Source organism: Argiope bruennichi, chromosome 2 (genome assembly GCF_947563725.1).
Source record: "Argiope bruennichi chromosome 2, qqArgBrue1.1, whole genome shotgun sequence".
In the NCBI taxonomy this organism is placed as follows: Eukaryota; Metazoa; Arthropoda; class Arachnida; order Araneae; family Araneidae; genus Argiope; species Argiope bruennichi.
In genome coordinates this window covers 123,531,588-123,636,643 of record NC_079152.1, presented here as the reverse complement: position 1 = coordinate 123,636,643, position 105,056 = coordinate 123,531,588, and the positions used below count along the sequence as shown (strand labels likewise).

Here is a 105,056-nt window from a genome sequence, read left to right as displayed (position 1 = left end):
ATTTTGTTTTGCTGAGCTAGTCTTGCCGCGCTGTGTATACTATCATGACTTTATACAGCAATCTAGAAACATCTAATTGCTGGATTGTTTCGGTCACAGTTGCTTTAACTCATCGGGTTCCTATAATTTGGAGCCTGAAAAATCAATGAAATCGATTTCCGCTTTTGACAAAAATAAAAGATTATATAACTTTAGCTTAACTATTTCATACTGCCATGATAGATATGATTTCTATTTTAAAAAAACTGGTAGCTAGAATTATATTTTAATACATACGGAGCACATTCTTATATGTCACTTTTATTCACAAGTATTTCCATTATTTTGATAACCACTTATGTATATATCCTATTTGGAAATTATAACTAAAAAATCATGACAAAATTTTAATATTTAGTGCATCAAAAATTTTGACTTTTAGTTCATTTTTAATGTTTTCTTATTTTTTCTTTCCCCTTGACAGCAATTTTGGAAATTTAGTTTTTTTTTTTTTTTTTCAGATCATTTCATTTTGTTTCCCAAAGCATCATATCATTCTTTCATGTAACATACATTCTTTGAAAAAGAAAAACCTTATCTAAATTAAGAAATCAGAATCACAAATTTTGGCAAATATAAGTATTTAGTTTAATTACTTTTTCTGTTAGTCATGATCATACTTCATAATTAATGATTAATTTCACAATTTTTTGAAAAAAAAATTATTTTTTAAAGCATTTTATAACAAAGTTTCTTCCCCAGAATAACTAGAAACATTTTTCCAACTCAAAAATTCCGAAATAATTTCACTAGAAAAAATTTGTCTAAAACTAGATCTAGGCTCAGAAAAATGAGACGAGCAGAGCACATGTCTTTTTAACAATCTACAATGCATTCAAATCACACACATATATTTTTGAAGTTTCGGAAAATGCAAAATTCTATTTTAACAAGCAATTCTATTTTAACAAGCAATATGTAGCTTCGTAAAATAAGAAAACTTCGCAGAAAAAAGCGTTCTCATTAATTTTTATCAATGTGAACAATAAGTTTGAATTTATTGAAAAAGTTTATTTCCTTCCCATTTATTTTGAAACAAGTAACTTTTAATTTAAAGCCTGATTTCATGTTTGCCATCAGTAATTTGTCTCATCAATTTATATTTAAATAAGCAAGAAATGTTTCTAATGTAAAATATCATACATATGTTTTTGAAGTGTCCAGAAAGTTTGAGCAGGACTTGCTTTAGCAAGTGTAGCATATAAAGGCGTTAGACACGAAATTTGCCAATATCCTATAGCAGGGATGGCGAACCAATGGCACGCGTGCATTGATGGCACGCGATACAATCCATCGATCAAAACGGTTTGCATTTTAGTTCAAAATAACAAAGCTCACTATAAAGTATTACGAAAAAACACGAGTGATTGGTCGCGATATTTTGAGAATTTAATCTATATCCACTATCTGCATCAGATCATCTATTTGATAGAAGTGTATCAGTTCCAAAATCTTCCAGGTAATCTTTTCAGATTACCTGGAATCATCACTGGGAGCCCACTCATTTGTTAACATCTCGGAAGCACTCAAGTTTATTATGTACACTGATGTAAATTCAAGCTGAACTTGTCCCAATTCGATTGGTTGGAAATTGAAGAATTTGAAATGTACCTGATTGATTTCCAGTTTAGTTCAGTATGGTTTCAAAAATTTATTGAAACAAGGAAAAAGTTGGAATTGATTGAAACAAAAAGATTAACAAGCAATATAAGTAAAAATGTCAGTAACAAAACTTTGGAAACATGGAATTCGATTTAATTGTTTGAAGAAGCTGGCTCATGCTATTTTAACCATATTTTCATCTACCTATGCCTGTGAATCATTATTTTCAGAGATGAATAACATTAAAGACTCGCTCAGAAACCGCTTGGTAGATGACTCCAATTCAGCATGCATTGTGCTAAAAGTAACACCTTACAACCCTAATATAAGTTATTCTCATCTAATCTGCAACAACAGAAGTCACACTAATGTTATTTTAGTTTGAATCACACATATAACTAAAATATTTACCACTATATAATGCAAAATGTTTTTTTTTTTTTTCAAATAAATAGATTTGAGTTGTTAGTACTTAGTTTTATTATTTTTCCACTATTCAAAAGTCAAAATTATTTGACAGTACGTCTATACCTCATTAAACATTTCTTTAGAAAAAATGGCGCATTGATCCATAAAGGTTCGCCAACTATAAGATAATGTCCTATAAGATAATGAAATCATTTTTGTAAGAATAATAAATTTTAAGCGAAACTTAAATTTTTTACTTTCTGTTTTACTATGCAGTCACATTTATGAGTTCAAGATGTCATATGTGGCTCACAAACTATTTTTTTTTTTTTTTTTATCAATTTAGTATATGACCCAGGTAGCACAGCCTGTTGCAAAATATTGTGCAATATTATAAGATATTAATCAATATTCCACAATATTGTGAATATTGATCAATGGCATACAATATTTGTGTGCTACTATGGAATAACAGAAAAAAATATCAATATTTAGCTTAATTTCATAATATCAATTTGCTTTCTGAATATTAGGAAAAAAATTAAAAATTTAAAAACTTCATTTAAAAAAAAATTATGTTCACTTGTTTAACAACAGCAAGATTATACTTTGAAATATTTTTCAATGCAAAGTAAATTGCATTGAAAATTTACCCTTTGTTATTAAGGGTGATTTTTATGCAATAAAAAGAATTGTTGTATCTGTTAGGATGATGTATTATATCAGTTATTCCCCCAATCCCAAGCACCATGAAGAATATAATGAAACTAAATATGAAATACAAATTATAAGAACAGTTGTAATCCACTCAGAAATTTTATTTTAAAAAGTTTAAAACACACATGGCATAAAAACAAAACAAATGCTTAAAGAAGTACATTTGACTATGATAACAGCTAAAACTTGCTATTTAAATAAATTATGTTGTAAACCAATCATAATTACTGTGAACCAAGACTCAGAAATCAGGGTAAAACATTAAGTTCTAAACATCATGCAAATAAATAGGAACAAAATATTTGATTATAAAAAAAATAATTTAGGCTATTTGAATGTATTTCCAATGATGGATAAAATCATCTTTTAAAATATTTCAAAAATCAGAAAGATTACAACACATTTTAAAATAACAAGTTATATATAAACAGTCACATGGAAAATAATGCCAAGAAGTAAACAAAACATAGAGATGATTTTCAAAATGATGGCTGTTTATATATAAAAGCTGTACAAATGCTTTTATAGAAGAATTAATGCCTACAACAAGAGCAGTACAGAAATATGAATAAACTTAGTAAAATGTAATCCACGGTCTTTTTCATTCAATAATATTCAAAAAATTTTTAATCATATTTGATTACATGTACATATATCTTATACCAAGATATAAAAATAAATGAAAAATGAGTACATTATATTTCAGCACATCAAAAAGCCCTAAGGTCTCTAATAAAATGCTTAGTTGGTTTTATGTACCACATTATCAAGTAAAGATTTTGAAGAGGTGGGAAGGGTGGGGAATCATAAAACATATCATCACAAATTCCAAGTGGTAATATTTATTATAATGACAAGGAACAAAACAGAACATGAATTAAGATATGCACCAACATCTAAAAAGATTGCAAAGAAAAATGTAAGACTTCCTTAATGATTTTACACATTTATCACAAAGTAATCCAACTTTTCACACAAAATACTTTGTGGCTAAAGAAATTTATAGAAATTGCACAATATTACCAGATTTATTCATAAATAAAACAGTAATGTCCAATTAATTGGAAATAGCAAAGAATCATTCAAATATCATTTCACAGCTTACAATTAAAGAAATTAAACATCTAATCATTATTTTTTTGCCAATAACAATAATTACTTTTAATTTGGTGCTAATATTTTTTTTTAATTGACTGGCACATTTTAATAGAATCTTATTTTAAATATTCACAATTAAAATTATATTAGAACAAAAATTACCACATGATAAAAGGACTGTTTAATTTCAATAGATATAGTTTTCTTTCTATAAGTATTTAGATGCATAAAACATGATGTCACTAATCAGTAATACAAATATTTGTAGTTATCAATATACTTCCAATTAATTTCAATTACAAAAGCATGCAATAATCTTGTTATTTATTTATTTGATAAAAAGAAGAATACCTTTCAAAATTTCATCTTCAAGTCATTTTTGAAATTCTTGACCACTTCCAAAAACCAAACATGTATAATACGTGAGGGGAAAAATATATATAACAGCAAATGATATGGCAAAAATTTTAAATATTCTTTTTCTAGATTGTTGATCCATAAATTAAATAGTTTTAATCAAACTTTTAAATGAAAAAGTATTGACAAAATGCTAAACTTATAAAATACAGAATTATATCATGCAGAAACAGAACATTTAGTAAATTCTAAACATAGCAATATAAGAAAAGCATGACACCAAATTTATATCAATAAACACAGTACACATTTTAAACATTCATAAAATAAAATAAAGGAAAATGATTTTGACAATGAATCAATAACAAAACATATAGTTTTAATATAAATGTGTAAATGTAAGTACAAGGAAAAGGAAAAAACAACACTGAGTATTATCCCAATTTTACTTACATAATTTATCTTTGGGTATGCATTATCAATAATATAATTTTATAAATATTCAGTAAATAATTATAGCAACAAATGCAAAATCATACATCATAATCTTTAAAAAAAATTAAGAATAATAATACACTTTCTAAGAAAATTTGACAATGATATCACATACTTTAGATAGAATATTTATATGGTTATCCAGAGCAGAGATGGAATGCCAAATTGTTCTCAAGATAACAAAAAAAGTATAATGCATTTTTCATCAAATACAATGTTAAATCAAACTAATACAACAGAAAAGAAATGATATTAAAATATTTATAAAAATAAAATTGGATATTACATTGTACAGTGATAATTTTAAGTAAATAGTCATAATGAATGAATATTCTGATACAAGAATACACAGCAAGATTTTTGGGCACTTTTCCACACAGCTAACAAATTCAATATGACAAAAACATACAAAAGACAGTCATAATATGTTCAATTATATACAAGAATAAAATGCAGTCAGTAGTCAACAAACACTGCAATTTTCGAGTTTACATGCCTCCACTCTGAATTTGTTTTTTGAAAGAAAAAAAAATTTCTAAAAACAATATAAAAGAGAAAATATTGCTTCAAATCTAAATGATTAAAATAGAATTTTAATATACATCACATAATGAAGTGAAAATAATTGATTTGCAACGTACAATCAGTAATTAATAAATATTTAAGTCAAAACAAAAACCTTAAAAAATAAAATAGAGAACATTTACAACATTATTTTCCTTTTTAAATAGTAAAATGATTTTTTGAAGCCCAGCAAAGTTCAGACAAGTTCAATAATCTTTTAAATGAAATGCACAGCGTTCCTTTCTTTACAGGAGAAACATTTCGATAAATAATAAATAAACAAAATATCGACAATAAAATGAAATTATTTCATAAATCTTCATCAAAACAGCTAAACTGATTCATCATCTAGTAAAATCAAAAGTTTGTTATGCAAAAAAAATTGTATTATTTTATATTACTATGTGCTTAATTTTCCTTCACATTGCTTTACTTTCTATATTATATTATTTATCCACCTATCTCATTAAACTGATTACATAAATCTTTTAAAGTATTATCAAATAATCAGTATACAATAAATAAAATAACAAGAAAAATCAATTTGTTTATTGCATAAAATTTTAAAGTTGCACAATTTTTTTTTTTTTTTTTTTTTTTTTTCAAAAATTACCAAAAAGATCTGGGAAAAAACGATAACATCTTAAAATCATGTAAATGAATTAATATTTAATTTCATCCAAACTTTGCCTTAAGATGCATATTATATATATATATATATATATATATATATATATATATATATATATATATATATATATATATATATATATATAATTCTACAAATAAATGATAAATATAAATTGTGAAAAATAAACGATTTGTTATAAAATTAAAAGAAAATTTGGATAAATTAACAAACTGAAAATTAATTTCAGCAAAAAAAGTGAAAAGTTTGTTAAAGCAGAATACTTTTTAGGAATTCATTACATTTTAAGCAAAATGGCAGAAAGGGAAATAACAGTTCTAAATTTATTAATCACTGATTTCTATGAAAAGAAAACCTCATAAATTTATTCACATTTCAGTTATTCACTCAGGATTTGATTCAGAATATTTATATTAAACAAAGTATCTTAAAACCTTTCTACCCTTCCAATTCCATTTGGGTTGGAAAGCAATCTGTAACCTCATTCATGATCCCCCCCCCCCAATTCAAATACAATAATACATCGAAAAAATGAAGCATTGATCAATCAGAATTATAAAGAAATTTGTTAATATGAAGTTACTTAGAAAATTTTTCATTTGAAGAAGACTTATTGAGTTATATTTGCTTTTACTATAGAATCTGCAGTTGCGTTAAGTACCAGCATTTTCGTGATCCTAAAATTAATGCAAATGGCTCTTTTTAGGCTTGGGTTTGAAGATGGAAATTGCTGGTGAAAAAAACTACTTTTAATTAAACAATGGCAAACAAATCATTATGTTTAGCCTTATTTTAAAATCCTGGTTAAGAACTTTTGGAGTTGGGACCCATATTTTAAGAAACCGCACTTTAAAAACATGGTTTATCAAACCTTTTTTATTTGATGTTCTTTATTTGAGAGGACTTTAGAATTTCATTTACGACAGAAAAAATATTCTGTGACTTTAAAGTGGAAAATAAAGAAGGTTTTTAAATCAAGATTAATTTTTAAAAAATGTATTAAAAAATTTTTTTAGGAAATTTTTAATAATATTTTTAAAATTAAGACGATTATTTAAAATCATTTTTGTATGCAAATGGCTAAGAAGGAGAGGCAAGAAACTACTCCAACAGTTTAAAGGGCCAAAATATAAAATTCTCAAATCCATTTACACAGCTAAAGGCACAAGTTGGACACATTTATATGAGTATCTCATGGTTTAGCTCTTGAACAATATATATATATAATGACATAATGACCATAGAACATTTATTGCAAAAACATTAAATTTACTAATTTTATGAAAATAAAATTTAATAAATTATTAAAATAAAAAGCCTTTAACTCCATATGCACATTCTGCTGAAATGTCAACAAATCTATGATGCATTCTATTCTACATTTGCAACTACATGATAATATAATCTAGGTAATAAAATCTCACTACAAGAAATCTATACAAAACAGTTGAAAATCTTGAGAAAACAAAAATTCAGTGAAAATGTACAAAAATGTGAAATACTCTAAACAGTTTTTCTAATGCTGAATGAAATGGTGTCAAAATAAATCTTTCTTTCATTCTTTTTCTTAAGGAGAGTCTTACATTTTATTCTCTTTTGTGACACAAATGGCATGAAATTTAAAATGTCTCACAGACAAGAGAAAATTTATGAACCACCAGTTTCTGCTGCAAAGTCATCTTCACCTAGACTCTGCATGTCTTGACTAAAGAAGACAATTTGAGCTTCTAATAGGCTTACATGTTTTATAAGAGATATAGCTTTTATAATGGCCTGAAAAATAAAAGTTCATATAAGATAATTATAGCAGGTTTTAGATATTGAAAAAAATATTTTTAATATTATTCAGCTATTATAAAAAATTGAAATATGTTTATTTATCTTTTCACTTGGCTGCTTTAAATTAATACTGAGAGAAATTCAAACTTAATACACTTTTAATATGATTAATTTCCATCCACCTATTCCAGATCCTTAGACCAATTTTATTACAATAAAGTAAAAATAATCTTTTCCTTAGAAGTCCATTATTTTGTAATAAACATTCTGAATTTACACACTCAATTTTAAAAGTACAAAAATGGCTATTATTTACATTTACTATGCCTACTGTTTTAATTCCTAGTAGTAGAATAATAAACTCCAAAATTGTGCAATTATGAAATAGACTAAACAATATCCAAGCCATAATTGAATAGTGTGGCTGCAACAAGTTGATGAATAATCTTCAACTTCAAAAAATGCATTTGATAAGTGGGAGATGGGCACATGGGAGATGACATTGTGTCACTAGAAATTCATCTCTAAAATGGTTTTGAATAGATAGCAAGAATTATTCTGAAAAATGATAATTACTTTTGCAGGATAGTGGTTGGAATGGCCTTTTATGGGGAAAGAATATTTTTAAGCTTGTGTTCAAATACAAATACAACAACAGATGGTGAAATTTGCTAAACTTGAAGATCATTATGAATAGTCAATTTGAATTACACACAGCAAAATTTGTTGGAAAATTGTATATATATAAGGTAGAAGTTTATTTATTTATTTCTCCAAACTTTCCTCAGAAACTGTGTGACATGCAGCAAAACTCACAAAATCAGGTAAGTAAGGTCTCAGCATTTTAAGTGCATCTCAAAAAGATGATTCCTCCTTAGATCTTCCTCTATATTTTGTTAACCTAGTCATATAATCTTTTTGCTGTTAAGTGTTCAGAATTAATAAAATTTGGTTAATGCAGCTTCCATACATTATTATATTCATCTATAATTAATTGCCTCATATTTAACATGTGATGAATAAAAGAAGAATATAATATCTTCTTTAAAGGATTAGTCAAAATAAATATCCTTCAAAAATGTAGTATTACCTCCGGAATCCAAACTTCATATATATATGAAGACACGTCTTTTTTTGGGCCAAATTTCGATTTGAACAAGTTAATAAAGTAATCATGTAACTTGATCTGCTGAAAAAAAAATGAGATGTAATAAGAATAAATAAATTTTAAATATATTTCTTAACAATGTCTATGATCTTTCAGATTCCTTTTATACAATTTCATAAGTTGATCAACATCTAATATAAGGTTTTATGAAAAGAAAAAAATATGCAATTCTTTAATATTATAAAGAGAATGCTAAAGACTGCATTAATTCTCATTGACCTATGCAAGAATATTTTAATAAAAAGTAATAAAGAAATTAAAAATTTAACAATCATATAATTAAAATAGCTAGATTTTTTTACTAAAAAGATCAATAATTTTTTTTTATTCCAATGCTTTAATAATAATATCGAGAAATTAATGACAAGCAAAAACAAATAACTACTACTGATAAAAATGAATGTCTACTTATTTGTCGGCTAATACTTAATAGAAGAGAACATTCGACCAACAGTTACCAAATTTGACACAAACAAACTTCGCAGAATAAAAATACTACTGGGAAATAATTTTTTAAAATTTTAATTATATAATTAAAATTTCAAAACAATTATTTCCCAATAGTATTTTTATATTATACATATATAATAACTTCAAATTATCCACATACTAAAAATAATTATATTCCAATCTTTTGCACTTTGACTTCACTTTAACATTTAAATTGCATAATTTGGGACATTGCATTCCTCAATCTGCATGTGCATAAAATAAATGCTGATTCTACTAGAATTCAAGGAAAATCTCTTCAGAAGCTATACAAGCTCTTCAGTACATTTCTATGCTCTTTCTTTTCTCTCCTCCCATCTTCTATAGATTGTGTGGAAAAAATAGGGAAGAGATCATAACTCATACAAAAAATTCTTAGTGATGGAAAAAAAAAAAAATTGTACTCCTTCTGTAACATCATGAAAAATAAAAAACATTATTAAAGAACTCAATGTCTGCTTTTCCTTCAATCAAAAACTGTTTTTACATATATACGAAAGAATATTAGTTTTAAACAAGTATAGAAATTAGTCACTAAAAATTATGAAAATGAAGTTTATTAATAGTTTAAGGTAATCATAATTTCTGCTGTTTGAATTTCACTGATATTTCCAAGTTTGTATTTTTTTAAAGAAATATCTCTCATTTTTTCAGATATACCTAATATCCTCAGAACAATGTTGCTTTATATTATTTTTATTAGTTACTGCACAATATGTTCTCAACTGTACTTGAAAATTTGTTCTATTATTTTTAACTAAATTTAATGTAAAATAAAATTTAATGCTCGGGGGGGGGGGGGGGGGACATTTTCACTACTTGAATTTCAATTTTAAAATACTACAATTATATAAAACCTTTCTTTCTTTTTTTTTTTTTTTTTTTTTTTTTGCAAATATATTAACCAACACTAGAAAATACATGCCCATCTTGATCAACTTTTAGCAAACCAGTCATATCTCAGAACTGTTTGTCAAATTTACTCATGAAAAATGCAGTACAAAAACATATGCACATTGGCAGAATGCTGAAGAATGAGATGATTTGTCTCCTTCAAGTGGGTTCTCCCCTATCCAGACTGTTTACCAACATGCAAATCAGAATGGAACAATAACTTAACTAACAGAAAAAAAAATTATTTACAAATATAACATTAAATCACTACATCAAAATTTACAAATACAAAAAGAAAAAAAATTAAATGACATAAAAATTGCATTTACTTTTAGCCCTCCAACTATAATTTTTAAAAAATCACCTGAATGCTAGCAAAATACTTAACCTATAAATAAGAAAGGGCGAAATTGATCCTTATCATTTTTTTTTTCTTTATTACAATAGAAGAAAAATATTTTAAAGGTATAAATTTCAAAAAAATATTTTTTTAAAAAATATTTTTGCAAAAATTACAATAGAAATGTATAATTACAATACCTCAAACAAATTGATTTCTTGCATTTAATATTATTTTTAAATTATAAAGCATTTTGTTGAATGTATGAGAAATTTTAAATGAACACAAAATAAAAGTTAAAATGTTAAAAGAAAATATAAGCAATAACGGCCATTTCATGTCATCCATAACATCCATTCATATGAAGAATGAAGTAAATCTGTATTCATGATGTTAAAAAAATTGTTTTACAGAAATATTAGCAATAAAGTCTGACACTTTATCATTTACAAAAAGATCTCTGACAAGAGGAAAGAAATTGTTATTGTAAAATACTTATTTAATTAAAATAGTTTTGCAATTATAATAATGGATTAATATTTTGCACCCAGTTCAAATAGTTTTGATTATATGTATTTTTATTTTCAGTTTCATAATAAATTTCCCTGATATATTATATATATATATATATATATTTCCGTATGGCAATGCTGAAGTTATTAATCTTAAGTTAGTCTACTGGCTATTTCCATACTATCTTATTATGCTAGTAACTTCAAATAACTACAAGCTTCCAGTAGCTTTTACCATATCGAGACAGGAATCCCTATATTTTGCAGGAAAAAAAATTAGCAGCACATTTTGATAAGCCGAAATAGCATCAAATTAAAACTTCAATAAAGCTTTCTAAAATAAATATATAAGTTTAAAATTTCCAGATTCAAATGACTTACCAAATTGGGGTTCTGTTTGAAAGGACCAAACCAAGATAATTGCTTCAGATTTTTTCCGTCTCTTGTACAATGAAATATATGCCTATCACTTTTTATTATTTCTTGGTAGACATCAACAACATGTTGCTGTTTGAAAGAAAATTCATTTCATTAATAAGGAAATTATAACAACCCATTAATGGATTTATCAAAAAATACACAATGAGATGATAAAAACACAAAATTTTAATGTGAATACACAAAATTTTAGTTTAATATTTCTTGTATTATAATTTTATCTACAATTATTTGATCTAAAGGTGACTTTCCTATACAACAGAATCCAAACAATTGTGAAAAAAATCATTAAAGATAATTTATTTTCTAATGATAAAAGATAAATTTTCTAAAGATGATTTATTTCTAAAACTTTCAGAGCATAAAAAGACATCATCTGTTAGAAATTGGTATACCATATGCTTATTTTCACATCTAGGTAGATATGGATAGAAGGAAATAAAATTATATTAATGTTAAAATTATTATAGGAAAAAGAGTCAAAAATGGCAATATGTTTAAGTTAAGAAAAATCCTTTTTAAATTATTTTTTTAACTGTAACCATTTTGAGTGAAATAGTATTAAATATATTACAGCATGCAAAAGCAAGAGTTAAGGAAATTAAAAGTAAAATTAATATTATTCTCATTATTCATAGACATTATTAAAAGCACATTTGAACAAGATTATACACTGTTGTAGCGATCGTTCTAATTCTCTCGGAGAAAGTGCACCAAAGTTTGATGTGCATTTCATCTCCATTAATCATAAAATGGCCTTGAATGTGCAGCATGACTCAGTTTCTCGCCTTTTGGCGAGCACAGAGAGATATAACCAGAGTAGCTCCGAGGGATAGGGCGTGATGTTGTTGTGTGTCTAATAAAGATATATTTTTGATATAACCGAAGAGTGATTGCTTCCAAACCCTTACATGGAGTCAGATCATGATAAATAACATTATGGATTAATCAATCCTCCTCACTGTATATAAATAGTAATGGTCGAAAAACATATATTAACATATTTTCTTCCAGTGTTGTCAAATTATATTGACTCCATTCTTCTATGTCGTCCTTTAAATGAGGATTCCATGTTTTTGGAAGTACTATAAATCTAATTACAAATAACTACAGTAATAATTAGCTATGTCTGAAAAATTTGAAATTTCATTACAATTGGAGTGATGCTTCTTTTTATCCATCAGTTCTATTTTAAAACGTTTTTACATTAGTGCTTTGCTTAATTAAACTCCTCCATTCTTACTGATAATGGATTTTTGTCATGGCTTCCATAATATGACCACTGGATAACAGGCAACCATAGTTCATCGACACTATTCGAACACTACTCAAGGTTCGGCACTATTCAAACTTTGGAAATAAATCAATATATTAAAGAGTGGAATCTTGAAGTTCTTGAAGAGATGGATTGATGAAGGATGATTAACAAACAAAGTTTCCAAGTCCAGATGTCCTTGTTGTACATACTGTTTTTTTGACAGGAATATCATACATCTTTCATATGCCAATGCCCACCTGACAGCTGTAGACATTGCACTTTGTGACCCCCAGAACACAAAACTCTTTACCCCTACTGTCAGGCATAGACTTCAAGAAGCAGGATGGAATAGGAGGCAACCCATCAAGAAACCGATGATCTTTACGGAAAAATTGCAAGGTGTATACGGAACGTATAAAGATGCAGACAGACTGGACCAAAAAAGAGTGGGAAGTTGTACTTTGGAGTGAAGTAAACAAATACATGCTATTCGGTTTGGATGGAACACAGTATTTTCATCATCCTCTTGACACACATTTTGAATCCTCTTAACACTCATTTTGATTTCAAACAATAAAGCAAGGGGGTGGAAATGTGATGGTTTGTAAATGTGTCCGTCATTCTTAGTATGAGTCCCCTGAATCGAATTCAAGGAATCATGGATAAGTTTCAGTTTCAAGACATCCATTAGAACACCACATGCCTGTATGTACAAATTCTCTTGGTCATGGCAGCATTTTCCAAAAAGACAATGATCTGAAACATCGATTCAATCCTGAACTGGTTCTCCCACCATTGTTTGACTCTCCTTGAATGGAGAAAACAATTCCCAGACCTTCATGAAGGAAGAATGTTTCTTCATGAAGGTGAGTTGAACTTGAGGAAGAATGGAAGATACCTCCTTCTTTCATCCAAACTCTATACCTCATAGGTGCCATGCTATTACTGATGGCAAGGGATTAACCACTAAGTATCAATATGCAATTGCATGCATTTTTATCAGTCCTGGCAATTTTGTGTATTTTCTATGAACTTCAACTTGTTATATTTTCCTTCTTTTGAATTAAATAATAAAACTGTTCATTTCAATAATTTTTTTACTGTTTGAATTATTAATGGCCCATATACTAAACAAATACCTAAAAATACACACTGTGTGAAAATTCAAGAAAAAAAAAAGTCCCTTTTAAATAAGTTAAAAAAAAAATGAACTTTACACTTTTATAAGAAAATCAAAAATATATGCATTATTAAATTTCAATATAAAATTAAAATCTATTTCTGAAAACAAACTAAAAAAATTAAAGATTATTCCTGAATAAAACTAAAAAAGACACAATTGTATTTAGAGAGTATTAATGCTGCTACTACTAAAACACAGAGAACTTAACCAAATTAGCAAAAATACCCAGTTAATATTAGCAAAAAGAATAAATATAAAATAGAAATAACATAGAAAGAATAAACAAAGTTTTCAGGCCGGATTCTTAATTTTCTTCCTTTTTGATTCTATATTTATTCTCTTTCCTAATATTAACTTGGTATTTTTACTAATTTAGTTTTATATATATATATCAAAAGCATTTTATTCAAAATGTTTGAATACAAATCTCTAACAGAAAAATAATTTTCTCAGTAAAACAGTACACATGCAAAATCAATAAATAAAATTGCATCCTAGAAATTGTTAACCATTATGATTCATATCATAATCATAATAAGGTATAATACTTATTCACAAAATCATGATAATGTATATTTAAGAAACAACATGATACTACAATCTAGAGACATAATACTTTAAAAGAGAGAGAGAGAGAGAAAGAAAACTGAATACAGTGACACAATGTAGAAAAAAATCAATCGGTTATTATGCTTATCTATTTGACAGCTTTTTTATATCCCTCTCGAAAATCAAAACATTTATATCTAAAGGACATTTTAATTTCACAAATTTCTATTAAATAAATACAAAATCTATAACCTTCAAAGGCACTTCTAATAGTTATGAATAAAAGGTACTTTATTCTATTGTTTATAACAGATTATTGTTCATCAAAAAGGAATATAATAAGATTACGATGGTAGCATTCTGCACGGTAAGTTTCAAATCTAATTATGCTATGCATTGTGATTACCAATTAGGGCACATAATTAAACAATTACAGGTAAGCAGAAGTAATCTTGGTAATGGCAGAAGAACTCAAAACGAAAAGTAATTAAATTTTTTTTAAACTTATAAAATTTATATGAAAAAAAGTCTGAAAGATTGTTTATGAAATAACTAAAAGGAAGGAGTACACCCAGCAGTTGATTGATGATTGCCTGTTCCTCATCCCCACCACTATCAATTATGTTACATGAATATTCCTGAGTAATATAAGATTTAATAAAAAGTGCCACCTACTATTTGTCCGCCCCCCTCCATCTTTTTCCATTTAGAGTTATCCAAAAAATTTGCATTTAAAAGGCAATTAAAAGCAAGCATGAAACAACTAATTCTTTTAGTGAGTAGAAATTAGCTAGCACTATAAACTTAAAGCAAAATTTCAATGTTCCTTTCACTTGTTTTACCACTGAATTAAATTCTACTACAAATGTCAAATAAAAAAAATTATTCCAAATGTTATAATAGCTTGTAAACTAATCTAATCTTTTCCACATTATCAATAAAAACTTTTTTTTTACACAAGTGAGTGCTACAGGGATATAAATATATAGAGACTAATTGAAGGACATGGAAATGAAAATTGAATTGGGAACCAATGCACTAAAGAATTGATACATTTCACTTTTTCATCTCAATAAACTTAGACAAGATAAATAAATTTCTTAAGTATAACACTTTTTAAAACTAAATTTAACTTGTGAAAATAATGCATAAATAAAATAATTTTTTTTACAAAATTCAACAAAAAAAATGAATAAAGAACAATTTAAAACATAATAATTACATCACAACGTCCTTGATATATGGCTTGCACCACTTCTTTCATGTCAATTATTGTTTCTTTATTTCTGCAAAAATAAAGTAAAATCATTTTTATTTTAACAAAAATAATAAAAATTTTACAAATGAATATTCTGATTTTAATTACACATAGCTATTTGACTACTAAATGATTTTACATATAACTATTTATAGATAAATGATGAACATTTTTGAATTCAAAAAGCAGTTCACTTATATCAAGACCTTTCCTCCCCCAGTACCACTTTCCCTCATCTGAATACAAATACTAGAAAATTGCACAAATTTTCATATTGCCTGTTGCATTTCTTAACTGGAATGATATATATAATATGTATAACAAGAAAGTCTGCTATAATTGCTTGTTATAGCAGATTATATAACAAGAAATAGTTATATTGGACATTGCTTGTTATAATATCATATAACAAGCAAATCCAATATAACTTACTTCTAATGTATGAAGAAATAATATGCGTATCAATTGATTTCAGCATCAGAAATAAATAAGTACAGCATCAGAAATAAATAACACAATATGTATGTATGTGTGTGTAAAATATGTATTTAAAATACAGTATTTAAAAAGTTACTAGAAAGTAATTCTCTCGTATGTGACCTTTTTTTTTTAATGCTTTTGTTTAATTTTGAAAAATAAAAAGAATACCAAACACTAAGAAACAAACAGCTCAAAATCTTGACTACACATTACAAAATAAATTTTGCAAATTTTAATTACTCCTAGTTATCAATAACACAAAAGGTCATCAATAGAAGATAATTTTTTTTTTTTTTAGCTTCAAGCAGAACTAGGGGATTATTCCTCTTAGCATATTCCACAAACAAAAAAAACCAAAAAAAAAAAAAAATAATAATAATAACTTCAAAGTCTTAAATCAAAAATTAAAGACCTAATTTCATAGCGCTAATAGAATAAAATACAATAATTACATTTCAACTAAAATGAAAAATAGGAAATGCTTTATTACATAAACATGTCCTAGATAATTTTGAAGTATCATTTTATAAATAATTGCTAATAAAGTGCTTTAAATTACTATTAATCTTTACTTAGTTTAACTTCCATAGTTATAATATGCAATCTCGTCCAAATTTTTTAAACAAATAACTTCAAATAATATTTAGCTTCAAGTTGATGTAGATGAATTTATAATGGATATATACTTATTAGTTTCCAGTTCAAGAGATTCTTTTAATCTTGTTATAAAAAGTAATAAAAAATATCTTTAGAGCACTGTTTAGTTCGAAAAGACATTTATAAAAGAATTATTGCAAACAAAGGTGAATTCCAATGGCAAAAGTTTAAATTCTATGTGAAAATGTTACTTGTTCACATGAAATAACCCTTAATAAGTATTTTTTTTTTTTTAAATCGGAAAGGAACTCCACAACAAATTCAAAAATTCATAGTGAAAATTGAAACAAATTAATGCTCAAAAGATAAAATTATCCATTTGTATAAAATGAGAACACAATAAAGGTTAAATAATTTTCACAATCTAGGTTAAATAATTTTTTTTTAATACATCAGAATTCAAGTTTTCTAAACGAGGCTTCAATTTAGTATTATTAAAAATATATACATTTTTGTTATATTTAATTTTATGAAATATTGCAAAAGTCAAGTGAATAGATATGGCTTTTCAGATTTATATCCCATTTAAAAACTACATAAGGAATTCAGAGAACAAAACTCTGAATATTGAACTGAGGTCAGATGACAAGAATGGTACATAAGCCAGCATTGTTATTTTCAATGTCATACTACATTAATATTATTGAGCTGGCTCATAACAATGGAAAGATATACAGAACAGCAATAAAGTCAATAAATCAAATAAAATAAAGGGTTGGCACAGTCAAAATCAACTGTTTAATCCATTATAAACTAAATGTGTTAATTTTAATAGTCTAACAAACCCTCCAAGATATAGGAAAATTATTTTACTGTTTGATATATTAAGTCAGAATCAGATTTTAGATTAAAATCTCTCTGAATTTTCAAATAGTCTAATTATAAAATTTATAACAGACAAAATATATATCATTTTTCTGCGCATTTTTAAACAGAAAATTCATAAGAAAATGATTAAACAATCCATTTATGAATATAAAAAAAAATAGTAAATGATTAATACTTTCGGGATAGTTATGCATGGAAAGAAGTACTCTAACAGGATAAGATCTGGCATGTGTCAATTGTCTGTATAGTATTTTCTCCTGCTGAGCCTAACATGCATTATATTTCATAAAAATGTGCATAGTCCATAAACAACTTTTAAATATGTGAGAATAGATATATCTTAAAGCACAATTTAACAAATTTAAATTCTTGATACTTATTACCAAAAAAAAAAAAATCTAGTGTATTTTACTATAATTGATAGTATTTAATGTAACACTAGACTACTGATGCAAAATATAAAAACATAAGAAAAAATATTTACATTTAACATTTTAAAATATTTCAAGAAAATTGAAACAATTAATGCTTCAAAGTCATATGAAAAATCACAAAATGCAAATAGTATAGAGAACTGAATTATTCAATTTACATTCAGAGACAGTATCTCATTCTTTTATTTTGCTTTGAGTAAATTACTTGTATGAATCTTCTAACCATGTATTTTACCAAAATTAATTTAATGCTTTGTGTTTATAGGAAAATCCATAGATTGATTATTCATAAATTTACATATCCCCTCCCTGAATAGCAGTTTTTTAGCCATGGCTGCACAAGTGAAATTAAAAAGAATACAATTTTAGCTAGAATAACATCCAATCTTAAATGAGAATATAAATTATAATAACCAAATCAAAATGATGATATGTTTCTCTTTACATAAGTAAACATAATCATATCATACATAAGTAAACAAATGTTTCATAAGTCATTACATAAGTAAACAAGTATTTCTGTTTGCATTTACAAAAGTCCACTGATTTAAAGGCACTTGCCTAATTCCAATCTGTTCTTGGAGAGAATTTGAGTTTGAACTTCATGGTAAAAGAGCCAGATTTGGCCATACTGCACCAATCATAAGATAAAAATTATACTGCAAATGTTAAAAATCGAATATAACATGTACAGAAGTTGCTGTAGTATAAATATCAAGTAACAAAGTAGTAAAAAATGAAAATCAGTCAACTTAAAAGAAATGAATGAACTAGATAAGATGCAAAAATCCAATTTCTTTTTAAAATCATCTTGAAGAGATATATACTAACATATAGAACCAATCTTTTGAAAGAAACATGGATTAGTAATGTCATATAATAGAAAACACTTTGCTCCATAAAGCCTTATGCACCCATGTATCAATATGCCCATTTGTGTTTCAGCAGTAACGCAAGGATGCAATATTTGACCTTCAGGAATATGAATAATTAAATATGAAATCTAAAGTATTAAAGAGGGCAATGGAATATAAAAAGAAATGGAGAATTTATAATGTTCTTTATATAGTTCCAAATGTGGCTTTAATAATTAAAATGAATACATTTTAAAATTGATTACATATACTATTTTATTTCCACTATTAAGACAAAATGTTTTGCGATTCCATTATCATATTTACAAATTACAGACATTACACATGTAAATGTCAGCAAATCAAATTTAATTCATTAGAAAGTTTAATGTTAAAAACAAGGACATATATATTTTTAAATAATGTTAGAAGAAATTTGATGAAGCAGATTTAAATCTATACATTTACATTAGCAAATCAAATAAATGTTTAAATTAGCAAAAAAAAATCTACTTCAAAAATACTAATACATACACATAAATATTTTCTTCAAGTACGTTGATATCTGCAATGTCTACTCCATCTGCATATTCAACTACAATAAAAAAATAAAAGTAATGAAAAGAAATTAAATATAACAAAATCAAATAATTTTCAATCGAACAAAATTAACATTTATGCAGTTTAAATGAACATGTGGATATTCTAAGGGGAACTGAAATCTGCATAATTATTTAATGTTTTAAAAAATTTTTAATAAACATGAAAAGGAGTACAATAATTGGAGAAGATTCTCCAGTTACTTTGCATATTTAGATGGTAAGTCAGTTTATCAACTAATATATATAGTTTAAGTTTCATTCTAGTAGAAAAACTTTTTTGTAGAAAATGAAATTTTCTTTAGAAATTCTATTAATGAGAATGAAATTTAAATGACAGTTAGATCAAAATTTAAGACTGTTGTAGGTTTATGTATACAAATATTTTCAATTCAGATAACAGGGTGGCCACATTTTTGCTGTTTGATGTTCTCTGACTTTTCTCTGTTATTTTCAGGTTATATATATGTGTCCCTTACTTTATTTGGAAGTATCTAAAACCTTTAGAATGATTTTATTATCTTTCTCTTATGTATTACACAGTACTTTCATAATAGAGAGCAAACAACAGTGTTCTATTCTTTCTTACTAAAATCAATTCATAATAAAATTTATCTTTAGAAAAAAAAGAAGAAGAAATTAATTTCAATCATTAGGTTTCAGGTAAGAATAATTTTTGTAAACTTTTTCCCAATTTGTGCAAACTTGTTAATCAACATATGTAATATATCAGAAGATGTGCTCTCATCTAGACAGATTTTTCTCAGAACTGATTATCTAAAATTATTCATGAAAAATGCAATACAAAATCACATGCTTATTTGCAGAGTACTTAAGAATTAAAAAATATATTTCCTCTTACTGTAATGTCTTTACACTGTTTACTAACATCTATATCAAGAGTGAATAATAATGCCACCAAAAGAAAAGTTATCATTTATGAACATTAATTGCCATTCAAATCTAGAAAAAAAATTCCCTATGTTTTCCCTGTTTTTCCCCTGTATGTATATTTAAGGTACGAGGAAATACAAGAATAGCACTATTGTACTAGTTTTAATACAATATGATTTTAAGGAGTATAAAAAGCAAGGAAAGGAAGTAACAATTTAATATTATTCAAAATAGCATATTAAAAGAAGGTTTACATTTACTATCAGAAAAAAAAACAATCTTTATTTACTATCTAGAATTCAGAGAGGGGGGATATATTACCTATCATGCTCTTTAACTTCAAACTGCACAAAATTAAGGACCCGAGCGAAATAAAACATGAAACATTTTTGTTATCATGATGCTAATTATTTAATGATTACTTAGCAACAACAAAAAAAAAACCATTACAAAGCAAGATTTTTATTAACATTATTCATTTCTGCTAATTCATGTATTTGGGCATTAATTTCTTCAGCATTAGTTTCATGGAACTAATCCTTAACAAATAAGATATGACATTTTTGTACTAGCCTAACATACACTTTTTAACTATTTCACTTTCGGTGAACAAATGTGAAAATATTTCCAATATCGTTGCTTGCATTAAAAGACTAATGTCATGCAACAATTTTCAAGCCCATCAAAAATTCAGCTAAAATTAGTATCTTGAACTAAAATGTCTGAAATAGGTCGGACATTCAATTTGATATATCATCTTTTCCTGTATTCCTTTTAGAAACTAAGTTCAACATCAATCCATTCAGCAAAATCAGAATTAATTTTTTTCCCCCATCTAGTTGAATATTAAAAACAAAACAAAAAAAATCGCTAATCGACTTTGAATAAGCTGACAGTTTATCAAATAAAAAACAAACCATTCAATAAACTCAAGTATGGCAGACTAAACACTACCACGCTGCTTTCCACTTAGATTGAATGTTCCTGGCAGAGAAATATATTCTATTCTTTCAAGCAGTTAAAGAAAAGTCTCAAACATGCTCACAAGCTACCATTCGGCAATTCATGAAAAAAGAACAGCTGTATCGCATATCAAAAATGGACTGATATATGCAGAAAGAAAAAGAGGGAGAGAGTAGAAAAGTGCGGATTTATGCATTTTACAATTACGATTGGTATTGTTTCATTTTCAGAAGGTATGACTATGATATTTTATTCTTATAATCTTTAGAGATCGGCATTTTCAAGATGGGGGGGGACTTAAAACTCCTTGTATTTTCCAGGTTTTAAAGAAAATTTTCAAATTTCACTGCATTTTCCCGTTTTTTTTTTCCTGTCGATTTTTAAATTCCTTGTGTTTTCCCAGTGGTATGGCAACCCTGAATGAAAAAGATCTTTAAGAAAATATTATGCACATTTAAACTAAAAAGAGATAGTATTGCATCAAAATAAACGAAATTATTCAGTGATAACAAAATTGGATTAACTTTTATTCAACTTTCACTTACTAAACATAGTAAAAAAAATCCCCTGTACAAAAACAAAATGATGTTAATTTATATTATACAAAGAAAAGTGGAAATTTGGTTCTGATTATTAAGTTTTCTTTATTATATGAAAAATTTATTTCCATTACAATGTCAAAAAAAAAAAAAAAAAAAGATGAATGATATGAAATCTGTAAATTTTTATCAGTTTTATATGCTCTCTATTCTCAGATACTAGAAACCTAAATATTAATGCCCATGTGTCAGAAGGCATTGATTTTACCTAAATAGAGATGGCATGAAAGATGAGAGAGAAGATATTTACATTCTACTTAACAATATAGTGTTTCGATTATCAATGGAATTAGAAAAAGTCACAGATAAACCACAAAAATACACTAGCCAAACTAAGAATAAATTCACAATTTTCAAACTAAAACAGTGCAGATTAAAATGACACGGGGAAGAGGGAAAAAAGAAAAGACATCTGATATAACAAAAGAAAGGCCTAACAAAGAAATATGAAAACATGCTAATATTATTCAATCATCAAAAAGTGATAGTCTCTAGTTACTGAAATGACCAATATATCAAATCATATAGTATTTCTTTTTTGTACTATTTTTCTTCACAGCAAATTCAATTTTAATATCACCAACATTATTGTCCCTGCTTTATTTTGATTAAGAACATGAATGCTAATCCAAGACTCTATTGTAATTTGATAAAAAAAACACTGAATCAATAAATTACAATATGGAATTATCCTGGTAATATTACAAATTATGTAAGAAATTGCAGTGAAATCAATTTTTGAAACAAGATAAAGCGTATATAAAATGGAATGTAATAAGAAAAGTAATGAACAAAGGAGTTTCCCATCAGTCAGCAGAAACAAAATCCATCATAAATTAGGAGCACATACATCAGAACTGAAGGCACTTATGGTGGTGACGATCCTACACAATAAAAAATTCCAGACCCTCAAAAATCTAAATGCAAATATCCCACTGCCAGGCCTGTGTGCAGAAAAGACAAAGGCCTCCATTTTTTGACTTTAATAAATGGCTGATTGTCACTGCTTATCAACAAAGTCCCATTTTATTAGAGGGGGGAGACAACCAGCTAATTGTTGACAACAAAAATAATTATCGATATTAAAAATGCCAATTTTAGAATAAATTTCCCTGACTTTTCGTACTCTTGGAATTTATTGACCATTCCTGGTTTTCTCTTTTTCCCGCTTAATTGACCACCCTGGACAATAATAGTTTTCATGACAATTACAGTTATGCAGCACACAAAACAATGAAAAAATATATAAAATAGTAATCACTTTGAGTTTTCTGATTTTACTGTTGATATCCATTAAAAGAAATTAGGATATGCAGATATTATAACAGAAGTATGTTTTTAATAAATAGGTTGGTTATGATATGTAAAGTTATTGTAACTTCATGGTGCATGAGGACAATTTAATTAAGCAATACCAAATACACAGTTAAATATATAAATATTCAGAATAAATTATATTTATATTAAATGTATAAAACTGAGCACCATTGGGTTTATAGGCAAAAAAGGCTGTAAACAAAATTAAAATAAAATCTTAAGAAGTTCTTAATCCAAAACATAGGAAAATTTTAACTATTTCCTATGATTTCTAGTAGGAGTTAAAATCTCAAAAAAGGATAGTAAGAAAGGGATATTATCCATAACCGATATCAAAACAGAAATATTTTCAACCTGAACTAATTTAGATATAATATATTCTAAAAATAGAAATTTCAGAAAATTGTCTTGTTTATTTATTATTTTTGGTCCAATGATCTGTTTTAGGATTATGAGTTCTCTCCTTATTTCCTGTTAAGTTTTATTATTTTTTTAAAAATTTCTATTTAAGACTTAGTTTGAAGACAGAACAATACATGTTCAGAACAGATATAAAAATGTCCAATACAGAATACAGAATAATTTTTCAATATTCTAAGCCAAACCATAATTTCAAATCTGTTACTAATTTTTAAAAAAATATTTTATGTATCGGTCACCTGATACTTCAGATACAAACTCTCTGATGAAAAATAATGAATTTTTAAAATTTGCAAAAGGAATTGGTAGAAAATGCCCAATATTTACTACCAATATTACATTGAAATCACATCATGGAAATAATTTTAAAAGCTCCCTTTATATTAACTAAAATATCAGAATCATAAATCGTTATTCTTAACTCATTTTTTTAATGTTGCAATGCAAATAAACACAGAGTAGAAGAAAATACAAACCATTTCTACGGACACCAAAATAAGCAAATCCATCAATATCTGCATCATAAAGAAATCTTTTCCTTATATATGAATCAGCTTTCTGAACAGCCTTAACAAAAATATCATTATCTGGCAACTCCCCTGCATCTGTCTATAAAATTTAAAAATAAAAAACATGAAATATACATTTTTAATTTTTTTTAATCAAAATACAACTTAAAAATGAAATCATGTTTTGGAATATGTTAATAATAAAAATACCAAAATAATTTACTTCAGGAAAAGCATAAAAACTTACCAACAATTGTTTATTCCATTTCGCATCATTAAAGGTATGTACCTTACTGGGCAATTCATTAATGGGGACATTCATACTAAAGAAGAAAATACAATATTTAAAATATTTATTATAACTAAATATGAATTGTACATAAAAAAAATCAGAAAATTAATGTTTTTTTCCCTCAAGCAAGCTTAACAATATTTTAAAATAAATTTGCATTCTACTGAAATTATACAATTTGATACTTTAATTAATTATCAGCAGAATTTAAAATAGAATGCCAAAATACCCAAGGATAATAATGTATTTAGATTTAGCTAGATTAGTAAGAAATTTAGATGAAATAAAACTGTGCAAAAAAAAAGACCTAATAAAAAGATATGTTCTATAAAAAAAACACTTTGAATACTGATAACTATTTAATTGATATGCACCATCTTAAATGTTAAAAATCAGAGATTTTACTATATATTTAATAATTAAGAAGACTAAATTCAACTCATGAAAGCATATTTCAATTTTCTACAAGAACTTTAATAATCTGACTTCAATATAATGAAATAATTTTTAATTTTTAGTTGAAAATTAAAATTAAAGACAAAGGATTAATTTATTTATCCATGAGTAGAATATTCTTTTAAAACCATATTAACTAATAAAAATCATCATTATTTTGAAATTCATTGCTAACATACATTATTAATATTTAATTAGCTGATTTCGAAAATACTATTAAATCTTCGTTCATGATGAAATGCTGTTTGCTTATGACTGATACATATTTTAATTATTATGTGATTGTATTTAATCACTTATTACTTCTCCTCCATTATAAATTACTGATTAGAAATTTCCAATGTTTTTAATACAGCGTTAATGACACTCATTAAATTGATATTCATCAGCCAAAACTAAATATGAGATATATCAGCATGAACATGACAATTACTATTTATCATTAGTAATTTCTGAGTCTTCTATTTTAGTTCCTGATAATAAATTAATCATAAACGATAAGTGCAAATAAAAGACGCTTTTACACAATATAAGTGCAAAAGCCTCTATTTTTTTTTAAATCTTTTATCTGTTTTAATCAGCAAGATTTAAAAGAAAAAACAAAGTTCAGCATTGCAATTTAAAAAAAAAAAAAAAAAAAAAAAAAGGAAAGTCACAGCATTGCCAAATAAACAAACACTCATGTAATTTCACTTTACTTAATTTTCTATTTTGGAATTGACTGAAGAAGAACAGCATGCCTGAATGTTCAAGATAGTTGAAATTTGATAGTTAATTTGTTAAGTAAAAGATAAGGGAAAAAATATATTGATAAGAAGTTTATCTTTCATTTGTATACACATAAACCACTAAGAACAGTTCATATTAAATGGGAACTTAACTTACATTTGATATATTTATTGGATATAATGTTTATCTGTTATATAACAGAAGCACACACAGCAGCATTATATTAAATGGCAGTTGTCAATATAATCCTGCATATGCATGCAATATTTAACAAATATTAAATCACTACAGTTTTTTCTTTTTTGCATAACACAAAAACTTGACAACATAGTAAACAAATTTTAAAAATTGTGAATGTACAGATAGTTAAATGAGAGCATAACAACATATCAGCACCTTTATCAACAGTTTAAATGTTCCAATCTAATTTCTGATTAAAAAACAAATATTTCTTATAAAATATAACTTTTCTTTATTTAATAAGATTTTTTCTTTTCCTTTTTTGATGATGAAATAGGAAAAAGTAACCAACAAAATTGTGTGAGATGAGGGAAACAATATCATATCATATCACTGACTCTCCGCTCCGCCCGAAGGCACATGGATAAAGAATACTGAATGACCGGACCACCTCAACAACAACACTGGCAGGAACGTGGTTGAGTCCTAAGGGCCATCACCGGCCATGGTACAATTCTTCCCGAAGAAAGTATGTCCCGTCATCGATGGGAGGAGCCAGATTCCCCACCTTTTAGCGAGATCCAACCACCATACCGGAAGCATCTTATCCCTATTTCGAGGTGAGATGCCCAGGGGTTGAGGGAAACAATAAAAACACAGAATACAACAAGGAATGAACCAAAAGAAACAAAAATCAGACAATTTGTTGTGCAGCCTTCAAACGTTCTCTGTAGAAATAATTGATTAATTTGAAGAAAAAAGCTATTTTTTTTTCTCTCTCTTCAATCCGAAGGCACTAGAGCTACATGCAGAGCAGACCTGGCTAGGAGTATTGATCCCCTCCCCTCACTTCCATCGAAAATTCACCTCCGTACTCTCATTACCTACCCCCCTTCTCTCTCACTGGATGTGCAGGAATTTTGATTTCATTGTTTGTTACCTTGAAAGAAACATATTTATTGCATTGAATATGCATTTTCTTTCAATAAAGGTAACTCTTAGGAAAAGGGTATGTAGGTTATTTTCTACACTGGTGTGCAAAACTTAAGCAGCAGGTGCCTTTTCTGCCATAACTCCACGAGACATCGGCTACACTGGTCAAACTGCGTCCCTCCTCCAGATTTTCGATCATTCTTCCACGTGTGAAGTCAACCAGGTGATTTCTTCTAACCATATTTCATGAAAGAACTCACTTGCACTTGCAGCGAATGTCTTTAATTGCGCCTCCTTGTAATCTTGAGTGCGTGCGCCGACTGTATGCGTTTTTCATACTCTCGCGCCGCCTATGATGTTTTGTTCCTGACATTTGCATACACATCCCCTTTCTACTGAATTGTGTGTTCGTTGTACTGATCACAATAACCCCTTTTCTGCAATTTCATGGCTACCTGCTTAAAATTTACATTGTTGCTTACGTTTCACACACCAGTGTACAATGCTATCTACACGTAAACTTTTATAATAGATAAATTTTTATTAATTAATACATGTAAAAGGCGATGGAAATAGTAATAGTAAATCATTTGTTGTACATCTTATCTGATATTCACTTTTTGAACATTATTATCAACCTGACTGAGTGAAAACGGAAGAATGTGTGTGTGTGGGAAGGGGGGGGGACCCTAATAGTCTTATTTATTGAATTATTATTTCAACATTCATACAATTTTCAGCTGACAAAACTGCAAGGCTAAAATATTGGTTATTCAATAAGTCTGAAGTGAAAGAATAAGTGATGTAACATCTTATGTGGAACTGAAATTAAATTTCAAGCTGCTTTGAGGTAAAGTACTTTTTTAACTGCAATCTTCTGATAAATATTTTTTAGCAACACTGCTAATTTATAAACTAAGAAACTGTGACTGTTCATACACTCAGGGTGCATAGTGATAAACTGCTGCAAAAATTAAGTAGTATTATTCACTTTTTAAGCACCTTGCACCAAAAATTAAGCACCTTTGTATAAGTATGCATAAGCAAACAGCATATTTTCTAAGCATAATACTTTTTTTTTCTGTTTTATAATAATGCATAATTTTCAATGAAAAAAAATTCTTAAAAATTAATTTTAAATGCTTATTTTTTTTAAATTTTAATATTTATTTCTGTATTTGCGCAGCATATTCTATAGTAAAATTATACCTTTTTGGATTTGACAAAGGCATAGAAATGATCATAAAAATGAAGTCAATTTTATAAAATTAACAATAAATATCTGTGAGCCTTTCCAACATTTCTTAAAATAAAAATAAAATATCAGATAGATACATCATTTCTGAAAATGTTAATAAAGATGTAGAAATTTTGTATTTGATTTTTATATAAGCAACAACAATCAAAATCCAACATGGTTGGGGTTGAAAGAATATAATCATTTTAAGTAGTACTCATTCCATTAATTAATTTTATTTGCAATCTTATAAAACTAAAAACTAAGCATTCTATCATCATACAATTGGCCAAGATGCCATGAAACTGGTGATAGAACAATGCATGTTCTAAATAAGTTTCTTAAATAATTTTTTAATATAAAATAATAGCAGCATTCAAAAATGATCCGACTAAAAAGAAATTTTCTTATCGCCTCTTACGTTTTAAAGTGCAGTAAAAGTCTTTTTTGAATGTTTAACGTTCCTAAAATTTAATGAAAACCTGCTTTTTAATCTATAAGCAAAAATTCTAACTAAAAAACGATATATATAGTTTCCGAAGAAATGAAAATGCTTTGAAAAGTCTTAGTTTTCATAAATAACAAAAACAAGTAAAAAAAAATCAGCTCCGTAATTAGAAGTAAAACGGAAATAAATCAGCCAGAGCGTCTCCCAAAACTTTCTCGCATATTGCAGAGAAATGCCTTGTGCGGCATTGGCGTATGTTACGGAATATTAACACTAGGCGTCAATTAAATATTTTTACTGATTCTATTGTGTGATCCTTGGCAAGTGTTTTAGGATTAATCTCTGGCAGGAAGTTAAAAGTATCCGAAAAGCAAATTTGGGTTTTAGATGCATTCTTCCCAATTGATTAAAACAAAAATTTGACTCAAAACTACGCCTATAGTCACAAAATTACATACCAAATTTCCTATATTTCAGTCGCTATATATTTTTGAGTTATTGCGTTTACATATTTCTGAAGGTACAGACGGACATGTGGCGAACCCCTTGTTGGATTTGGCTCAAAATTTGACAGATGTTTATAAAATAGATACTAAATGCTAACGATATTCGAGCAGTCAAACAAACAAACAGATTTCCTATAAACGAATGTTGCTGAAAATTTGATCGAAATCTACAAGTTAGTGGTGTGAAGACAGTATACCAAATTTCATCCATCTAGCTCAAAGCGTTTTTGTGTTATCTTTATCGCAAACTGACATTATCCGAAAATATTCTTTCGATTTCAAAGAGGTATGAAACGAGGAGATTCATTAAAATCTCGAGTTCGAATTTTTTGATGACTGCAATATTTTCTCTAAATTTTGTGTAGTAAAAAGTCAAAACGCCAATTGAAGCATTTTTTAAAAAAGTCATTCTTGAAGCTAGAGCGAGACAATATATCGCATTGCTTCAAAACTTAACAAAACTGATCAAATGAAGAATTTTATTCAATAAACAAGCTTTAAAAATTTGTTTAAATAAAAGCAAAGAAAGCATTTCTTTTCTTTTACTACAATTTTAATAGCTGCAGAATAATGTGATTCAACGATGTGAAGAAGCACTATCATTTTGAATTTCATTATAATAAAAATCTTAGGTATAAACTGTGTCCAAAACTTATTTCTCAGAAATTATTTTTTAAAAATTAAATTCAACCAAACAAAATTTTTTTATTCAAAAGCTATTCTTTTTTAACTTTAATATGGCTTTAAGATCATTTTTATGCAATAATATGCTTTGATGTTATGATGAAAACACGTTAAAATTCTATTTTTTTAAAATTAAACATTGAATTAAAAGTCTGAGAATTCCTTTAGTGTGCCTCTAATGCTAAAAAAATAACTTCCCAAATTTCATGCTCCTAACTTCAATGCCTTAATGCTGGCCGTTGTTCAGGACAAGGCTTTATATATAAAAAAGATTTTATTGGGAAAAAATTTCTATACAAGTTATAAAAAGAAAAGAAATCATTATAAAATGATAAAACCTAAATCCTGAAAAAAAAATTCAAAATCAACTTAAAAAAAAAAAATTCTTTAAAAATATTTAAGTACCAGATCTAGAAGTTCTTTTTTATCCTTAGTCACAACAAATTTGGCAAGATTACTCCAACAAATAAAAATATTCAAATGGATGGGGACATTTAAAAAAATGCTGCAAAAGATATAATGATAATTGAAAATTAAAGATTTCAACTTAAAATTTCATCATACTAGACTTTAAGTGATTGACTAATGTAATTATGTACGGCAATTAATAACAATTCAAAATAGTACAGATGAATACCTGTAGTAGGTCGTTCAAGCAAAGTATGGCATGCTTCACATTTCGAACTGCCCCTTCCAGATAACTATTCCAGAATTTTAATAAATGTCAATGAACATTGTTAAAGGGGGGGGAATCGAAAAAAGGAGGGAGGGGGAAGGAAGGGGGAAAAAGAATCATAAAGCATTCTCTTAATAAGTGATGAAACACCCTGGAATACTTCTCTTTTGTTGGTTTTCTTTTTTGATACATCCAGTAAAGAAGCCTTTATGACCATGATTTCGAATTATCATATTCAACTTGTGGGGAAACAAAACAAAACAAAAAGCCTTCTTCACTTCACGAGAAAATTAAGCCCTTTTTAAGGATCTTTTCTGAAAATTAAGCACTTTTAAGGTACTTAAAAATGGCTTTCAAATTTAAGCACTTTTCATGATGTTATGCACCCTGACACTAAATTTTTTTTTAAAAAAATTTCTTCCATTTTTAAAATATTAAACAAGCAAAATATTTTCTTTAAAAAAATAACACTATAATTATAATAATATATGGCATTTTTACAGTATATGAATTAATGCTAAATTATTCACACAGTACTTACTGCACATTGGTAACACTTGTTCCTTCCTTGTTTGGACGATCAATAAAATATAATACAACTTTCTCATGATCAATCTTATGTACCTAATTAAAGAAACAAAGAAGAAAAAAATAAATATGTAAATACCAATTATGACCTGCCTACGGAAGCTGACATTCATATCTTTTAAACTATTATTTCACAAAAATGATTTTTGCTTTATAACTCACAAATTACCTTTTTAATTATACCCATTTTCCATTTCCATACAACTTTTTACATTTTTCATAAATTTGTTAAATTTAATTTAATGCATAATTAAATTTGTTTAATTTTATGCATAATCTGCAATGTTGCTTTTAATGCCATAATGAAACTCAAACTCATCCAGGAAAGCAATCAATTATCTGTTATTGTCAATGTTAAAATTAAAATTATATAATTTTTTTCTTTTAAGTAGGTAGAAGCTTCGAAGTGTATTTTCATTTCTGATTTTATTTCAATGCACACTGCGTTGTAGTAGACTATTCGATTAAATTCATGATTTTCAGTCTTATCAAATAAAGTAATATTTTTTAAAAAAACTGCATCCCATATTACTGGCGCAACAGCCTAAAAAAATCAGTAATCCAGGAGAACAAGTTGGCCTTAAAGGTGACTAGTTAATATTATTATGGCTATCCAACTTATCTACTTATTCTTTTATATTAGTTGAAAGATTAGCATATCAAATTGTGAGGTAAAGTTCATAATTTTATATGATTCATTACAAAAAGTATAACTTAATCTTATTTAATTGAGTCACTTAAAGCGTATTTGCGCACAAGTAAATTCTTTTATACATCAAAACAATTTAATAAACAACAAAAAGAATAAAAGAAATTAAAATGGAATATGATTAAATACGATTGGAGAGAAATATTTTACATACCAAGGCAGGCCAAAATCTATCATTAACTAATGCCCACACTATTTCATTTTCTTTATATCCATATTCTAAAAAAAAAAAAAAAAAAGCATCTGAGTAATATTTTATTTCAAATACATGCAATCAGAAACTTGAATTAAAAGCAAAAGGCTGAAATCTATTCAGATAACAAATCATCATGGAAATACAAACAATATTACATTTTAAAACTAGAGGAAGTGGTCTCTCCGAAAATGTCTTGCATACTCACAAAAAAAAGTGATTACCTTGCATGGCATTAGAAAACAATATAAAATATAGATCTTTTGAATAAATACAGCATTTTAAAAGTATTTATTCTGAGAATATGCATTTTGGATACCTTGTTGCTAGTTGATTTCCATCAAAATTTGACAAAATATTTCAGTTGTAATCGGGATCATATAACGAATTCCAATGGTTTAAAGTCATCGCATTGATTAAATCTTGCACACATACATATGAAAGCACAGACCAACAGATGGTCCACTGTTTAATGAATATGATTCAAAATTTATCAATATATTGTATTTGAAAGCCAAAAAGATTTCCTATGAATGGATTTTGTTCAAAATTTGATAGCAATCTACACATTTGGTTGGGGGGGGGGGGTGTTAATTCAAAATGTTTTTCAGTTATTGTGTTCAGAAACAGACAGACATAAGGCCAAAAATGTGTTTTTCAGATTCAGGGTAGTCTGAAATGGGAACAATTCATTAAAATCTTGAGTTCAAGATTTTTGATGATTACAATACTTTCTCTATGCCATATATACAAGGAAATAAAACAACTTATGCACAGCATTTTTTTTTTTGTATGGTACGCTTAAAAGAAGAAAAAAAAAATTATTTAAAGAAAATGGATGATGTTTGTTTAAAGGAAAACCTAATACAAAAATATTTTAATAATCTGGCACTGATATTTTCATGCCAATTTAATAGGATTTTTTTTAATGACATTTTGGGTGTGGAAAACATTATGTCCTTCTTTACCTTTAATATCAAATCAACCATGAAATTCACTCTGAATAGATTTCTTTTCATAAATTTTCAATAATTTCATAAATTTCTTTTCATAAAATAACATAAGACATAAGTCATTGAATAAACAAACTAGTTATTAAATTTTTCTCTGATATTTAACATTAAAATTGCATATTATATATATATATATATATATATATATATATATATATATATATATATATATATATATATATATATATATATATATATATATATATATATATATATATATATATATAGGAAACTTCAAATGTTTTAGTTTGAATTCAAAATCTTCATACTATTCAATGACAGCTGATTCTTTACCCACATACAAGAATTTCCATTTTTTTTTTTTTTTACATGTAAACATGTCATGAAAACCCTCAAGTTTATCTTTTTATGTGTAATTAGTATGCAAATAGTCAATAGGGGATATGTTATTTTATCTAATGAACAACTGATATACAAAACAGGGAAGTGTGTCAAATTATTTGTTTCAACAATATAAACCAAAAGTTTTTTCCAACTCATTATAGAAAACAACTACAAAATTCACAAAATCTTGAATGCAAAAATATATCTATATCTTTCATCTATATTTTAAAGACAAATATAGATGGAAAACAGACTGTTTGATTTGAATAACTCATCTCAAGCACTTTCAATAATTCTCAATCAAATTGCAATGTTTTGATCAGATGTATTAGGTATAAAATGTATTTAGTCTCAAAATATTTTATGTAAATTTAAAAGAATTTAAGTTGGAGCAATTGTGTTGAAACACTAGACGCATTCATAACAGTTAAATAATTGCTCCCTCTCTCCTCCTCTTGAAAATATAATTCCGATTTGCATTTTTGAAAAAAGTAAAAAAAGTATGATTCCAAATAATATACTTTTCTTATTGGATATTTCTCTTGGTTTTGGTTCTTCTTCCACCACCTCCATTTCGCCTTCATCGTCATTTTCTGAACCTACTGATGCATTTTCACTAAAAATGTATAAAATATTACACATTAAGAATAAAATTTAAGCAATCCATAAAAACCTAGAAAGAATGGAAGCAAAAAAAGTTATCAAATGACAATCACCAACAGCAATATGATCAAATTCAGAGAAATTTAAATGCAATAAAAAAATAACAAGGAAACAAAGTAGGCTGTTAAAACTTGTGTTTCTGTGAACAAAAAATGCCTATTGTGAAATGAATTATTAGTATTTTATAATAGATCTTATAGAAAAATTAAATTACATGCAACATTAAACACACAAAGAAAAAATAGTCTGCCAAAAATTATTTCATTGATAATTATTACAAATAAAAAGTTATCCTTGATTCAAAAATTCAAGCAGTAAAATTAATAACTAAAAAAAATTTACAGAGTCATAATTTTAAATCGTAGAGCAGAAATAGATTTGAGTTGTTGATGATATTGAGTTATCAATATTATAAGACGGCACATTTTGTGGGGGGAAAAAACACATATTTTTGTCCAAAAATGTGTCAACATTATCATTGAGATTCCAAATCTGAGATGCATACCTCATTGTCATCTCCCATTAATAATTTATAGATGAGTAAATATTGCTAACTCCCTTCAATTTATTTAAAAACAGTGATATTCACTTTTCACTAGTCTTGCAAGTCTGGAAAAACTCATCACGTCCACTAGTGACATTTAGAAAATTTATTATTGATGAGTATAAATCAGTAAGAGGACTTTGTGATCTTTTTTAGAGATTACCTAATGTTGTCAGTGATCCTCTAATATAGTAGGAAATTTTGTTTTATTAGCCGATAATTATGCTGTTTGAACAAAACATCAAATATGAAGGTCGTGATCTACTTTAACAATGCTTTTAATGTTAAGTTGAAACACAAATTCATCGATTATATTCATAATATTCAATGTTAAAATTAAGATTAAAAAATGCTTTCTTAAGGACATTAACTCCGAAATAGGATTTTCACTCCTGCTTTTATTTTATAGTATACACACTTTTTAATTTGCATCGATAGTAATTAGTAGTACACTGATATAATTAAATTCATTTTTTTTAGTCGTCTGAGGTAACAAGGGGATGTTCTTTTTTTTTAAAAAATGCATTCCATACACATGTTTAACACTCTAAAAAGTTAATAATCTGAGCGTACAAACCAGTCGCGAAAGATTTTTAATTTTTTTAAGTGGTTATTCTTTGGGAAGAAAAATCATTTACAAAATGTTGTAATGCTGCTTTACAGCCCAACAAATCTTCTGATAAGGAAGACAGCTTCACAGAAATCTATAGCGGATTAATAACCCTTGGCCTTAGCGAGTATGAAGCTGTCTTGCGGGATACCATTGGGACGCATAACTACTTATACTTGACTTCGGATCATGAAGAAATTTCGAGCGCTTTAACTGGCTGTTTACACAGCGTCACGTATGATGTCATGGCAACTAGTAGTAGAGCAGTTGTTATTTACACTTGCTGAATCTTTTAAAATGTCTGTCTCTGAGGAAGAAAAACTTCCATCTTCATTTCATATTGAGGTTGCAAGTGATTGATTCATCAATCATAATTGCCTTATTCATAAATTAGATGGTAATTAGTATTCATTTGAGGATAAACTTGAAATGAACTTTAAGCAATTCCGAAAGACAATTTAGCAATAAAACTACTACAACATACCCGAGGTTATATAAACAGCCAATCAGTAAGTTTGACATATCTTCATTGTCGTAATTTAATAAAAGTAGTTTTTAGGCTATCAGAACAAAATGTCAGCACGTGTCTATTATATTGTGAAATAAAATTTCACGAAGGAACGAAAAGATAACGCCATTCCCCAGGCGCCATCCAATTTTTTTAAAACCATTCATGAAGACTGGAGGCGAAAACTTTATATTATTCCCCGTGTACCTATTCCTTCGCTATGTCTCTGCGCAGTTTCTCTGTCATTTTTTTCTAAAGCAGGGGAAGAAAAATTGCAGTCATACGCTATTATCTTATATCAGAAAAAAATAAATAAATAAAATAAAGAAGGTGAGCGAAATAATATTTTTATGAAAAAAAAATTCACAGAAACCAGGCAGAACATTCTCAGGCGACTCCTCAAGTTGAATTTAACTTCAAGATGGTTATTTTATTTTCACCTAACAGAAACCAGCAAGAGGGTTCTTCCCAAAATTTTCTCGTGTAATCTCCAATAAAAGTATTACCCCCCCCCCCACACCGCATAGAATTGTAAACTGTAGCAATAGAACTGTAATGCGTCACCGGATGGGATGACAGATCTCTGCCTTAAGCGAACATTCTGGAAACCCCTGACACCGGAAACAGAGTATTTCCGGAGTTTTCTTCAGTCTGTTTGCGGTTCCCTAGCTTGCATGCGAAGAACCCATGTTTACTTAAAGAATGTAATTTTTATACAATTGGTTAATTAAAATTTCTTTTAAATTATTACTTGACTAATATCTATAAATTGGCGCCCTGCACGCGAGACCATGCAGTTTGTGAATTGCACGCAAGACTCAGTTTTGTTTTAGGTAAAAAGACAGTCGTCTGTACCTTTACGGAAAGGATTCAACCTGAATCTTCAAATACTGATCAACCTATTCAATGTGAAAATGTACTACATCGCATGGAATGTACAATACCAGATACATCCCGTATCTCTCAGATAAGTTCATTAGTTTGTTTTCTGTATGATCGTGGCTTGAAATGAATTGCTAGAATTGTGAATTTATGCTTTGATTATTTTATAAGTTCATAAATTGTTATTTTAAGGGAAAATCTAATTTTGAATGAATCAAATGTTTTAAAATTTTGTACTTCGCATGCAATGCAATGCAATTACTTTCATTTCTGACATTGGTATGTTCATGTATTCTCTTAACAGGGAATGAATTAGTAATGTTGTGAATAATTTATACTTTGTTTATTTTATAAATTGTTATTTTAAGGAAAAATCTAATTTTGAATGAATCAAGTATTTTAAAATTTTGTGTTTCGTATGCAATACACTTACTTTTGTTTCTGACATTGGTATGTTCATGTGTTCCCTTAACAGGAAATGAATTAGTAGTATTGTGAATTTATGCTTTGATTATTTTGTAAGTTCATATATTGTTATTTTAAGAGAAAAAAAACTAATTTTGAATTGTAGAATTGAATTGGAAAAAAAAAAAAAATTATATTTCATATGCAATTGTTTTCGTTTCTAACATTCCAAGATGATGGATGTTCCAATGTTGCCAAGAAATTTAGTAACTTTCTGTTTAATTTGAGGATTAAACTGTTGCCACTATAAATGTTGTAGCTGTTCTGTTTATAAACATTGGAATTTTGAGATTCAGCTACACGTTTAAATTTTATTAACATTTAATTGTATTTGAAAATAAATTTGGAAAATTTATGAAATGTTCTTGAGATAAATTATGATTACTGTATGCCTATGATGAATGATAATTTGTTATGATTGATGGTATTGAGTTATATCTAATTGATAATCTGAATGAGATTGTAATTAAATTATGTAATTAAATTTATTTACTCTAAATAAGATTTATTTTATAAATTTCGAATAGCTAGTGAAATCTTACTTGAATTGAATTTTGATTACTATTTGAAATCAGTTGTAAAAAATAATTAATGGTTAATATAAAGTGAGTTGTTTAAGATATATTTAACTTTATCTACTTTTAAAACTTAAATAAATGAAAGAAATTGGTAATATGAGTTTGGATAAAATTATGATCACTATTAAATACTGTTGTTGACAATATGTTTAATTATGAGTAATTAAGTGAGTAGGATCATGACAATGTAATTAATAAAAATTTTGTTTAATTGATTTGTGTATGCCAATTTAATTACCAATTCTGTCATTGTATAAACTAGTAGTAAACATTTATTCAAGTCAAAAGGTTCATTTTCAGGTGTTAGCAATTTGAAATATTTAATTGGTAAATTTATTTTCAAAATTTAAAATATATGTAAGGAACTCTTAAAAAACATTTTGAGAACATTTGTGAAAGACTCACGTATTAAACTGAACTTCAACATGGCTTTTCTAGCTAGAGCAACACGTGAAGACTTAATCACATTCGCTACAGAATTAGGTGAGACTCTGGGCAGCAAAGAGACGAAGGTTACTTTGAAGGATGTCATTTTGAAATCTGTTAACTATGAAGAGGAGTATGTTAAAGAATTTCTTCTCGCCATCGCAGAGGAACGAAAGGCCAGGGTCAAAAAAGAAAAAATAAGAGCAACGGCCGAAACAGAAGAAAAGGAGAGATCGAAAAGACTCGAGTTGTAGAAGTTAAGATTGCAGCAAAATAGAAGTATATCACCGACGTGTACAGGGACAAGTTCAGAACTGCTGGTTTCAAGACCCAAGTGGGATCTACAAACTCTGATCCATCGATTCGATCCTAGCAACAACGACATCAATCTTTATCTCATTCTCTTTGAGCGACAGTCTCAACGTGCAGAAGTACAGAAGGAGTTTTGGGCATCCCACCTCATCGATTTGTTACCAAGCGATATTGCACAACTGTTGGCTCGGGAAACCGAAGAAGTTGCTCAGGACTTCGACCACATAAAAAATTCTTTTGCTTAAGCGGTACAAGATGACACCAGAGAAGTTTCGACAACTTTTCAGCAAACATACAAAAGGACCGGAAAGTTCCTGGACGTATTTCACTTATGAAATAAGGAATTATTTTCATGGATGGATTACCGGCCTAGAAATAATGACGTTCGAAGATTTGATAGACTTGATGGTCACCGATCAACTGAACCGTAGAGTATTTCCAGAGGTGCGGGAACACTTCCTCGACGAATGGACGCACCTTACATCGTCCAAAGAACTGGCGCAGAAATTGGATAATACGAAATGGTTCGTCAAAACCTAAGGAAGGAACAGTCGTCTACTGCCAAGTGGTCTATCAGCAAAAAAAAGTTAAATTCCCACAATCAGAAAACAAGACATCAGGAGAAAGTTGGAAACCAAGAAACGAGACCTGCAATCTATTGCTACGGACGTTCCCGACCTGGATACATCAAAGCTAAATGTCCCACTTGCTCTCCATCAGAACAAAGAGAAAGGCTGGCTCTCAACTTTCTGACTCTCCAAGCAACCAGTTCTCCGTTGGCTCTGCTAGATATAAACATTGCAGGATTGAATGTTCGAGTCTGTGCTGACACCAGCGCTTCAAAAACAGTTGCTGGAGAACTTCTGTATTCCTGTTTATTAAAACAAGGCGTGACCTTCCGGCCAACTAGTATCACAATGACTTCGGCGAATGGTTGTCGAACCAAAGAAGCAACTTGTACCGCTCCAGTGACATTTAAAATGCAATCTTACATTGGACCTTCTAGCTCTGACAAAAGCAAAAGGGAACAGAATCTTGCTCGGGATCGACTTTCTTGGAAAGGCTAGTATAGTACTTAACCTGAAGCACAAAAACTGGCACTTTTATGGAGTCCAAACGAGGAAGATCCCTTTTCGAGAAGATATACCAGTTAGTCTCCTACGCCCTGTAGAAACTGTACCAGACCCTGAGTTTCCCTTACCTGTCAATCCTGTAAGAGACGAGACCGAACAAGATGCCTCGCCTAACGACTTGTCAAACAACTCAGATTAGTGAGATTGTTCAACTAGAGAATTGTCGTCTTAGAGAAGAGGAAGGAGAAAGCTTGATCAAGCCCCAACTGTCCCGTTTGAACCAATTGTTGATGGAATACCAGGATACCTTTAATCCAGGGGGAGAACCAACGCCGTACATGGAGCATCGAATCGATACAGGAAATGCACATCCAGTTGCAACAACACCTTATCGAAAATCATCTGCTCGACAAGAGATATTTAAAAAAGATTATATGGTGAAGAAGGAAGATCAACGCAAAGAATATGCGAACAAGAAGCGCAGAAATGATGTGTCTTATACACCTGGAGACCGAAGATGGGTAACTACTCATCAGAAGAGCAACAAAGCAAATCAAACATCTGCAAAGTTTACACCTCGACGTGATGGACCTTACATCGAAACGACTCGACGCTTTTGACTATACTCTGTTTCACCCTAACTTGGCAGTATTGTAAAAGGTAGAAAATGTGACGCTCCGCGTTGGGAAAGAGTTCCCCGTCAATTCCGACTTTAAAATAGTTAAAATGCGCAGAAATTTATCAAATAATATCATAAATTACAGAAATCCTTTTTTTGTCAATATGTATTTAAAATTATTCTCAAGTTAGAAGTGCTTATATGTTAAGTATTTTGTAAATAAAGCGAACGAATAAAACTAAAAGATTGACATACTGAATCCCACTTTGGCTAGAACCGGTCTTCAAGGTCAATATTTGGCGCGCTTTTCTTTTACGTCTCCGCCAACTCAACTTCATTCAGTTCGCAACCATTATCATCTTTCGTACTTTTTTATTCTCGCTTTTTTAGCAGCTGATATTTTTGATACTATTAATCGCATTAGTAGTTATTAGTTTTGTTTAGTGAATATTTATTCGATTCGTCATTTCTATTAACTTCTAAAATGTTTGAAAAAGAGAAAGTGTTTTCACCGACTACGCTGTGCACACCTTCAAGAAGAGTGAAACCAACAAAAAGTGCAAAATGTAAAAACATATTAAATGTTTATTCTCGACTCCGAGAAAACCCTTAAGATTCTATCAATCAAATCGTTGATAAAGTTTCGCACCTTACAGGTGTTTCGCAATGAACAGTTTTCCTTTTGAAAAAAGAAATAAAGGCATCCAGTTCTTTAAGTACCCCTGGAAAGAAATGATTAGGCTCAGTAGGTAAACATTCAGGTCTTGTAAAATATGATGATTTTACATTATTCTGTATTTGACGAAAAATCCATGTATTTTTTTCGCAGAAATGAGATCCCAACATTAGATAAAGTTTTAAAAGATGTGAACGATGATACAGATATCTTTTCGAAAAACATTAGCCGAACTACGTTTTACAGAATATTGAAAAATATATTGTTTTCTTTTGAGAAACGGTGAAACGAAAGGAAATAACTTTAATGATTTATTAAAATAATGTGTCAATAATATTGAAAAAATAATGAAAATAAGGAAACAATTAATTCTCCGATAAAGTGATAATATGATAAAGTAAATAAATATTTACTATTTGGCGAAAAATTTGCGAGATAAAGTTTCGCCAGCGATCTGCATTTCTAGTAACATTGTACTTTAAAGTAACCCTGTTCCCCTGACGACGACTGCGATTCGGCATGCCTAGAATATACACTACTGCCAAGTTAGGGTGAAACAGAGTATAGTAACGAAGTTGCAGACCCCAACAACCCAAATGTCCCACTTGGAACATACCATTCTTCAGCTTTGCGCCCATGCCTTGAATCTCACGCCAACAGTCAACCTGTACATCCTCTGCGTAGAAGAGGTCACCTCAAAAAGAATTGAACTTCTCTTGCAGGCTCCTTGTCGGGACGACAGCGAAGTCAGAGGGGGAGTTTGTAGCACCAGAACTGTAATGTATCGCCGGATGGGATGACAGATCTCTGCCTTAAGCGAACATTCTGGCAACTCCCGACACCGGAAACAGAGTATTTCCGGAGTTTTCTTCAGTCTGTGTGCGGTTCCCTTGCTTGCATGTGAGGAACCCATGTTTACTTAAAGAATGTAATTTTTATAGAATTGGTTAATTAAAATTTCTTTTAAATTATTACTCGATTAATACCCATAAAACAATTTATAAGGAACCGAATGCCTTGTTTTTCATTGGCAAACAATATTTGCGGAATATAGATATTTAGGGAGAATCAACAGCGTTGCCACTCAAATCAGGAAAAAAAATTCCCTGTGTTTTTCCTGTAGGTATATTCAAGATACAAGGAAATGCAAGAATAGTACTCACGTGCTAGTTCTAAAGCAATATGATTTTAAGGAAAGGAAAAAGCAAGGAAAGGAAGAAACAATTTAACATCATTCGAAATAATAGCATATTAAAAGAACTGAGATATTTACATATAAAAAAAACTATTTCTCTTTATCTATTATCTAGAATTTAGCAAGACAAAATTTAAATATTAAGAGGGGGATATATTACTTCTCATGGTCTTTAATTGTAAATCACACAAAATTAAGGACTTGGGTGAAATAAAACACAAAACATTTTTGTTAACACGATACAAATCATTTAATGATTACTTAAAAAAATGTTACAAACCAAAATTACTTTATATATATATATATATATATATATTTCTTCAATTTTGCCAGTTTATGTTTTTGTGCATCAATTTCTGCAGGCTTTTCAAATATCAATTTCATGGAGCTAATCCTTAACGAATAAGATACGACAATTTCAGCTATTTCACTTTCAGTGAACATTATGTGAAAATATTTCCGATATATCATTGAATGCCTTAAAGGACAAATATGAAGCAACACGTTTTAATACCTATAAAAATTTAGCTTTAAATGATTATTCCTGAACTAAAACTTTGAAACCGGTTTATTTTCGGACTTACCATATTACCTTTTCCTTCATTTCTTTAAATATAAAGTCTAATAGAAATTAGGAATTTTTCGAACTGACTAGGCATGACTAATAAGTGCTAATTTTCACATATTACTTAGCCTTATTATTTTCTTGAAAAGCAAGCAGTATGCAACAAATAAATTTAGTGGGACTAATCAAACCCTTTCAGCAAAATCAGAATTGATTTTTTTATTATTATTATTTGTCCAATTTATATTAAATACGGATTTTGAACAACTCATTATTTTTTTTAAAAAAATTCTCTAATTTACTCTGAATAAACTCATAATTTCTTAAATAATAAGCAAACCATTCAATAAACTCACGTGCGGGTGATTAAATAACACCGTGATGTATCCGCAGATTGAATGTTCCTGCCAGACTTTCTATTACTCAGACTATTCTTTCACTCACAAGTCCAGCGCATGTACATTAGTTGCAATTCGGAAATCTCATAGGGAAAAAAAAAAAAAAAAAAAAAAAAAACCGTCGAGCAAATCGAAACTGGACTGATCTATACAGGAAAAAAAGGAGAGGGGATAAAAATGGGGAGAGTTTCCATATTACACAATCGCGAATGGCATCGTTCTGTTTTTGGAAGCTATGACTAAGATCTTTTAATCTTACAATCTTTAAAGATCGGCATTTTTAGATGGGAAATAAATAACTAAGAAACATAAAAATTCCCTGTTTCTTTGGGTTTTTTCCCCCGGTTTTTATAAAAATTTGCAAATTTTCCTGGCGTGACAACTCTGATCTAGTTTTTATTATTTATTTTATTTATTTATTTTTCCCACTGAGATTTTATGTGATCTTTGACGATTTTTTTAAAATGATTATTTTTGGCATACGATTAAGATACCTTAACCGAAAATAAAACATATATTTTGGACGCCTTTATTTTTTAGACCCATTGAAACCAAAATTTGACATAAAACTAAAATTGTAGTCCTATGTTCACCTTTCATTTGTTATATTCATTTTTAATTTTATTTATTTAAGTCAATCAAATCTTTGATAGATTTTGTTCAAACTACATTTCTAAGTATGAAATTACATTTTCGAAACAAAATTTTATCTAATTAACTTTTTATGTTTTGTAGTCATCGAATAGGCTGATAGACAGAATAGATTTCATTCAAAATTTAACAGAAATCTATTACTACTACAAATTTCATGCAAAGTTCACATATCATAAAGGGGCGAAAATGATACGTTGCAAATATCACTCACGCCGAAAGTTCATCTGATCTATCGTGTTCAGAGACAGTCATATTGCCAAAAATGTATTTTTCGAACTAGTGGGGAGTTTGCAATTTGAAGACAAGTCAGAATATCGTGTTCGAATCGTTTGACGATTGTATATATTTCATATACGAGGAAATAAATGCTACTACAAGTAGCTACAATGCTACTAAGCTTCATCCAGGGAAACATTGTTCCGTTTTTTTGATGGAGAACATCTTCATGCATGCCAATTCACATTATGTATAACTCGACAAACATTTTCAAGGTACCTTGCTCTGTTAAGAAGTGGCAGAAGGCTACCCAACAATAAGTTCTATAGGTTTTTTTTTTTTTTAAATCTTTTAAACCTTTTTCATGTATTTATCTATACTAATACAAATACAAAGAATACTAATACAGGTCAGACAGTTTAGCCTAAAGCTACCTAACTTAGTATATACATGCTTTAGAAGTAAATATGTGCAATTTCGAATAATTTTTTTGAAATTTTAATTAAAAAATTCAGGGATATTTGGCGTTTTTTAACGATAATTTCCATAAATATTCCAGTACAAAAACTTTTTTATATCTTAAAATTCAAAAAATTATTTTTAATTATGTCAGTTTCCATTTTATTTATTAATTGAAAAAATTTTTAGGCATTTTATCACATATTTGAGTACTGATTATATTTGACGTATCAGCGTATTTGAACTTAAATCGTTTTCACTGTTGCTATTAAAGCTTCATTCTTCTAAATTTTCTTCTTCTAAAATCTTCTAAATTTTCTGTCGATGATCAATATATGTAAGTGCGGAATATTTTTCCATATTGAGTAGGTTTCGGTACATGGCACGGTTTTAATATATATATATATATATATATATTGTTCTTATAATTATTAACCTTCAAATTCAAACACATATGAATATTCTTTAGAGTACGATTATTTTTAAATACTTTTCTTCCTGTGATGTACTCGGATATAAAAAAATATATCAATGGCCTATGGTTACCAGATGGTTTACCGAGAATATTGGTTATGTACTTTCAATTAAATCTCTTATGCACAGCTTAATATTCAGGTTTCCTTCACGTAAATACTTTTAAGCATGTAATTGTGATAGAAATTCAAGACGTATTGCTTAAATAATTTTATGCATGAATGTGCACATAAACCATCCTCATAAAATCAAGACATCATATGACTATTCAAAATTTTGTTATCTAATTTGCCCATCTACCAAGTTTCGCAGTAATGCAATTTCATTTTCTTATTCATCATGTAAACTGCAAAGATAACAAAAATCATCTCCCTCAATTTTCAATAATGAAAGAAATTCAAAAAATTAAATATTTGCTGAAAAAATAAAAACTTTGAATTTCAGTGGCAACAATAATTTTAAAGGCAGAAAAATATTCTGCCTTTAAAAATACTGCCGAAATTCAGGAAACTTTGTAAGACTATTAAGTTAATACTGTATATATTTCATGCTCCAAGTGAAGGGATAAAAAGAATCTGCCAAGCTACGCGAATTCTTTTAAAAGATACCTATAGTTCCCTTACCTAAATCAACACTTGTAAAGAAATCCCAATCAGAATCTCACGGTATACAATCATTAGGGGAAATTTCGCTCTTTGTCGTGATGTAGATTGACGTACCACGTCGCTTCTTGCTTCTATATAAATTATGCCTCCCGGGATATAATAAAAGCAAAGCTTAAAAATTCAAAGTGTCTTTTCTCTCTTCGGCCACAAAACTGCTTCAAAAAATATGTGCTTACATTTTATATTATATAATTTTAAGATTGTTAAAAAAATTATCCTTGTAGTGTAATATATTTGAGAGTTATTGTAGAAAAATTCAAAAATTCTACTAAATTTTTAATCAATAAAAATTCCAACAAAAATTTCCAAAATAAATAAACAAATAATCTAAGTGTACATTCCGCCCTTCCAAGTACAAAGTGGTTCTAATTCAAGTTCCACTTTCAAATGCTATAAAAAAATGAACAGAAGGATTTAATATTTGAATTCAATGTATTTGAAGAATGGGAAAATGGTATGGCTCAAGAAAAAAATAGTTCAAAATGCATCAATAGATTGCACTATAAGTGGAAAACTATGCAAATTATAGGACACTCCAGCGGAAACACATTGCATTTGTTATAAAAAAAGTGGGATACGTGGAGTTCTCCTCATATTGCATTGCTCAATAAAGGACCGCTCTCTGCTTGTGCGGATCTTCTATAAGAACGGCAACTTGGCAGCTTTAAAGAAATCCCGATCATTAAAAGGTATGAAAAAGGTCGTGATCCGATACCTGCCAAAGCTCTGAAGAAAATGATCACGAAACTCAAAGAAGCAGGTTATTCTGAAGTGAAATCTAGTAAAGGAAGGAAATCATTTGCTTCGACATAAATAGAAAATGTGGGCAGCATTATAAGAAGGGATGAGCAGTGACGTACGAATGTGCAGAGCACGGTTAATTGTCCTATCTTTAGACATGCCAGTGAGCAGGGTAAATAAATTTTACATAATATCCTGCATTGCTTTCCATACAAAATTACCCAAGTTCAGGTGTTGCTTTCCTGCTGAACAGCCAATAACACATTTTTGCTGTAGAATTTCTTGCTCGTATGGTAGTGAACAATGAATGGTCATGGAACATTTTTTGGACAGACGAAACCCATTTGTATCTCCAAGACTTTTGTCAATACACAAAATTGCAATATATAGGCAACGGAAAACCCATTCGCTCATGTACCAGTACCGCTTCATTCCGCAAAGGTAACTGTGTGATACGGGTTGCCGACATCGTTTATTATTGGGCCATTTTTTCCGAGGACAAGAATCTTGCGATTCCCTTACCCGTATAGCCAATAGTAACGCTTTTGCGCTACCGTGTCATTCCAATAATTCAACAATGTGCATGTCTGGATAGAGCCATTTTCGTGTCAAGATGGCGCTTCTCCACTCACTGGAAGGCCAGTGATGCAACTGCTCAAGAGGCATTTCGGAAATGATAGAATTATCAGCTGTCATTTTGCAGCAGCCTGGCCTTCAAGATCACCGACCTCTAATTCTGGTGATTTCTGGCTGTGTGTTCTAAGGTTATCTTAAAAATGTTTCTAGAGACCCGATAACTAATTTAGTTAAATAGAAGACAAGGATTACGCAATTTATTCACAAAATGACTCCGGTCTGTTGTAGAACATCGGTTTCAATTTGTGGCGGAAAATGGTAGCACACTCAACATGCCTCACGCAAATCTAGCGATAATTTAAAGTCTTTTCATTACAGCTTTTTTATGCGGATTTTGGCTTAAGGAACTTAAAAAACCAAATATTTATGAGCCTTTTTTGTTATTTTTGGCTTAAAAATAGTTAAAAACCATTTTTTTTTTTTTTTTTTTTCTCCTCATGCTATGTACCTTACCATAATGGATGCGTTTTCCACTAATAAAGCCATTTTTTCAAAAATAACTTCCAATTTCAATTTTTCGTTAAAAAACAGAAACAATCATGCACACTGAACAGTACAGTTCGTTTAATGTGCAACATGATAAGGCTGTCGTATTCCGAATGAAAATGTCACTTGTAGCCAAATCAATTTCGTTATGCCGCTTAAAGCGCCACCTATTGATACACTTCGGAACTTTTTTTTATGTCTTAGTGCTTTACCTTTCTTCAAGTATATACAGTTCAAATTTGAAATCATCCTGATCAGTGATTCTTTTTTACAGCATTTTGAGAGAACTTTAATCATAATCACCCTCTATATCTGTGTCAATTTTTTTATAGTTCTAGGTCTAGCAGTCTATCCTGAAAGTGCCAACACACGCACGCTCATTTTTATTATCAGTAGAGAGAAACAAAAAGTTGAGGAAATATATAGCTCAATGAACTGTATGGTGTAAGACTTCTAAAATAGTACAGATTATATGTCTATTAAAAATTGAAGTTTAAAAATATATTGCTGGGGAAGCCATAAAGACATTCATACAAAATATTTAATTGAAATTGTTCAAATCATTAATCCCATCAAACAACTAATTGCCAAAGATGGCTAGTAAAGAAAAAAAGTGGAATTGAAAATGATAAAGTCAACTGACTGAAGGTAAAACGTCCAAACTTTGAGAATAAACATAGTAGATAAAAAATTTCCTGGTACAGTTATTCTGAGAAATGCTCAAAAACTCAGTGCCTACAACTAGGAATGTTTATGGAATTCTATACTTTCCAAATCTTATACTTCTCCCTTTCTAGTCTGAGAACTGATTTATACAGAAAACTGATTTAGTAAAATAAAACAAAGGTGTAATGCCACAAGAATTTCAATTTTGTTATATACTGATTTAATTCACTGAAATCTAAATAGGGAGCAAGGACAAGAAAATACAATTGTTTCGATTTCGTTAAGAAATATAATAAAAATATTATTAAATAAATATTTTTGCAATAGGAGTCTGATTTTACAACAACTGTTAGTTTCAATGACATAATAAACAAATATCTAGCAAGTGAATACCAAAGCAATTTTAAAGCAAATATATAATGCAATGTAATAATCTATACTACCAATATATATTACAACTAATAACATATTTTTCTATGTTAAGTTTTTTAATGTATAATTTGAACTTATAAAAATAAATCAAACAGATGACATAAACAAATGACTTCAATTAAATATTTATTATCAATTTAAAACATCCCTGAAGCAATTTACACTTTGTCAGGTACTAATCACGAAATTCATTACGTAACTTCTGATGGACTATTTCAATAAAATCTTCGATTATCTCCGGTTATAAATCAGATATCTTACTATCAATAAATCTAATGGAGGATTTAGATATCTATAAAAAAGTGTTTACTGTTTTTTAAAAACAACCCCAAAATTTAAAGTGACATTATTTCGAAACTACAATTTTGGACTTTTATCTGAATAACGACGATATGTAAATTGCAATTCTTGTAATTGCATTTTTTTTTTTTTTCTGTTTTCTAAAACAGAAGTGAGGTATCTCTTTCTCCTGAGATTTATAAAATATGAGCAAATAATGACAGAGTGAGAAAAGTGCTTTTTCAATAGATGTGGTCAGTTGATTGATAAATAAATCATAAATTTTTGAAGTTCCTTACATCTATGTAAATGTGTACATCTCCTGATTGAAAGTGAAAAAGAAAACAACAATAGTAGAATAATCACTTCTAATCAATCTAATCAATAAAAAAAAAAAATTTAAAACCTTCCAAGATTGATCTTAAAAGTAACTTTCTCTAAGTCTACAAAAGGAAAGAAAAAATAATAACAGAAAATATTGGAATAAGAATGACAAACCATTTTCAAATATATTCATAAGAATTTTGAATTTATCACAGCACAGTATCAACTTTTTTCTTCTCATAATATGGAAGTCTGTTGTCTAGATGAGGAGCCAGTATATATTTAGGTGTCAGATTCTGCAGTACCTACCAGATGCACAATTTCTGGAGCAAGAGTCAGAGACAATTTCAAAATTGAGATATCAAGAGGGAATGGCTCATAAGTTCCATAATCACAAAGTACTAGTTATCTGAAACACAAGGCCTTACAAACTCATTAAAAAAGACACTCAACACATTCCTCACAATGGACCTTTTAATAACCCTTAAAAAATTAACTACACAACAACTTGCTCATGAGTATGACCAAAACATATTACATGGCTAGCAATAAATTTGGAGTATTGCATTCTATGCAATCAAAAACTTATAATAGATCTAACTTCACAATCAGCAGGAAAAAGAATAAAAAGAGCATTTTCTTCTATAACAATTGCAATCATTTGAGTATATCGAAAGTATTAAATATGTATATACAATGCATGGTCTGAATACGTGAACTTTACTTTCTGAGTAATTAAATAATTATTTTATTCAGTGGTTTAATGAATGGTGATCAAATTCAAATGCATTAAGTAATACTTGAATAAAAAATATGCAATAAATAAAACATTCTTTTTAATATTTAAATAGCACTTTTAATTATTCATTTTTCCCCCTTTTAATATACCAAACACAGACTGAAGAAATATCTACGATATATTTGTACACTTTATAAAGTACATTTTTAAGGATAATTTTCTATTACAGCTCGAAACAGAAATATCTGGAATTAAAACTAAGGAAAATATATCACATGTGGGAAATCAAAACAGGAAATGTCCAAAAGTCTTCATATGGGGGAAATTAAATTTCAAATATCAGTTTTATCTAATTGGCATATGGGAGCCACTCGAGGCAAGCAGTTAATATATCCTTTTACTTTTTCTGCAAGTAAAAAGGATTCATTCAGATGCTATTTGGTAATCTTAAATCAAGAACTTCTTTTTTAATTGTGCCATTATTATTCTCAATATGCAATATATAGAGGAATAAATGCATGCATCAATTCCTGATTCTGAAATATTTTGCAAATCAATTTTAAATCTTAAATTCCTTAAAAAAAAAAAAAAAAAAAAAAAAAAAAACCTCAGATAACCATATTAGTCTTAAATTTTAATAAGTCTTATTCAGAGTTACTTCAATCATTTATTTATAATTAACATGTTTTTAACACATTATTGACTGCATATGTCATAATTAAAATAATAATAATAATGTTTTTGCATGCCTCCAAAGATATTCATTTCATTTTCTGATATTAGCTCACTCATTGTTAAAAAAAATTACAGTTAAAAAAATTACACGCAATTTCTACTAAAATCTTCCCGTCAACAATGAATGTTTTTATTACAATATTTCAGTTTTTGAATTTCCTAATCTGTAAATTTCTAACGCCACAAATATAGTAGTACCTATTACCTCAATAATGATTACCTATACACATCAAAATCCTAAAAAATATTGTGGAATAAAAAATATGACTATTTTTAAAAATTCCAATATTTTAACACGACATATAAATAAAATTCATGCAAATGCTGATGGCTCTGCTGGGACTTCGGGTTAATAATCTTTTTTTGCGCTATGTTTTCTTTTTGCTGTTTTCTGTTCCTTTCTCGCTTTACTGATTATTATTTATTTCTCTTCTTTGCAAAGCGCTGCTTCAGTTTTATCTTTCCGAAATGCTTGGGGTTTGTTTTTGTGTGTGTGTGTTGTGTATGTGTGTGTCACCCCGGTGTTTGGTTGACCTCTTGCAGAGTTTGCAGATTGTTTTTTCCTTTTATGTTGGTTTAATCTATTAGGATATTCCCCCCTTCTCAATTTCAGATTTCTGGATTTTTCAAGAAACTTTTCTTTATGCTGAAGAAGATTTTCGTTTCTATAAAAAAAAGATTTTTTTAGATCTCACAGGGAAGACAGACTGGCAGGGGGCCTTTTAATTGGAATCCCCGAACATATGTCGGCATACATAATCCCTTCCAATGTACTTCAAAATTCGGACGTGGAAATCCTCACCATTAAAATCACTACAGCTTCTCTAAACTTTTGTATAGTTTACATTTACGCTCCTACAGGTTTTGACAATGAAATTTTCGGAAACTTTTTTAACTCACTTTCTGAACCAACGTTCATCTTTGGTGACTTTAATTTACATCATACTTTTGGGGGCTCAACCACTTCTTTCAGACTCAGCAACAATTTTGTCGATTGGTTAACGGATTCAAATTTTGTCATTTTAAATACTTCGAACCCGATGCACATTACTCCTGCAGGTAACCAATCACTTCTGGATCTTACCCTTTGTTCCAAATCACTCTTCTATAGCTCAGATTGTTTTGTTGCTGAATCATCATTTGACAGTGACCATTTCCCCATAATTTCCACCTGCAAAGTTTTACACAACAAACAAAGGTTCCTCACAGGATCTATTCTATTTCAATCGGAAAAATTTTTTGAAGATACAAATCTTAACCTAGATTCAGTTTCATCAAACATTTCAGAAATCATATCCAATAATACTAGAAAAATACCTTTGAATAATAAACAATACTCACCCTGGTGGGATAAAACCTGTCACAAACTTTACAACCTTAAAATCATATATCGGAAGAAAGCATTAAGATGCATATCAACTAAATTCAACTGGATTCTTCACAAAAAATTCGCAAGCAGATTCAAATTTTATAGTAAACAAGCAAAACAAAAATTTTGGGATAAATTATGTAATAGGGCAAGAAATCCTAGTTTATTTTATTCTATCATAAGAAAACTGAATCAGCAATATGAAGATAATAACTCCTTCAACACCATTTCTGTTAACAATTCTTTTATTACAAACCCATTCGTGCAAAGTAATCTGTTCGTAGAATTTTATGCCAATAATTCCAGTTCTCACGAACCATTACCAATCCAGTTTACGGACAATCAGGAAAGCGAATTAAACGGAGCACTACAAATCGAAGAATTACAATTCGCAATTAAAAAATTTAAAAAAAAAAACTCAGGTCCAGACAATATTTCCGCATCTTTTTTCAAAAAACTTAACCAAAATGCAAATTATTACATCCTGCAATTATTTCTAAAGATTTTTAACACAACATATATTCCCAAAACATGGAAACATGCACTTATTATTTCCATTCCAAAACCAAATAAAGACAAGCTTCAGATAACAACATATAGGTCAATAGCTCTAACATCTGTTTTTTCCAAAATCTTTGAACATCTCTTATGTAAGAGAATTACCGATTTTCTTTACAAAGAACATAAAAACTTCATCCAAAACAATTTGGTTTTTTACCATACAAAGACAATAGGGCAGTCACATGCTCATTATATTACAGCATTTCACATGCAAAGAGGGGGGGGGGGACATTTCATTGGTATTAGACTCGAGATTGCAAAAGCTTATGATTCGGTTTATATTGATGGATTGATATATAAATGCTTGGAATTGGGCATCGGTGGGAAGATATGCGCTTGGTTGCATCAATTCCTTAGTCACCGTACGTTCCAAGTGCGATGGTGACAAACACTCTCTGACATAAGAATTGCAAACAAAGGATTAACACAAGGTAGTGTCCTCTCGCCAATCTTATGGGCAATTTTTATATCGGATTTTTTTTTTTTTTTAACTCTTGAAAATGAAGTTGATTGTTTGATTTTTGCGGACGACATATTTAATTTTTGCTCGCACCAGTCTATTGAACTTACTACTAAGAAATTACAAAAAACAATGGAAAACGTACATCAATGGTGTACGTATTAGAAACTTTCAGTTAATGCAGAGAAAAGTTACATAGCCGATCTTACAAACAAAATTAATTTTACCCACCCAAATATCTCACTAGCAGGAACGAATATCCAATAGAAAAACTCAATTACATTCCTCGGAATTCCTTTTTCAAAAAGAAATAAAAACGGATCGATCTTCAATAAAATTAAAAATAAAGCTTTAAAAAAATCAATGCATTAAAGGGTTTTGCATATAAACATTATGGTCCAAGAACAAAAGATTTAATCACAATCAAAGACAATAGCATTTGCAGCTTATTTTTTTACGCCACTCAAATTATCAACAAATTTCCAGAAACTCACATGAAAGCATGTAATATTATTAAAACCAAAGCATTTCGCATTGCACTTGGAGTTCCACAGTGGACACCAAATAAAGCTCTCCTTTACATCTCCAATCAGAAAATTCTCAGTGAAAAAAATCAAATGTTTATCCTTACAATTTCTCATTAAGCAGATTTCTATCAGTTCCTTCTCCGCTATTAATAAATTAGATTTAGAACATTTCAATCTTGCTCTTATTCAACAGGACAAAATTTTTTTGGATAAAAATTTTTCTGATCTAAACATTAATTGGAATCGCATTATTTCTGATCAAAATTTTTTACAACTTCCAAGAGAAAATTGCAGTATTATTATTTCAAAACAAATCTCTCCCACACTCAGCTATTAATGGCAGTTTTCAAGAAACGCTACAAAAGGACTTCAAACAATGTTTCATAATCGCAACTGATGCATCGAAATCGCAAAACTTAACTTCAATCGCCGGCATTTCGGATCTGTCTCAATTTACTTTTCGAACCCACAACATCAACTCAATTTTTACAGCTGAAGCTCTTGCAATTAGCCAGGCTCTGGACTATCTTTCCATTCCTGAGAAACCTTTACTTCTTACAGATAGTCTTTCAGTTCTTACAGTACTTCAAAGATTTTCATATGAATCCCCATCCATCATTCATAAAATTGTGGGCAAAATTGTGGAAAAATCTCAGATTAATCAACATATTACTTTTCTATGGATCCCAGGGCATTCGACAATATTATGGAATAAAAAAGCGGACTTGATCGCAAAATCAGTAACAGAAATCAGCCCATGCACTGAATGGATCGCATCGGAAGACATCACCTCACGCATTAAACAAATCTCAAAAAGAAAAACAACATACAGCTATATTAAAGCAAATATTATGAAATTCTTGGAGAAATTCCAGACATAAAAAATACTGCTAAATGGACAAGAAATAGAAGAGAAGATATCATTTGCGCTAGAATTTCTACCAAAACACTAATTATACCTGGCCTTCTACATCGTTTTAACCTGTCGAATCAACCAAATTGCGAAAAATGCCACTCTTTGAATAATTTGGATCATATCTTACTGCACTGCCGAAAATACTCAAGCATCAGACGGTGCCTCAGGTCGAAGTTGACCTCAACTCTCTTTTAACCTGTAATTTTAAACAACTCACGAGCAAAGCACTTGCAGATAAACTGTCTCTCCATATTTTGCTTCAACACTTGAAATTTTTTGACATTTATTAACTGGAGATATTGTTGAAAGCTGGGATAACAGCTTTTGTTGCTAAAAGTCCCTTAACCCCCTCATTCAATTAATCAATCTATCTTCACCCCAAACTGCAAAGGCAAACAACAAGTCAAATAATTAAGCATCAATTAAAAAACTATGAATGTTTCAACAAAAAAAAATTTTTCTTTCAACCAAAAATGAGTTATCAGTTCACAAGTGCTACTAAATTGGAAACTATCTGGAAGACTAAAGCCGCATAAATTATTCCTTCTATTTATTTTTTTTAATTTATAAATTATTTAAAGATATTCTGCAAGCATAGACAATGTCAGATTTCCAGATAGGCAACTGCCCTAGGAGAAAATATTCTAGGCAGGACTGCTGTGCTGTGGAGGGACAAAAGCAATTAAACAAGTATTATGAATGTGGTAATTACAGCTTTGCTCATGCTATAAAGTTCTTAAAATTTAGTTTACTAATACAGAACAATAAGAAAAGTAAAACAAATGTTACATAACTAATATTATATTAATACCATAAAAATATTTCCATCTCGTTTTACATTAGATGTAACAGATAGCAAATAATTATAAAAAAAATATGCATCAGTAAATTGAAGTTAAATTATTCTTAGTTCTAAAAATCTATTATATGTATAAATAATTATAGTAAATTAACTGTTATGTATAAACAAATAAATAATTATATAAAATATATAAATCATTAACAAACAAATATTAAATTACATAATAAAATAAAATAACAAAGTACGAAGAAATACAAAATTCAACAACTTAAAATAAATCACAATTTGTTTTTTTTTTTTAAACTTTAATAACAAAGCTGCTACAACTCAAAATTGAATTTCATTTTTCCCCCCTTTTTTTGAAGATAATTTTTATTTTTATTTTAATATTCTCAATCAACATAGGTCTCGACAGAAACGACAATCAACAATTGACAGAAACGAATTCTTGGACGAAGAGCAAAAGCAAGAATAGTTGTTGGTATTACAAAGAAACGCTTAAACTTAATTCAGGATTATTAACTAAATCAAATTTAAATAAACATGAATAAATACTTTATCACTTATCGGAATAGTTAAATTTTAATTAATTTCTAGAAAGTTTACCTGTCTATTGTGTTAACAATATCTTAGATCTCATTGCTACAAATTAACTACGAAAGTTGAAGTAGAAAATGATAATGTGCTTAAGAAATAAGAAAAAATTTTAATTTGCAGTCCAGTTTAGATATATAGTAATATAAGTGAGTAATGGAAATAAAAACTGAAAATTTTAAGAATTAAAAAACTTTACGAACATTAAATTCAAACTAAATGTTAAAAACGGATTGAAACAAATAAAGTTTTACAAACAAACAAAATGCATTGCCAAATACAAAATTGATGAAAAAAGTAATAGAAACAAATTCCATCTGTCATCTAAAGAGGAAATATAATGCACCAGCATAATAAAAATTGCAGAACTCAATTCATTGAACTTAGCTACAATCCAACCCACACACACACGAAAGAAAAAAAAAAAAATGTAATCACTGGATATGTTATCCCCAAATATATGGCAATGCAATTCAGACTTGCAAGATCTGATTTAAAACTTTAAATATGATATCTACATTTAATATAAATTTAAATTTGATTCCAGCACTATTTAATGTTTCTCTAGAAGACAAACTACCTGTGATGATTTTTATTTTGTTACCATTTACTAGGATTTCCCCTGCCAAAATACTAATTTCTGAAAGTTTGATCTGCAGAATTTTTAAGCCAATATACACTTCCTGAGGGGGAGAGGCACAATGTCTTCAGCAAAAGAGATCCACTTGGCAAGACAGGCAAGCTGGAAGCTTGGCCAGTCTTCCCCTAGCAAACAGCGTACACCAGTGAGTTCTTTTTTAGCTGTCAATTTTAAATTATCCCACTATAAGCTTCCCACCAATGTCTAACCTAAAAGGGACATTCCTGGAGCACAATGCCTGTAATTACATTCATAAAAATCATCTGAGCAAAATAATTCACCTTTTTAGAACATCTTGTAATGAATAATATGAAGAAGATTAAAGTCGCAGTAGCTTTCAATTTTTGTATTTATCCTTTTCATGATTTCCTCATATGATGAGTGTATGATGACGACTGTAATATGTAAATACAAAATTTTCTTTCGACTGTTATGTAGAGGATAACCCATCTTGCAAAATAACATTTTGTTACATAAATTTTAGTTTTTTAAGTTTACAATCAAAATTTTTTAAATTTTATTCTTTTGTAATTCTTTTTAGTATAATTTCTGAATACATCAATGTATAAAATCAAGAAGAAAAAAAGTAGGTGTAAATTTAAAGCAGATGATGAAAAAAATGAATTTACTTACTACTCTATATGCTGCCCCACACAAACCATATCACCCTCTCCAATGGAGGATTAATGGAAATTTAATGCCAAATTCAAAATTAAAAAAAAATAATAAGAAGAAGAAGTGATATATTTGTATGCCAAGCGAAAGAATACAAATAATGTTCTTGGTGAATATTATATTAAAGTTATTTAAAATTATTAAAAAAGAACAGTACAATAATGACATTTCATTAATCCTACCAATGCTTGCAGATTTTATTTATTTATTTTTAACTAAGTGATACCATGGTGCAATTGTAACTTCAATTAATCATTTATTATTTGATGGATACCTAATTCATACAAGCATTTTTAATAAGCATCTCAAATATTCAAAGATTCGTATCAATGATATATATGTTTCCTGACCATCCTGGCAATTATATATAGCTGCAATAGGAATGACCTAGACAAGGTGCTGTTACAAAAAAATGGCACATTATCTGGAAATAGGTCCCTGATGAATAAAAGTTTTGATTTTGGGATGTTGTCAAAGCAGTTTCTAGTATTTCATAAGATACCTATAGTATAAAAGAAGCCTACAGCATCTGCATACAGACATTCTCAGAACACAGCATTTGTAAGATTCTTCATTGTTGTTTTAATAATCTTTATCAGCTCTTGAGGAAGATTCAAAGGAGAATACTACTACGAGTTATTTCTGGGTATCGAACGATATCTTATGAAGCTGTATTTTCTATCTCCGGCTTTCCACCTATTGACATCTTTATAAACCATAGTAATGAATTCAAGAACACAGCAAAAAAGCTAGCACATCAGAGTCTAAATGATTTCCTTCAAATTTCTGAACTTCCCCATCCTGCTGAAAGATTCCCTCTTAATTTAATTAGTTATCATAATAATATTGAAGACCACTTTCCTGTTGTCTGTTTTACAGATGGTAGTAAAATTAACAATAAGGTTGGGCTTGCATTTGTTGTTTTACAAGATTATATTGAAACTGAAACTCATCAATTCAGAATAAGAGATGAATGCAGTGTTTTTCAGGTTGAATTGCTTTGCAAAGCCCAAGCAGTTTCTTGGATTTGTGACAATGAAAACCTTTTATCAAAGTTCTTAATTTGCAGCGACTCCCTTTCATCTTTACATGCCTTAAATATTCCCTAAACCAAATAATTGTTAAAACACAATCCAACCTGAGTTTTCTTCAAGGCAGAGGTGTGCAAGTTTTCTTTTCCTTTGTTAGAGGTCATACAGGAATCTATGGCAATGAACGCGCCGACTGGCTTGCCAAAGAGGCGACAAAACTGGCTAATTTCATTCCTATGAGCATTCCGAAATCTTATTTAAGGAATGTCTTTAAAGATAAAGTTATATCTGAATGAAATGCTTTATATCAAGCATCGACTAATGCGCAGCTCACTAAGGAATTTATTCCATCCATACAGAGACGCATAAAGGCTAACTACTTGGAGTCAAATTTTAAGCTTATCCAGTTTCTGACTGGGCATGGAAACTTTAAAGCATATTTAAAACGATCCAATTTGTCGTCTACTGATAGATGTTCGTGCTACAGTAGTGCAGTTCAGGATATCAAGCATCTGATATTTGAATGCACCAAGTTTATTCCGGAAAGACGTAAACTCAGGAACTGCCTTCAAAAGAACAATATAGCTTGGCCTCCTCATTTATCTGCCTTTGTACAGTGTAAATCCTCTTTCATTTCCTTTTGTACATATATTAACAGTATTTTTCCCCGTATGATTTAAATTTTACTTTAGTGTGTTTGCCTACATATATTTGCATATACACTTTCGTATTTGTATTTTGTATATTTTATTTGATCATGCTTATTCAATAGTTTTATATCATTTACTGTATGTTTCTGTTACTATGTGAGCAATTTTGTTTCATTTTTGCTTTTGTTTGTGTATCTACTTGTTTTCCCCTATTTTTCTTCCTTCTTTTTTTGCATTTGTGCCTACGACCTTATATTTGAAATTTATTTTACTGTCAATTGCGTACTGACTTACATCTGTAAGCCTTGTGATATACTTGTTGGCACACAAGGAGTTTATACATATATTATTAGCACAGACAAGCTAAATGAACCTGTTTTCACTTATATTCCCATCTATTCAAAATATTACTCTGCCCACAATATTCTTTTCTTTTCTATTTTCATTCAAATATGCAAACCTTTCAATCTTTCTTCCAGCTTCAGAATTCTGTCTTATAGTACAAGTTCAGAAAGTCTTCCCTTTAGCATTCTGTAATTCACGAAAACATCCATCGCACTCGGTTCAAATCTCATTTTTAAAATAATATCCATATGTCAATGATGTATTTAAATATTTGTTTTCTTTTATTTTCAACAGCTTTAGTACAATTTTCGGAACATTTTCCTAATTTCTTTTGTATCGATAGTGCTTTCTGAAAACATAAATAATGCTTTTGTACTTCTGACATGGTCAGATTCCTATCAATTTTTCTCACAAATCATGCACAAGACCATTTCACACAATAAAAACAATTTTGAATCTTTATATGGATAATCAATCACCATCTTTATCTGGTGGCATATTTTGTTATTATTATTACTTTTTTACGATGTTAAATAGAATTACAGACACGTCAATAGAAAATGTAAATGCACAACAGAAATACTGTAAAATAGATTTCATATACCAATGAAAAGCCAAATTGAGTAATCCCACTTTTTTAAAATGAGCTTGAGATGCTGGTATTTTAGTGATCTTCAGAACAAAACAGGAATCTTATTGCTGGTTGCTATATTCTGTTCTTTGGCTCTTTTGTATCTATGCTTCTATTGTCTGACTAAAATTAGAATAATTTGGAAAGTAAAGTGAACTGTGTGTGTGTGTGTGTGTGTGTGTGTGTGTGTGTGTGTGTGTGTGTGTGTGTGTGTGAGTGCGTGCGTGCGTGCGTGCATGCGTGCAATTTTTTAATTTGAATTCAGTATTAAATTTCCTTTATATAAATGTACACCTTTGGACAATCTTCGTATTTAATGAGCTTCACTCTTTATGTGAGATAAGAATTTTTTTATAAGCAGTCAAATTTGAAGAATATTCAGATTTCAAAAATGTTCATGAAACATATATACAAGTACATATATATTTGAACATATATACAAGTACAATGTTTATTTCAAAATCAACATTATTATATGGATTATGTATAATTTTTATACACCACTCAAGAATTTAATGCATAATATTTGTAGATTATCAAGAATTAAATTGCAGAACAAAAACATGGAAAACATTATTACTGAAGCAGCACAAATCGAATAATACAGGGTGTCTCACAAGGTATGCAGCGTAAAGTATTTACACTCACGTCCAAAATTAAGGTCACAAAAAAGTTTTTCAAAGTAATTCTAAATAGCTACCAGTAAAATTTAAACAAATTATATTTTGTATATTGTGAAGGACCGGTAACACGATATTAACCTTTGTTGTGGGAAAAAAAATGTTGTTTAGCATTAGTTTTTGAGGAACTACTGAAATTATGCCGTTTAGGCATCTGGAATTTTTGCCTGCAATTTTGTGAATATTGCATTAAAACAAAAAATGTAACCTGTTTCCAATGAGAATGTGCTCTCATAATTGTTTAGACGATTCCTTGAGATAGAGAGCAGTTGGCAGGCTTGAAGCAAAGTAGTCTCAGGCGGAGGTGGCTCAATGGTAACAAGTGGCACCGAAAGTGGTATTACGGTTGTGGAATCAATTCCAAACAAGTGTTACTGTAACCAGGAAGGCCGGCCAAGGCTGTCATAGAGCAACGACGCCTGCACAGGATCGCTATTTAGCATTAAGCGCACGACGGCATAGGCTGACAACGGCTCCTCAACTTGCTCGTAACCTTGCTGCTGCGTCTGGAATAAGAATTTCCAGACAAACAGTATACAACGTCTAGCAGGGAGGGCCCTTTATGCCCGGTGACCAGTTGAGTGCATCCCTTTGACTGCATCCAACAGAAAAGCCTGGTTGTTGTGGTGCCGAATACATCAGTCATGGGCACAGCAAGAATGGGGGCGTATTCTTTTCAGTGATGAGTCTAGATTTACCACAAAGAGTGACACTCGCCAAAACTTCATCTGGAAAGAGCGAGGAGCTCGCAATCATCCCTCCTACATAAAAGAAATCGACAGATTTGGTGGCAGAGGAATCCTTGTCTGGGGTGGCATAATGTTGGGCAGTTGTACAACACTGCATGTCTTCGATGCGGGTACTGTCAATGCACATCGCTATACGGATGAGATCCTTGAAGTATATGTGAGGTTGTTCCGGGGTGCTTTTGGCTCAGACTTCATGTTTATGGACGATAACGCGCTCCCACACAGAGCCCAGATCGTTGATGATTTTCTTGAGGAAGAGAATATTCGACGTATGGACTGGCCATCGAGGTCTCCGGATCGCGATCCTATTGAACATGTTTGGGATGGTCTCGGAAGAGCCTTTGCACAGCGTAACCTCCGTCCTAATACCCTCCAAGTGTTAAAAGTCGCGCTTTTGGAAGAATGGGCTTTGTTGTCCCAAGCATTTATTGACACCCTCATAAACAGTATGAAAGCTCGTTGTGAAGCCTGTATAGCAGTGCACGGTGATCATATTCCATATCAGACAGGCTTTCCCCGAGATCAATGCTTTATCTCTGATTCATAATGTAACACTTTTTGATATAACCTGTTTCTTAATTCCCAATTAAAATCTTTTCCATGTTGTTATGTATCTATGTTCTTTCTTCCATTGTAGTGTACCTCTGTGCCAAATTTCGTGACAACACAGTGAATAGTTTTTCATTTTTCGCAGATTTTATGTTTGTGACCTTAATTTTGGACATGAGTGTACATATTCGAATAGAACACGTCAAGAAGAGTATTTTGAAGTATAACATTGGTTTCCCTGAATATAGAAACATTGTCTAATTAAAATGTGAAGCTTGAGTTATGAAAACTTAAAGAAATGAAACAAAAAACAAAACAAACAAAAAAGTGAAAATCAATGCTTGCTGAGAACTTTCAGTACAACAGATTTTCGAAATGTTGGCCGTTCGAACTAATGAAATGGCAAAATCTGGAATCGAAGTTCGCAATTGTTTTCTGCAAAACATCTATTACAATTTTCTTAACCTCAGTTTCAATTGCTGCACTGAAGTCGCCCACTATTGAAGGTTGTGTGAGACACACAGTGTCTTTCAGACGTCCCCATGAACCTCATAAAAAAAGTCGCACGGGTTAAGATCAGGGGAGTAATGGGGTCCCTCTATACCATTGTCTGTTTTCATAATGGAATTCACCCCGATAAGTCTGTCGTGAAAATGTTCCGTAAGAGACCGAAGTTTCGCTGAGTGCAGTGAGGTCTAGCACCATCTTGCATAAACCAATAATCACTTATCTTGTCAATGCCATGCAAGATGGTCATTCAACATGTCAAAATAAACTTTGTCGGTGACATTTCCGATAAAAAAAATTGGCTTAATGATGCCTTCGGTAGACAACGTACATCAAGTGTGACCCCAGTGTACGAACTATTACATGATGAGGATTTTCAGTGGCTCAGAACCTCTAGCTCTATTTGTTAACATATCATTGGAGGTAGAAGTACACCTCGTCACTGAACCAGATCCAATTAAAATCAATTTCGCCGCATTCAAACTTGTTAATCATCGATTTTGCAAAATCAAACCTCCTTAAACCATCCAAATCGATCAATAGTTGATTGATTTGAATTTTGGAAGGGAACAAAGTCTGCCTCTCTTCTTATTATCCGATGCTCAGTGGTTTTGACATGTAGAGTTGATGTGCCACCTGTCGTAAAGAAGTTTGTGGACTTGCTTCGCACATTTCTTTCACTTTCTTAACATTGGTTTCCGTTGTTGCACTCATCTCTTCCCCCCCCCATCGCTAGCACTCCTTAAATCTTTCGTATGTTCTTTTGATCGTTGTGCCATTCACATTGAGGTGATTGCCGATGGGGGGGGGGGCCCTTTCAATTTCTTCTCCACAGCCTCTGGTGATTGCAATTCATGATAAGTTGGCACCATGAAAACAAGATGCTCAATGGAATACTTACTCATTTCAGAACCATAATGATTACGTACCGTACACAGTAATTTTTTCGCAAGTAATATGCGACTCATTCTTATCAAACCTGTTTTCTAGTCTTATATACCACGGGGGGAATTTGCATATTCACTTGCAGACGCGCGTTTCCTCTCATTGATTGCCACAAATATTCATAGTCACCTAGGGATGATTTTACGTTGTGCAATCGTCGTATGTATGGTAATTTGGAATACAAGCAGTCTATTCGTAATTAACATTCGCCGCATAATTAAACTATGACGCAATAGTCTGGGACCTTACATGTTTTACATCAAAATACTCGTCTTGATTTGTTCTATCCGAATCTGTAAATATTAGACGCTGCATACCTAGTGGGACATCCTGTAAATATTTAGGAATATCGAACTATAATTTTTTAAATTTAAATTTAAAAAAAGCAAATGAGAATTTTTCTAAAGAATAAAAAAAGAAAGTACTATAATTGAATACTTACTAATAATCAACAAGAGAAACATTTGAAAAATTCTGTGAAGTAGAACTGCACTCGACAGGTATATCATTTCCGAATATATCTCCACGTATCCGTTGCCTCCTTTCCATGTCATTAACTTGATAGTCTATCCCATCAGTCGAATGCTTATCTACAGGTGAATCACTTTCAGAAAAATCTGTTGTCTTCCTTCCCATGTAACTAAACCGATAATCTATTGTAACATTCGAAGACTTCTCTACAGATGAATCAATTTCGGAGGAATCTCCACGTATTCGCTGTCTCCTTTCCATGTCATTAAATCGATAATCTATCTTACCACTCGAAGGTTTTTCTATAGACGAATCACTTTCAGAGAAATCTCCATGTATCTGTTGTCTCCTTTCCTTGTCACTAAATCGAAAATCTATCATACCACTCAAAGACTTCTTCTTTGCCGTCGAATTATTTTCAGTGAAATCTCCACGGATTCGTTGCCGCCTTTCCATATCATCAACTCGATAATCTATCATATTGGTTGAAGACTTAAATGTACAGTATTTCATGTGGATAATAAAATTATTTACTTTATTACTAACAAAACTGCAATTTGTACAATTATATTGGAAATTATTCAAATCCTGAGTTGATGTCGAAGGAATACTCAGATCATCAACTGCACTAGAATTATTTTTTTCCGTTGAATTATCATTAAGAAACCTAATACCACAAGTTTTTATCTTTTCATGTGGAGAAGGAAATGTTGAACATAAAACAGTTTTACATGCTTTACTAAGCTTACTTAGCCTGCCTTTTTTATATTTAGAGATAGGTGAACTATTAAAATTTTCAGAGTTTCGAAGAGTTTTTTCTACTTGTTTTTTAACTTTCTCCCTAATTTTTCTTTTATCAGAAGATGCATCCCTAATTTTAACTGGTGAACTTTTAATTAGCTTATCCCATTGTCGTCCACTTTTATAGCTATCACTTTCAGTATTTATTTTTTTATATGAAGGAGTTCGTATTCTCTTTTTAAGAAGATTTTTTGGAGATTCCTCCTTTGAAGCATCTAATGAGGATACTTTTGGTGCATCTTCTTCCATTTTTTCTGCGTTACTGGGCTTAAATGATGTTTCCATTAAATATGCTCCCCAGCATGTACTAACTGAATCTTCAGTATCCTTAACATGTTCAGGAATTTTTTCCATATGATCTGAAGATCGTGGTCTTAAACTTCTAATTCTTCTATCATCCATTGGAGGAGATGTACCTTTCGCCTTAATTCTATTTGTCATATCAGAAGATATTAAATTAACATACCCATCTTCATCAGTCAAATTGTTCTCATCATTTCTAATTTGTTTCTTTTGGTTGTCAGGACAAAAAATCTTTGGGGTTCGATGCGAAGAGATTTCATCTTTGGGACCAGATAATTCATCTAAAGAAAACAGTTCAATATTTTTTGATGTATCAGAAATTCTTCTTTTACGAACATAAGTTCGTTGTGGTGTTTTAACAGTAGTTTCATCAGAAGCAGCTAAATTTAAATTCATATTATTGCTTTTGTCACGTTTACTATCATTACTCACACCACTTTTTACAACTGACGTTTCTTCAGATTTTTCAATCTGATCAGTATGGTTATTCTCAACAGAACCAGAATTTTGTTTATTTTTAAGTAATTCTTCATCAATATTTTTTAACATCTTTCTAGAATAATTTTTTTCATCATTTTGTAAATCTTGATCAAACAGATCTTGAGAATTATCATTGGAAGTTTCATTATTTTCGTTGCAAGCAGGATTTTGATTAAGTTTTATGCTATCAGTAACAGGAGTTAATGTTCGATGAAATGTTAGATTTCCAATCAGATCTTCAACAACAGAATTAACTATTTGACTGACTTCAGTGACATCATTTTCTGTATTTATATCAGTAGAATTTCTCGTATCAGAAGCTTGAGCATTCAGAGAAATATTGTGATTCAATTCTGCATCTAAATTACTTGAACTGTTTTCAAATTCATATTCATCTATGGCCTTCTTTAATTTACTTGAACTAACAAACTGAAGTTGATTCAATTTATTGAGATTATGATCTTTTGATTGACTATTTATAGAAAAGGAAGAACTTACTGATTTAGAATTATCCCTATGTGATAACAGAGGACTTTCAGGGCAAGTTTGAATATCAGAACATGCTTCTTCAAAATTTGTAGACTCAATTTCTTTCTCGCCGTTATAGGAAGAAGGATCAGAAATTTTACTATCCGAAATCTGAATTTGGTCAGTGGCTATTAAGGTATCTGAATCATTATCATTGCAATCAATGCTATCTTTTTGCTTAATTTCAATTTCACAGCTCTTTAAAGATGGATCAGAAATGTTATTATCTAAGTTTTGAACTTGGTCAATATCCACAGAGGTATCTGAATCATTATCACTGCAACTGATACTTCCATTCTGTTTAATTTCAACTTCATAATTCTTTGAAGATGGGTCAGAAATTTTATTATCTAAGTTCTGCATTTGATCAATATCCACAGAGGTATCTGAATCACTATCACTGCAACTGATACTTCCATTTTGTTTAATTTCAACTTCATAACTCTTTGATGATGGATCAGAAATTTTATTATCCAAGTTTTGAATTTGATCAACCTCCACTGAAGTATCTGAATCATTATCATTGCAAATGATAATACTATCTTTTTGTTTAATTTCAATATCATAATTCTTTGAAGATGGATCAGAAATTTTACTATCTAAGTTTTGAATCTGGTCAACATCCACTGAAGTACCTGAATCATTATCACTGCAACTGATACTTCCATTTTGTTTAATTTCAACTTCATAATTCTTTGATGATGGATCAGAAATTTTATTATCCAAGTTTTGAATTTGATCAACCTCCACTGAAGTATCTGAATCATTATCATTGCAAATGATAATATTATTTTTTTGTTTAATTTCAATATCATAATTCTTTGAAGATGGATCAGAAATTTTGCTATCCAAATTTTGAATTTGATCAACATCCACTGAAGTATCTGAATCATTATCATTGCAACTGATAATACTATCTTTTTGCTTAATTTCAGCTTCATAATTCTTTGAAGGTGAGTCACAAATTATATTATTTAAGTTCTGAATTTGGTCAACATCCATTGAGATATCCAAATCATTATCATTGCAAATGAAACTTTCATTTTGTTTGATTTCATTTTCATAATTCTTTGAAGATGAATCAGAAATTTTATTCTCTAAGTTTTGAATTTGGTCAAAATCTACTGAAGTATCTGAATCATTATCACTGCAACTGATAATACTATCTTTTTGCTTAATTTCAGCTTCATAATTCTTTGAAGGCGAGTCAGAAATTTTATTATCCAAGTTCTGAATTTGGTGAACATCCATTGAGATATCCAAATCATTATCATTACAACCGATACTTTCAATTTGTTTGATCTCATTTTCAAAGTTCTTTGAAGATGGATCAGAAAATGTATTTTTTAAGTTTTGAATTTCATCAACATTCATTGAGATATTCAAACCATTATTATTACAATTAATACTATTATTTTGTTTCATTGCATTTTCAAAGTTCTTTAAAGATATATAAGAAATTTTATTATCTAAATTTTCAATTTGGTCAACATCCACTGTGGCATTTGAATCACTATCACTGCAAATGACACAATCTTTTTGTTTCGAATCCTCCTCATTGCAACTGATACTATCCTTTTCCTTTAAATCATCTTCATTACTAATGATGCTATCCTTTTGCCTCATATCATCTTCATTACTAATGATACTATACTTTTGTTTTAAATAATTCTCATTACTAATGATACTATCCTTTTGTTTTAAATCATCTGTTTTGCAAATGATACTCTTCCTTTGTTTTGAATCATCCTCACTGAGGCTAGTACTATCTTTTAGTTGCGAGACATCCTCAATGGGACTGATACTATCTCTTAGTTGTGAAATATTCTCACTGCAACTGATACAATCTTTCTGTTTTGGATTATTCTCACTGGAATTGGTATTATCTTTTTGTTCTGAATCATCCTCATTGGGACTGATATTATCCTTTTGTTTTGAAACATTCTCATTGGGACTGATATCATCCTTTCGTTTTGAATCATCCTCATTGAGATTGAGATTGTACTCTTGTTTTGAATTATTCTCAATGCAATTGATACTATCATTTTGTTTTGAATCAATCGCATTGCAACTGTTATTATCTTTTGGTTTTGAAGTATCATTATTGCAACTGATACTATCTTCTAGTTGTGAAACATCCTCGCTGCAACTGATACTGTCTTCTAGTTGTGAAACATCCTCACTACAATTGATACTGTCTTTTATTTGTGAAACATCCTCACTGCAACTGATACTATCTTTTAGGTGTGAAACATCTTCACTGCAACTGATACTATCTTTTAGTTGTGAAACATCTTCACTGCAACTGATACTATCTTTTAGTTGTGAAACATCTTCACTGCAACTGATACTATCTTTTTGTTCTGAATCATCTTCATCAATATTTTTACTGGAAGTTAATTGAAGTGGAATAGATTCATTCGTATCTTCATCCATCGGTTCTTCAACAGCATGTGCTTTATAGTTTGCAGTATCATCTTTATTTGAACAATCAGTACTATCTTTTAAATGAGAATGATTGCTAGTTTCTTCTATAAAAGTATTTTGAGAAGATAAATCGGAACATTGAGTTTCTTTCAAATTAGCATATTTGATGTTAATTATATCTGTTGATACTGATGGAAGTTTTACATCTGGCTGACAAGTCTCCTTGGTAAGTTCCTCTGACTCTTGAATATTTACTGTTCTCCAACTTTCATTACCACTAAGACCTGGAGAAGAAGTTATTATAACGGAAACAGCATTGTTAATATCCCGAGGGGGTATAGATAAAAGCAATGATTCCCCTTCCACTCCAGGTGAAGATGTTTCAATTTCAGGAATCATGTGTTCATCCTGCAAACTATTATTATTGGCTTGGTCATTTACAGCATTGATGCTCATTTCTCCTTCCTTACAAAAATCAGAATCAACACGAGCACGTATTCCTCTCACAATAACAGATCCTTCATTTACTTTCTTAACAAATTCGATGGCATCTTTATCATGTGTTTCTGATGTTGACCATTCAGAATGTGCAACATCAGCAAGATGTAATAATCTTGTATTACCTGCAGAAATAACCTGAGACTCAGTAGGAATAAAAACCATTTCAGCGGTAGCATCTTTCTCCTGTACTTGGCATACAGTATTTCCTAGAGCTTCAGATGAATAGTGATTGTTATCAGAGCCCAAATATTCAAGTGCCTGTGCTTGCTGAATAAATAATGTTTCATTTTTGTCAATATTTTGTAAATCATTTGCCCCAATTAATTGTATTCTTTGGATTCCTTCACCACTAATAGCTTCCAGGTTATTTGATCCACATTCTATTGCAAAAGTATGATTACCATCAGAATCTGTTATTGATTGTACAAATGAATGTTCAAGAGCTGCATCTTGATCAGTACTCACAAAAACAAGTATTTCATTTCCTGCAGTACCTTGAGCAAGTATTAAACGCTTTCCATTTAGCTCAAGTCCTTGTGACTGTAAAACTAGAGTAGCACTCTCTTCATCTAAATATCCGACTACTTGCTCAGTTATTTGATTCTCCATAACTTGATTAAGTGACAAGTCTTCTCCAGCATAGTTCTCATAGTTGGTAGCAACAATTCCTTCTGTCCCAGCAGGCGATTCATCTGGATCCGCAGAACCATTCAAAGCACATTGTTCAGAAGATTCCATCATTATGTCTAAAATATAATAAATAAGCAAATTATTAAAAGGATAGCAATTAAACATATATAAATTTTAAAAAAAAAATAGCTTGACGTATGTGAAAATAAAAAGATAAAATTGTGTTTCGCATGGCATATACAAAAGATTAAAAGCTAAATAAGAAGAAAATCCATTTCATTAAATTTGTCAAAATAGTATATACTATTCAATATAAAACGCAATTTCCGAACTGCTCATTCTCGGTTCCTCTGCGCTTCTGTGCATGCCTCAGGAGACGTTTATTTCCTCAAAAAAAGGGCCGAGAGGAAATATTGTTGTTTAATGTTTACATATACCATAGGGTGATCTCAGAATATTCGCAGAATTAGGAAGTGTAATAACAACTCGTCTTTCGGCATACCAAACTTCAGCGAAGTGAAAGCATTGAAAATTGCTAGCTAGGGATCCTGCAACAAATAGTAGAGTTTCAAAATTTATTTTGTAAATAAAAAAATAATTCAGAGAAACCTCTGAATTTAATTCCTTGCCAAAGATGCACGATTGATCTGAAATTACTCGAATCTCGACTTCTTCAAATGTTTCTACTTCAGAAATTTAAGATATGAATCAGGTTCCCCTTTTTTTTCCCCGGATTGGTTAACTTCTTTTTTATTCAAAGTAATAAATCAAATGACGAAATGTTTTCATTGGTTGCCTTTGCTAATTGATTACATTGGTTAATTTTCAAATTTTCAATATAAAATTTCCTTCTTTCTCTCTCTCTCTCTCTCTCTCTCTCTCTCTCTCTCTCTCTATATATATATATATATATATATATATATATATATATATATATATATATATATATATATATATATATATATATTACATTACTTCATAAAAGGCAGTAATGAGTAGCAGAATAAAAACCATGTACTAAGTACATTGACATGAATAACTGTGATCAATACATTTATCTTAAATCTTTAACCTTCCAAACTCAGCCAAATAATCAAGAGATGCTTTCTTTGTTCTGAAGTGAAAATCATTGCGAATCAGCTCAAATTACAAGAAAATAAGAAAAGCTAGCAACTCATCAAAATGTGCGTAGAATTATACATGAAAAGAAAATAACAATCAATTCAGAGCTAGAATTTTTTCTCTTTTTCACAAATGCATTACAGATATTCAAATTAATTTCATTTACGAAAACAATCATTTCAAATTTTTTTTTTTTTTTTATCAAATAGAGATAAATGAAGGAAGAAAGGTACACAGCTTCTGTTTGGAGGAATACAACTAAGAAAGCATTTTCTACCATAAAACAAGCAAAGTAATGACAACAGAGTGTCAACGACTTTTTATTTTAAATGAATTCATGAGTACAGTAGGCTCCCGATTATCCGCGGGCGGGTTATCTGCGCATGCCGCCCAAAGGTTTTTTTTTTTTTTTTTTTTTTTTTTTTTGACTGATTTCTTCAAAAAGGTGCAGTTTTACAGTTATGCTTTTGTAATTACATAATACATTACAGTATTAAAACAGTACATATGTATTAATTTTTCTGTGTATCCTTGACGCCTCTCGTAAGTACAAAGCACTTTTCTGTTTTCATTAACAAAATGCATTTTAGGTTAATTTTGAGTGATATACTTAAATATTAAGCGTTAGTTAAACATTTCCTGCTGTTTATTTTACGTTTTATTGTACATAAAACGATTTTTCAAAGTTGGAATGACTGTTTTCTCTTTTGCTATACCCGGTTTTAGCTTTTTTCGGATTATTCGCGATTTTTGTTATCCGCGGCAGCCACGCCAACCAATTCCGCGGATAATCGGGAGTGTAATGTACTAGGCAGAATCTGAACAACTGAGCATAACTATTTCAGGAACTTTCAAGGACGTAAAAAAAAATGTTTGCCCTTGAAGGTTTCTATATAATTAAATGTTGAGCCTTATATCCGTACAAGAAGCCTGCATCAGCATAGGTGTTCTATATGATTAAAAGTTCATAACATAACTAAAGTATAGCATAAATATAATATCCTTAAAATATGAACAAATATAAAAAAAAATTATTCGGATGATGGCTATTTCAATAAATAAAAAAATAGCCAATCAACAGGTTTTTTTTATACAATCACTATAGTGGTGTTGAGATTTCAAATTATTAATAGAATGTAATGAGATAGAGGACCATCACAAACAATACTGCATCAAGGTTCTCCCTCCCACTAAAAATAAAATAAAATTCTATTCAAGGACTTTCTTTATTGGGGGGGGGGGGACTTTAAGGAGCATAACATTGCACTCAAGCTTTTAAACGGTTGAAACATTATAACCTTTATCTTTGAATGTAAGATTTGGCGATTTTATAATGTACGCCATATGGAAATCAATCACTGTCAGAGTGAGAATGATATTCCATGTATCTGATAACGAAACGAAGATTCCGTGAGAAAAATGCTGATGACCCTTACCGCATTTCAGACGAGTGTTGAAAATAATAAATAAAATGTGCGAAATTTGCTTTAAAAATTTATTATAAAGGAACACGTTTATAATTTTCCCACACAGAAGACATTTATAAAAATTATAATTTTGATGTGCATAATACAAATTTAATCTAATAAAGTGAATTATAAATTTTAGTTTTATGAGGATTTAATCTTTATATCTCTTACAATTTAACTTTATTTAACAAAATGGGAGAAAAAAAATACATAGAAAGTGCTTTAAATTCAAATTTAAATGGATATCAATAATGTTTATTCTTTCAATATGTATGTATGCTCCACAAGCTGCACTTGTAATGAGCTAATGTATTTTTTACTGGGTTGTTAAAAAAGGTTGCTTTTTTTTCCCTTTTTTTTTTAATAAAATAATAAGTGCTTTGGCTAAAATAAATGACAGGAATCATATTAATAATTTTAAAAATAGCTGCCAGTTAATTCTCAGGAGGGAACATATTTTCAATAAGAAAATGTTGATAATTACTGAAATTTCTTCAAATCTGAAATATACAAGGGACATTCATATGAAAAGGTACGAAACGACATTGTGGGTATAAATGAAGGCTTTATTCAAAGTATACACCATAGGACTGAGTACAACGATCCCACTGATTAACAAGCCGAAGAATTCCTTGCTCCTAGAATTCCTGTGGCTGTGACGAGACCCAGTCTTTCACGGCGTCCTTGAGTTCGCCGCCCGAGTTGAAGCGCTTCCCTTTCAGGTGTTTTTTCAGGGGACCAAACACATGAAAATAGCAGGGCGACATGTCCGGGCTGTAGGGTGGATGGTCGAGTTGCTCCCACTTAAACTTGGCCGATTCCGCGTGTGTGACCTTGGAGACGTGTGGATGCGCGTTATCATGGAGCAGAACCAAGCCCTCCGTGAGTAGCCTGGTCTTCTTGATGGGCCTGCCCAGTCTTCAATGTCTCGCAGTACACATCGGACTATACGTACTACATTAAAACGCTTAATTCTCAGATACAGTATCATGAACTAAAGTTTTATTCGCAGGTAGTGTACTAGCAGATTACTGCCTATTTTCTTAAAAGTACTTTCAATGATTTAATACTAATATTCAATTTGTCCTAAAGCCATGCACGAAAGAAAGCTAGAAAAAATGTATATTAATTTATATTTTATTCGTTCTTCTCCCCCCCCCCCCCGAATTTCTTGTCTGAAGTATAGGTTCACATAGATTGGACCGTTAGCGTAATCAAAATTGAAATTACGATAGTAAATATTTAAATATTTAGGCCTTAAAATAAGACTAATCTTACAGCTACGTGTTTCTGAAATCATATTTTAAAGTGTTACATTTAAAATCATATTTTAAAGTATTAGGAATAAGCTATTAATTTTTTTTAAATATTATATCTAGACAAACTTTCAATTATAAAATTTCATTAAATAAGTAGGTAATTGTATGAAAATACTTTAGCTTCTGTAGAGAGAAATAAGTGCAAAAATTGAATTTTTATACTTCCACCATAATTTCAAGTCTCTCTTTCTCTCATTTTCATTTACGCGTACAAAATTTCACATTTCTATCTAGAAAATTTGCAAGAGATATGCGTAGTTTTAAATTTCGAAGGACATGCCACAAATGTGACAGAAAGCATTTATTTCAGAATGCAACTAGTACATCATCCAATCATTGTGGCTTCAAAAAAAAATTTGATAATCAGGTTGTCGCATAACGTTGTTCACTTTCATTGATCGGCAGTTGCACCGTCGTCTTTACAAAGACAGGAAGAGAAACTTGAGAAACTGAACATTTAAAATATCACAGACACTTACTGGAATGCTCAGCAAGAAAAAAAAAATTTTTTTTAATCGAACTTGTGCGGTTTTTAAAAGAAATGCATAAAATAAAAACTAATTTTTGGGTTTTATGATGATTTATTTTGTATGCAATCGTAATGCATCCCTGGATCTAGAAAAATACAATGTCGTTTTCACTTCCCAACATTTTAATAGACTGTGTGATTTAGTGATTAAAAATTGAAGGATCCTTACTTCACCCTGAGAGAAATAGCGAGAATGAAATGTCATATATGTGAAGAAAAAAAATGAGATTTGTATTATTTTTTAGTTTACCCTTTTGCTAGATTACAAATAGTCAGTTCAGATCTCAACATTCCAAAATTGACAGTGTAGAGAATATTTCAACGTAATAACTGGCATTCATATAGAATACAAGATCGATCGAAAAATCAAAACTTTCTTATCTGAAAAATGCTGTTAGGAGAGACGATCCAGATAGAAACATTAATTTTCAAAACCGTCCTTTTTGAAAAAATGAAAACAATTCTTCGTACAAGAAAGTCATCATCAATCGCAATTTTCTGTTCATATGTTACATATTTCTGTTTTTAGAAGTTTTTTAGTTGGTCCCATTTTTGCAAAAGCATACTGTATGGTGCCGATAAATTCAGTCAATTTTTATTGTATTATATCTGAACTAAGGGATGAATTAACTTCATCAGTAGACATTTGATAAATCTTTGCTTACTAACTCAAAAAGCCAGCCCTTATGTCACATGATCACATATGCCCAAGTATTATTAAGATAATGCAATTCTGTGTAGGTGTCACAAGTGTTAATTTTTAACAAATTTTTAAGCACTTCAATTAGAGATGCATAATCCACGATTTTTTTGAATAACAAATAATATTGCTATTGTTATTTTTAAATATGCGTTCCAAATATGTTATTTCAATCATATTATTAATTAAAAATTATTACTTAATATTAAATATAAAATTTATTAATTGTAATTAATACTTAATTTACTAATTTAAGTAACGTGTGATTGAATTAATTTATCTGTTTCAGCTTATATCTTAAATTTTTTTTCTCAAAACTATTATATTATCTCTAAACTATCTTATTTATTTATTAGAGTGAACCATTTTCTGGAAAAGATGAGTTAAAAACATATGTCATTTCTTTAAAATGTTTACTTTAGTCCTATATTCTACCGATAGATGGTGCCAGGAGTAAACAGAATACATGTAATCAAAGTCAATCATGTCACGAGCAATTAAAAATGATCTGTATGGAATAGTGCATCATCAAATACAAATATCGGTCACTCCCGTAAAGTGGAGCGGTGACTTCGTACTTTCCAGTGAAGCCTCGCACTTTCCGGTGAAATCACCGCTCCGATAAATTTCAGTGATATGCAATTCAATGATACGATAATTCCAATAACCGGTCCGTTCACTTTTCAATCCAATCACAGATTTCTTTCGAGAGCTTCCAGAGATCGTATCGATTGTTACTTTCCAATGAAGTCACCGTTCCGGTAAATTTCAGTGATATCGTATCGATTATTACTTTCTATCGTGATCCAAACCTGTAATCGAAATATCATCAGTAAGATCAAATCGTATTTGTGACTTTTTGATATTGGTTACGTAATAACCGCTCTTAATATATTCGTCATCCCTAACTTCAATTAATGCAATACTAAGCCATTTTTTTTTAAATTAATGAAAGTTAATAAATATGTTATATATTTCAGCAAAGGAAAGACAGAATTTAAACTGCTTGAAATTAAATAGCAAAACATATCGTTTGAGAGTAAATTTTATTAAGTACTTATTACAGTATAATTTTATTCAAATATTTTAAAAATACAGTTGGGTGATTTTTTTTCGGGGGGGGGGGGATTCCCGAATTTGATGGTTAGATCGTGTTCCGCAACCAATGGCAAGCCCTGTTGCAGCAGCGCCACCTGCAACTTTTAGAGTAATGTGTGAGCAGCATGATGTGAGTGTCGTGTTTTTTTCTCTTAAGAAGTGTGAGCATAAAATGAACCGAGTTTAAATTTACAGTCCACGAGAATGAGTTTGTGAATAATTTTCCAACTACAAACATCTGGTCCGTGCGACCGGTGAGCGACCTTAAGCAACTATGGATAATTTTAATTTGAGCACTTTCGATTTCGTTTTGGTTAGTGCTACGTTGCGTTTCAAACCGAAAGCATTGGAATCATTGTGAGATGATATTGGATTACTAACGAGTATCGAGGTAGGTGCTTGAGATTTGTGGTCATTCATTCCCATAAGATAATTTGAGCTTGTGGTCATTCACTCCTAGAAAATAATTTAAGTTATTATTATTTTTTTTAGTTAAGTTTCGTTTTTAAAATGTTTAAAAACGCACGAAAAACTGATTTGCAGCTAGCTGCTACAGAGTTAGGAGTGGTAGTAACTGATAAAATGACGATCGTCGATCTGATTAATATTATAAAGAATACTGAGAAGTTCAGAGATGAACCTGAATTTGTTTCGACTCTCATAGAAGGGATAATCGAGAATCGGAAAATAGAAGTAGAGACATTCGAGAAGAATAAACAATTAGAACAAATTAAATTGGAGAGAGCAAAAGCTGAAATAGAATTGTCGCACATGCGAACAGTTAAAAACACCAACGAAGGCGATTCAGAAAATAAAATTGAGCAATGTGATTCTCTGGATTCGCTAATAAAAAGTATTAAAACTTGAACAATTAGTTCCAAGTCGTCCAGAAGGATGGATTTTTTTTTTTTTTTTTTTGCGTCTTTGGAAAGAGTTTTTGCAACGACAAAGGTACTCGATAAATATAAAGGGGAAATTCTTTTGAATTTATTAGGTGAGAAAGCTTCTAATGTAATTTCATACATAAGTGATAATGAGTTGAGTGATTATGATAAAGTAAAGAATATTGTATTGAGAGAGTTCCAACCAACCCCTCAATTGTGCTTAGAGCAATTCAGAAAAACTACTAGGCAAGCAAATGAAACCCATGTGCAGTTTGTAACAAGTTTGAAATCTAGTTTTGATTATTATCTAAAATTGTGAGAAGTGTCTGATTTTGAAACTTAAACAATTAATTGTATGAGACAAATTGTTTCAATCGCTTGATAAAGAAACCGCGTCCCATGTAAGCGTTAGGCAATCAGATCGTTGGTTTGATCCCATAACTTAAGGAAAAGAAGCAGATCTTTATTTTGCATCGCGAGGAAAATCTTTAACGGAAAACACTAATCAAAAATCTTCTAATTCTAGAAATGTGTCGAGGATATTTCTTGCTGATAGCAAAAATGTAAAGTGTATATTGCGTTCTGAAAATAATCACCCTTTATATAAATGTAAAAATTTATGGCGTTGCCTGTTTCTGAAAGAGCAGAAGTAATTAAGAAAAATAGTTATTGCTTTAATTACCTTGACAAACGTTTAGTGAATAATTGTAAATCCCATTTTCCATGTTCTTTATGTAAACGAGCAAGAAAAATGAAGCGTCATCATTTTTCTTTACATTTTCCTAGAAGTTCTGAGTCATTGCGTAATGAACGTGAAACCAATGCGAGTGGGCGGGAATGTCCTTCCCTCCTTCCAGAATCTGCAGTCCCCCCCCCCATCGAGAGTCTGAGCTTTCACCAAAAGCACCGATGTTTCAACCAGCTATCACTTATCAAAACAATAATTCGGTACACTCTACGAGAGTAATAATCACTCAAAAACCGTTTTGCTGAGTACTGTGAATTGCTTACTAAGAGATGATAGAGGAAATACTTATCCAGTGCGCGCGATTTTAGATCAAGGACAATGAATAATTACATGACTTCAGACTGTGCGAATAGTCTTAATTTAAAAAGAAAAAAACCAATTTAACAGTTTGTGGTATCGGAGATACATACAGAAAAATTAAATATGTTATTAATGCTGTGATTTCTAACTTAGAGGAAAACTTTGTAAAAGAGTTGGATTTTTTTAATTGTATCTAAAATTACGGATTTCATGCCGTCAAAAATATTAAAAGATTAATAAGCCACAGTTAAAATATATAAAACTCGCAGATGAGAACTTTAATGTGCCAGGTCGTGTAGATTTGCTTTTAAGTGCCGAAATTTTTTATGAATTGTTGCAGCCAGGTCTGATTTGTCCGGCTAATAGTAATCTAATTTTCCAAAATACTGTTTTGGGATACGTAGCTAGTGGAAGTGTTCCCGTTGAAACTCAGAGGGGGATACATTGCGGCTTCATTGAGAATAATGCTACTTTGAATGAAACTGTACAGAAATTCTGGGAATTAGAAAACGTGCAGATTGAGGTACCCAAAAATGAAGAAGCAATAATTTGCGAAGAGCTCTTTAAGAGAAACGTTAAAAGAGATAGTACAGGAAGGTACGTTGCAAAAATGCCGTTAAAAGATGACCCAATATGTTTAGGGAAATCTAGATATTGCCCTTAAAAAATTAAATTCGTTGTGGAATCGGTTTTTAAAGGAACCTGATTATTTAGCATTATATAAGGAACTTTTACGCAAGTACAAAAATTTGGGTCACATGACAGAGATTTCGGAGTGTGAGGAAGAAAAAGGCACATATTATATACCACATTTAGGAGTCTGGCGCCCTGATAAAAGTACTACAAAGCTTAGAGTGGTTTTCAATACCTCCTCACAAACAACATTAGGGAATTCTCTTAACTCCTTACAGTACAACGGTGGGGTTATTCAGAAAGACTTGTTTAATATAATAACAAGATTTCGTAAGCATATTTATGGATTCGTGGCTACATTAAACAAATATATAGGATGATTTAAATTGATCCGAGCCAAACAAAACTTAAGAGAATTCTTTGGAAAGAGGGAGTGAATGAGCCAGTTAAAACCTATGAGCTCAAAACTGTTACTTATGGAACAGTAAGTGCACCTTCTCTCGCAACAAGAGTCATACTTCAGTTATCTAGAGATGAGTGCGAGAACTATCCATTAGCCCCAGTGTTAAAGAAAGACTATTATATGGATGACGTGTTAACCAGTTCTGATAATTTAGTTACCGCCAAAGAACTTCAAAGGCAGTTAATTGATATTTTGGAAAAGTCTGGCATGCAACTCAATAAATGGCATAGTAATTGTGATGAGTTAGTGTCAAGTAGAGAAGAAATCTATAATTTTACATACTCCGAGGAAACGCAAGTCCTAGGAGTTTCTTGGAATACCAAAAAGGAAAGCCTGTACTTTAGTGTCGATTTCAAGGCGTCTCAAGGGAAAGACTGCCGAGTCACAAAACGTTGCGTTTTATCCACTATAGCAAGACTTTTCGATCCTCTTGGATTACTAGGACCTGTAGCGACAAAGGCAAAAATATTTTTACAACAATTATGGTCTTTGAAGCTGGACTGGCATGAGGTATTGCCTGAGAAACTAACTAAAGAGTGGTCAAAGTTCGTCGAATCCTTACAGTGTTAGTAGCATGGGTTTGAAATCCATGGGTTTGATTCGCATCAGAAGCCGCTTATGGTGCAGTTATCTACAGTAAGTGTATTAAAGATGGTCACGCATCAATCAAATTGATTGCCAGTAAGTCGAGAGTGTCTCCATGAAAAAGTTACCATCTCACGATTGGAGTTTTGCGCTTTAGTGCTTCTAGCCAAGTTAGTGAAAATGGTGATACATGCTCTCAAATTACCAATATCCCACACCTATCTATGGAGCGAAAGCATGATCGTTCTTTCATGGATTCGCAAAGAACCATTTCTTCTTAAGACATTTGTGGCCAACCGTGTAACCCAAATTCAAGACCTCACTTGCATTGACGACTGGAGATATGTCCCTTCTTCTGAGAATCCCGCTGACCTCATCTCCAGAGGACTCGATCCCGATAAACTTCATCAGTGCAGACTGTGGTTCGAGGGACCTACTTTCCTGTCTGATCGAGGGTATCCCAATCGGGAAATTCCTACATCTATCATAAAAGACCAATTTACTTGTGAACTTAAAAATGCAGGACAAAGTGACTTACCTGTACTTACTGTGACTTAAAATTCCTTTATTCAAGAGTTATTAACTATTAGTAATAATTATGTAAAAATTTTGCATGTTGTAAGTTATCTTTTCAGATTCTTCCACAACCTGAAGTACCCAGCTGAAAGGAGATTGGAACCATCAACAACAGAAGGGATCCACAAGGCTGAATTTTTTATTGTAAAGGAAACTCAGCGAATAGAGTTTTCGGAGGAGCTAAGGTTTTTAACGCAACAAAAAAGTATTCCAATTAAAAGTAAGTTACGGTGTTTAAATTCCTTTATTGACAGAGAGGGAATACTTGGAGTAAATGGCAGAATCAAATATGCTAATGTAAGTTTTAATAGTAAATTCCCAATTATTCTGCCGAAAAGTCATAAATTAACTAAGCTTATTTTAGAATCCTATCATAAGCGATATTTTCATTTAGGTTTGCATTATGTGACACAAAAGTTCTGGCCTGTCCAGGGTAAGGCAACATGTAGGAAAGTCGTGCACGATTGCATTAGTGTTTTCGAGTTGAACCCACGAGTGTGGAACAATTAATGGACGAGTTACCGAGAGAACGTGCGACTCTTGACTTCCCATTTAACTGCTCAGGTGTTGATTTTTGTGGCCCATTCCTTGTTAAGTACAAACACCAAAGGAAAGGAATTTATCACAAAATTTATGTATGAATTTTTGTATGCTTAGTCACAAAAGCCGTTCACCTCGAAATTGTCACTGACTTGACATCAGAGGCCTTCGTAGCATGCTTAAAAAGATTTGTGGCTCGCAGAGGTTTATGTTCGAAGTTATTTTCTGGTAACGCCACAAATTTCCCTGGAACAAACAAAGAGCTTTGTAGGTTATATAATTTAGTTGTGAACCCAGACGATGCCCTTGCTAGTTATATGTCATCTGAGGGAATTAATTGGAACTTTCTGCCACCGAGAGCGCCTAATTTTGGTGGCCTGTGGGAAAGCGGAGTAAAAGCTTTTAAATATTTCAAAAGAGTTTTAGGCAATACTAGATTGAGCTATGAAGAATTCCTAACAATCGTTACACAGATAAAGGAACTCTAAATTCAAGACCACTTATGCCTCTGTCATCCGATACTGATGTGTTAACTCCTGCTCATTTCTTAATTGGCAGACCATTAAATGCTGTTATAGAGCCAAATTTAATTCAGGTTAAAGGCAACCGTTTGTCTAATTGGAAAAAACTGACAAAAATAATACAAATTTTTTTGGGAAAAATGGCATATACAATATTTAAATAATTTGCAACAGAGGTCCAAGTGGATGGTCGAAAAAGATAATGTGAAAGTCAAATTGTTAGTGCTTCTTAAGGATGAAAACCTACCGCCGCAAAAATGGGCATTAGTAAGAATAACTGAACTGTATTTTGGTGAAGACAAACGGGTCAGAGTAATTAAAGTGAAAAATCAAACTGGAATTTACAAACGACCCATTTCACAAGTCTGTATTTTACCTAATAATGTGTTATCTAGTGGTCTTATAGTAGTAATCTTATATTAGTGTTTCTTTGTGAATTATTTAATGTTATCGTATTGTGTTAATTTTCTATTTACATTTGAAATAACTATATGATTCATTGGTTGAATGTAAACATTGCAACGTGGGGCGGAATGTTCCGCAACCAATGGCAAGCGCTGTTGCAGCAGGTACAACTTTCAGTGTGATGCGGGAGCAGAATGATGTAAGTGTCATGTTTTTTAACTTAAGAAGTGTGAGCATAAAATAAACTTAGTTTAAATTTACAGTCCACGAGAATGAGTTTGTGAATAATTTTCCAACTGCAAACAGATCGAGGGTTTATCGTAGCTCTCATAAAGCAGTTATAAACATTATCAATTGGAATTGGACAAAAACTAAAGCAAGAAGATATAATAAATTAACATTAAAGACGCCAAACAATACAAAAACTAAGGCTGTGTGCTTTTATATCTTGAGGAACAAACGAATAGAAAAAAAGAAATGCTACAGTTCATAAAATATCAAACGTGAGTTCAGATTTTATATGTTGATTTGAACTTCAGAATCAAAAAAATATTTTGCATTATTGAGCTTAAAAGTGTAATTAGAGGAACCATTTTCTTTAACTGGACCGATGAAACAATTTTAATAGCCTATGTTTTATTCTACTTGAAAGTGTATTTCTCAGAAAGTTTATTCCACTTGAAAGTGTATTTCTCAGAAAGTTTATTCCATTTTTAAAGGCAAATAAACTACAAACAATTTACCGCTTTTCCTTTATTGAAATTAGTTTTCTGTCACTTTTCATTAAAGGCTGTTTAAGTGATTCAAATAAGACAGAATTTGCTTATTTCTGCTAATTTAAAAATAGAATGATATCTATAGAAACAAAATCTATAGAATGAGTCATTCTATTTAGTGACCAATTACATTTTTTTTGTGTGTGTGTGTATGTATTAATTTATATAGTTGTATCACCGACACCTGAATTTGAAGCCAAAACTTGAGTCGTATCATAGCCTAAAAATTCAATTCCCTATTCTATCTAATATATATATCTATCTCTTTAGACATCTATTTTCTTTATCTTTTATTGTAAAATATAATTTCTCTATCAGACATTATAAGACATTTCTTTGGATAAAAGCAGTATTGATTATGTAAATAGAATTCACATGATTTAAAATATTTTTTAAAATAATGTTTGACATAAAGGTGTGTTGAAATAAGCAAAGGTGGGGTTTTGCCTAGCTAATTCACTGCATAAAAATATCATCAATTCATTGCATATTATATATATATATATATATATATATATATATATATATATATATATATATATATAATTCTTCTTAACATAAAGAATTCTTCTTTGAAAGAAAAAAAATGTTTATTTTGTCTCTTAATGCTACTTATTTAAATGTAGAATTGACTTTCGACATATTTGAAGCTCTGGCTGTCAGTATTTTTTAAGTAACAAAAAATGTAGCATTCAATCATTTAAAACTAGCTGATAATTGGCATAATTTCAAAATCGAATTAATCCACTTATGCACTTTCTTTTTACTTCTATTTCCTTTCCATTACGAATCTGATTTAAATAAATGTTAAAACAATTTTACTAAAATGATATATTGAAAACTATTGAGAGTAACAATTTTTGATACTTTTATATCTACAACAATTATAGAAGTTTGTGATTCTAAAATCTGATGTATCTTTAGTTTTTAATGTAAATTTTTCAAAGATTATTTCGAATTATTTTTGATTATATTACAATGAAGGTAATAATTAAATGAATTTTTTTCAATATATAGTATAAATTATAGCTTTTAATGGTATAATATCCAAACAAATCAAGGAAAGGTTAAAAATGCAATAATTATTTTATTTTCATTGTTAAAAATTTCAAATATTGATAATAATTGGACATTGCTTGATAATCTCGAACTCTCCTTTTAATTTTCACTAAATGTTTCTTGGCGTCGATCTGAACTTTATCCGGCTTACAAGAATGAGGTATTTCAGAGAGAACACAGATTTGTTTTCAGCAGCCCTTTACACTTTTCGAACTTTTTGTTAATACAACGCCATGTTACCATATTTTCAAGGCTACATCGATATTGCCAATACTGATATCCATTATGCACAGCTGGCACCTTTCAATGTTTTAATAAACTTCAATACTGTTATTCATATTTAAAATCAGGTCAAAATAACAGAGAGAGAAAAAAAAGCAAACAAACCTAATCTAAAATTAAGTTTCAAAAATGTGCCTAGCATTCTTAAAGAGAAATTATCAGTTTTACTGTGAGAAAAAAGATAAATATTTCAAAAAAAAAAAAAAAAAAAAAAAGGTCATTCTGCAATCGTTCTCTTTTCTATACGAGAAATGTGCATTCTCTATAATAGCCCCTCTAGATGCCCGTCAAGTCCCAGTAAACTTTCAATGTGACCACAAATGGCACTATTTAATGAGTGAGCGCAAGCTCCACAATCCCAAAACTACATATTTCAGATATAGAAACACAAATAATAAATCTAAATAACATATTTTCATTGCTAATTTTAAAATATAAGACTACTTTCTAGCTTTTCACTTTTAAATACTTAAGGGTAGAGAGCACTAAGCCAAATAGTTATATTCATCTTCAGTTAATAAGCTAAAACTTGCAGCTTAAGGTGGTTTTCGAGATCGTAATGAAAATATACAGCTAGCAACTACACAGAAACTATCAGACGCTCATTTTACTAAGGGCCGACTTCACAAACGCATTCACAATTTAGATGAAACAAAATTAACCCTTTTACTAAAATAAATTCATAATAATCCATAAAAACAATCCACATAAGAATTTCTTAATCTTACTTTTCACTCAGGCTTGGCAGAATAACGGTGAAAATGCAAAAGACAAATACAAATTTAAAATATCTTTATTTACATTTTAAAAAATAGACAGGAAACATTATGTCTTTAAAATACTTTAAATCACACTGTTAAGACTTCAATTCCTAAAACTATTTGATCCCGCTACGCACTGGAAATCTATTATTTTTCTGCCTTTTCAACTAGTGTGTTCCCAAATTTCTGCAGTTTAAAAATCGTCTCCAATTTTCGTCCTTTTCCATTTTAAATCATTTAAATTACATGAATGTTTCCTTTCCTTATGTTTTTATCCATTTTAAGATTATTTCCAATTTTTTTCGGCATATTTACAGTGAAAAGTTTTTTGCATATAGAAATTCTTTGGTAATTTGAGAACTTTTTTTTTTTAATTTCTCACAGACTGAAACTGCTGCATCATCAAGAATTTGTTCCATTTGCTTGCAACAGCTTTACTATTCTTGTCGCCGTTTCGAGCGACTGAATTTTGCTTGCTTTTAGGCTTGTTTTAAATCACAACTCTGAAACAATGAAAAAATGGTAAAAAGATAAAAATTAAACTTTAAAAAAAAACAGTGATACAGTAGTTCAAATTTAACATAATGAGTTCAGCTTTTTTTTTTTAAGCTAATAAAAACTGAAAAAAAATAATGAATGGAAATAAGCCTGATATAATTGAAATGATAAAATTTTAATTTTAATCTGATTAAAAATATTTCTTACCGGATAATTCCCCTTTATGTTACAGGGGAAAAAATGCGAAATTTTTGTTAATTCCCAATTTATTCGATATTTAATTAATTTTAGAACTTTGATGTGTGCGTGTGTGTTGGCGCTCTACAAGCCAGACCGTTCAACCTGCAGCTACCAAATTAGCACTGTATACCTTGGAGGTCGAGAATATGCACCTTGGAACTAATTTTTTAAATTTTTAATTAGAATTTTAATGAATTAAAAATTAGCGAAATTTTGGCTTTTTTGCATTATAATTTTTGAAGATTTTTTCCCACAAAAATAATTTTTACATCATACTAAAGTTCAAAAAAATATCTTTTTAATGATATTAATGTTTTAACCTATAAATTAAATTTCTATTCTTAATGAATTTTTCAAAAATATTTTAAACCATATTTTTTAACAATTTATTTCGAGCAAAATAAAATTAAATTTAACTTGCACGAGCACGTTAAGCGTGAAAGGAAAAAAATTAACTTTTATCAATGGGTTGCCATCACACTGGTAAAAGATCAAATTTATAAATAAATTAACTGCTACTAGAAATTAAATCAAGGAAAGTGTAATATTCAGCACGTGTCTGTATGAAATGAAATAAATATAAAATATGGAATTTTCTAAAAAAATAAATGCAGAAAGGTTTATATGATCTTTTATAAAATCTACATTATTATTCAATAAATCAACTTTATTTAAGGCAAACATGATATAATATGTATCCTCTTAATTCAGGGCCCAACGGCTAATTTGTCAACCTTTAATAATAGAAATACATGGGTTAAAATGGTCTAAATGAGGTAAATCATTATATTTTATGTAACTTGAGTCAATAAATGCTCTACCAAATTATGAATGTTTAGCTTTTATCTAGATCTTCTGCTTTATGAATCATATTCAACTAAGTATTTTTGAGACATTAATATTTCAAATAAAAAGAATTGCATTCCAATCAACTAAATCAATTACTAACACTGACTTGTTTATAAAATTTGAATATCACTATTCGATAAAAAAAAAAAGGGGGGGGACAATTTTAGATCACCTCATTGATTATCTCAAAGATGATAGCCTAATCAACGCCCACGGTCTCTTAAGACTGATTGACTTAAGGTTATGAAAATGTTGATTTTTCTAAACTATCCTATCCAACTTCTTAAATAGATCAGATTTGATAGCAGAAGATAGAAACATTAATTTATTTATTTAAAAGGTGAAGAGTAAAGAAAATATCTCAGAATATGAATCCTTGGGACCAAAGGACTGTATAAAATATAGATTTCATAATTTTTTGAGTTATGAAATCTATTGAATTTATTGAAAAATCTATTGAAATCTATCGAATTTTTTATAGACCGAAATGAAATAAAATAAAATAATGCTATTCACGTTATTTAAAGTCTATTGGAAGTAAAACTAAAACCTGAATTTTATGATGAATCTGAGAAGTTTTTGTCGAATAAAATCTTGAGGTATTACATAAATTATGAAAGATATTCTGTAACAAATAAGACTTAAATGCTAAACGACTTTGTTTTCCATATTCATATTTTTTTTTAAAAAAAGCTTGGTTTCAGTAAAAAATATTTTTATATTAATTGCAGTTTAATGATTTCCACTTTAATTTCAAGTTTTACGGGAGCTGACAGAAAATTAGATACATAGTACATTATAATTTAAGGCCTTTATAATAAATAGTATGAGTGAATTGTATGATTATCAAAATTTGAAGCTTAAAAATATTTTGATGAAGAAACTATTAACCCTTATGTTCATTTTGTATAGTATACCATACATACAACTTTATAAAAATATACTACCACTATAAAATAATTTTTATAAAGTTGTATGTATGGTATACTATACAAAATGAGATGCTATACAAAATGAGGTATACTACACAAAATGTATAGCTATACTTTTTTTTTTTTTTTTTTTTTTTTGCTTTTCTGCAAAAAAGCAATCTTGCCACGATACAAAAAGAACACGAGGGTTAGAAGACAAGTTATATAAAATATTTAATTGAAAATTTTAACGAGCATTAAAACTGGCGAACCGGCTGGTCGAAAATCAACACAGTCCTATTTATCGAAAGAAAATTTTGGGGGGATATCAGTTTTTGAAAAATATCGATTTATCGGTATGACCATGAATTATGGTTGACGATGAATCGAGGTGCAATAAATCGACACTCAAAATTAATTTACGTTTTCGATTAGTGTTTACTTTTGTTGCTCTCAGCTTTTTTTTTTTTTTTTTTCCCCTCACCTCTGTATATAATTTTCGTTAATATTTCCATAAACACTGTCATATTTTAAGCAAGTCATTTTGTAATAAATTGCTGTCTATACCCTGAACTGAAAGATACCAGCAAGTTTTCTATTTAAATATAGTATATTGTGTATATTTTATGTTCAGATATATTTATAATTCAAGAAAATTTTTTATGCTTTATTTATTTTAAATATCCGAAATACCTTCCAGAAAAAATAGTAATAATTTAATACTATTATTTATTACTACAATTTAATAATTTTTAATAACTTTATGGATAAAGTTTACCCATCATACAAACAACTGAACTGCAAAATGTGTTCCGCAACACATGCTAAACATTATTTAATTTTAAATACATTTTATAGCATTTATCGAATTGATTAATTCAGATATTATGGCTATTTATAACTACATAGTTAAAATATTTTTTAATTCATTAAAAAAAAAGGGAACTTAATTTACAGGTTAAAACATTGGTATCATTAAAATAATTTTTTGAACTTTAATTTGATAATAAAAATCATTTTCGCGCTATGATATTTTAGAAAGTTATGTCGAAAAAACGCCGAAATTACGCTTGATTTTTAATTAATTAAAAATTTTAAAAAATCGTTCCGAGATGCACATTTCCGACTTCCAACCTATACATGCGCCAAATTTGGTAGTTATTGGTCAAACGGTCTGGCTTGTAGAAGGCCAACACACACACGCATTCAACTTTATTATAAGTATAGATAGATAGATATAGATATCAACAGAAAATATGTTTGCACTTAAAAAAAAATTAATCTATATGCTTTTCTGTAGTATGTGCTTTTATATTTTTAATTTTTTTTCGTTTGTTTTATATCTTTAAAAAATACTTTCATATTTAAATTGAAGATTATTTTTAATAGTAAAACGGTTCACATCCATTTCATAGCTACCTAAATTACGATGGTCATTGAACTTAATGAATTGCTCCTTGCTGATCGGACTTGATCGAACTTCCCAACCTTATTGAATTTTCGAGCTTTCAATAATGATCAAATTTTTGAGAATCAGTCATTACATCATTAATATTTTATGACTGGATTTCAAAGCATTGTTTTATATAAGAGGAAAATGCATAATGGTTTTTTTTAACATTATTTTTAATCTTATTTATAATCCACATGCTTTTCAGCAGTATGCACTTTCAAATTTCTACAAATGTACAACTTTTCTTGTTTTATATATTAAAAAAAAAAAAAAGCTCTTTTCCAATTTAATAACATATTTTTTATTCAACTGCTTTTTTTAATATTTAAGATAATTTTAATAGATAAATGTCTATTATTCCGATTTAATTTCAGTTTATATGATTGGAATTTATGTTGCGGTTTTTAAAAGTTTTCAAGCCGTTTAAAAATGTTATCTTTTCCTTCCTTTTTTAATTATGAGCTTTTTTTTTAGTTTATTATTATTACTTTCAAATATACATAGTATTTTGAATTGATTTAAAAATTCGGCATTTAATTGACTTAAGATATTTTTTGTGGAATTATTATTTTTCTGTTTTTAAAACAAAAATTATTTTAGAGGTAATTTTTCAATCACTAACCATTTTTATATAGCATTTTTTATTTCATTTTTTTTCCTTCATTTTAATTTTTCATATTTTACTTTAATTTTCAATTTTTCATTTCATTTCAAATTTCCTAATATGCCAAAATGTTGATAAAATAAATTAGAAATAATAGATAAATAATAAGAATTTTAAAATTCAGATATCTACAGTTTTATTTAAGTGTTGGCTAATTTTTTCGTGGAGTTCGTATTAATAATAATTTGTAACAGCATTTTTTTTAACACACTGTTTCATAATTAAACGAAAATTGGAAGACCTTTTTTTTTAAATTTTTAATGTACTGCATCTTTTTCCTTAAATAATCTCATACTCCATGATATTTTTTATTCATTTTACTTATTAATTGCTATTTTTTGTCTCTTTTTGATTTTTAAAAAAGTAAATAATATGAAAGCATCTTTAATTTAAATTATCTAATTTACCAATTGTTAAAATTCTAATGTAGATTCAAATTAACACTGCCAATAATATTATTAAAATAAGAATAAAAATGTATGTAATGCAATATAGAATTAAGTTTTCAAGATATTAGACTTGTATTTCATTAAAATAAGTTGTAAATTAAGTATTTAATTAAAATACTTAATTTTATTTGTTAAACACATTATTATGTAGTTTTTTGTTTTTTTATGAAGAATGAAAGAAACTTATGTTTTCTAAATCAGCAATAAAAAAAAAGTAAAATCCTCAAATTTATTATACGAATTATGATAAAACGAAAACGAAAAAACGAATTATGATAAACTGTAAAATGTAAATACTGATTTGACACTGACACACTATATTGATGGGGATTTAACACAGTTATTTTCTAATTATTTTTATTGAAAAAAAATGCGAATATTTTTATTATATAAAATGAAAATACTTTTTATTTTGAGTCTTCTTAATTAGCAAGTATATTAAGACTATATTGTTACAATAATATGCTAAAAGATGCTATTTATAATCTACAATAGCTATAAATAAATAACGAAATTACGATATATCGAGAAATGATGTATGTTGAACGATATATCGCGATGATGGAGTTCGGTCATCGCCCAGCCTAATAATAAGCGAGCAAAATTTGATTGAATTCGACCTTCTATCTCAAGCTCAGACCTTTCATTCCAAACGCATTTTAACAAATAATTTTCGAAAATGTCCATCTTTTTATCTCATCCTGGTACATCAGCAACCTCAAATTTAATTTCCAAACGATTCATATGGCCAAAAATGAAATCAGATTTAAGAGATCGAGGTCGTGCATGTGTCAAATTCCAACGAACTAAGGTTTTTCAGCACACTAAAGCTCCTCTTAGCACCTTTGCCGAACCGGATGCTCGATTCTCTCACATTCATTTCAATGCCTTCAGTATTATCTCACGATTATAGAGAGATTCACCAGATGATCTGAAGTGATTCCAAAAATTAATATGACAGCTGAGACCCCTGTACGAGCACTTGTGCATAGTTGGATATCCAGATTTGGAACACCAATCACAACAGACCAAAGTCGAAATTTTGAATCCACACTTTTTCGTGAACTCACGAATATTTTAATTAGTCACAGAATACATTCAGCCGCATACCAACCACAATCAAATTGTATGACAGAAAGACTACATAGATATCTTAAAGGTTTTCTTATGGTTCACGAAAATATACAGTGGACAGAAACTATAGTTTTATTAGGTTTGCGTACAGCTATTAAAAAATATCTCAATACTACTAGTTCTCAACTCGTATATGGCACTACATTGCGTTTACCATCTGATTTTCTGAGTGACGATTCTATTGTGAATACAACTGTAACACACCACTTATGTGTCAAATTTAGTTTCAATAATGAAAAAACTAAATCCAAATTCTTCATGGAAATTCTTAATTTTTCGTAAATGCATCCTTAACTTCATGCAGTCACATATTCCTTAGAAATGATAGAGTTCGACCACCATTAATTTCTCCTGATTCTGGACCTCACTTGGTCAAATCTCGGGCAGATAAAAAATTTGTAATAGATATAAATGGTAAAAATGTAACTGTCACCATAGACAGATGTAAACCTACCAATGAAATTTAAGAAACACCACCAAAAGTAACTTGGAAACGGAAATTTACATAAAATGATAATTCTAAAAATTTTAAAAAATAATCAGATATGGCAAAGTTGTTCATTTTCCTAAGCGACTGAGCGAGGAAATTTAAAACATTTTTATATTTTATAATTCTTGTTCAATATATTATTATTCATTTTTCTATTATATTGTAATAATTCTCATGATTGCATTCACTTCCAAGTAATTTTCATTCCTTTCGTCACTGGGGGGGGGGGGGGAATACTTTGTAGTGAATGCCTATCAAAAATCATATCAGATATCTGTAAACTACAAGTTCGGTCAAGGGTGTGTGTTACGTAATTGACGCGCCGGGTATTGCTAAAAAGTTATTATCTCTTTCTCTTCGGAACGCTCTCGCGCGCACTGGCTCGGTGAAGTTCATAGTAAAAATCAAATGTTTAATTTCTTTAGTTAAAATGTAAATAAAATTATTTTTCTAAAACGTCGCAATAATTGGAGTCACAACGAATACACGCATCCCTAATTACGATATTCCACACAGAGTAATTCCATGTTAAACGATCTTGAAGAGGACCTAAAGTAGTCCAAAGGGCTCAGGTCTAAGAATCGTGGTAGCTATTCCATTCGCTCGCTACCGTGACCATCAAGATAATCCTGAATAAGTCGAGTTGCCATATTATCCTCATCAGAAGAAAATCATTACCAACAGTAGTGGCATATGAGATCAAGGATCTCATCTTGACATTTCCACCGCTTACAGTTCCTCCATGGAACTCATGCAGGTCAGTGTGACCACCTAAAAAGATCTTGGGACAAATTATTCTTTCACCGCCTCTATAAATGTGGCTTTCCACAATGTTGGATTGGTTGTATCTGAGGCGTTGTTCCCTCCAGAATAAGAATAAAGAAAATTAATGATTCATGGTATGTTTCACAGAAGAATGTAGAATTTGATAAAGTAAAAATTATTTTTCATCCATTTAGGGCATATATATATCATTCTTATAACTACAAAATGTTTTGTGAATATCAATAACAGATATTCTGAAAAAAGTGTATCCTGTGACTTACACTGAAAGAAGTTACATTACATTTGAAATGTAATAGACCAAACAAATATGGCCTTTTCAAGAATTCGATGATAAACAAATTCTATCAACTAAAAAATTTACTTTAAAAACATGACAGAAATTTTTCTTGAGGTTTATGTCCATATTTATTTTTATGGAAGTATCAAAATTCGCATTTTTGTGTTAGACAGCTAAATACAAGATATCTTAAAAAATCAAGTTTCGTTAAAAAGAATTTTAACAACTAATCTCTCATAGTCCCAAATCTAAATTTTGCTCTGCGATATATAAAATGTCACTAACTATTCAAAGAATAAGTTTTAAAATATGTACTGTTTGAAAAAAATTGTTAGATTTTGACAAAAAAAATTTGTATATTAAACTATACGATGGTGTTTATCACAAGAAAGAACATAAAAATCACTAAAAAATGATGCATCTCCTAACTTTATAACTCATTTAGATGGATTGGCAAAGTAGTTTTTTATAAAATTCAGTTCAACATTTATGAACAAATTTTTGAAACTTTACAAAGCTGTAATTACAAAAATGAGCAGATTCATCTGTATGAAATTTGGTACTTTTTCAAGCCTATATGAATAATCATGTTAGATTTTATTAACTGAGGTGTTGAATTTCATTGAGTATATTGAGTTGACATGAAATCTCTTGGTAAAAGCATTCAACACTTAAAACTAATACAAACTAGGAGTATCCAATACACAGCATCAATTTTTGAATCACTTCATTTTTAATTGGGAGGTACTATATCAATCTGATGAAAAATATTAGGTTAATAACATTTAGTTTGTTGTTAATGATGACAATGTAAGCATGTGTAATGTTTCTTTTTTTAACCACATATTTCAAATCTAGCCATAATGTCCTTTAACTCGTGTAATGGCACATATGCCACTGAAGAATTCCCACCTTCTCCTTATACAAACTATATCAGCCTATAAAAACTTTCTTTTCCTTTTCTCAACCATCCATCAATCACTGTCAAAACCAAAGCTATTATCACATCATCAACAAGCAAAGCATCTTTTTTTAAGGAAGAGAAATCCTGATTCGGAATCATATTCATGTCAATATTAGCTACCAGTCTTGGTTAGGTTAGATGATAGTGTCAAAATCATACTTGTATTAACACAATATAAAGCAGGTAACCAAGGCAAAAAGGTTTTTAACATCTTAGCCAAAAAATTAAGCATGCTTTTGTGCATGCATTCTTACATAAAAATATGTATTCTTTAAAACACAGGATGCTACCTATTTCATAATAATAATGCATAGATTTTATTGAAAATCTGAAATATATATGTTTTTTCAAATATGTAAATTATTATTTATTTATTTATTAAAATATGTAAATTAATATTTATTTCTGCATTTGCACCCATCTTCTATAGTAATATAAAAGAAGCCTTTTTATTTGGTAAAGAAATAAAAATGATAACACAAATTGTTATAACCACAAAAAAAAAAATTAAATAAATAAAATTATCATAATATTAACATAAAAATCTGTAACTTTTTCAACAATTCTTAAAATTAAAAAAATTTCTATAACTTTTAATGGATACATCATTTCTGAAAATATTGTCATTAATGAAGAAGCATAGTACAAAATAATTTTAGCAATAAACAAAACTTTTTTCATCACATTTACATCAAAACAGAATCAAAAATTAAAGGTTGCATTTAAAACCAGCTAGAATGGTCTTTCCAAAACTTTCCTATATACTCTCAAGTAAAGTTACCCTCCTTCTCTCATATACCCAAGAAAGTGAACTTTGGATAATGGTATGAATGCCTTGCAAGGCATTGGAGAAAAATAGCTATGACATATAGCTGTTTGGCATGAATTTTGCATTTTTTAAAAATCTATCATAATTGACACTTGGCGAATTGTTTTGCCAATTAATCCCTGACATTTAGCAATAGGTGTACTTGAAAATCAAATTTGTGATTTAGATATGTTGTTTTTCATCATCTGAAACCAAAATTTGTCACAGAAGTATAATTGTAATAACAAAATCATATATGAAATTTTATATATTTAAATAAATGTGTTATTGAATTTCCAATTTTACATGTTCTTAAAAGCACAGACCAACAGAAAGTCAAAACCTTGATGGATCTGATTCCAAATTTGATAGGTATTTACATTTTAGATGCTAAATCTGTTTTTCAAATTGTATCCATCTAGCTCTCCTTGTTTTACAATTACCAATTTATATTCAAACAGCTGGCCAGATAGGTTTCCTCTGAACGGATTTTGTTCAAAATTTTATAGAAATCTAAAAATTAGGTGTAATAACCATATACAAATTTCAGCCATCTAGCTCAAATCATGTTTGAGTTATTTTTGTCATACACACACAGACATTATGCCAAAAATGGTTTTCAAACAGAAAATGACTAAAAGATGGAAATTTTTAAAATGGAGATTAATCAAAAACTTGAGTTCCAGGTTTTTGACAATTAAAATACTTTCTCTATATTTTATATACGAGAAAAGTAAAAAGAGATAAATCTTCATGTTTTAATGCTGTTTAAATTGAAATAAATATTCCAGTTTATATGCAGTTGTCTATCAAATTTTGAGTTACAAGACATTATGACTGGGCAATGACTTACTGAGGGGTCAGTAAACAAGTTGCATTTGACTTATATAAATGCAGCAACAAATAAAATCTATCAGGTTTGATACAGAATATATATATATTTTCTCAACTAACCATATGTAGCAATCTTAAAAGGCTAAGAGATAAATCATTCCCAGACGGCAACCATCAATAGTTTTCACACTAAACAGTGCAACAAAATTGACACAAGAACAAAGGTATAATATAAATGGATTGTAATTATTTAATTGCATCTTTTTAAGTTCATACTTTTAACGGAAAAAAAAGTAGCAGGGTTCAGAAATGGTTTGACAACAAATTATCTTATTGCTTTTTACTTAAGATTAAAATTAAAGGTCTTCTATTTTTCAATGTCTAACATAGACAAAATTTAATTTTTTTTTTAACCCAGAAGAATAAAAAACTTTAAAAGCTTTAAAAAAAACACAGATAATTGAGATAAGAAAAAGATATCACAATTCAGGGTTTTAATACCAAGATCAAATTAAGATTAAAAAGAACCAGATCTGTAGTTACATGTTAAAAGAAAACAAAATATTACAATTGTCAGTATCATATTATTACCAGCCATACCAAAATATTACAAGTATAGTACTTTTGCCAGGTCAATTTGAGACAATATATTGTATTGCATCAAAATTTAACTATATTCATCAAATAAAGAATCATAATCAATGAACTGCTTTAAAATTTTTAAGACTAAAGAAAGCTTCTTTTTTTTTTATCAGGTAATTCAAAGACTTGTTAAAGCAATTATATTGTTCTGTGATTTACTATAATAAAATGCCATGTTACATACTGTGTCCAAACATAATTTCTTAAAATTTATTAAAACTAAACAAAAAAAAATGCATTCATTCACACGAAGCTTGTTTATTGGAAAGTTAGTTTCTTTAACCTTCTAAAACTGTATAAAAAAGTCTGTGGGATAATTTGCTTTGGCACTTTCATGGATGCATACTAAAAGTCTATTTACTTTTTAAACTTCTAATTAAAACTTTGGAAAATCCTTTCTTAGAAGGCATCTAATATTCGTAAAGCAACTTCCTGCCAAATGCTGTGTTAACTTTAGTGATTTAGGTTATGCATTGTTTTATCAGTCAAAATAAACCATTACACACTAAATATATATGTATGTACAAAAAATTTGAAGATATAATTATGGTGCTCAAGGATTTTTATTTTTCATTATTTATTAACATCAATTTTTTTTTTTTCATGATTTATTTATTGAAGCCATGATAAAAGAATGGCAGAGAAGAGAGAGTGCAAGAAAGTGTTCCGAACTTACATGGTTTTTTATAGGAATTTGCAAACACAGTATATAACTCACAAGTACACCTATGTAACTCACAAGTTAAAATTATAGAGGAGCCAGAGTTTAAGTGATTAGGAAATTTTTAAACACAAATTAATTAAAAATTATTACATACATAAATATACAAAAAAACAGATTTCACTGGGAAATTAAAAAAATGAGTAACAGTTGTAAAACAGTGAAAAAAAATAAAAAAATGAGTAACAGCTGTAAAGCAGTGAAAAAAAATCAAAAAAATGAGTAACAGTTGTAAAGCAGTGAAAAAAAATCATTTAAAATTCATTACTAAAAAACAAAAATTCCAAAAAAAAATTTTTTTTTTTTCATTGCTTCTTTTTTAGTAATTCAATCTATGGCAAAAAAAAAATTTTTTTAATTAAAAATTAAAATTTTGCAAAATAGGTCTAACAAATAATAATTTTCTAAAGATTATAGGAAAGTATACCAAGAAAAAAATTGCAGTAATTGAAAATTTATGGCAAATTTTATCATATTAGGTTTTATAAATTCAACATACATAATTATGTACTATATTAAATTACGATTTACTACAGCACAGTAAAATTACTTTAAAAGGTCATTCATGGAAACACTGCAAAATGGCACATTAATAGGAGCAATGACTGAATGTTTAACATACTTAAAAGCTTCACTGTAATAAGATTAAGGAAATAAAGTGTCATACATAACTTCCATGTATGGGTTTAGAGCAGCTTCTCACATTTTTTAATATATTTATATATATGTGTGTGTGTGTGTCTGTGTAAAAATCTTTTTTAGCAATTGTGGGCTGAGAAGAAGAAACTTTTAATACTAGAACGTCCATCGGTGTCAACTGGACACCAGAGCCTGTTTAGTTGGTTGTACTTTCCACATTTTCGCAGGGAATTTCAAAATTTTTCGTGCCTTTTATTCATTTCCCATGGTGATTTAACAGAAAACGTTTTGTGGTTCTAGGTTAATTAGGAAAGATTTTACAACTAATTATATCTAGAATAACTGCTGGTGTCGTTTTGACACCAAGGCAGTTTATCATTATAAATAGCTATCATTCAACAAATGATAAATCACTAAGTAAAACAAACTTCCCAAAATACTATGGCACATTTGTTTGGCCTTGAATGCAGTGTTATGGGGTTCACAGCAGAAATGAATCAATTATACTAAAATTGTTATGTCTAAGTGTTTTGTTACCTAGCATTTGCTTATCTGCTCATAAAAAATGTCATTCGATTTTTCAATGATTTCACACTCTGAAACGATGGCTCATAGGAAAGGTCTAAGCCCTGATGAAATTGCTAATTTGTTATGAAAGCCTTTAGAGAATGAATCGGATGATGGTGAGCTATCTTGTTCTGATTTAGATTCCGATGAAGACATAAGATTGTGTGAAAGTGACAACGATGAATCTGAAGAAAGTGCAAATGAAATTGACAATATTCCAGTAATAAATACTGAATTTAAAGGGATTACAAATTCGCTAAAATGCAAAAAGTGTGAAATTAAAGAGTGTAATGGAAATGCAACTAAAAAAATGTGTCTCGTACATGAAAATGCTGTGTGGAAAATGTACAGGAAAAATTTAATATCACTGTATCTATTGCAAATGAGGTATGTACAAAACATTATGCATAAAAACAATAAATAATGATTAAAAAACTTGCACTCACAAAAATTATGATTTTGCTTATTATACTAATATTTATGAATATTATTGTTTTAATTCATTTTACAAGATTAAGTAATTTTTTTTTTTTGTAAAAAGTTTTATACGAGTTATAAGTTAATATACGAAAATTACCTGAAATAATATTTAAAAGTTCTTAAAACTAAACCCTACTAAACAGTAGTTCAGTAATTATTTAGTTATTACAATTATTTTATGTTCGGGTGTCGAAATGATACCAGTGGATATTTAAGGGTAATCGAAAACCTGGACGTTCAAGTATTAAAACTTCACTTTATTTCATCCAGGAGGCATATTATGTAAAAGTGATGATGAAATTGACATCAATTCACATCGCAATACAAGAGCAAAAGAGACCAAAATTCTTCCCCTCAGTGATTTTATAATGAAATTTTGATAAATATTTCTTTGACACATGTAGACTTAGGAGAGGGAAATATAGGTATTTTTAAAAGGATGTTGCAAACATTAAGGATTTATATCTCTTCACGTTGAAAGTGAGAATCCACTGATTTCAGCAGTTTTACAGAGCTCGTGTAGGATTAATTAAATAAACAAGAGGGAATTGGATTAAGAAATAGAAAACTATTTTAGGATAAAGTTAATATGGGACAATAAAAAAATTTGGAAATGAATTAATATTTAAATTAGATTTGAAGATATCTTTACATATATATTGTCCACCAAATACAATCTGTTTTATTCATATATTCCTCATAGCTCAGAGCCTGTCTCTATATTCTTCTAATAACAACCCATAACAGGTTAAGCATAGTAAATATACATTTAAAGGAAAAGAATCAGTTTCAAGCAGTATCGAATAAAAGTATCAATTACAATAGAGTATCAGTATCAACCTGCACCTGATATAACAAATATGTATTAACCCAACCATATTACCTTACTTATAAAGATAACATTTCATGTACATATAGGTTGATTCTTAATGAGAAATAAGAATTCTTAATAAAAATAAAAAATTGGATTTTTTTAAAATTCTTTACAGAAACTTGATAACATTTTACGATATATTTCAAGAACTTCTTTCACTAATATTACCTTATTTTAATTTAGATATTAAATAGTATTTATTAATTTAATTAAACTATATTTAAGCAGAGAAATAATATGTATTATTAATAATTGAATCAAACTCATCTGAAAAAACAGTACAATATATATATACAATAAAAAAACTTACAACTATATTAATATTCCTTGATTCTTATATACTTAAAATTTTATTTCATTATATTGTTATTGAAATAATTACTTAATTAATGCACTCAGTAAGCAGCAAAAAAACTTATGACAATGGTGGGAAAAATTTATGATTTAGAAAAAGAATATTTAGGCTTTGATATCAATATAGATTTTGCAATCAGGTTTTTAGATTGACAGTAATATAACTAAACAAATAAAATGAGATTAGGTAGGCTAAAATTATAATTAATTGTTTAAAATAAATTTTAATAGGTAGTTATAATGTGTTTTAATCATTATTTCGAACCTACTAGTAATATTCAAACAAATGAGATCCAACTGCGAAACATAAATTCATTTTCTATTTATAAGAATAAATAAATATTTAATTAAACAGGATGCTTACTGTTTTATTTCTAGATGAATTTACAATTCAAAAATACTTCTGAAACGATAAACTGAAAACTAATATGTTTCACTGCGTGATAGCTCTCCATTAATTCTAATCAAAACCTTAATAGAATTAATAAGTAATATCCAAATATCCACAAATATGAAAGAAAAAAAAATCACAATTATACATGAACATTTACAATGCACAGAACAATATACTCAAAACTTTAAATTTAAGAATAACATAAGATTTAGTGGAGAAATCTATGATATAGTTGTTTACATTCAGGAAAGTTGTCTAAAATAACAAAGTGACATACGACGCATTATTAAATACAAAATAGCAATTATAATGTATTTTGGAAGTATTAATATTAGATGTCAACAAAAAATTCACAGTATATAAATAATCAATAAAATAATTAACAACAAGATCTTATACAGCATAAAAATTCTTGTTTTTCTATGACATTTAATGCAAAACATTTGCACTTAGGAACGTGTTTAGCAATTGCATGTACATTTGCATACAAAATAATTTCCAAAAAAGTAAAAGTGTGATTAAGAAAAACTACAATAAGAAAAAAATTACCTTTTATCTGGTCCTTATAGAAGCTTTCAAAATCAGATTTTTATAAGGAGCTCAATCGGAAAAACATTTCTCGGAATGTTTTGTATTAGCATTGTGCAGGGCAGCCATGTTGCGAACACAGTAAACATTTCAGTATTTCTGTATATTTTTAAAACACATGCTTATAAAAATTCAAAATTCAATATCAAAAAACAATAGCATCCAAGTTTTCTGTCCACATCAGCAATTTATGCTTCGAATTGATCAAATATTATAAGCTTGTGAATGAGAATAAATAAATATTGTTGATAAATCAGCGATGCCAGTTGATAGAAGAAATTTTTCTAGAAAACAAAGACCTGTAAACATTTTCAGCAACATCCTAAATTTTCGGTTTCTCATAGAGATCTCATGAAAGAACAAATTTGGATGTTCCATAGAGAAAAATTCGGTTTAACTCAGAAAATGTATTGTTTAACTCAAAAACTGAACATGTTCCAAGATTATTTTTTTTAAACACCCTTGTCACACTTGAGCAATGTATACTTTGAACTGTATATCTTAAGTAACTTTAAGTAGGGATGGCGAATATTTTACTACTATGATGATTTAACCAATATCAAAAATTCTCAAATATCATTGATCAACATTATACAAAGGGAGATATGATTACAAATCATTGTTATGATTTTGACATGAACAGTGAACATTTCGATTAAAAATATTGAATCATCATAAGATTAGCAATCGATTCAATCTGTCCAATCCAGTAGAAGCTTGAGAACAAGATTCCATTGAAGCATAGGTAAAAACCCTTACATACTGAGACACGTTCCAGGAAAAGACTTTCCAAGCAGTTGTGATGGGACTTATTGATCAATCATATGCAAAAACCCTCCTTACATCGAAAATACTAATGATAGCAATTGTTTAAACTTTTACATATTTTTTTTACGTTAAATAATTTTCATCTTCTATTAAGAATAATAAAAGTTATTTTGATTCATTTGATATATATTGTTTTTATTTTCGGACATAAGCTTTCTTTTATTTATTAATATAATAAGAGATAACTTATTTCTAATATCGTCTGGGAAATGAATCAAAATCTACACCAAGATTATCTGTAACGGAGTTGAACGGCTGTTGAGAATTAAAAGCTTAGACTCCTCCTTTGCAGATACTTAGAGACATTGACAAACTTTTGTTTCAATACGACGTCAATTCTTCAATCATTATATGTGCTGAAGAATATTCCATTATAATCATTTGTTATTGGTTGAGAGTAGCAGAATATTTGAAAGAAGTTCAGCTTTAGTGTAAAACAAAATTTTCGCAAATATTTAAAAAATTAAAACATATATAGGACTATTTTATATTATTTATAACGTTTAAATCTCTAAACTGCAATAAAAATACTTGCAGTTAGAATAACATTCTAAAGTTTGTGTGTGTGTTGTGTGTTCGTGCTTGCGTGTAATGAGACCTCTTAATTTAATTTAAATAATTGATTACCAAATTTTTATCTTAAATTAGCCATATTACTTTATTCTAAAATTTTCTAAATTTTTATTTCTTGGCCCAAAATCCACTTTTTTTTTTATTTAGTTATCTTTAACGCATTCTGTAAAAAGTTGCTGAATCTGGATTTCTCGCAAACCGAGTGAAGGGATAAAAATCTCTTACTACTATCCAAATCCATTTGAAGTACATTAACCTAAAAATACCTAATATTTCCTTGCAGAAATCGACACGTATCAAAGAAATACCTATCAGAATCTCTTGGTTAAATCAGCCATGAAAAACTTCTCTCACCTTTCGTTTGTGTTCCGGAGCGAACGAATGCGTTCATTTTCGGCCCAGTGTACACACCTAGCTCATTCATGAAAAAATAAACTAAAGTTTATTCCAAAAGTATCGTGTGTGTGTGTGTGTGTGTGTGGAATTATTTTATATGTTATCTATGTAATTCTTAGCTTTATAAAATGTACAAACATACCAATCAATACCACTAACTTATTTAAAAAGAGTACTTTTGGAGAAAATTTAAGCTAGAAAGTAATTTCAGTCAATTCTATGATTGGAAAATTGTTGCCTTCTTAATTGAAAGTAAGTTGATAATGCATTCGTAAATAATAATAATAATAATTCTTTATAACATTTTGATTTTTCTATAAGAATTAATATTTAAAGTGTGAAAGTATTAGAAAAATATAATTTGAAATGAAATTTCACCAGAAGCTTTTAACTCTTTTGTCGAATTTCAACAAACACATCGTTCTCAAAATATCAAATTATAGAAATAGATGCATGAAACTGGATTACAGAAAAAGGAAATTGCAGAATCAGCAGAAAGAGCTATTTAGGGGCTGAGGGAGGTGGTCCTCCATTTAAACTCGGCTCTTTACTAACTTTTATGACAAAAGTTTTGGAAAGAAACATTTTCTGGAAAGGAAGACTAATGCCTGTTCTTTAAATTAGACAGCTAATAAACGCATATGGAGAGACGTGAATGCGTCTTTTCTACATCACTTCCTAAAAGATATTTGAATTTTTATTTTGTTTTCGGCTTCTTATATTTTTTAGGTTTAAAAATTGTAATCAAAATGGTTTTGTTTTATTCTTAACCAACTTTTAAGCTGATAATTTTTTTATAAACCTCTTTTGGAAACCACTGGTGACTGTATTTTCAATTTACTAATCTTGATTTTGAATAATCCGTTGTTGCAACACTAAGATGCTGTTGTTTTAGAGCAATTTATTACGCACAATTATTGTAAATATAAATTTAAAATGTGCTTAAAATTTAATTTAGCTGATCTGATTTTAAAAAATAACTTAATTGAAATTCAATGTACAAGATCGTTGGAGATTATACTGTTTCATGCAAAAAAGAAAGCATTCTTAAGAAATGTGGTAAAAAAGCATTTGAATGAACTTTGAGATTTCTTAAAAAATTTTTATTGCTTTTGCATTTTAATTAGCAATATTAATAATAAAATTGAATTTCTGGTTTGTTTTATAATACTCTTATATAACTCTAAAATTTTTGATTGAATGCTCTCTCAGATATTTCCAAATGCGCTAAATCACTCCAGAAATATTATTTAAAGTAAATATCTCCGTATTTATAACGATAAGATACAAAACGGCAGAAATGAATGTTTACTGTTAAATTTTCAGCCAAAATTCCTAAATTTTATTTAAATTATCTAAAAGATTAGCAAGGGTAAATGATACTTGGAATATAATATTTGATTGTTGGACATTTGTTCTTTTTATACAATTTGTTTTATAATGTGAAATAAATCCATTATCATTAGGTTCTTATAATATCTCCTTCCTCAATACACTGCTTCTCTGATTATCATTGCCACCACAGCTACACCATGAAGCCAGCCAATGTAGACTTTTAATTAACATCGGATTTAAATATTTCTCGACCCAGCACAATACAAAATATGAGATTTTTTTAATAAATTGGTCAATTTAATTTCTCCTTTCAATGTATTTTATTTTATTTTAGGTTAATCATTTTTATTTTATTAACGTAGTAGAAATTATTGACTTATTAAGACTCTAGACTTCTTTGCTTTGACATTTGCATATAAAAAACATAATTTCGGAATTGATAAATTTTCTATTATATAAGTGAGTATAATGAAATATATAAAACATGAAAAGCAATGAAAAGTATATTGGTAAATCATACATAAAAATATTTTTAAAAATTTATTGAATTAAAAATAACGTACACCATATGAGTCATAACCATAGAAAGGATAATTTCTAAATTTTATAGCGAGGTTAAAAAAAATTGTATAATAGTATTTTAGAAAATTATCTCGAAAAAATAGCAAAATATGGCTTTATTTTTAGTTAAAGTTTTTAAACAAATTCGCTTCGAGATGCGTGTTTCAGCCTCCCAAAAATTCCTTATGTGCTAAATTCGGTATTTTAGATCAAGCGGTTTGTCCTATCGAGTAGTATACTTAAATAAACTTCTTTTTTGTTAAAACACATTAATTAAAATTATAAAATATTTTTCCTAAAGATCATAGCTTTTATTAATATCTAAATTGCAAAAGGATATTACTACGTCTAATTAAAGAACAATGTCTTATTTTTATTCTGAATGTCATTTTGTTTGTTTTTTTACTTTGAAAAAAATCAAAATAGCTGAATAATAAAAGTTTTTTTGTTTTGTTTTTTCTGATGAAAACATCTAGAAATTTTAGGTGTCATGTTGTAGTTTGACTCTTCTTTTTAATGACTCAGCACCCGGATAGGCGGTTTGAATGGTACTGGAACTCATCCGTACCGGACATTTCCGTACAGGTCACAAACGTCCATAAGTCATTCGTAGCTCATTGAAAAAGAAAGGTAGGGCGTGATTAGTCTGGAAACATATTAGCTGTTGGCAAGAATATTTGACGAAAAAATATTTTGGTATTTTAACTAAATTTTGATGCTTAAACATAAGGAGAAAGATTATATCTGTGTGTGTGCTGACTCTAAACAAACCAGACCGTTTGACATAGACCTAACAAATTTGGCAAATATATAGTTTGGAGGGTAAAAATGTGTTTTTCAGAATGATTTTTAAAAATTTTTATTTAGAATTCTTACTAGTCAAAAATTAAGCGAAATATTGGCGTTAATTAACTATAAATATTCAAAATTTTAAGGTAGAAAAATAGTTTTTTCAGCATCATAAAATTTAAAAAAAAATTATCTTTTCAATGATACCAAATATTTTACCATATAATTTTTCTTTCTATATTCAATAAATTTTTTGAAATATTTTAAACGTATTTTGCAACAATATATTTCACTGTTGAAAAGAAACTCCAAACCTACAAAGAATGGAAGCAAGAAAGTTATCAAATAACTATCATCCACAGTAAATGGCTATCACCGATCAAATTCAGAGATATTTAAATGTAATAAAAAATATATAACAAGGAAACAAAATAAAATGCAAAAACTTGTGCTCCTGTGGATAAAAATATGCAGAAAAATGCTTGTTGTGAAATGAATTATTATTTTATAATAGACCGTATAAAAAAATATAGTTACATATAACAATTAATACACAAAGAAAAAATAGTCTGACAGAATTGATAATTAGACAGAAATTGATAATTAAATTGATAAATTTCAGTAATAATTATTACAAATAAAAAGTTATCCTTGATTCAAAAATTCAAACAGTAGAAATAATAGCTAAATTAACTTTATAGAGTCATAATTTTAAATCGAAGGGCAAAATATATTTTAGTTTTTGATGATATTGAGCTATCAATATGGTGATCATTATCAAGATGGCACATTTTGAGAAAAAGCACATATTTTTGCCCAAAAATGTATCAACATCATCATTCAGATTCCAATTCTGAGATGCATACCTCATTGCCATCTCCCATTAATATTTTATAGATGAGTAAATATTGCTAACTCCCTTGAATTTACTTAAAAACAGAGATATTCACTTTTCACTAGTCTTGCAAGTCAGATAAAACTTATCAAGTCCACTAGTGACTTTTAGAAAATTTTGTACTGAATAGCTTATAAGCCAGTTAACAGCTACGCTACCCG

At 29.4% G+C, this 105,056-nt stretch overlaps 1 protein-coding gene across 2 annotated transcripts; it reads right to left on the bottom strand.

Moving 5' to 3' along the window:
* Positions 1 to 7,491: 7,491 nt before the first annotated feature.
* On the bottom strand, positions 7,492 to 99,771 carry LOC129955785 (MATH and LRR domain-containing protein PFE0570w-like). 2 transcript variants are annotated; one of them, XM_056068250.1, is made up of 12 exons: positions 99,480 to 99,771; positions 63,434 to 69,248; positions 33,862 to 33,956; positions 31,944 to 32,008; positions 31,034 to 31,116; positions 24,599 to 24,674; positions 24,319 to 24,451; positions 19,585 to 19,645; positions 15,762 to 15,825; positions 11,493 to 11,618; positions 8,799 to 8,897; positions 7,492 to 7,702 (listed from the first exon to the last, which is right to left on the bottom strand). In XM_056068250.1, the coding sequence occupies exons 2-12, from the start codon at positions 69,241 to 69,243 to the stop codon at positions 7,577 to 7,579; spliced, it is 6,738 nt and encodes a 2,245-aa protein (XP_055924225.1). In that variant the 5' UTR covers positions 69,244 to 69,248; positions 99,480 to 99,771; the 3' UTR covers positions 7,492 to 7,576. The 2 variants fall into 2 exon arrangements, with proteins under 2 accessions (XP_055924225.1, XP_055924226.1); XM_056068251.1 differs by having other exon boundaries at positions 8,799 to 8,894.
* Positions 99,772 to 105,056: the final 5,285 nt, after the last annotated feature.

Excerpts from the sequence above, each read along its gene's own strand:
- LOC129955785 (XM_056068250.1), bottom strand. The coding sequence starts at position 69,243 with ATGATGGAATCTTCTGAACAATGTGCTTTGAATGGTTCTGCGGATCCA. Across the intron at positions 15,826-19,584 it reads CTTGAAGAAAATATTTATGT|AAATAAAGAAACAATAATTG; the intron begins GTATGTATTAGT and ends TTATTTTTGCAG. Across the intron at positions 11,619-15,761 it reads TATATCAAGGACGTTGTGAT|CAACATGTTGTTGATGTCTA; the intron begins GTAATTATTATG and ends TCTTTCAAACAG.